The sequence below is a fragment of the Notechis scutatus genome, chromosome 3 (genome assembly GCF_049901735.1).
Source record: "Notechis scutatus isolate UNSWTSFEM ecotype Mainland chromosome 3, rNotScu1.2, whole genome shotgun sequence".
NCBI classification, from domain to species: Eukaryota; Metazoa; Chordata; class Lepidosauria; order Squamata; family Elapidae; genus Notechis; species Notechis scutatus.
Window position 1 is genome coordinate 161741028 of NC_142011.1, and position 129729 is coordinate 161870756.

The 129729-nt window shown below is 37.0% G+C and overlaps 2 protein-coding genes across 2 annotated transcripts in view; one reads left to right on the forward strand and one right to left on the reverse strand.

The window, feature by feature from the left end:
* Positions 1 to 2964, reverse strand: part of TYMS (thymidylate synthetase) — a 9765-nt gene extending 6801 nt beyond the window's left edge. Inside the window, exons 1-2 of the mRNA XM_026670308.2 lie at positions 2693 to 2964; positions 1210 to 1283 (exon numbers count right to left, since the gene is read on the reverse strand). Coding sequence (XP_026526093.1) covers positions 1210 to 1283; positions 2693 to 2897 — 279 coding nt within the window. The 5' untranslated portion in view covers positions 2898 to 2964. The remainder of the gene's footprint in view (positions 1 to 1209; positions 1284 to 2692) is intronic.
* Positions 2965 to 31334: 28370 nt separating this feature from the next.
* On the forward strand, positions 31335 to 120918 carry COLEC12 (collectin subfamily member 12). The gene is made up of 10 exons (XM_026670309.2): positions 31335 to 31837; positions 45261 to 45311; positions 92050 to 92172; positions 105288 to 105386; positions 106080 to 107126; positions 111735 to 112223; positions 113650 to 113786; positions 115762 to 115871; positions 117883 to 118028; positions 119838 to 120918. Exons 1-10 carry the CDS (start codon positions 31831 to 31833, stop codon positions 119855 to 119857), a joined length of 2229 nt encoding a protein of 742 aa, XP_026526094.1. The 5' UTR covers positions 31335 to 31830; the 3' UTR covers positions 119858 to 120918.
* The last annotated feature ends 8811 nt before the right edge of the window (positions 120919 to 129729 follow it).

A 129729-nucleotide genomic window follows, 5' to 3' on the forward strand; every position in this document is an offset into this window, starting at 1 on the left:
TCTCCAAAATATGATTTTGCTTGTTACTTTGTATGCATTATATTTTCTAATTCTCTTATTTTACTATTTTAGGAATATTTTGTTAAAATAACACCTATAATAATTTTAATATTACAGGCAAAAAAATTAAAACTGGTTTGAAATAAAAATAGGAAAATATTTTGGTACACCTTATATTCAAAATATTTAGCAAGATTCAATATATTACTTTAATCCAAATTTTTAATAGTACTAGAATGCATTCATAGGTAATAGATTTTAATTAGACTACCCCTAAATTTGTTTCAGGCTCCAGTGAAATCTTCAGAGAACAATGGGTAGCATTTGAAGAATATTCCTCTTTAGCAATCTTTAAAAGACTCCAGCCTGGTTAATTATTTTGATTGATTGATAAGCAAAATGGATAGTCCCATTGTTTGCCAGCACTTAAAACTCACAAACCTCTTGCATGAAAACCACAGAACATGGCTTCCATGCAAACAGCAGTCATCTAGAGCGCATGTGGGCAATATCCTGTTTTCTCCTTAACCAGAGAGGTTCCAAGGAACTGGTCCTTGGAATAGGTTTCTTGGTTCTCTGCTTTAGTTGTTGACATTTCACAAAATTGTCTTCAGTTCACCAGACCTCGCCTAGAAGTCTGAAATATATTTCTCTTTTGGAGATGAGACATGCATGTATCATATTTTAAAGAATTACCCTGGTAGACATGATACTTATCTGTCACTTCTTTCCAACCAAGACTCCAATGTATTCTTTTCAGGTTGCCCATTTTTGTGCCTCTATTTCTTGTTTGTTCCACAAGATTAGCTTTACTCTTGGTGATCTCCGTTGATTTGTATTATTATATTTAACATATGCCTATTTTTTAAATTTAATAGTTTTAGATGTTATGTACTGCTATATAGTGGCGTATTTTTGTCTAAAAGCTATAACAGAAATTTGTTGTTGATTATGTTGAATAATTAGCTCCATGTTTCTACCACCCCTTTGGTGATTTGTAGGCTGTTACATCTTGCCCAGAACTCTTCTATCCAAATCTCTGCAGGCTTGCAGTAGAAAACTAACATGCCTCATCTCTATCCTCTCTGAATAATTTATTGCTGAATTAATATTGAACTATTATTTGTGCTTATAATAAATCTCAAACCTTTCTATTTATTTCAATGGGTCTAATCAAAATTTGACTGAAACCATTACTATGCATTATACCTTGATAAACCAAAGTAGTTCTTCAAGTACTCCTTTCCAGAATACTCTTTTAGTTGTTAACAATGGAAAATCATCTGAAAGTCAAAAAAAATTAAGAGATATTGGGTTATATTCTGCACATTTTCTAAAGTGAATTAGTACATCATTTGGAGCCATTAAACATAATTCAGATAAATATTTAATCAGTTCGTCATATCAAAATACTAGCATTTAGTATTCAGACTTTTGGTTTTTTAATCAAAGGACAGGAGAAGTGCTTCCAGACTTGCAAGATTCTGCTATTGTAAACTTACAATAAAGATACTGTCAGTACTTATGACTTTAGTATCTTGTTTGCACTACCTCAAAAAGCTGTCAATCATGAAAGCTGGAGCCCTTGCCACTGGGTGACCTTGAGCCAGCCACTATCCTAGCCCAGACTATCTTACAGGGCTGCTTCTTGTAAGGAAAGCACAGGTAGTCCTCGACTTAAAACAGTTCCCTAGTAAATGTTACAACGGAACTGAAAAAAGTGACTTATGACCGCTTTTCTGGGGTCGTGTGATCCTTTTTGTGATCTTTTGACAAGCAAAGTCAATGGAGAAGCCAAATTCACCTAACAGCCTTGTTACCAATAATTGCTGGGATTCACCTAACAAATGGGGCAAAATTCACTTAACTGTCTTGCTTAACAACATAAATTTTGGGCTCAATTGTGGTCCTAAGTCGGATTACCTTTATAAGCACTTCCTTAAACCGTATATTCCTTAAACTGTATATTCGACCAAGAAAAAAAAAAAAAGGCTAGCTATAAATCCAATAAATACATAACTGAAACAAATTTTGGGGGTACCACTTGGGGAAAAAAATCACCTGCTTTATCCATGGTTCCTGTTTTGAGACAAGTTAGTGCTTGAGACAAATTATGCGTTAGTGACACTTTAGTGCTCCTCAGCAACGAATTTTGGACCTAATGGGTTCGTGCCTAATTAGGCAGAACCGGAGTTACGAATTGAAATTGGATATGGAAATCTGGAGACCGAGATGGGGGTCGGTCTCAAAATCTTCTGGTGTCTCCTCCGGCTTCATCTCTATTTCTTTCTTGCTCAGATTATAAAAGGGCCAGGGGCTTCCTTTTTAATGTGCATTGTTCTTTTATTTATTAGAATTCAGGGGTCTCCAACCTTGGCGACTTTAAGCCTGGTGGACTTCAACTCCCAGAATTCCCCAGCCAGCAAACTGGCTGGGGAATTCTGGGAGTTGAAGTCCACCAGGCTTAAAGTCGCCAAGGTTGGAGACCCCCTGTATTACATTATCCTCCGAGGCGAATTCGGTGTCCTTTAAAGTCTCCCGAGAAGGGACTAGACGATTTCACCATTTCTGAGGCTCCAAGACCAGCGCCAAGGCGGCAGAAACGGCAACGGTTTCCCACCCACCCCCGAATTCCTCAAAAGAAAACCCCAGGCGGACGGAGCCGAAGGTGGGGCGGGGGGCTAAACTTCACCTCGGAGGTTGTACCGCGCCTGCAGCCCGAAGATGGACAGCGTCCCTGTCCCGGTCCGATCTTCCTTTTTGTGTCCGAAGCGCAGGATCTGCTCGACCTGCTGGAGATACTGGATCTCTCCGTGACATGGGGAAGAGCTGGAGGCGGCGCGGGTCTTTTCCTGGGGGAGCTCGGGGCTTTCCTGCACGCTCAGCTCGGCCGGCATCGCGAGGCAGCAAACAGGCTTCTTCTCGGCGCGGCTTTCTTGGCGGGACCGAAATTCTAACGTTAAACTTGGCGCGTTCCCCGCCCATCTTCCGGTAAGCCAATCGGAGGAAGCCAAGGAGTGCGTTTGCCCCGAGCCTGGATTGTTATTGGCTGATCGTCAGGGTTCGAGTCCCACCTACTGTTGTGAGTAGAGTTTGAGTGAAATGTGCTTCCTCTCCATTCCCATTTTGGAGGAGGAAGAGGAGTGGGGAAGGGGGGGGCAGTATGAGGAAGGTCTCAGCCGGAGGCGAGCGCCTTGTTTGCTCTTTTTTTTTAAACAAATCAAACTAACAAATATAGCAAAATATTGTTTTCCAGAATATCCCAATTGACTCAAGTTACTGACTGCATTTTCAGGCTATAAGATTTATGGCAGCTGCTTGCGTTTCGGCTATTTTAATTCTCAACCATTCTAAAGTGGCTTATACTTTTACAAGGCTAAAACGTAAAGGTTGTGGTTTTCATTCCAGGTCTGAATCTGCTCGTTGCAAACTACAAACTTACTTATTTTCTAGTTTACTTTATTGTCATTGTACCTCGTACAACGAAATTAAATACACAATCTTCACATTCTATACATTGAATTAAAAACCCCTGATACTGCATTAATATTGCACTATACAGTAGAATTCAATAGAGTTACTGCCCTGCTATTTAAAAAATATTTTAAAAATAAATATTTTAAATAATATTTATTTTAAAAAACAGCAGGGCCACTGACAATCTAATTTTCATTGCACTTAGGGAAGCAATTGAGGACCTGTATACTGCACGAGTCAAAAATAGGGCTGTGAAAATATTTACAGACCCCTCACATCCCAGACATAAACTGTTTCAACTCCTTCCATCAAAACGACTAGACACAAGAACAGTTTTTCCCCTGAAAGCCATCACTCTGCTAAAGAAATAATTCCCTCAACACTGTTCAACTATTTACAAAGTGTACACTACTATTACTGTTAATCTTCTCACCACTCCTTATCACCCATCCCCTCCCACTTGACTGTTTCCTAGTATGATTTGATTATTGATTGTACCCTATGACTATCATTAAGTGTTGTACGTTATGATTCTTGATTCTTAACGAATGTACCTTTTCTTTATGTATACTGAGAGTATTTACACCAAGACAAATTCCTTGTGTGTCCAATCACACTTGGCCAATAAAGTATTCTATTCTGTTCTATTCTATTCTATTTTATTCTATTCTATTCTATAAAGTACACATGAAATTGATCTTCTGACACAGTATCACCATTGTATATTTGTCATTAAGATGCTTTTCACATGATCTAGAAGAATAATACAGTAATAGAAGTTTGTGTCATGGCTCGGCTCAGATATTGCTACTTAACTGTTACTTTGTCCTTTTTAAATTACATTTTCCATCTTTTGAGGAGGGGTGGACAGTATATTGATTAAGTTCTTAAGTTCACTATGCCCTCACCGCCATTATAAATAATACTGGTTGCATTCCAAAATAATGAGAAATTTCCATCATAGTTCCTTTTCATAAAAAAGGTAATGAGGGACACCCAAAAAAATACAATCCTGTCAGCTTTCTAGCTATAGTAGCCAAGATGTATGCTAAAAACAGTTGGTTAGAAAAGAGGACTGTACGTGGAGAGGAATTTATTAACAGAACAGTCAGATTTAGATCTAGGCAATCCAGCATACACAATTGTTTCACTAGATGCCATTCTAAAGTGAAATGTATAGCCAAAAAATAAGTGTCTATATATCCTTTATAAGGTTTAATGCAGCATTTGGCTCCATAAATAAAAATATGTTGTGAAAAAATCTAGTCAAATTAAACATGGAAGCCAGAATTATAACCGAAGAAGCTTCTTGGATGAGAAGTTAAACATTTTCAAGCTAATTTAAAAAAATAAGTCAAGTTGCCTTTTGGAAAAAGTACTTTTGGGACAGCCATGACCTGGATATCTTATGCAGATACTTGTAGCACAGTCCATATTGAAGCAAATAGTTCTTTTACACAGAAAATAACCACTTCTAAATTGTCAGGCAAGCATGTATTATATATTCAAATGTTCTTTCATTAAGTAAATGCTTTTTCAGAATTTTTCCACTCCTCAGATACTTAAAGATCTTTACGAAATGTATTAACATCCTTTTATATGCAGGCTATATTTTTGATGGCACATGCTGAAGTAGGCCTGAAGTAGGCCTGGAAATAACAGAATAAGAATTGGAAGGGACCTTAGAAGTGTTCTAGTTCAACCTCCTGCTCAAGCAAAAGACCCTATACCAGGGCTGTCCAACTCGTGGCCTTGGGTCAGGTGCATCATGCGCTGGCCACGCCCAGTTTAGCAAAGGGAGAAAAAGTTGTGCTACGTCACATGACAACGCTGTGACGACGCGAGTTTGACACTCCTGCCCTATACCATTCCTGAAAAATGGCTCTACAATCCCTTCTTAAAAACCTTCAATGATGGAACATCCACAATGTCTGGAGCAGAAGTGGTATTCAGCAGGTTCTGACCAGTTCTGGAGAACTGGTAGCAGAAATTTTGAGTAGTTCGGAGAACCGGCAAATACTATCTTTGACTGGAGATTTTACAGTATCCTTCCCCTGCCACACCCACCAAGCCGCAACCACAGAACCAGTAGTTAAAAAAAAATTGAATCCCACACTGGTCTGGAGGCAATTACACATTAATTAATTCTTACTGACAGGAAATTTCTCCTTAGTTGGCTCTCCCCTTGATAAGTTTCCATCCATTATTTATTGTCCTATCCTCAGGTGCTCTGGAGAATAAGTTGATCCCTTTTCTCTGTGATAATCCTCAACTATTGGAAGACGGCTACCATGCTGCTACCATGTCACCCCTAGTCCTTCGTTAGATTAGATATACCTAGTTCCTACAACTGTCTATCATATGTTTTAATGTCCATCCCACTAATCACCTTTATTGCTGTTCACTGCAGAAACTATGTACTGTATCTAACCCTTTAATTATAATTATTTAATAAAACTAGGTCCAAAGTGGTATTTGGCAAGAGCTGCATCATATAAAACTGATACTTGAATGGGAAACCCACAGAACGAATTAACTCTTTTTCATATTTAGGGGAGGTTTTTAGTGACAAAAGTCTATGAACAAGCCACTTCAAAAGTGTGGCAGCCCATTCAAAGAGTTTAATTAATTATAGATTATAAGAAGACATCCAGATTATAAGAAGACTAGAAATAGCAATAAAGTTTTCCATTTCTGTAATAAGGTGAAGTTAATAGATTCAGAATCACAATTTTTAATAGCTTATAGTCCAACTATGCAAATTAATATATAAAATGGAAATTTAGTGTTTTCTAATTAAAGAATATTGTAATATGTTTTCTCCTAAGATTAATACATACTTTTAAAGTCTCTTTCTATAGGGAGCTCAATGAACTAATTTTTAAAGGTTCTACATAGTATGTAACAACTATATCAGTACAAAATACCACATATAACATGTATTTAAAAATATTTAAAAACATGTATATGTATATGTATTAAACTCAATGGCAAAAATAGGTTGTTAGAAAATCATATTTACCACTAATATAAATGGCTTCTCTTCGGGTTAAACGAAGAATAGGCTGCTGCTCTCATTCATATCAACATCACAGATTTTGTTATAAACTATTTATCTAATCGTATTAGTGGGTCTTTGCTTATTAAACTCTAATGTCTTTTTCTCTATGGAATCGCGCCTCTTGCCTTGTCTATATGCATTATAAAAATAAACACTAGGGGGTGCATTAGACATTACTGTTGAAAAAAGAATAGACTACTTTCTTGTTGTGTGCTAGACTTATCAATGTTTATTTGTTATATTTAAATCTAAAAATAAAGCCAAAATATTGTTGTAAAGCATTCCTTAAAAATCCAATTCATATATGTTTAAAGTAGCAACCCTTATATTCTTATGGTGTTTAGTATAACAGTTAGAATTTTTATATCTGTTCCCTTTATATAGCTGTTGTTTGAAATGTGGCATCTCTAACAAAAACATACCAAGAATATTTTATCAGCATATTTAGAGGCATGTATGGCAGGTGTCTGCAACCACTTATAGGGTCAAAAAATAGTAGGAGTAATAAAAACAAAAAGTAAATTTCATTTCATTTACATTCTTCTTTTTCTGTTACCTTTGAAATCTCTGGGCTGAACCACAAATCTTATGGGGCTGCATATACTTCTCAACAAAAAAGAGCTGTGGGTGGAGCTGAAGATTTTCTTGGTGGTTTTCATTGCTTCAGTTCTCAACAAATGGCCTTTGTAATTGGATAAGTTGTGCCTGTCAATACCACAAAAAATAAAGTATACGCTTCCAGGTGTCGACTTCTTATATGTATGTGAAAGATTACTTGGACCATAAGAGGCAATTTTAAATTTTAAACAAGTTACCTATTAACACTAATAAGTTATTCTAATTTTATTCTCATGGTGGGAAATGTAATGATTGATGGTGAACAACAAGGTAGTTGTTGTGGTTAGCCGGCAGCAGATGCAGACAGCTGAGGAGAGCGAGGACTCAGATGAGGGGCCAGGACCATTAGGGAGTGGACTGCTGCCTTCAGAGATTGTGGGGGCTGGCAACAGCAATGAGGAGGTTCCCGAGGAGCTTGTGCCAAGTGCGCATGTGCGCAGGATTGCTCGTAGGAAAGAGCAGCTACAACCGCATGGGCAACTCGGGAGTAAGGCTGCAAGGTAATGGCCCCTCCTTCAAGAAGATAAAAGGCAGCTGTGCAGTGAACGTTCTTTGTAGGAAGCAAAGACATTTTGAAACTCAGCCTCGTGGACATTACAGTTGGTATTTGAAGACTCTTGTGTGGTAAACTATTTCTTATCTGTTGTTTTTTGGCAGCCTTGTGAAAACCTGGCAAGGGTCTTTCTTGTCAGAAGCAGCCTTTTATCTGTGAAGAAACAGGATTCTTAGCTGAAACATTAAAAGGTTGTGCTGCTGCCTTTGTCTTGTGTTTGCTCTCTTGGAACCAGGTTTGGGTCAGAACAGTAGTGATAGTTGTTTAATGAAAGAAAAATCTATAAATGAATGCCATTTTAAAGTAGGAATCAGGAAATGACTATAGTGAAGTTATTGCATATGGTTTAATAAACTTAAATCCAATAAGGTAAATTCAACTTATCCAATTACAGTGGCATTGCAACTTAAACTAGTATCTAGTCCCAACACATCTTCATGATGAATTTAAAACCTGCTGCTGGAATTATTGCACATTTGTAGTTGATAGGCCCTGTAACAACGTGTCTTTCATTATTCATCCTGTTTCACTGATTTCTCATTTTCTAATTATATGCTCTTTTTAGATTTTGTTCCATAGCATTGTTTTGAGATTAATCATTCAGTGGAAAGAAACATATTTATTTAAAAAAAACCAGTAAATATGGAGATGACTTAGCACAATTAAAGCTAGATTGTATTTAGGCCAATTGGCAGGTCTGAGGGAGTACCATTTACAATGCAGAAGCTATTTTAGAAGCTAGCTGTCTATTTTCCCACTTAGCAGCATATCCAGTCAGGCTCTTCTGCTATAATATTAATGTTCCCTTGACTCCAGATTTAGAAAATGGCCTCTAGATTCAAATATGGATGGTGGTGCCAACCTCCATGCTTTTAATTTTGCTTTATATGAGGTATATAGGCCAGAACAGTGTTTAGAGACAGCTACCCAACTATTAACCCTGCCATAATATTCCCATTACTAATTCTGCCCAATGTCACGTTAAAATTCAGAACAGATTGTGCTTTAGGAATGTCTTGCCTGTCCTCATGTGTTTCTAATAAAGGACAATTAGGAGGATGCTAGAAGAAAGGATGGCATGAATCTGAATCTCACTTTCACTGGCTAGGATTCATTCCCCTATGCAATCCACCACTTTGCTTTGAGTCATATTGCCCTCAAAAGCAATTAAGCATAAGGCAGTGCATATCATTTTACATATCAGCTTAAATAGGAGTCACTATACCATTTTCACACTGGCCCTCTTAATGTATGAACTGATTTATAATAGGAGTCTTGTATATCCTTCCTCACAACATTCTCATTCTAAGTTCTTATATGAGCTAATTTGCTAGGAATGTTTTGGGTGTGGTGGATTTAGTCAAATTCCAAGACTTGGAGACAACCTTCAAATCCCCAGCAGCTCTTATGAAGACCTTGGCAACACATGCTAGTTAAGTCTTAGTTCATTTAGTCAGTACTTCAGTTTTTGAAGAAAAAAAACTGGAGTCTTTATTAAGCAGCATTGGGTTCAAGACTTTTGAAATGGTGGCAAGGTGGCAATTAATCTCAGAAGATAACGGCATTCTTTAATGGTCCTTCCTTCCTCATAGACATATCATTATTTCATATTACTACAGTATACAGACACTCCTCTTCCATTTAACAATAGCCATAACAAACCTTATAATAGAGGCACAATTTTAATAACAATTTTGTCCTCAAATCTGTTTCTATTCACTGGATGCAATACTGTTGAAGACCATTACAACATATTCTTACTAGAAATCAAAAGAGCCATCAAACTATATGTACCAATAACAACTCCGAAAACCAGAAAAAAACAAATTACCCATAACAATAAGGAAGCTTCAATCCAAAAAGAGATCACTTTGGCAAAAAAACAAATCTGGTCACGTTGCCAACTTCAAAAGCTGATACAAAAATCTATGCCACCAGATAAAAACTGAATGCACTAATTATCAGATTAAACAAGAGGATAACCTTCTACGCACAAATTCCACCCGTGCTGTCTACAATTTTGTAAACAACAAACTAAAAGACTCAAGGTCCATCCCACCCCTGAAAGGACCTAATGGCAAAGACTGCAACAATGACACCATCAAAGCAAACCTCTTTAACACATTCTTTGGCTCAGTACTTGTAAACAGCAATGGATCAAGCCCAGTACTTCCTAGTCGAACCACAGACAACTACAATGATCTAATACATATCGATTTTACAGAAGACATTGTTGAAAAAGCACTGCGCAATCTAAAACTATCCCTATCTATTGGATCGGATGGAATATGTGCCTACTTCTTAAAAAAGCTATCCACTGCCATAGTCAAACCTCTAAGCATCATCTTTGAAAAATCTTTCAGGACCAGCTCCTTGCCAAAACTATGGTCACAAGCCACAGTCATCCCCCTCTTCAAAAAGGGAAACCCCAGCGTAGTTGAAAATTACATACCAATCTCTTTATGCTGTGTCACCTGTAAAGTCATGGAATCAATTATTAACCAATCCATTATCCTCCACTTACAGGCAAACAACCTACTCTCTAATAAACAATTTGGTTTCAGAAAAAACTATCCTGTAATCTGCAACTCTTACACTGCAAAAACATATGGACTACACAACTCGATCAGGGCAAAGCAATAGACGCAATCTACATAGACTTCTGTAGAGCCTTTGATTTAGTGGTACACGACAAACTACTCCTAAAAATAAAATCTTATGGTGTCTCTGGACAACTGCATAACTGGATAGAAGCATTCCTGTCAAACAGACAACAAATGGTCACAATTGGAGCATCCTATCAAATTCTGTACCTGCCAACAGTGGTGTCCCCCAAGGCAGTGTTCTAGGACCAACTCTCTTCATACTTTACATAAATGACCTCTGTGATCATATTAAGAGCAACTGTGTTCTCTTCGCTGATGATGTAAAGCTGTTCAACACCACAGACAATACTACTACCCTCCAAAAAGACCTTGACTACGTATCAGAATGGTCAATCAAATGGCAACTTCAAATCTCAACAAATATCTCTGTCTTACATATTGGCAAAAAAATCAGAAAATAAAATACAAGCTAAATAATCAAGACCTTGTTGAGGATCCAAACTTTGTCAAGGACCTTGGAGTATTCATCTCAAATGATCTAAGTGCTAGACCCCACTGTAACTACATAGCCAAAAAGGCATTAAGAGTTGTTAACCTAATCCTACGTAGCTTCTTCTCTGGTAATATCACACTACTAACTAGAGCATACAAAACACTTGCTAGACCTATACTTGAATACAGCTCATCTGTCTGGAACCCATATCATGTATCTGATATTAACACAATTGAAAAAGTCCAGAAATATTTCACAAGAAGGGTTCTCCGCTCCTCTACTCATTGCAGAATACCTTATGCCACCAGACTTTAAATTCTAGACCTAGAAAACCTAGAACTATGCCGCCTTCGGTCCGATCTAAATATAGTATATAAAATTGTTGTAATGACGAGGCAGTCGAGGTGTTTGATCATGATCAACTGAATCATGATGAACTTTATTGGAGTCTAGTCTTGCATTTATACACATTTTTAGTAATCCTCCAACATTGGTTAACTTTGGTTAACTTTGACTTTCGTTACTGTTCAGTGTAGTAACTAACACAATTAATTATCTCTAGTCAAAGTCCAACATATATTTACTTCCTCTCTCTAATCCTCCTCTACATTAGTGACTTTGTTTGCCTGAGTTGTATTTGCTTGTAAACATTCCCTATCTGAGGTTTGCCATCCAAGATAAGAACATTCCTGCAATTACAACTCTACATAAAATCATACATTGCAATGTCCTACCTGCAAATGAATACTTCAGTGTCAATCATAACAATACAAGAGTACACAATAGATACAAACTCAAGGTTAACCGCACCAAACTTGACTGCAGAAAATACGACTTCAACAACAGAGTGGTCAATGTTTGGAATACTCTACCTGACTCTGTGGTTTCTTCCCCAAACTCCAAAAACTTTAACCTTAAACTGTCTACTATTGACCTCACCTCTTTCCTAAGAGGCCTGTAGGGGCCGTGCATAAGCGTACCAATCATGCCTACCGTCCCTGTCCTATTGTTTCTTTTTATTTTTCTTATAAGTATCTATCTCATGTATTCAAAACTATGTTTATTCTTATACCTGTATCTTGTAAGTGATTGACAAATCAAATAAATACTAAAAAATATTTCAGCAACATAATTACAAAAGTTTGATAGAACCAAACAGTGTCAACCACAACATCAAAGGTTCGTTCACCTGTTCATTTTCCAATACTCATTCTTTCAGCAATACTGTTATACAGGTGGTCATCAGTTTTTGACCACAGTTGAGCCCAGAATTTATGTTGCTATGTGACAAATTTGTTAAGTGAGTTTTGCTTCTTTTTACAACTTTTCTTGCCACATTTGTTAAGTGAATCGCTGCAGTTGTTAAATTAGTAAGATGACTGTTAAATGAATCTGGCTTCCCCTTTGACTTTGCTTATCAGAAGTTCACAAAAGATAATCACACACCCCAGGACACTGCAACAGTCATAACAGCAAGAGCACTTAGACTTATATACCACTTTACAGTGCTTTACAGCCCTCTCTAAGTGGTTTTACAGAGTCAGCATAATGACCCCAACAGTCTGGATCCTCATTTTACCCACCTCAGAAAGATGGAAGGATGAATCAACCTTGAGCCGGTGAGACTCGAACTGCCAAACTGCAGGCAGCCAGCAGGCAGCAGAAGCAGCCTGCAGTATTGCACTCTAACCCCTGCGTCACTGCAGCTCATGAACCAGTTGCCAAGCATCTGAATGTAAATCACATGACACAGGGATAATGCAATGGTCATAAGTATGAAAAATGGTCATAAATCACTTTTTTCAGTGCTGTTGTAACTTTGAACAGTCACTAAATGAATGATTGTAAGTCGAGGACTACCTACATATTCTAAAGGTGACTCTATACAAGATATACAGGACAAATGATTTTATTTCTATGTTCAATTAACCAACACAAAATTATGACAGACCAAGCAATATCCAGAAATTTGTTAAACAAGTCAACAGGCTCACAGAATAGTTATGGCATTTATGACTCTCATCTTTCATTGATACAAACGCCCTTTAGGCTACAAATCCATTTCAAGTCTTGTTGCAGGGATAAAATTAAAAGAAATCTCCACATAGGGTTGCCTTGAGATGCTGGAAAAAATGTTGAGTTTAAATCAAAATCAACCAAATTATGTTTAAAACCTGCAGAATCAAAGGAATAATCAAGACAGTCTCCAAAAGTTTCTACCAAATTATATTTTGACATATGATGTTATGTCAAAATAAAATTTGGTAGCAACTTTTGGTTGCTAATTTCCCTTGATTAACTTTATTTAATTCATTTTAATTTAATTTTAATTAAATACATTTAATTTTGGGTTGACATTGCTGTTTCTTTTTCATGCACCTATATATATTTTTGGAAGGCAGACTTCAGCTTATAAAATGTTTATATGTGCATTGCACTGGTTCTCCTATTACTGATTGCTTCCTAATTTGTTTGCTTATTTATGCATGCATGCATGTATGCAAAATGTAAACAATATTTATTATCTCTTTTATTAACACTTTTTTGCTATTATCTACATGGGGAAAATTATACTGTAAATTAACTGAAAATGCATTTTTCCTTTTTATCAAAGGCCAAATGTATCCCATATAATCAGGATATTGGGCCAACATCTTTTTTGTATGTTTTCACTTTCAAGTCTGTATATACTATGAAAATGTGTTTACTTACTGAAATTAAGTATTTGTTGTATTTTTTCTGGAAACTGCTGATTTTTTTATAGAAAAATCTCTTATATGGGTCAATTTATTATAGATAAAGCAAACGGTTATTTCAAAGTAGAATTTGAAAAGTCTGTTTCTTAATGTTGTTGTCTTAATGCTGTTGAGAGTAAGAAAAATAATAATCAGATTGTATTTAAAATGTCCAAAAACATAAAAAGCAAATCCTAATAAATATGAATTTGGTATACATCACTGTCCTGAGATGTTTAAGGAATTCTCATTTCATGGATTTAAACTATTTCTTTGCTACACTGGTTTTGCTGACTTTTTCTTTTGACAGCCAGCTGTGTTTCTAATTGCAAATAAATAATCACAGACTTGACATGGAGCAATATATTGCCACTTTTAGAAGACTGTGGTTCACCTCCCCCCTTGCGCAAAAGTTATTGAAAAATTCCATTTGGGTTTGTGGAACATAGCAACTATGATCAGTTGAAAGTAAAGATTTGCTTAATTTGGTAGATATTTTTTTAAAAAAGTTTTAATAGCAAGTTTTATTTGGAAATATTTAGTATTATAGATAATTCGCATATACATGTAAATTTATATTGTATATATCCAGAGGACTTCACAACACCAAAAAATTTACACATGGCTTGTTTATTTATATATATATATACTATGTTAGCCACGGGGCATTCAGACTGCCTAATAAAAATTCCACAAGCAATTAAAATCTGGTAAAAATAATTAAAACCTTTCTTACCTAGTGAAGCTGCCTGAAGCATAAAATCTTGGCTCCTTTCCAATTAGTGATCTCAATCCAAATTCCCAGGAAATCCCATAGTCTGGGATTAACACAAGGTCTACATGAAATGGCTAAAACAAAGAATAGTACACATGTTGTGGAGTTAGCCATGTATACATGTATCCCCTCTAATATTGCTGTCCTCAGATATTCCCATCAAATATAATTAAAGGATCACATGTAACCTTAAGTCCATTCTTATCAGCTGTGTATAAGACAGCAGTTGAAAATACTCTGCTTTGGGATAACTTCTAAACTTAGCGTATTAAGAAAAAATATTAGGAATACTTAGAACAAACTCATCTTCTATTTTCTAATCACCTGAACTATTTTTCAAGCAAGGTGATGGATATACAAATTGCAAAAATCCTCTCCATTTTACTGCCTGCAAAACTGGTCCATGTTTGGCTCTGATGTTTGTTTAGAAAGTTTGTGCAGTGAATTCTCAACATTCCAAAGCCTGCAGTTTCAGAACACCTGGAGGGCACCAGATTAAGAATGATTCCCACACTTATTTGGGTTTTTAATATTGACTCATGTGCACAATAATTTGGAATAACATAATAAAAACTGTCAATGAAATCCTCCTTTCCTACTGCACACTACAAAATTATTTAAAAATTTAAGATTTCTTACATCAACTAACAAAGATCTCCTTTAATGACAAGGGAATGTATAGTATTTGTAGATTTTTTTTTCCTTCAAGTCAAATCCAATTATATTTACAAAGGGAAGAAGATAATTATCTGGTAAAAACAGTAGCCAAGACGTTTATTATTTGTCTATGGCACAGCCACTTTCCTGGGACATCACTGAATCCTATAATTTTAAGTTTAAAATTTTGCTCCTGAAATCACTTTGTACAAAAAAGTGAAAAGTTCCAGTTAATCAATGTATATTTTAGTATCACAAAATTTAATTGCTAAATAAAAAATATTATTGAAATAAAAGACATACTTCATTCATCAAAGTTATTGGAGGCTATTGAAAGCCAAAGAAAACTCCTTAGTAAATAACATAAAATAAAATATATTAATATATATTCTGGATTACTTTTTATTTCCTGTAGAGTAAATCAAACGAAGTCAGATGTACTTGTATTTCAGATTTCGTGGCTTTAATATTTTTAACAATGTCTTCAAAAACAAAGTATAACTTTCAACTTTATGGTGCTATTCAGACTTTTCATGGAACCCTTGAGATGTTATAATTGCATATTGAAAGTTGTGACACAATTCCTGTTGAAATAATATATGGAGAATTCATTACACAGTCATCATGTTTCCCAGCACCAGTCACTGAAGTGCCATTACAGGACTTCTCAGTCCAAAATTTGTTTTTAGGCAATATATTGTCTTCCTCTGCCAATAATGTATCTATGGAATTAGTTGCAGTTATTTTTAAAGTTCAGGTCTAGGAAACATAATATTACTTATTGGCTTTTATAAATGCATTTTTAGACACCAAGGGAAATCCCCTGCAGTAATTACAAATTAACATTTTTAGCCAATCTTCTCAAAACAATCTTTCTATACTTTATTGACAGAGTGTCACAAGATGCAAACACTGCATAGGTCTCAGGAAGGGCCAGTAAATGCTCAGATCTATTCAGTTGCCCCAATTCCACCCCAAATAAAGGGATTACAGAGTCGTAAAAAGAAAAAAAATGACAGTGTCACAAATCTACATGTACATTCCTGGCAAGCTGCAATAGCACATAAAAAAATTGAAAACAATTGATATTTACAATATATGGTAGACCTTCAGGTTTGAAGGACACATGCTATTCTGCAGTTCATCTTTGGACACCAAGATAGCTTTGCAGTTCCAGTCTGGAAGCATAGAATCTAGCACAATGAAAGTCCATTGTTACGGACTTTCCATTGTTATGGACATGATACTGAAAGTCCATTGTTACACTAACTGTGGATGCTATTCAGTTCATGGTTTTATATCAAGTGCTTGCCATACACTTATAATAATTAACAAAATCACATATTTAACAAGTGCTATTGCTAAATGTCCATCAATTATAGCTAATATAAATAAAGATCTAGACAAAAATCTTGTTTCTTGTTTACAGTTTATAAAAGCTATTTTCAACTTTCTTTTAAAAGCAGCCAAGGAAGATAAGTTATCTCAAAGGTGAAGGAATTCCATCATTGGTGTCATAACTAAGAAGATTGCAGCTCTAGTTATTTCTACCTAGACTTCCTTCTTGGGTGGCATTCAGAGCAGATCATTAGTCCATAAACAGAATTTGCAGTTACTTCTGTTTTACAGAAGTTGTTTCCAGTAGGAAATAGTATTTATTGTGATGGTGCAGTGTTTAGAATGTAGTACTGCAGGCTACTTCTGCTGACTGCTGGCTGCCAGCAGTTTGGCAGTTCGATTCTCACTTGCTCAAGGTTGACTCAGCCTTCCACCCTTCCAAGATCAGTAAAATGAGGACCCATATTGTTGGGGCAATATACTGACTCTGTAAACTGCTTAGAGAGGGCTGTAAAGCACTGTGAAGCGGTGTGTATAAGTCTAAGTGCTAATGCTATCATTTAGAGGAGAATGCAGCAAAATTAGATATTCTTGTTAGATTAGGAACTATCCATACAGGAAATAAGCTCCATACATGCTAAAATATATAACATAAAATCAATGCATATCGCAGACATATGAGAACACATTAACAGCATTATCTAAATAGGAAAGAACTGTTGTGCCTCACTATTGTCTTGAACAACAAATAATTGCTTTCATCTAGCTTTGTTAGTACTACTGAAGGCATTGCTTTTCTGCAGCCCTAACAGCAGTGAGAGAGTCTGCAGGTGTGGTAAGAATATCAAAATGAGTGGCCCAGATGGTACAATCAAAGCTCTGCCAGATTTTTGTGCATGTGGCAGTCGGATTCTTGGTGTTCTCTGAAGTTGGCATTATTCTGGCAGATATTTCATTACCAGGCTTGCTAACTTCATCTGTACATGGAAGAGTGAAGCTTTCTAGTTGTTTTTATATAGCTTGTCCTGCCAGTTTTGTTGGGGGATACAGTTTCTTCCTTGATGGCTCTTTGATTACGCTATTGTTTCTTCTCTGATTTATCCGGTGCTGTTTCCTAGTTATCTGGGTGAGGATGTGCTTTGGGCTTTTTGTTTTCTTCCTCAACTTTGGCTTGTATTTTAAATGGTATGTAGATGGGTTTTAAATGGTCTGTTGATACCTGATCTGTCAAATGCCAAACTTCCAGGAATTCCCTAGTTATTTGAACTTGAAATAGAAATGTTATGGTAATTTCATAAAGCACTTAATGTAGCTCCGTATTATCTGCCAACGCCTATCACTGGAGCCAAAATATTTTCTACGGTGTTTACATAATCACAGCTCATGGCAAGAAGGTTCCTGGAACTTTAATTAGATACCTCCTCCTTGCATCCCACTATTGCTTTTGGCTGTCATAAGTATTGAATTCACCTTTAAACAACATCAAAGAAGGCTCTTCAGTGTCGTTCCAATGTGCAAAGTATAGAAATATGTCTTATTTTAAGCCTGAGCAAAGTAACCAATATATTCTTTCCTTTTCCATCTAACAATCTTTGATCGTTAATTCATTGAGATGTTTTAGTAGGAAAAATACAAATGTTTTTGTGGTCATGGGGATCATTCCAATCCGTCACAGACTTATGTGCAACAGTCATTGGGTCTTTGGCATGCATACACTCTTGATAAAACCAAGGTTTAGACGTACTCTATGGTTTCACAGAGGAGGATTTTATACTTTTCTGCCTTGAGTTAATTATGTCTGGGAAGGTGTTACAAACAGGCAATATTGCACTGTGGCCTGTTTCAACAGATGAGCTCTGGATGAATTTAGAGAATGTATTTGAATTGATATGACCATTTAGGGTGGAAAAAAAATCTTGTTCATTTATTTTCTAGAACATTTTGAATCAGGGTATTAACTTTTAAAGGAATTTAGCAAGGGGAGTTCATTGCTGTTTGGGAGGGAAGGGACACAAAAGTTTATATAGCAAGTAGCCAGACTGCTAGTAATTGCTGTGTAGTCAGACATACTAGCTCTTCTTCCTTTCTACACACCCCCAAGTCACCAGGGGGCAAGCTGTTTAAAAAACAAATATAATGTCTAATTGTGTCAGTCTCCATCCTGCTATATTACTACATTTGTCTTCAGAACTTTGAGAAGCAATAAATAGAGGCAGGGGGCATTAAAATGTCAAGAGAGATTTATTATCTGAACCCATTCTGGTACTGAAACTCCCTAATAAAACAATCTCTGATTTTGGGAACTGGAGTATCAACTCAAACAGCCTTAAGGCTGTCCCAAATACTAGTAGTAGTAGCTGGGAAGATTTAATGATAAGATTTTCAGTTCAGTGGCCAGCACTTAATGATTTGAGAAAAATAGGAAAAGAAATGGCTACACAAAGTTTGAAGGAAATAATTACGCTAATAACCTCATAAGTGTGACTGTCCTTCGTGCTAGGTGTTGTTGGCAAGGAAGTGCCTGTGTAATTTTTTTAAGCCTATGGATTAAAAACGAATGCCCTTCGTGTTTTCTGAATAAGAAGAATTTCAAACTGCTATGGAGATTAAATGAAGCTAGGCCCTCGGAATGAACACAGCATCCATCAATTTTGCACAAAAGCAGCTATAGCGCATGCTGTGAAAGGAAATGTTACTTTGTGGTGATTAGTAGTGGAACTGGTCTAATGGAGTCTGTGATTCATCAATCAAAGGAGAGGCCAGAATGTGGGATAGGTTTATTATCAAAAGCCTCCTTGGTCAGAAATTTTAGGGTGAGCTTCCTATTGAATGAAGATCTCATTAGGATGTTTTGATACTTGTCGAGAATTGACTTCTTTGAATTCGCTCAAGCATACTTCTTCTTTTCCCTCATCCCCATTGAATCAATTAGGAAGAGTACCACCTAACTGGAAGGGATTAGTAGTTTAAAGATATAGAATGAATACTGGAAAAAACAGAAAATGCTGTTACTACAGCACTATTTTGCAAAGAGAACTAGGAGGAGAAACGGATGGCAGTTTAATGTACTTAAACATTAAAGTTATTCCATTTCTTCCAGGCATTTTCACTTTTGAATTTTATGCCTCTGCATTATCATAGGCAAAATACTTGACATATATTCTTATCACTTATACTATGTATTGTTTTTGTTGTTTTGTTTGTTATTTTAGAACATTCTTTTAAATTACTGTAATTTATTGCGTGCATTAAAAACAGAATAAATGCATAATAAATGATGAATAAATTGCTTTTCTTTCAATAGGGTGATATTATTGAAGCATGCCTTTTTATCCTGAAAACCAGTTGTTTTAAAGAGCAAGTAATTCCATGGAGTCTATTTCCATTCCTAAAGCCAGTCTTCTAGTTATTGTACTATTGTAACAGCTATATAATCTAGAATGGCCACTTTTATCTCATTTCAATGTTTTCTGTATTTCTTCTTCCTGTATATATTACACTCTGCCCTAAACTTTTTCTTCTTTTTTTTTCATAGGGGTTATAATTTGTTTAAATAAATATACTAACTAACAAATAAATAAATATCAGGGAAATGTTGTACACAATTGTTCTTCTGGGCTAAGAGACAGAAATGTGAGCGCCTGGTAAAACGTATGTTCCTCCATTTTATTCTTTTCCCCTAACCTCTTATTGGGATCTCCCATTTTACATTACTGGAACTGCTTTTACAATTGCTTCTGGGTTATTGCCTCCTGCTCCTGTCTTGAGATGTTGGGGGACCATTTCAAAGAAGACTTGCAAAGATTTCCTATGGCTGTTCAATATAAGTATTGTTCTGCCACTTTTGCTGACAGAAGTAATTCTTGTTACTCAGCTGAACAATTGCATGATATGCTATATCTATGTTTGCTTACCAAGTGAAATGCTAAGCCTTCCCTACCCTACCTCAAATTCTGCATGGTTTTTCATCTCACGATTATGCTACGTTTGACATACAATGAACCTTCAATTAGAGGCAAATGATCAAAAGGCACTTCACATACCTATTCATTACTATATTTTTGCCTTTGAAGATAACACTAGGATGTCATTTGCTATTTTACATTTATGCTAGCCTTCATTACTTGCAAAAAAAATATGCACACCAAGCACAAACATAGGGTGCAAGCTTCTGCTTTAAGGTGGATAAAATAATCATGCGTAAACAAACTTTGCATAGTAGGCAAATTGTAGACTAGTTTCTCTGTCTAGAAAGCTAGAAGCAAGACCACCATATACTGTATTTAGACATTCAAAATTTAGTCAGACTCTAATCAAAAGGATTTTAGTGAAAAAACATACTATTTGATTAAATTCAAGTTACTTGCTGTTAATTTTTTTTTTTCATTGTTGGAAAAACAGGTATCTTATGTGGCCACCAACAGATTTTGAAAAGTTGGACAACTTCTAGGGGCTGATAGGCCTGATAGTCCACCAATCATATCTGAATCAAATATGATTCAGGAAAAAAATGTATATTAAACAAATCCGAGAATTACAAGATGGGATTCCCGTAGGGCAATACTTTCAAGAATTCTATGTACTTATATTTTTATTTTATTTATTTATTTATTTATTTAATTTGTCAATTGCTTACAATATAATAGATATAAGAATAAACATTAGTATAAATACATGAAATAGGTACGAGTAATTGGGGATAATAGGACAGGGACGGTAGGCATGATTGTGTGCTTATGAACGCTTATATCATTTTACATGTCTGAATTTCCTAGAAAGCTTTCCTCTCCATCCCCTAACTGCCATTTCTTGGCATCCAAATACAACTGGTGCTGCAAAATCATCAAGATAGGTTTCTCCAACTTAGTCCCCCTCGTATAATTTGAAACTTTGACTTCCAATATTGCCATTCTGGCTGATAGTTCTGGGAACAGCAGTCTTGCCTTTCCTGAGACTTTCAACTAAGAACAGGGGTCTGTAAACCACTTTTCTTTTTAAAAAAGACAGAGAGGTAGCAACTTTTTGTAATCTCAAAACACTTGAATAGATATTTGAAAAATTGATAAATTAGTTATGTCCACCCAAATGTAAAAAAAATAAAATAAACCAGTTGCATTTTTGTTTTGTTGAACATTGCCATGAAAGGTTCTTATAAACTCATTTTTACAAAAATTCAAAGAACTCAAAAAAATATTCAAAGTTGCATTTTTAATGAGCTTTGTAATATTAATTAATTGAATTTATTAATTCCTTGAGCTTTTCCTATACTTCAGTTGTAGTGGTGAAAGGATTTAGTTAACACTCACCCTGTGGGACTAACATAATATAAATAATAACAGCAAAACTGTACATTATGCTGGAAAGCTTGCAAATACTGATAATAACATTATATTTTCAAATCAAATACACAAATCTTGTTTTTAGATTTCTGTTTAAGGATCAAATAGTAAAATACTCATTTTCAAGGGAAAAATTCGCAATTTAAGTTTCTAATGGGAAAAATTTCTATAGTTCACCACACACATTAAGTCTGAGGGAACATCAAAAGAAAGCATATGTTGTTAAATCAAATGCAGATGAGATATGTTGAACCTTCAGTATTGTATCTTTCCTCTTATGAGTCTGGCCCTGTTTTAAAATCTTTATGAGATGCTCTTCTCCAAGTTTTTTTGCCATCTAAAATGCAGTGGAACACTGTCAAAGAGAGACATTTGGCTTTGGAATTCTTGTTGGAAAGAAGATGCTAAATTGAGTCTTTCTGATGTTAGGCTAGAACCCAGCCTTTTAATCTCCACTGATATGTCCCATTCAGTATGTTATCTACATAGTTTTAAAATTAATATTAATTGATTTTTCTAAACTATGTAATTAGTTTACTTGAACTATAAATAGATTTGTTTGTTTGTTTCAAAATACCTATTGTAATTGACATTACCTCTCCATCCAAAGCTTAACTCTTCTTGAGGAATAATGGAGAAGGAAGTTCAGAATTCCTGTTTATGGACATACATGGGATTCCAGAGATCAGTGGGAACAAGTGACTTCTTGTTCATGGTGACATTATTATGCAAATAAAGCAATTTTCAGCAATCACATAATGTTCAACATTTGTGCAATGATGACATGGTGCATGTGATGTCACTAAGGTTTGTATTGGATGTCTGCACTCTTGTTGTGTACAGTTTCTTTTTTAAAGATATTTGGTGGGTGACTGATGTTGATCAAGGGCAGGGGTGTCAAACTCATGGCGTCACAGCAGCATCACATGACATATTGGGACTTCCCCCCCTTTGCTAAACCAGGCATGGGTGTGGCCAGTACATGATACATCTGGCCCACGGGCCGGGAGTTTGACAGCCCTGATTTAGGACATCCATCTGTAAATATAAAATCTGTGCTTCAGTATTTCATATGCTCCTACAAACATTGCATTTTGTTGAAATATTATTTAGGGGAATGTTTTAAGTCTTTCACAAGAATGCCATGATATTATAGCCAGTGATGTGCTGCCAGGCACCAATCAATGACACAGAATTCTAGTACTCAGGTTTTCTACATTTTTACTATGGGCAATATTATTCATGCATAATCTAATGTGATAGAAGACTATCACTTTGCCTACCTAAATCGTGTGACTACTGGTGGTATCACACAGAGTTTAAGAATGATCTCATCGTCATTCATCTGGCATAATCTGAAGATAAGATCAGACTGTTAGAATAGTTTTACTCCTTATATCTTTCTTCATACATAACAAAGCCAGAATAAATTTAAAAAAGTTAAGTCAAAATCAAGTTATACAAATTGAAAATGCAAAAGAATTTGGTCCATTTGTTCTTTTAGCCAAAATTTACAGTGAGGTTTGTGGTCACAGAATTTAATGAATTTTCTTGATTCTTGATCCTCTTTGCCCACACACATACGAACCAGTCATATTTTAATGAAATATGAAAAGCACAAACCAATATGTAAAATGCTCTTTGTGAGGCTTTGTGTCTCTAAGCATTTGAATAAATATGACTAATTTTCTGATGCTAGCTTTAAAATATGTATACAAATCAACCAGTGGTGGGATTCAAAAAAAAATTACTACCGGTTCTGTGGGCGTAGTTTGGTGGGAATGGCAGGGGAAGGGTACTGTAAAATCTCCAGTCAGAGGTAGTATTTGCCAGTTCTCTGAACTACTCAAAATTTCCGCTACTGGTTCTCCAGAACTGGTCAGAACCTGCTGAATACCACCTCTGAAATCAACATACATATCCATATGCACAATAATAAAGCACACTACATTGCTTTTCTAAAACAACAGATAAAAATGATTTAATAATCATGCTGTATTTAAATTTCATCTGTTATAAAATTAAAAATACAGTATTATAAAATACTTTCAAGAGCTGGTTTCCTTTTTACTTCAGTGTAGCATAAGAGTTGTACCATATAGTTGATGAGATATGAGATTCTGTTTAATACATTTAATAATAATTTTGTTTTATACATTGGTATTTATAACACAGGTACTGAAATGAAAACCCACAAAATCTGGAGGCAGATTTGTAGTCTATATGGAGATTGCCAACAGCGATTGCCAAAATAAGCAGCTCAACTTGGCTCAAAGCTTCCATTCACATTGTTTTAAGTTATGGTTAAAGTTCGGAACCATTTTAATACAGTATTCAAGCATCAGGCTGGAAACCAGAAGACTGTGAATTCTATTCCTACTTTAGGCAAAAACCTAGCAGGATGACCTTGGGCCAGTTGCTCTCTCTCAGACCTAGAAGAAGGCAAGGGCAAACCACTTTGGAAAATCTTGCCAAGAAAATTCACAGGAGTAGTCCAGGTAATTGCCTGGGGTAAACATTGATTCAAAGTCACACACACAAAAGCTTAAAGTTGCCCGTGCACAAAAAGCAGTAAGCAACAGGATCCCTTCTAGTTCTCATTGATTTTTCATACAGGTTTCTGAAAAAAAGCTTTCTACAATGTGAAAATCACTGCCTGTCTACTGTAGAAAGTTATCTCCCACTCCTCCCCTAGAAGAATGAAATATTCTAGGAAATATTAAAAAGGAAGAATATTATATTTCCCTGGATGAGAAAAGGAGAAACGTGTCTTTAAAGACAAAGCAGCTTCCTGCAGCTTCCTGCCCCCTCATCAGCACCAGGGTGGTGAGATCACAGCATGATAGGATTAGCCCTCTACCCATCTCACCACATGGCACCTGGGGAGATTGCATCACCAGCAAAATTCAACCAAGCCTGACAACCAACCAGGACACATTTCTTGCCACAGGAACAGGAAGCAGGTTCAAAGCCCAGAGAGGGCATAAAACCAAGGGACTCTCAGCATCCCTTCCCTTTTCGCTCAGGAGCTCCAAGGCATGTGGTCCTGTTCACCATTAAACCTTCTTTCCAAGCAACTTCCATGAATCCAGTGTCTTTTTACCCACTTGGAACTGAACCCAGAAGGATATTTCTTCCAATACTACCATCTTGTTGCATCTTAAAGATATCTGAAGGCAACCTGGAAAAACCATCTCTTTTAGCTCACAAAGCTATCTAGATCAGGTTGTCCGACAGTTTGATTTGCCTGAGCTGTCTTGGGCTGCGTATACAATATATAGTATAGTTAATTAAAGTTAAATAGCAAACTTCCTACATTTTTATATTTTTTATGCTCTTATATTTTTTTTATTATGATGATTATCTTTTTAGTTGTCCAGGGCTCCATGTGGTCCCTGGGCCACAGGTTGAACATACCTGGTTAGATACATCCAGACGCAGTCAATTTGGCCAAATATTCACCATATTTGAACCATTATGAAGGGGAAAAAATCCCTTTATATAATTCTCAGGTCTCAATATGGAAAATTATCTATGCAGAGAAGCCCAGAAAATGGCAGCCTGTATAAGTAGCAATAAGTAGTAAGACTACATTAGATCAGCATATACGAATACAAACAGTCATAGTTCATAAATACAATAGCAAAAGAGTAAAGAGGTCCAAAAGAAGGATCTATAGATTTCAAAGAGTTATGTTAAACAAACAAAATATTGCAAGTGTCTAAATTTGAGCTCCCCTTTGAGTTTAATGCTAAATGTTCACTACCTCAACTCCAATCCGGTTAGTTTTAGTATGAACCTTCCTCTGCCCACAACTTATTTTACTTTTTAAATGTCAGCTCTTTTTGAAGCCTCTCCAAAATAATCCTGGTCAAAGAAGAGAAAAAGAAATACTTATTAAAGCAGTTATCATTGCCAGGAAAACCAAACATCAAAGCCTCAGAATTTTGGAAAACAGTAATTTACATAAATTACAGAGATATTGACGGAAACATCATGTGACCCATTCTCTCTTTAAACCGTTTGCAAAATGCTTGAATGTTATAAGAAAGTGGTAAACCTGACCACGAAATCACATCTACTCAACGAATTGTGAGTGTTAGTAAAATGAAATCCAGAACAATTCAAACAGATTAGACTTTTACTCTTCCTGGAGCATTGTCATTATGTATCATCTCTCCCATCTCACAGTCCCCAATATGAAATTCAGATTGATGCAGAGCATCTTTGTAAAAGATGAAAGAAATGATAATCAGTTTTGAAACTTATTTATTATTGTTTCTTGTAGAGTTTCTGCCTGCCCACGGAAATTGGAGCTGAAGACAAAAAGTGTGCCTGACCAGTGTTTTTTTAAAAAAACATGTTTCTCTTTCAATGAAAAGCAGCAGAAAAGGAAATATTTCAAAGGCTGGAAAAAGCTACTCCATCCTTCTGAAAGCAAGCCTGAAAACAGAGCTGCTACAAAGGATCTCCAAACATTAGTAAGCCGACTGAAACTTCATTCTGTGTGATTTTACATCCTGATTATTTCAGCAACTTGCTCTAAATATCTATCAAGTTTCTATATGAAAGAATTCTCAGAGAATTTTTTTACAAATATACATAGCATATATTCTATTATTTTTGTGCAACATCTGCGTGATGCCATATCATGCAAATGCCACAATTTGCATCCTAGCATAACAATATAATCATGCACTTATTGTCATTTCGATGTTGCTCTGACATGTTACAGATGCCACTATCATAAAGCATGTTTTTGGATGGACGTATAGATTCAGCAATGATGAAGAGAAGCACATGCACACACATGCACTTGAATACATGTGTGCATGCACACATACACATAAACCCCTTTCACTGTGCCATTCCTGGGTGTGTCATACCCCATGTCTTCTTGCTTCAATTATATGGTAGAAAAATCTGACATGATCACACAAAACCAGAACAGTACAGGTAGTCCTCAACTTACGACTCCAACTGAGCCTAACATTTCTGTTGTGAAATGAAATATTTGTTAAGTGAATTTTGCGACCTTTCTTGGTACAATTGTTACATGAATCATTGAAGTTGTTAAATTAGTAATCCGGTTGTTAAGTGAATCTGGCTTCCCCATTGATTTTGTTTGTCAGAAGGTCACAAAAGGTGATCACATGACCCAGAGACACAGCAAGCGTCATAAATATGAACCAGTTGCCAAGCATCTGAATTTCAATCACATGACCACATGGATACCACAAAGGTTGTAACTGTGAAAAATGGACATAAGTCATTTTATTCAGTGCTGTTGTAACTTTGAATGGTCACTAAATGAGGACCTGCACTGTAGCATAAAATCAGAAATAAGAAGATGGGAAAAATCTTGATGAAACTGTAACCCATCTAGCAGAACTCTAAATGCTAGATGGGTTACAGTTTCATCAGGATTTTTCCCATCTTCTTATTTCTAATTTTATGCTTCAGTACTAAATGGTGCAGAATTTAGGAAGACTTTACTCTGAATAATCTGAGAAGAACTATGTAATAAGAGACCGTCCAAAGTTATAACTAAAATTATGTCCCACTGAAGTCTCTGGGAACTTCTTCTAAATAAAACTTTATAGAATAAAAGAGCAATCCAGTTTTGTGTATTTTGTAGCAGATAATAAGTCATATGATATATAATAATTATGATTTATGTGCATTGGAAATAGTTTCTATTAATACAAGTTAACCTATTTGTGCTGATAATTTATATTGTTACTCTTATAACCTCATGAATAAATTAATATATTCAAATATGTTTTAAAGTCTTAATTGTAAAAATGCCTCTCTTTTTAAGTTTTTATTTTTCAGAGCAAGTGCTACAAGCTCTTATCTTATATTATCATTCATTTTCCCAACAGTCAGCTGTAAATGTTATCAACAAATACTTCATCCAAGTATTCATTTGAAATCATTGGCAAATCTCTGTTTTTGGTGATCCTCAATAACATAATTATTCTTTAGTAATAATACTTATAACACTCCAGTTCTGACAGTTTATGAGAAGACAAGTTTGTCATCATTAGTTTGCATAATCACCAATTCTCTAAAGATTTTTAAGTTATTATTTCTGTTCCTTCCCAGTCCCCTGAGTATTTAACATGAAATAAGTCTTTCTGTGCCATATTTAATGTGCAATAAGTTCTATACATTTTTAAACACAATTCCTTGTGATTTCCTGCAAAATTTTATAGCAACAATTCTATAGGATATTTACTTGAAACTCTGCTTAGTTTTCTTCTAGCACAGCTAGTTGTTCGATATTCCCCCCCTCACAAATAATTTTGGAAATAGAATGCAAATAACAGAATTCAAAAATGAGAAGGCCAAACAAGAATGGTTGTGGATCTGATACGGGAATACCAAATAGCCAACAGATTGCCTTTTACAACTTGCTCAGCAACCCCAGGAACACAGTTTCCAGGAAAACCTCAGAATACCAGATAATTAGATCATGATCTATTAGGCTAGAAACTTATCACATTGATTCTTAGAGCATTTTCTGCATTTGTACAGTATTACAAGTATTGTGTAAATGTAGAAAAGCCCAAGGTTTTAAATATTCCAGAAAAAGGAATGTGTAAATCATTATGCTATTGGACATGCAACCACAATAAAACTTCATTAAAGCACATGTTTTTGCAATAGAATAGATTCTAGATTTTTTAAAAAACAAAATTTACAATCGGAGTAAACCAAGCTTATAAGCCATGTATAGCATGACACTATGGCAGGTCTTAAAATAAATTGCACAAAAGGTTCGAGATGAGAATTAAGGAATTTGGAATTTAAAAGAATATATCATATAAAATGTTGACATTATACCTTAGGATGGGCCCCCAAACTCCAGAAAAGGACAACTGAAATTGAAAGACCAATATAGCATGTGAATACATCAGAAACCGTGAACAAGCTGCAGAATCTTTTCTGCTCACCTCAGGGATACACAATTGGATATTCTCCAGATGTTTTGGATTCAATTTCCATTAGTTTTAGCAAACGTCTATGGGCTGTAGGAATTGGATTCCAACATTCTAGAGAATGTGTACTTGTTTCTCTTAGGTTGCATATAGAACGTGAGTATTTTATTTATATATATTTTTGGATGGAGGAAGATATAATGGGTACATCAGTACATTATTAAGGGCTTGATTCTTATATTTTAAAACATTTTAAAGCTCCTAAAATACTGTTCTGTGTCGCCTTTCCTCTTTCCCAAAATATGAAAGAGTACAAACTCACACCAACACAGGCAGGCAAGCTGGCTCGGACTTCACAGAGTTAATTCTTTGGAACTGATAATATTCTTGGCATTCCCACATGTCCTGTCTGCCAAGTCCGAACTGATAAAGTTTTACTCACAGAAAATCACAAGGCAGTCCACAAAAATAGTCATTCATGAAGAAAATCTGAAGTAAGGTTAAACTTTGTCCCGTACAAAGTTTCCGGAGAAAACACACCCACTTTTATCCTCTGTGGGGTGTGGCTCAATGACTCAGCTCACTCTCTGACCCTCCCACGCCTCCTACGTTGCTGCTCACGTTTCTCCCTATGACGCTGCTTAGGATCGAGCCAACACTCTTCCTCTTTACTTCCTGTCAGGGGCTGCTCCGATATGCCTTCCTTCTGATTAATCTCAGGCTGTTCCTCTTGGTTGTCTGATGGAACCTGAGGCATAATCAGAGAGGAAGGTCCTGGGGAGGAAGGCATTCCCAGTTCCTCCTCCTCATCTTCCAGGTCCTCTTCCAACAAATACTGTATCCTTATTAAACAAACATGCATTCACAAGTGTATTAATTTGATATGACATCCTTAGGGTACGTAAAAAAAGAAAAAAATTAAAACAAAATGCTGGATTTAATCATGGTGGGGTTTTGTGGGGGGAGGGAAAAGGGGCTCCAATACATTCTACCAATTAAAGAAGAGTTGACTAAACTGTTTGTGAGTCTATCTGTGCATGTACATGTAATTCGTGTAGTTACAGTCACCATTTTCTTCAATCTAATGGTCTCCAGAAATGTTTGATTACAGACCTCTTAATTCCAGCCAGCATAACCAGGCAATGAGTTATGGGAACTGAGTTTTGGGGGGTTGTTTGCAAGGCAAAAAATTGAAGAAGACTGTGCCAGAGAATTTCCTGATCCTGCAGAAAAGACTCTTGAGAGACACACAGAAAAATGGAACAGCTTTGTGCTGCTCTGAGCAGAACTCTAAGGCTCACATATTTGGATCCAATACAACATCTACTTGGAAGGAATTTGTCTCTCATTTCAGGCAGAGAGGTGCCTGCAGCATGCTGCATGTAAAAAGGGGTTGGCTTTAATTTCATGGTCATGGCCACCATCTTGACATTTTTGACTCCATAGAGGTCAGTTCCACAGGGAAGGTCTGTTTCAGTGTGAGATCAGCTCATGATGTCTCAGACTGCACAGATGATATGACAAGATAGAATTAAGCAGAAGTAATTTTCAATCATCAATGATGTACAGCTAATCCATGTTTAGCAACTGCCTTGTTTAGGGACTATTTACAGTTATGATTGTATCCTTATTAAATGACTGTTATTAAAAAAAAACTTTGTGACCAATCTTTTCATTTACTGCCTTTGAAGGTTTATAAAGCGAAGGAAAACTGAAATAAGAACATAAGCACAGGTTTCACTTAGTGACCATTTAGCTTAACAATCAAGTTGCAGGTTTCAATTGTCGCTAAACACAAGCTATGTGTAGCTGAAATCATGGTGAAACTAGTATTTTAGTTAGTAGTAGTTGTTTTTTCATGCATCCAGAGAAATATACTGTACCCAACATAAGCAAAGGATATGAGTCAGATGTGGAGAAGAAGGTGCCCATTATTTATTTTATTTCCCACTTTGGTGGAATAAGAGTGAAAGTCTTTTCTTACTCCTTATTCTTTAATTTTTTTAATTGTTTTAAGCTTATTCCTTAATTTGGTGGCAACTATAGGCATTAATTATTTGTTATTTGCTCTAGAGTCCGCTTCTTCAAGATTTACAGTAGTCAAACTGATGTTACGATGCAGAATGGACTTAAAACTCTGTACAGTCTATCCCAATTGCATGGGTTTTCAAAACATAGCAAACCACAAACAAGCCAACCATGTTTTCTTGTAAGGGAAGTGTGTTCATTAGGGATATGCATAATGGTGCAGGCAAACCAAGCTTTCTGAGAATGGTTCATGTGCCTGGAACAGGAAGTTCTGTAGACTCTTTTCTGTTCCTTAATGATAAAGGTCTGAAAATTCACAAGCCACACTTGGAATCTACATGGAAAATGGAATGTTCTGGAAGAAAGTAGAGTACTTCGAAGTCAAAACCTACTCTGGTGCACAACATTAGGGAGAGCACAAATATTGATTTAAGCAGGACGAAACTGCATGTGTTATTGGTGACTATTTATCTACTTTTCGAACAAGCAGCCCTCTTCAACAGAGATTTCTGCATCCTGGGAAGGGGACCAGACTTTGGAAGGCTTGAAATGTCGAGCTGGGGCTGCTGAGCTTCTCTGTTTCCCATCCTCAAAGTGTTTTGCCTCTACGGAGAGCCTACACACCTAAGTCTCTGCCAAAACATTTTGGCCACGCATTTAAGAAGCTCTCTGTCCGAGAAGAGTCAACCTCACGGGGGAGGGAAGGGAAAGGGAAAGAAGGAAGGGACGGCAGCTGATTGTGCAGGAATTTTTCAGGACAGTCTGGAACTTTTGGGAAGCTGATTTAGGAGAGAGGAGAGGGAAAGAAGTTTCTTCTCCTCATTCAAACTTCGCTGGAGGTTTATTATTACAGTCTCTTTCTTGCCTCACTTTACAGTCCAGCTCGTGAAAGAGGCGGGGGGAAAAGGGAGCTGCGGGGGGGAGAACTGTGGAGCCAACAGCTTTCTCTCTTTTCCAAAACTGAGCAGAGAGGAGGGGCAGCAGAGGCTGGTCGCCTGAGCTTAGGCCGGTCACGAGAGTGCAAACTTCGGACTCCTTCAGACGGGCTGAGCGAGAGGTCAAGAGTTCCATCCATCCACTCCATCCATCCTTGCTCCTGATCAGAAGAACCAGGGCACCCGGCATGGAAGTCCAATAAGGAGTTTTGGGTTAACACCAGCAAATTCCTCCAGCATCTGAGTTTTCTATGCGACCGCCTGTGCCAACATGAAAGGTAAGCCCATGAGTGGGTGTTTATTTCAGAAAATAGGTATTGGAATTTGCTGGGCGGCTGTGAAAGAGCAGGAGGCTTGTCAGCAGTGAACATGGGCTTATTGTGGAAGCAAATATGTTTGCAAAAGGGTTTGTGTTTTGTGTGTGTTTGGAAGAGAAACTAAAGCTGAGTGGATTGCTAGTCATTAAGGATGAAAGCTGCCGTTTGTTCTTAAGGAAAAGCCCAGGTTCAGCTTCTTGTAAGTTGTTTAGAGACCCCTCTTTGGGGTTTGTTTTTTAATTAAAAAAAACCCTCTGTCCAGGGGTGCAAAGTGTTCACCCGCACGATTTCTGCTTTCTGTAGCACATATTTCTTGGCCACTTATCTAAAAAAAAGTTTTAAAACTTGCCTCTGCAGTTTTGGGAGAGACCAGTGGGGGGTTGCCAGCATTTCGTGATGTTCTTCTAAACATCTGGCAGTGATTAGATTCCAGTAGAGGCTTAACTGCCTTATGAAATATATTTGGCATTTTTTCCCCTCAAGATCTATATACTGGAAAAATATTTGGCCTTTGCTGTGCATTGCATATGCCGAAAGCTCGAAGTTTACAACCAAGCTGCCCCCCCCCCCCCCAGCTTTTGAATCACACGTTAAGGGGAAAGCATTTCAGGTCCCATTGCTTGTGTCATTCAAACTTCCCCCACTGAATCTTCTCTTTGGTACATTTAATAAAAAAAAGATACATTACAATGTACATCTCATTAATGAAAGTAATAACACTCCATGTAATCTGCAGAGTAAGCACAAATCTCTATACACCCTGGGATCAAATGTTTTCAAGGGTAGAGGAAATAATTGTGAGCTTTCAATTGTAGATTTTCAGTAATCTTAGTAACAATGTGGATAAACACGCATATGTATGGATATGAGGAAAACTGATCCTAGCATGCTGTTTGAAGTGTGGTATGAGGCTGTTGATGCCAAGAAGGCAGGAATAGGGATTGTTTTTTCCAGAGACCAATAAAAACACTATTCAGTATAGTCATTGGGTTTTTTTTGTTTTTTTGCCAGAGAAGCAGCCTATGGGGAATAGTATTTAGTTCTGCTAAGCCCACACACATGAAAGTAAGTTTTGAATATCATCTGGTAATGAGGATGTAATAATTATCATAATGATAATAAGAAATTAAAATTATTTTTATCAGTAAAACCACCAGGGCTCATATTTATTTTTCATGCTCCTACCAAGATCAATGTGATGACATTAGCAAATGAAAAACATTGCATGTTTGCTTAGTAAATAACTTAATAAGGTATTTTCATAAAAAGTGAAGATTAAGACCTTTTTTTTAGAATAAAGAAGGGAGAAAATGTTATCTTTTTGCTCTTTATTCTAAATGCTAAACACATTACTGTAATACCAGCAAGAATTTTACTTGATTCATGCATTTGTATATAATGTAGATCATGGTGGATCTTCGCATGATAAAAACATTGCTCAGTGATTGTTATTATTCATTTATGTAGCTTGCATACACGATAAACTGAAATGAGATATCAGTTGCAGACAGATCAGTTGTTAAAGGAAAGTGATGTTTTCTGCCTGAATAATTGCTGTGTTAACTCTAACCTAGGTTTATGCAGGCTTGTTTTATCCCACTTAGCAATTTCAATTTCAATTCAGTTCTATGTAGGTGTTGAGTAAAATAGCAGTACTGGTAAGATCTTTCACTCTTGAGCAATTTAGTCAGATACATTAAAATGTATTGTGATTAAATTGTTCAAATTTTATGCAGTATTCCAAGGCTAACTCTGCCCATTGCCAGGAGTTTGATCCTGACCAGCTCAAGGTTGTTTCAGCCTTCCATACTTCTGAGCTCAATAAAATAAGGACCCAGATTGTTGGGGGCAATATGCTGACATTGTAAACTGCTCAGCAACTGCTATAAAGTACTATGGAGTGGTACATAAGTCCAAGTCCTATTGCTATTTTAATTTTTAGTATTTGAGATTTTTGCTAACTACAGTAGTGTTCCCCATTTCTTTCTGAACTCACAATTAATGTCTTGTTGCAAACATTTCCAATAATTTTGGAATTTTTTTTCAGATACTCAGAATAATATTAATATAATTTTAAAATTAGGGCTTTATGAAAATATCCTTCAGTGAAAATAGCAAATGAACTGGTTAATCAAGTATTATGAAAATTATCTGTGGTGCCAAAATGAATATGTTTCATAATATTGCATCCTAATTTAGCTAATTTGGTTATCTCTCCTGGCACCCTGTCTTTGTTCTTAGAACTTTTTAAATTTAGTAGAATTTAAGCCTTAGTTGTATTATATAGTTGTCTCTATTCCAGCATTCCTTATGGAGAACTATAAACTATCAAAATAATGACATTGGTAAATATATGTAAAAAGGATGTTATATTTTTCATTATTTGCATGTTAATATTATGTGACAAATAACCTGCCTGATGCTCAAATACATGGGATCACAATAAAGATAAATTGTGAGTTTTTCATTGCGTTTATATCTTCTAAAATTGGACAAACTTGCATTGACGAAGAATACTTCTTTCTTTCTGCCATGATATTTCATAGTGAAAGATTTCATTCTTGAAAAATTCAACTTCTTTTCTAAATTTCAACTTTTTCCTCAGCTATTTCATAAATGGCTGACCAAAAAAAGTAAAGAAAGAGAAACGATGAGAAAATTCTTATGAACAAAAAACATGACTTTCATTCTCCTACTCCTACCACTGTTAGGCCACGGTCTGAGATAAATATTTCCAATCATTTAGGCCAGGGCTGTCAAACTCCCGACCTACGTCATGTGCTGGCCACGCCCATGCCTGGTTTAGTGAAGGGGGGAAAGTCCCAATACGTCATGTGATGACGATGTGATGACATGAGTTTGACACCCCTGATTTAGGTGGGGAAAAAAATCATACAACACAGTATAGTGATTTTACAAATGGTTTGCCAACTGAAGCCAAATGATTATAGTGGAAAAGAATGTGAAATCTAACTTTGTTGTATTATCACATAGATTTATTAATGAAACATATAAGCAGAGGCTATAAAACTACTATGTAATGTAGTATACATTCTTAAGAATGTAAACATTATATGGCAAAAATACAGCTGTTTCATGTTTTCTAAGTGAAAGCAAGAATATAGTTGTGGTTAAATGGACATGAGAAAAATTATTTAATGCTATTGGCTGCAATTTTATCACAGTATTTAGATAATTACTAGTGACTCAAATTTTAAAAATAAACTACCTTGGCCCTGAGTTTTAGTAACTAAAAAAACAAAAATCTGCAAAGAAAAGATAGTTTTAGAAAGTATTAGTGAAACAGTGCATTATCAACTAGTATGATATGGTTTTGCAGCCAGATTGAATTTCTCTTGTTGGGGGCAGGGAGGGGGGGGGGGACTCTTGGTTTCTTGACTAAAAGATGAGGCTAGAATATGCTTCCTTTTAGCTTTCCAGGCCCAAAAGGAGCTGAGTATTTATCAAAGAAAGTTCTCTGTATTGTTCCTTTAGTGATATGAACAGATATGCACTTATGTTTTCCCTTACTTTAATATTATTCTTAGGAGTCAGATGATGCGATCTGTTCCTGACTAATGGATAGACAGTTGGGGTCAATATATTTGAATTCAGCATTTGCACATCCCCTTGTAATTATGAAGCTTATGATGCAGACTCTAGGTGTGTGCACTTACCTGAGCACACATGGATCGATGGATTAGAGATTAAACTGAAAACAATAACCTGGAGACCCCCAGTTGGATTACTAAAGAGCCTTAGTTCTTGTCTCTATCTTGTCTCTATCTTGTTCTTACTAACTCCTCTAAGGTTTTTCTCTCTACCCATCTTATGTTGACTTTCCCATTATTAAATTTAAGGGCTCCAACCTTTGTGGGGGTTTGGGCATGTTGGCTTTCCTTTGAGTGGGCTTGTCCATTCACAAATGGTTACTAGGATGAAGTGCAAGTTCTAAAAAAAGTCTCGGGTGAGGCTTGTGTAGTGCTTGAAAGAAACTCCTTGTAAGCTTTCAATAGCAATAACACTTAGACTTATATACCACTTCACAATGCTTTTACAGCCCCCTCTAAGATGTTAAGTCAGCATATTGCCCCCAACAATCTGGGTCCTCATTTTACCGACCTGGGAAGGATGGAAAGCTGAGTCAACCTTGAGCTTGGTGAGATTCAAACTGTCAAATTGCAGTCAGCCAGCAGTCAGCAGAAGTAGCCTGCAGTACTTCATTCTAACCACTGAGACCATGATGACATATTGGTTAAGTTCACAACATCATGATAAATCAAAGGATGATTAACTTGCCTTTTACTTAGATGGTTTTTAACTTAATGCATTCAGCATATTAAACTTAATGTGTGACTTTTTAAAGTAAGCTATAGTTGGATTATATGACTGTGTCTCTTCTTTCTGTAATTTTTTTAAATAATGAGAAACTATAATGTGCACTTTTAGTTTGCTGAATCCATAATTTCATTTCCTGACCAACAGTGTAATCATAAAAATATGCACATTTTGTTACAAATGTATGACTTTTGTAACATAATAAAGCAACATACCCACTCTGCCAGCATCAGGAGATCATTCTGATATTCACATGATGTTAAAATAACTTTTAGTTTACATTTTCTTGAAATATCCTAAACATTTTCTTGAAATATCCTAAATATTACCCACATAGTGCAAAGACAAACCATAATATAATTCAGTTTTATAGGATGATATTTATTTGAGAATGCAATAAGTTTAATGCTGAATGTAATATTGGTTCAGAAAAACCTGAGAAACAAGTGAATGTGGCATGCTACCTACACAAATTTCAGGCTGCGGTTCTTCTATGCAGTTCAGGAAGAAATATCTGATCTGGTTTCAAAAGTTAAGTTCATCCTAATTTCCAGAGATGGAATTACCATTTTCAGATGTTCCAGTAGTATATTGCCAAAAGTGAAGTTCTGAATTTTATTTATTCTGCCATTTGAAGCTAGTTGCACAGAAATCATTGGAATTATGTTTACAGCATTGGAATTATTATAGCCTTGAAAAAAAATATTGTCATCTTAATTCTCAATACTAAATCGGACAGCCCTTTGAAATAGAAACAGAATGCCGTAAGAACTACTAAAATTCTATTCTTATAGGAATATATTGAAAGTTTGACAGAGTTTTTCTCTCCTTATATCTGTCTTTATGTCAACAAGAGTCAAAGCAGGATAATCTTGAGTTTCTCTCTCACCTCTTGCTTTTTACTAGGCTAAATTGATGTTTTCTTAACAGTTGTGGACATCTTTTTTATAGCTGACTACTCCTGTACATTTCTTTCCCCATTACCTTCAATCCCTGCTCTATTTTGCAAAGAAAATGCTGGCATGGTGTTATGAGAACCAACTACAGACTCATTCCCTAACACACACACACACACACACACACACACACACACACACACCTTGCTTCCTGGCATCCCAAGGTCATGAGATGACCACAGTCAGGATTCCTGTCCTGTCATATGGTCATGACAAGTCTTCATCTGGAGGTTCACTGTCTATTGATAGTGGTGGCAGATCATGGTATTGGGACTTGAAGGGAATTTCAGATGAAACATATATATGTACTAGGCATGAGTTATGCGTATCTCTTGTGCTTTCCTATGACTTTGCACATTCAGGGTAGCTCTCTCCCCGTGAACCAGATATTCTAAGTATCTCCTCCTGCACTTAGAATCTAGAATGCACTCTGCTTCTTAGTCACTTTCCTAATCCTCCAGAAATGGAGAACAGATTTAAAATTCAGGGACCCTCAGGCACAAGCAGTGACCAGTGGAAGACCAAATGAACTTTCATAGAAGCAGATAATTGTAACTGGGAAGGGATCAATGAACTTTGAGTCCAAATTTTGGGGTAGGAAAAAAAGTAAAAGCTTAGTGGAGAGCCACATTAAATCTCCTGCTGCAATCTGAGCACCCTTTTTCTTGTGTCTGCCTGCAGCATGCTTCTATGCAAACTTTGTCAAATCTAGCTCTTTCTTTAAGATGAGCTGAGAAGCTTGCTTTTCCTGCAGAAACTCCAAGGCACAAAGAAAAGCAGTCTTAGGAATTCTGGAGAGCAAGATGTGATGGGTAGTGACCATAATTTGCCTGAAAGGGAGATGTACTTATGGAAGAATATATTATCTAAGCAAATTTTGCAAGAATCAACAGTTGGTGTGTAAAATGTCTGTATAGGTATTAGAGATTTTGAAGAATAAATAAAACATTTCCTCAGGTTATCATCTGATACAGGGTACGAGCTCTTAACTAGAATCTGTACTCTTGGATTCAGATTGATGTTACACACTCAATGAGGAGGCAGACTTCTTGCTTCCTCCTTCTCCTCCTTCTAAAAACCATCAGATAACTTTGTATTTTTCCAAAAAGGAAGTGGATTCAGTGACTGGAGAGGAATAAGAATGGGAAACTTGTAAACAGTGCTGTTGACATCTTAAGGGTGGAAAGAAATTGTGGAGTCTCTTGGTGCCTTCTGAGCTTAATTGTTTGCTTGCATACATTATCATTACTTGACCAGCAAGTAATGTGCTACATTGTTTGGTAATTAAATATCTGCAAGCAAGCAAACAAGCTCAGAGACCACCAATACACTGTATATGTTCTCCTCTATTGGAAAAGAAACTGTTCATCGCTTCAGTAAACATCTGTATTGTGGGTTTGCAGCCAATCAATACCCAGCACAATGGGTGCACATAAGTAATCTCAGACATATAGTAGCAAAGATTCTGGATAATAGTTTGTTGTCAGCTGCAAAGGTGTATCATGTTGCAAAATAGGTCTAGTTCAAAAAGCTTTTCTATCAATTGTTTCCATAATGTAGATTTCTCTAATAACTTCATGGTAAATCTTAAACTTGCACGGTGGTCTGATCTGTGAAATTGGTTGTGGCTTCCAAGTCTATAATAAAGGAATATTGCATTTCCAAACCTGAGTCTGAATGAAGAGTGACAAAGAGAATATAATATACTTTTCTGTTGTCAGTTGCCTAATCTCTTGATTGTCTGAGGCCACCCTGGCCATTCTGTTGAGAGGGAAGCCTGCTAGATTTCCTGAAAACAAGTATTTGGAATGATTGGGCACTTGCTATGTGGTTCCACTGGAGTAGCACTTTACAACTCACTCAGAAGCCTCTATTGTAGCCCTGCAAATCTTGGCCAGATTTCTGAAGGGTCCACAGTATAAACTTAAACTCTTTCCTTCTCTTTTTATCTTCTGGGAACAGAAATCTTTTTACTGATCTTGTTTGTATGGGTTCTTTCTCCATGTCTCAACTTTTCCAAACACATTGATTGACATACAGTTTGGAACAGCTCTTTAAAGCTTTCTGGGTGTCTTGTTTTACTGACTCTCCAGCAAGTCCTTCTTAAAATTAATCAGGGCTGGATCATTCCATGACTGTTCAGTTACAATAGTGATAATAAAGTACATTTACGACTAACCTTTGCATTTACAATCTTCTCAGAACTGTAAAGCAAAGGGAAGCTGAAGTAAGATCATAAAGATAGTTGTGGTTTCACTTAGTGATTACTTTGAAGGTCCCAGTTGTGCTTCCTAAATGAGGACTACCTGTACATGACATTTCAGCACCATTGTATCAAGCATTTAAATATTTTACAGTGCATTATTATTATGACTCAAATATTGGTTATGCAAGTATCGCAAATGTCTGTACAAAAAATTATGCTGCAAAACTGAAATTTAAGTGCAATGGTTATGCAAGAATGTCATTGGCTTTATGAAAATAAATATTTTTAATATGGAATAAATATTTGAGCATAAACGATATGTCTTAATTTTAACCAGACTGAAATATTTACCAAGAATTTTAAATAGAAATTTAATTCCATTGTATATGTATGCATACACAGCTAGAAAATTCTCCCTGTACATGTACTGCAACAAAGATAAATTATAATTGAATCATTAAATTCCACTGTACTTTTTTCCAATAAGGATCAATTAAACTGAGAAATTAGTTAAATATTCTTAAAATATGCTTGGTAAATTCAGATTCTTCATTGTTAACTTAATTGAAACTTCCAGGAAACACTTTACTTCCTTCAGAACAGCACAAGTTTAATACTAAGTTTCAAAACCTATTCATGTATATGTGATTAAAATTCCAAAAGCAGTTGGTGATAAAATTTAGGATAAATTTAAGGGCCACGTTTTCTTTTAGCGGTTCTCAATTTCTGAGTACTTTTTGTTAAAATCGTATTTGAATTATTTATATTTTACAAGAATTTAACCCTTTTACATTTGCCAAGAACAACATTAATAAAGCTTAGCAGTGCTATTGTAACAGTCCCACTGAAATCATCTTGAAATCCAGAAACTGACTGACTGTCGAAGAAAGAAAAGGATTTAAATCTATGTGCGTATAAAATATTGCTCTTAGGTTCTAATTTTCTTTCTTGAGTTCAATGACTTATGTGCGGACATATATGCTACAATTATATAGACATGTAACATCAGTACAGAAATTATGCTATTTTTGCTTCACATTTGTTTTTGTTGATACAAAGAAATTTGTTTTGGATAGAAACATATTAATTAACCTTTTTCAAGACATTGCTTAAAAACAACCACTCCTGGAAAATATGAAATCAATGAATTTAGTGTTGAATTAGAACTGTAGAGAGTCAGAGTTGAATTCTTATTTAACCACATAGTGATTGCAAATGTATTCTGATGATATACTTCCTAAGTCTTCTGCTAACAGTGCAGACTCCATACTGAAGCAAGTTTATAATCAGACATTGTTTGTTGGTCACCATCCATTCTGATTGCTATTGTGTTGTTGGCAAGTCAGTTTTGCCCTTTTTTCCTCTTTCCTTACTGTGATCCATTGAATATTTGTTTCCATATCTAAACAGAGAAACAGAATAACCATGGGCAGGCAAAAAAACAATGGGAGCATCTTCCACTTCCTGCTGGCTTCCCCATTGATTTTCCTTGTAGGAAGCTGATAAGAAGTGTTATAAATGATAATCATAATAGCACTGAAGTGGCCACAGCTTTGCCAAGTTTCAATCCCATTGGAGTTATGGGTCTTGGGATTTGGGTGCATATTTTAATGTTGATTCAAAAATTGTTGCCTTATGATGCGCTGTTTTGCCTAATTGAAGGTTACATTCAAACATGAGGGTTTAATACTGGTATATGTAATAAACTTAAACAACTTTGGTTGTTCAGTGCAAAACTTGCTGAATAATAAAACCTTGCAGTTTGACTTAAAATTGATTTAAAAACTTGGAAACCACCTATTTTTGTATCTTAATTTCTTTCCCATTCTTTATGTCTTCATGCCAAAAACACTGTTCCTTAATTATTAATATGAGAGATCCAGCTTGCTAGAACTAATTCCTTCTGCTCTACAAGTTCATTTCTCTTAATCTTGCTTTCAGCCATTCTTATAGAATAGAATAACAAAGTTGGAAGGGACTTTGGAGGTCTTCTAGTCCAACCTCCTGCTTAGGCAGGAAACCCTACACCACTTCAGACAAATGGTTATCCACTCTCTTCTTAAAAACTTCCAGTGTTGGAGCATTTACAACTTCTGGAGGCAAGTTGTTCCACTGATTAATTGTTCTAACTGTCAGGAAATTTCTCCTAAGTTCTAGGTTGCTTCTCTCCTTGATTAGTTTCCATCCATTGCTTCTTTTCCTACCCTCAGGTGCTTTGGAGAATAGCTTGACTCCCTCTTCTTGGTGGCAGCCCCTGAGATCTTGGAACACTCCTATCATGTCACCCCGAGTCCTTCTTTTCATTAAACTAGACATACCCAGTTCCAGCAACCATTCTTTATATGCTTTAGCCTCCAGTTCCCTAATCATCTTTGTTGCTCTTAACTGCACTCTTTCTAGAGTCTCAACATCTTTTTTACATGGTGGGGAGCAAAACTGGATGCAGTATTCCAAGTGTGGCCTTATCAAGGCATTGTAAAGTGGTATTAACACTTCATGTGATCTTGATTCTATCCTTCTGTTTATGCAGCCTAGAACTGTGCTGGCTTTTTTGGCAGCTGCAGCACACTGCTGGCTCATTGTTTGGGAAGAAAATACACCTAGTCCTTACAATCACAAATGAGCCCAACATTTCTAAGTGAGAATAGAATAGAATAGAATAGAATAGAATAGAATAGAATAGAATAGAATAGAATAGAATAGAATAGAATAGAATAGAATAGAATAGAATACTTTATTGGCCAAGTGTGATTGGACACACAAGGAACTTGTCTTGGTGTAAATACTCTCAGTATACATAAAGAAAAGGTACATTCATTAAGAATCAAGAATCATAACGTATAACACTTAATGATAGTCATAGGGTACAATCAACAATCTAATCATACTAGGAAACAGTCAAGTGGGAGGGGATGGGTGATAAGGAGTGGTGAGACATTTGCTATGTGAGGTTTTCCCTACTTTATGACCTTTCCTGGCACAGTTGTTAAGTGAATCACTGCGGTTGATAGGTTAGTAACCCTGTTGTTAAGTGAATCTGGCTTCCTCATTGACTTTTCTTGTCAGAAGGTCACAAAAGGAAATCACATGATCTTGCAACACAGCAATGGTCATAAGTATGAACCAGTTGCCAAGTGTCTGAATTTTGATCACATGATCTTGGGGATGCTATAAAGGTTGTAACTCTGAAAAATAGTCATAAATCGCATTTTTCAATACCATTGTAATTTTGAACGGTCATTAAGTGAACTTTTTAAAATCAAGGACGACCTGTGTATGTTCTTACACCACTTACTTTTTTTCATGTTACACAACTTCCAGTGAATGCTATAGCTAAATGAATGTTTGAATTTAGATCCAATGATCAGTCAAGACATTTTGTAATATCGCAAGTTGTTCCTTCTAGTGATGAATATTTTTGTTGTTTCATACTTTTATTTCTACTTGAGGCTCAGATCATTTAAAAGATCCAATTCAAATAGGGAGGATGAGTGCCTGAAACCAGCAAGAAAGCTTGCATAGTGTTTGTCCAATGCAGCCTGATCCTTTTGTTACTGATTATGGGTCACATCTGTTTGTTATGGCATCCACCTTAGCTTCCAGTTGTCTGGCTTTGTGAAGCTTATGCTGGCATGAGAAAGCTCTAGCATTCGTCGTAACCTGATTGTTTTTCCTGAATAATTGAATATCCGTTTCTGTTCACAAAACATTAATATTGAATTTCTCAGAATCTTTGAAAACCTCTTTGAATCCAGACAACATGAATTTCCTAGCTTACATATATAACAAAGAAATGTTGAATCATATTTAATTAAAAATCATTATAAGGATTTGCCACAATTAAAGATGTATTCCTGCAGGATCACATCTCAAGATCACACCTGACTACAAAAGAAGGTCTGGTTGTTGAGATCATGCCAAGAAAAGCAGCTGATTGTTCCACATTTTGGCAGGGACAGACATTTAGAAGTCTTGCTTTTATATAGTGCTGCCAGCCCATTCCTCATTGGGTCATGGTTTTTCTCCATTTCTTTTCCTAGTTATTCTTTTCTCACCACATTTAGCTTAAATTAAAATTGTTTTCCTGTATTTATTTATACTTCTCAGTTCTTGAATTCTGGCAATTATATTGGTAAGTTCATGTAGTTTTCTTGGCACTCTTTGTCAGAAGTAGCTGCCACTGTCGTCTTCTTAGTAACTGAGACAGTTATTGGCCCAAAATTATCCAGATGGCTTTATGCCTCAGGTAGGACTAAAGCTGATAATCTCCTGGTCCCTAACCTGGTTCCTTTAATCATTACACAAAACTATCTTTCATATTATGGATAGATTTTTATCATCAGTGCTGGTAATTCTCAAATGGTGGGGGACAGTAACCTGTAGTTTAAAGAAAAATATCCTGGAACCACTAATTAAATGATAAAGCTACTGAATAGAAAATTCTATAGTCTAAGGCATACCCTTTTCTTTTCTTTTCTTTTCTTTTCTTTTCTTTTCTTTTCTTTTCTTTTCTTTTCTTTTCTTTTCTTTTCCTTTCCTTTCCTTTCGTTTCATTTCCCTTTCCTTTTCCTTTTCCTTTTCCTTTTCCTTTCCTTTCCTTTCCTTTCCTTTCCTTTCTTTTCTTTTCCTTTCCTTTCCTTTCCTTTCCTTTCCTTTCCTTTCCTTTCCTTTCCTTTACCTTTCCTATCCTTTCCTTTCCTTTTCTCTCCTTCCCTCTTTGCCCTTCTTCCCCCCCACTTCTCTTATGGCAGCCCACCCATTTAATTTATGAAGCAGCCTGGGGTTCCGTAGAAACCAAACTACACAATCAACTCCATTTCATACATGTCCACGTGTGTTGAGATTGTAGCCCTTAGAATTCCCAGTTGTGCCTTCTCACAGTAACTGCATTTATAAGAATTGTGCCCCAATGCATCTGGAAGGGAACACGTAAGTTAAAGGAGTTTTAAATCAATGCAATCTAATTGGGGTGACTCAAGTAAAGAATAGCATATTAGTATTAATAGGGATTCATCCATACATGTATGAACAAATTATTAAATGAAATAAGATCCCAAACATTTTTCTTTTAGTCTGGCTTTGCTGTAGGTGGGCTTTCCTTCTTTGTAATTATATTAGTTTACATTTTTGGTTCTGTATTTTAAGGCCATTCTGCAGATCATTTTACAAGTTTTCTCCAAACTTCCCATGCAAATCTCCAAACAGAGTCATCAATCTTGCCATAATGCCTGTCAGATGTAGATATTAATAAATGATGGCAAAAGCAGTAAAATGGAAACTTGGCAATTTTATTGACCACATTTTTATTTGCACCTTTAAAAAAAAAATCTGTAGAAGAATGTCTGTGAATGAATGAGACACTTCCCAATAGCTTACTAGGAGGTCTTCTCTGTTGTTCATCTGGGTTCCTTTTCTCCTTTTCCAAATCAGGATGGGGTTAAATATTTTTCTTTGTTAGTGTTACTGTAGTTGGCAACACCAATATATTTTAAGCCAAATGTAGTTTTCTTTTAAAAATATTGTTTTGTAAGAAAAACTGGACTGTTCTATTACACTATGTATTGGACCACCCAATAATTTCCATACGCAGACTGCTGACTATGACCAGATGATATATTTGTGTATCAGACAAACAGAGCTTCATGATTAAAACAACCAGTCAGGAAATAAATAACATTAAGAGGGGATTAACATTGATATTTTTCATACTACTTTGTATCAAATGTTACATTTAAATACAGTTTCTATGTGAAATTTTCAGTCGCTCTGGATATATTTTATATATGTTTGTAATACACAACAATATCTAAATGATGCGTCCTAATCTCTCTCATATTGACATTTATACAGTACTGAGGTTCATAACTTTTTTTTTGTTTAACAGACGATTTTGCTGAAGAGGAAGAAGTTCAGTCCTTTGGTTATAAGAGGTTTGGTAAGTTAGACGACGCCTTCAAATTTTCACAATATAAACAAAACAATTTCCCAGATGAATTCTATTTGTTACTTGAAACACGGTTAAAACATTAAAACATTACTTGCCAGTAGAGGCAAGGAATATGTAGTGGGAGATTGATAAATGGTTACCTCACTGGTGATTGCACAAAATGTACTTTTGAGAAGGATTTGTTTTTGAGCATTTATTTATGTAAAAGCTTTTACTGTTTTTGCTATTCAAAACTAATATACTATGATACTTAGTAACTATCACCCAACATTTATAAATACCATTTTCTGAATAGCAGGTTGAGTTGCCATATCATTAAAAAATGCCTAATTAAATGATTTGCATTTCCATTAAACATAAAAAATATAGCCTTTTGACTTGATGTACAATAGCACACCAATCAGTAATTATTACGAGAATCTTATCTTCCCCATGTAAATATGTGATGTGAAAGTTTAGCACAGTACTTGCTGAGCTGGTATAAATTGCCCACAATTGGGTAAAAGTGGTTTTTCTTGGGCTAATTCGTTTAGCACTTCTGTAGATTAACATGCTAAAATGTTCTGTGTTGTTTCATTGTTAATAAATGGGCATAAATGAAGTTATAACCCTAAACTTTGAAATTCTGGAAACTGAATCCTAGGTGAAAATCACTATGTTTTTATTCCACTTAAATCATGCCCACCAACTATTGTAGATAATTTCAAAGGCATCTTTTAATGCTCTTACATCTGATTCAGTTACATCTGACTAGACACACTTTTTAGTGAATACATTTGTCTTTTTGATGTTGAATCTGTTGAAGCTCTTGCTCATTTTTTTCTTATATAAAATTTGTATAGAGATATTTATAAAGATAGGAAGTACCTTTTATTTTTTTATGTCTCTTTCTAATCATTCAGATAATATTTATGTTTTTCTATCAGCAGCCCAAATGACAAGTTAGCTAAATTCTGGGGTTCATTTATAATGTTTGTTATGATATTATTGAGGATTTACTTATTAACTATTAATATACCATATATTCAGTAGCTGAGCATCATATTTTATGCTTTTTACATTGTTATTCCTAGACTATAGTGAAGTTACTATGAAAATTACACTTAAGAACATAGCAATAAAAATGTAATATTTTGCATTATTTTAGATCTGCTCTGTCCACATGTAATAGTTAAAATGCAACATGACCTTTTAAAAATACTAATTGGCCATGTGTCACTCCTGGAATTATAACTGAAAAGGATATTAGGTTGTTTATTTAAAAAAATCTAATCATAACAAAGCTGTTTTCCAGCTATGAGTCTGTCTGTGGAAAATAAATCTCAAATGTTGACAATTATAGAATAAATTTGACCAACACAGATGCATTTCACTCTTCCAATTTTAAGAATATTTTTTTTGTTTTGTTTTTTCTGGATATGATTTAGTGTCTAGCCAGACTATGACACCCCATTATTGGCCAGTTGAATTTGCTGCTGGCACAGTCCTTCACCACTGGTCACTTATCATGGCTCTTTATGGGCCTTTTGACTTAGGCTGCAGGAAAAACAACATATCTCATTTCCAAGAACGTATTGGCTCCTGTAATGCCCAAACCATTCATTGTAAAATATCATTCAAGCATTATGCAACTTCCTAATAAATATTAATTTTCCATTATTCTGGAAAATCACTATATCTGTAATGAAACATGTGTCCAGTGATTTCTCAAAATGCAAAGCTCGCCAGTTAATAAAGATTGGGAAAGTGGTAATGTATATCAGGGGTGTCAAACTCACTTGGATCGTGGTCCATATCGTGATGCATTGCAATGTTTTTTTCCTTTGTAGAACCAGGGTGGGCATGGCCTGTGCGGCCGTATCTGGCCTGCAAGCTGCCAGTTTGACAAGCCTGCTGTATATTGCTGGTTCCACATGAGCAATTTAAAGATTTTTCTGCAGCTTCTATAAAAAAGGTGTTACAAGACCATACTGTTTAGTAGTTCTATTATTTTATGTGGAAAGCTAAGTAATACCATTTTACATATTTTGGCAGACAGTTCTGGATGTTGCCAACTGTGGCTATTTGTTGACAGCATTGTTATCCATGGAACACCTATCAATGTGTATATAAAAGTCTGCTTGGAAGTGAATCATATTGTTGGCTCTCAGATATAGATGTAGAACTGCAATACATTAAATATGTATATCCTTTTTGTCAGATTATCAGTCTCAAGTTTTGGGGCCTATATATTTTGAAATTTGTCAGCTCTTAAAATAACAGCATGTCATGTCCATATTTGTGCTAATTATCCCAGTTGAGTCGCATGCAGAAATATTGCTCCATATGTATAAACAAAAGTCATATCCTGAGAATATAATCTAACATTTAAGATGCATTTCAGTGATAATTATAATGCAGTCTAATACATTTGTTCTGTATGACAGCATGCTGAACATTGAGCAGGAACGGCTGCTCTTAAATAAAAGGGGGCTAGATGATACTGATCCTCAAAGTATTGCACTGGTTGCCTATAAATCCAATGTATTATTTCCATGTAAATCATTACACAATTTAAGAAACATGAATGTATAATGAATGCTTTCCCTAGCAATGTTAAACTCGAGTTTTGAGACTGATTGGACCATACTTATGATTCTTTCCAGTGGAAATGTTACATAATGAGAAAACTTGAGATAGGCCCCACTAGGCAATATTTTGAGATAAAAACAACTTTTTTTACAATTGTTTGAATTGTAATGTGACTCTGAGTCTTCTTCAGATTATATCTATTTTGTCTTTTATGTGGTTTCTTTTTTGTTTAAAAAAAACCTCTGTGTGTATTTAGTAATGATGCACAGTATGTTTTATATTTTTATATCTTGGAATTATTTTATCCGAAGAACAGAATGTATAAGTGAACAATAGTAAAAATGTGAATTCTGAAATAAATAACTTCAACAAGATTACTCTTAACTATGTGAGTAGAATTGCAGCCTTTACTTTTTATTGCTACTGAGTGTTTTAGACAGCACCAGGCTGTATATTAATTTTCCTGTAAAAGACCCATTTCTTAATGATCCCTGGTAATAAAATCCCTGGTTTTCAGATTTTTCTTTCTAAGTTACTATCTGAGAAAAATAAAATAATGTTTGATACAGTATGATCTATTAAGATCTCTGATAGAATTTATATATTTTTTAAAATGTTATATTTCTACTGTTCATATTTCTACTGTGAATACAGTAGAATTTTTGCATTCTGAATAACACTGCTGTTTAGAATAGATATGCTTGAATATGTTTTTTTTTTAATTTATCAACTTTGTATATCACTTTTCTCACCTAAGTGACTTTTAAAATAGAAGACAATGTGCAAAATTATAACTTGGAATGAACTGAACTGAGATACAGAAATGTTGCTAATCTTAGCAGACACCACCTTTTTTGTTGCAAAAATCTTCAAATTTATCCTAAAATTAGATGGCAGTTGTGCCAGTTTGGTCTAGTGCAAAGACAAACTTACATCATCATGGCGATGTCACGTGATGAATTGGAACCTTTCCCTCTTTTGCTAAACCGGGTGTGTGCGTGTGACACATCTGGCCCATAGGCCTGGTGTTTGATAGCTCTGATCTAGTGGTTAAGACACCAGGCTAGAAATCAAGAGACAGAGATTTAAGAGATTGACTGGCCTAAAATCACCTAGCTGGCTTTCATGCCTAAGGCAGGACTACAATTCAGTGTCCTGGTTTCTACCCTGGTGCTTTAACCACATTCCTGTCAGTAATTAAGTTCAGCTGTATTTATGGGATCACATATCCAGAAATCATGCACTGGGCCTTATACTTTCTGGCAAACCTCTGATAAAGTGCAGTGCCTTGGCATCTTGAGCACTAGCTTCAAAGGGACATTTTGGTAATTTTGTAAAATACTCCTCCAAATAGTTTGTACAACTCTAATACAATACTATTGTTCTCGTGATAGCTAGGACAACAATCATGGTTTTTTTTTTACAGTGCATTCTTCTAACCAAAAGATTAAAAAGAAAATAACTAGAGAAATGTATCTTCCTTTGAAGCCCTTTGCCTGTGATAGCTGGGCTTTGCTAGCAGATGGAAGAATGCAAAGCTATTTAGATGACGGACTTGATTTGATCTGGTGGTTTTTATCTGCTTGGGAATAGTTCTGTTGCTTCTAAGGGTCTCCTGGTCTAGTGACAGAATGGGATGCATATCCCAGTGGTGCTACGGAGTGTTGGCAAAACCAAACTATTTGCTGACTCGAATGATCCTTTCTCTGGTTTGCGAGGTTGATGAAGTGCTTGAGAAAGCATGTTTTCTTATCACTCTCAGATAGTCATTAGTCACAGAGTAGCCTCTTTGAAGTCATCTTCTCTAGATAACAAACTAGAAATTTATGTGCATTGTTTTTCTTCAGGAAACTGCCACCAGCACTAATCATTCTGTAAGGCAGGCATTTCCTGTTGAGAAATACTTCTTGAACAAATTGTAAAAATGATTACTCTGAGATTTGCCCCTGAAAATCCCACTGAATCTTGTTGCCTTATATATATTATATATGACAACGCAGGTGGCAATTTTGTTTTATTTTAAATTGCCAAGCAATCCCAGGTACAATCCCAGAGTTACATATTAGCTGGAATAAGACTAAAATAACAAACAATGAATAGAGAGCAGATACATTCCACTTCGTAAAAACTCTCAATTTTCAGTGGCCTCGCTAGAGTTAAAAGGTTTGCGCTAGTGCTGCCATGAAAAAATACTTGGTATAAAATTCAGAAATGTTGATTGTTCTTTGATGTAAAAGTGTATTGAATCATTCAAAGAAACTTCAGTGGTTTGTTCTTCAGTACTGTACATTTGGTATGTAAATAGCCTACATTTTGGAATGTTCTCTGCTTTATTTTGAGACATCCCTAATTGATGTATGTTAGGAATGTGCCATTTCTGGGTTAACAAGAATAGCATCACAATTTTTGGAAGACTATGTAATAAAAAACAGGTATTTGTAGGAAATCTCATTGTTCTTATGGCATGCAGGAAAGAAATGTTTCCAGAATACAGATAAAAAATCCTTTTCAATTGTAAGACTGAAACAATCATTAGCTTCATGCTTCTATATGATTTCTGACTGAACTAGGGAGATGTGTGACACCTTGATACATGAATGTGCTAGGATGACTATATACTCCCACATACCCTTGAAGAAAGAGTTAACAAAAACCAGAAATGTGGTAGGTAAGATTAATCTATGAAAATTCTAGAATTAGGCAATTAAGTAAAAGTAGTTTCTTTTTTCAGCTTCCATCTTTTCAGAGCCATGACTCAAGATCCAGCTGTTTTCTCTCATAAAATGAAAGGAAGGTTTACAGTTCAAGTTGCCTACAGCTGGAAGGATCAATTATTTCAGATCTTTCTTCTTCATAACAAGCTTTGATAAAACATGTAGCTGCTTGAGATAGGCATTTTTTTTTCAAATATGGAATTATATTATGCTATAGTATTTGCAGAATCACCTAGTGACATACAATTTTTCATACGATTAATCTTAATCATGTAATTATTTTTATATTTTGCATCAATAGTCTTCATGTTAATCATATCTTGCATTATATTTTATGTCTTAATTTGGTAATGTGGACAGAAAGATTGCTTTTTAGATTTGTGTGTGTGTGTGTGTGTGTGTGTGTGTGTGTGTGTGTGTGGCATTCGGCTTTGTTGGGTATTTTCATCATTGTAGTTGTTCTTTTAAAGTTGTGAGGCGAACAGACGATATACAGAACGAACACTATACATATATATGCGTCTCACAGCGAACACTATACAGAAGCCTGATGATGGCAGATGAGATTCTGCTGAAACGTTGCTACAACTTTAAAAGAACAACTACAATGCACATGTAAGTACCGAAAACTTAAGAATATATATATATATATATATATATATATATATATCTTTTTGCCTACTGAGTAGACTGTTAGATTTTCAACGATCAGTGGAAAAGATAATGTTAGAAGTTAAAAGACCATTAGCTTCAGAATTGTACATTTATAACATACCTATACTCACTAAATGATAATCTGAGTCTGAGATCTAGGAGGATAAAATAATGGAAGACTGACAAGATGTCAGATATCTTCTTTGCTGAGAGAGTGTTAAGGCTGCATCAGATCAGTTCCTGACTTTCCTGACAACAGCAACTGGAACTACCATGGAGAATGAAGAATTACAACCCCATTCTTGTATTCAGTCTATAAGGCTACATGATTGATGGTGTTGAAGATTAATGAAAGTCAGAATTGTTATACCACCTCATCAGAATTACATCAGAGGCCATCAACAAATGTATCCATACCATTTTAGCGCTATTCTTTGGCTTGTAATATGACAAAAGTGGATCTAGATAATTCATTTCTAGGTCCATCTGAAGTTGCAGCCTGACCATCTTCTCAACCAGCTTCCCAAGAAAGGAGTTGGAGGCTGGGTAAAAGTTGTTTCTGGCTGTTGGGCTCTGCAATAATTTCTTGAATAGAGGGTACACAATCACCATCTTTAAGGCAGCCTGAACCATCCCATTCCTTAGAGAGTAAGTCAACACTACCTTGGTACAACATAATACAGTACTTTCTTCACTAACAAAGATGGACATGCATTTTTAACAAACACGTAGGCAGATTAGCAGATCCAAGGTTTTTGTACACTTTCACAACTGTTACAGGATCAAACTCTTCCCAGATAACCATACAAGATATGCCTACGTCCCTCTTTACTGGACCCACTCATTCTGAACCCAACTCAAAGTGCTCAGAATGTTATCTATCAGACACTAAGAATATTCTTCAAAAAGGCCCTATACATCTTCTTGTAGCTCCTTTCTCATTAGCCGGGAATGGATCATGTTAAAAAGGACCACTATCCACGACTCTGCAGATGCAATAGGAGTGGAAAAATATATGGGTTTTGCCACTCTAGTTGTCACAAAAGAATGTCTAATGTACACAATGCTCTTTTAAATATGTGGCATTCTGCCTATACAAGCTCAAATGTGTTACATGATAGAAATGTGGCTAGCATCTTTTAAATTAATGTTTGTTTCTTTTCAATTCTCCTTTTTTAAATAAAATACTTTTGCTTTTGAAAACTTGCTTTTCTTCATCATAGAAAGTTATGGATTAGTCCAACAGAATTTGGTTTGGATACATAATTTGAACATGATTTCTTACAGCTGTGAGCAAAGAGAGATTTGTTCACATTTCAAAATTAAGAAAAGTTTTCAGATTTACGGTTATTTGTTACTATTTTATTACTATGGTGATTCCAAGCTCTGACACAACAAAGTTCAGTACAATCCTAATAGCTAATCTATCCAAGATTACAACATCTATAGCTCCAGCTTGCCTTGATGTAACCTATATATTAATTATTGATTATTACAAACACTTCCCTCTAACACAAAATTTGATTAAGAGTCTCTTTACTGCTAGTCAATGCCTTAATTAAAGATTTAACACCTTAATTGTGGCTACATTTTTAAAATTCTGATTGCATTTAAAATTAAATACAAAAGCTAGCTATATGCATATGTCCACCTAGCAAGCTTAGGTGTGTTTAATTTTGTTTTTTTTTAAACCAATTAAGCTGAATTTCACCCTTTCTTTTTCTTTTCTTTTTGTAAATATGAAAAGCTTAGGGTTTATGCTCACATCTACCAATGCAGCTGAGTTTCAAAAGCAGGAAATAAAGGTCAGTATAGAGCTGGGGCAGGCAGGTGGGTCCAGCAACTGATCGTTGGAATGAACCGGTTCTCTCCCAGATGATCTTCGGAACTACCAGTTTGACCAAACCAGGCCAAACCAGTAGAATCCCACCCCTGTATATAGTTATCACTGGAACTTTGATTTGTATCCAGAAATCTGCTGGTAATTAATGCAGGACATACAAGATAGATATAGTGTAATTATGGTGTTGTGTACCAGTCATCGAGTAGGCCACTGCTTTCTGAACAATTGTAGATCCCAGGTGGCCTCCAACACAGCCTCAGGTTGAATGCATTACAAAATCCTACTCAGTAATGGTAAGGCAATGAGTTACCATACCAAGGTCCTTCCACCAGTGGAAATATAAAATATAAATATAAAACTTGAGCTTTAGTCCTGCCAAAGGCATGAAAGCCATCTGGATGCTAGTCATTCTTTCTGAGCCCCAACCTATCTCAGAGGGTTTTGTGAGAAAAGGAGGAAGAGGAAGGAATATTAAATGTATTTTCCGCCTTAAGTTATTTATAAAAACAATAAGGCAAGTTAAACAAAAAAACTTTAAAAATGGTTCATCAGCAGCCTCTATTTTCCCATTTAGCACCATCTGTTTAGGGCCTATGTCCTTGGAGGCAATGCAACCCCTTTGAGAGTTGGCAGAGAATCACATTGTACAAATAATGCTATCTTAAACAGGTTGGGCGTTAGCTTTCTTCTTCCCATTTAGGCCCCAACATTCCCCCAAACATCCAGAGAAGACTTTGATGGGATCTTCAACTGGGCTCAGAGTGGCAGTATTTATAGTATTGCAGCCTGAACTTCCATATGAACTTTCCTAATAGCTTCATAAAGATATTAAAGAGTAGGAGAGAGAAAACAGACCCACTACATAGGAAGGCAAACACTGGATACACTCTCTCTCGTTAGTAATATCTCAAATCACCCACTGAGTTAACATTAGAACTGCTGCAAAAATATAGCAGGCCTTGCAGGGACTCTAATAGATGGTATCAAATCTTTGAGAGGCTGGTTAGATCAAGTATAGGATCCTATCAAGTTCTTGATAAATGTAATCAACTATAGCAGTCAAAGCTGTTTTCACCTTAGTCCAGAGGTCTCCAAACTTGGCAACTTTAAGGCTTGTGGACTTCAACTCCTAGAATTCTCCAGCAGAGTTGAAGTCCACAAGTCTTAAAGTTGCTAAGTTTGGGACCCCCTGCCTTAGACCCAGGCTTGAACCTGATGGAAAAGGTTAAGATAATCCAATTCTTTTAGAATGCTATGAAGATGAATCAGTTTCTATCACATGCTTAGTGATCTTCCCCAAAAGATTGGAGTAGTGGGCAACAATTATCAAACACTACTGGATCCAAGGAGAACATATAAAGGAGTGAGTACCCTCAGCCTCCTTCAAAACTGCCGGCATCATCCATCCCATAGTGAAGCATTGACAACTTCCTGGATCTAACAAGCCACAGATTTGCCAGCTCTATGTAGGAACCAGGAGAGTTGGATGGAGCCTGCAAAGGGCATGCTTCACTAGAAATCCCCCACGGAATGCAAATTTCACATGCAAATTCTTTGATGGAATCTGACAAATGTTTATGTAAGTTGGCTAAATTTATAAGTAAATACTTCCAGAACTTTGGTGTTATTCTAGTTCATAAAAGGGCTGCCTATATCTCCCTGCTAAAATATGCTTAAATCACCAGCATTCGGTTTTTGTTGACACGCGGTTTAATAAAACAGAATGAAGTATTATTTTTCTGTTCTGTGTTTAATGTGTATACTGCTGAGGACAGCAAAACCGAAGAACAAAGTGCAACGGAGCACAGACAAGCTGAAGTTATAGAAACAGTTGTGGTTGGTGGAGGGGCCTAATGTTTCCTTCACTTGAAAACTATTCCTTTAGAAATGACAAAAAGCAACCAGTTGCTGTTTCCAAGCAAAATGTTGCTGAAGGGTTGTTGTTTTTCCCCCCATTATTGCAAAGTGTGTATGTTGGCATCTTGGACATTTTCTTTAATAGTGTATAGTTAACAGTGATGGAGGTCAGCTGCTCCAATTGGCATATAAGCCGGCCTCCCTCTCTGCTCTGACTTGAATTGCTTCAGTTTATATACTATTCTTAAGTTCATCAGAATGGGGCATATGATACAATGACATTTAAGACAAGGTTAAAAACATCTGCAGTTTTAAAAAAAGGTTCCCTGGGGAGAGTGTTAAATCCAGAGAGTGCTGATCTGTTTCCTGTCTTTGTTATGATTTCTCCACTGTAACTGAATATCCCTCTGAGCTGCAGCAAATAAGAATTATCCTACTATGTCTGGGTCAGCAGGCCAAGAATGGCTGGCTTCACCTCCTGCTTTTTACGTACTCCTAATGAGCTCTCAGAATCCCAAAACATATTTTTATTAATTTGTGTTTTAAACCGTGCTGTCAGCGCATGCTTTGAGAGGAACGGACAGTTGCTATTTTTGACTTTCATTATTAACACAAATGGATACCTTAATTTGGGATACTATACAGATAGAGCTTGACTTACAACAGTTGACTTAGTGATCGTTCAAAGTTACATGAACTTTGAAAAAAGTGAGTTATGACCGTTTTTCAGACTTACGACCATTGCAACATCCCCATGGTCTTATGATCAACATTCAGGTGCTTGGTAACTGGCTCATATTTATGACAGTTGAAGTGTCCCAAGACCATGCCAGATTCATTTAACGATTGTGTTACTAATTTAAGAACTGCAGTGATTCATTTAACTGTGGCAAGAAAAGGCATAAAATGGGGCAAAATTCACTTAAGAAATGTCTTACTTAGCAACAGAAAGGTTGGGCTCCATTGTGGTTGTAAGCTGAGGACTACCTGTGTTTCTGTCTACTATTAGCAACATTCCACAGAAATGCTACACAATGATGTTCCATTTAAAATATATCATATATATTACATTTTTTGGCCAGGCTAACCTGATGCTGTTTGTATTTAAAATGTTCTGTTTAGTAGACAAGGTGAATAATTCTGACTGAAAACTTCACAAAGCATGATCTTCTATAAACTTGTTCTATTGTATATGGAAAATTACTGAAAAAAATTACAAAGGATTGTGAGGTTCTCAGCAGAGTTCTGCAGGAATGTCAATCTCCTATGTATAGAATACCTGGCCTCTTTGGCTGTTCTCATGAAAGGTTAAATGCTGGATTACCCTAGGATGTTTTAAAAAGAAATTGGGATGAAGACAGTGGCAGATATCTTTGTATTGTTGCCAAGGAAAGACTATGGACATTTCCATAAAGCCTCTAGCAATGGTTAAGGTCTTAGGCTAGAAACCAGGAGACTGTGAGGTCTGGTCCTGCCTTAGGCATGGAAGCTAGTTGGATGACTTTGGGCCAGTCTCTCTCTCTCTCTCGCTCTCTCTCTCTCTCTCTCTCTCTCTCTCTCTCTCTCTCTCTCTCTCAGCCCAACCCAACTCACAAGGTTGTTGTTGCAGGGAAAATAGGATGAGGAGTATTCACCACCTGAGCTATTTATAAGTATAATAAACATGAGATGTAAATAAATAAAATATTCAGTAAAGGGAAACATGAGGGGTTTCACAAAACTTTTATCTCTGCAGGAAAAAGCATCCCATTCCAGTATCTACCACCCTTACATTGTTTAAAACTAATTGAAAAGGGTCTGTATCTGTATACATACACGGTTAGTTTTTGTTTAGCTACTCTCTTGTTTAATGATCATTCAACAGTTAAGAAGAGTGGTGAAAAATAATTTTATAACCTTTCTCACATTTGTGATCTTCACAGGTCTGTAAAGCAATCAAAAACTGAATTAAGATCATAAGCACAGGCATGGTTTCACTTAGCAATCACTTTGCTTAACGACCAAGTTACTGTACCTGTCCCAGTTGTGCTTGTTAAATGGGGAAGACTTGTATAACTCTTCCATACATATGGTCCTATGATGCTCAACCTCAGCATAGTTTTACTTCTATAGATTGTGCTCTCTCTCTCTCTCTCTCTCTCTCTCTCTCTCTGTGTGTGTGTGTGTGTCCTTTTGATGCATTCCAGATATATTGGGAGGAAGGCTGCTGGACAGCTCCTGCCCCGATTATTCCTTCATGAGAAAGAGACAGTATATACCGTATTTGCCGGCGTATAAGACGACTTTTTGCCCCGAAAAACATGCCTCCAAGTGGGGGGTCGTCTTATACGCCGGTATATCCACTGCCGGCTTTCGGATGCTTGTTGGACGCAGCGAAGGCGCCTCTGGCTTCCCGGATCCCCTGCGCCGCTTCCGCTTCATCCCGCTCGCCTCGCTCCGCCCGAGGCTGCAGCCTTCCTGCTCTTCCCACGGCCCCTGGCACTCCGCCCTGCCGCTGCAGCCCCGGGGATTTCTGGAGGGCGTTTCTGGTGGTGGTGGGGGTCGTCTTATACGCCGGGTCGTCTTATACGCCGGCAAATACGGTATAATGAATTGTGGGGGAAATAGTCTTCTAAAGCCCAGAAGAGATATTATTTAGACTTATTCTACTCAGCCCAGCATTGTCCAATTGCACAGGGACAATTGCTAAGATTCCCCAGCTAGTATAGGAAATATTGAAAAATGTTATAGATTAGGGAGAATCTGTGCCCTACAGGAACAAAAAATAAAAATAAAAAGTGGATGTATTTATTATCTGAACAACTGCAGGAACTTTGATGTAATATAGAAAGAAGACCAAGCAGCATTGGAATACGCTGCCTAAGGAAACAATGGAGCCTCTTTTCTAGCAAGAATAATTAAGATTCACTACTTTAGAAACAATTGCTTCAAAAATCAGGGTAGTAGTTATAAGGATCAGTTACAAAGCTGCTGAGGTGGTGAGAGGGGAAGAACAGTAGAAACGAGAGGAGTTAAAACTTTAAACAGGGTCAGGGAAAACACAGGCTCCTCCAAATGTTGCTGAACTTCAATTCCCAACAGCAGCATAGAACACAGGGAAATATATATTAAAATTACATTTCAAATCAGGTATCTTTAAAATCAACATGTTTTTTTTTTCATTCTGTTATTGTGTGTGCTATAGTTTGGTTAATTCTGGTAATTTTACAGTTATAGCGAAGGAAGGAAGAATTTTGATTATTTGTGAAACCAAGTGCTCAAATAAAAAAAAAATCTGGAGAGACTGTTGTTATGTGAATCACGTCCTTAAATGAACCTGGCTTTCTCCCATGACTTTGCTTTTAAAAAGCTGGCTGAAGAGGTCTCAAATGGTGATTATGTGACCCAGGATGCTGCAACCATCATAAATTTTGATCACGTGACTATGGGAATGTTGTGATATTTATAAGTTCGAGGAGTGGTCATAAGTCACGTTTTTCAGCACCATTGTAAGTTTGAATAGTCACTTAACCAAATGGCTGTAAATCAAGGACTACCTCTACATAACTGACTTGACTTACATTTGTCTAATTTGTATAATTACATAATTAAAATTTGGATAGCTTTGGAATTCTGAAATAAAATGTTGCTTATATCTGAAACATCTTTGAATGGAGGTCTGGACTATCAGGATTTTAAACTATTTCCAAATCATATTTTCAATAATAATTTAAAAAAGGAATTTACTTTCCAGTCTAATTTGTGCTCTGGAAAGCATCTAAAACAAAGTGAATGAAATTAGAATGAGTCTTCTAATTGAAATTTACCATCTTTCTTTTAGGAAGCAACTCAAAGTGATCAGCAGATCGGCAAAGAAAAATAATTAATCTTCACAAGCCTCATCTGCCATATCTCAGCTAGCAATAGAGCTAACAGTGTTCTATGTAGCTTTTGGCTGTACCATACTGCTGGATCAAAACTGAAATGTTTATAACTGCTCTGTCTTCTTGGAGATGATAGTCTCCCTGCTTATTTACTTTTATAAGCCTAAGTGATAATTTACTCTAGGACTGCCTTTGTAGTGTCAGTTTTCTAGCTCCTTTGGTGGGTGTATGAAAATTATACCTTCCCTACTGGCTTAATTTTGTTTGTTTGTTTTCTTCTTTTGTCAGAGAGATGGACATCTGGGAGATCTTTGATGCTTTCTGGTCTGACTCTGATTGTTCTCAGGCTGCCAGAGCTGACCACCACTGAGGAGTCAGTGTAACAAGTCAGCATATTTCTTTGTCTGCTTGGGAAGTCTGGTATTCACATTGCTTCTTTTCAAATTAAGCAATAAAGAATAACCAGTGGATTTCCAGTAAATTGTATGGATATTGAACTCGGGCAAAGGGCTTTTGAACCATGTCTCTTGCAAGATTTCCAAACAAAACTGGAATAGCATTGGAAGAAGAGTGATCTTCCAAATTTAGTGTCTTGTAAATGATATCTTTTCAGAACTGTTGGTATAAATACCATTCCATCCCCATTTCTTCTTGCGAGCTCAGTAGAATATTACAGATTTTCCAAAAACACACTCTTAGTGTCATGCAGGTAGCCATTGACTTACAACCATTTGTTTAGTGACTGCTCAAAGTTACAGTGGCATTGAAAAAAAGTGTCTTACAATCAGCTGTCACGCTGACAACTGTTGAAGCCTCCCCACAGTCATATGATCAAAATTTGGGTGCTTGGCAACCGGCATGTAATGGCAATTTAGGGACTTGTGATCGCCATTTGTAACCTTCCTAGCCAGTTTCTGACAAGCAAAGTCAATCGAGATTAGATTCACTTAACAACCACATGATTCATGTAGCCAGATTCACTTAACAACCACATGATTTATTTAACAACTGCAATGATTCACTTAAAAAACATGGCAAAATGGTTGTAGAGTTGTAGACTGCCTTAATTGCCTTGCTTAACAACAGAAATTCTGCTTTCAATTGTGGTTGTAAATCGACAATGCAACAAAAGTAAACCCAATGTCTCTTTGGATTTAAATTCTGTAGTTGCTCTTTCTGTGTCATAGACTGATTCTGTCTTCTAACCCTCAAATTAGCATGTTAACCTTGCTTAACCTTAAGTTAAGCAAGTTCATTAGTACTTTTCATTTATTGTTGTGCTTCTTAAATTGATTTATTATATATTGTATTTGGTTTATTTGGGTATCAGATCCTTTGTCTGCTGAAAAATTCACTACTGCTTCGGGCTGTACACATTCATACATCCAAACTATGCATGATCAAAAGGCAAAGAATTTTAAGTGCAATGGTAAAGGTAAAAATGAGAGAGTACTTACTTACTTTCATAAGTAAGACACTGCTGGGATGACTATGTATGTTAGATCCATTGTGTTTCTTTTTGGTTAAAGACTCCAGGATGGAGGTAATAAATAATCCTTGACAGAGGGATTGCTTCCCCACACTGTTAGGGTAAAGTTAGTTTACCCTTTCCTCAAGAACTTATCTCTGGATCCAACTGGACAATTTTCATTTGGTTTCCAACCTTCCATTTTTAGGCCTTTTTTCTCCTTTACAACTCCCCAGGCCCTTACAGGAAGTGAATTATCTAGACCTCTTGCACTCTAGTTTCAGGCCAGATGAACATATTAAGGCAGCATTGCTTGTACTTGTTGTTTGTTCCAGTTGATTCTGGTGGCAGGCAAGCAATTTAACTCTGTGCGTATATGTATGTGTGAAGTGTCTATCCATATCTTATCAAGAGTACAGTTTTTAATTGTTTTGGTCCTTCTATGTTTAATGATTAGAGTAGGCCAGAACAAATAGACAAACAATTTGAGAATTCATATTTGAGGTTATACACATATATAATGTCACATTATATGATTTGAAGCCATGAATTTATCAGTTCTTGCCTGACCTAATAAACATAAAGAAACATAGTCATCCCATTGTTTCTTACATCAAAAGAGAAAGGATTGTTCTATATTGGGTCTATTCCCACAGTCTTTTGTGCAGCTCGCTGCAAATGCTTGTTTGTGCATATATCACTGTTAGTTAATCTTTAATTATAGCTGAGGTATTCAAGAAAGTTCTGATATTACATATTGCAATGAGAAGGAAAGATTGATCTTCTCCAAACTGTATGGTAATATTTAGTCTTCCAGTACGGAAATAATGTGATGCTTATCCATTGAATGCTTTTGCAGCTTCTTAATTAAATCATATCATAAAGTTCTAGTTTAGAAAATTATGTTATAATACACAGAAGTGGATTGATATTGTATAGATAGTCGTCAACTTACAGACGTTCTTTAGTGACCTTTCAAAGTTACAATGGCACTGGAAAAAGTGACTTACAGCCTGTTCTTGCATTTACAACCAATGTAGCATCCACATGGTCCACATGATCAAAATTTGACCTAGAATAATAACATGAACAATTATACTGAAAATTGCTGAGAGGTCAAAAAGAAATAGGATGGACATACCATCCCCCCTGCTTCAGCAAGAGGAGAGAAATCCAGTCAATGCTGTCTTGGTCCCATACCTAGGTTTTAACCCCAATTTTAAGGGACCAAGGTAATCTGCTTCTTCCAAAATACTCTGTTGCTGCTGTGCAGTTATGTTTCACAACATTTTCCAAGAAGGGAAGGTTAGAGACTGGATAAAGAGTGTGAAGAATAGTTGGGTCCAACAAAGGCCTCTGGAGAAGGGGGTGAACTGCTGTTGTTTTAAGAGTTGGTGAAACCACCACTTTTCTCAGAGGGAATATACCACTGCCAAGACCTGGTCACGTGTCACCGTGCAAGCATCCTAAGCTAACCATGGATTTAAAACAGGGATAGCTGAACTAACAGTTACAAGAATGCTGTCCATTTCATCAAGACAACAGGATGAAACTCCTTCCAGATAATTAACATTTAATATCTTAACACTTTTGTATTTTTCGAAGAAAGAAGATAAGTAGTCCAAGAGGTTTATGTTGATCAAAGTTTATCATTTTGGTAGAATAATTTCAAGGCTCTATAGCTCATGCTATTTCAGCAAGCTAATAGTTCTGGGGGAATGTAAGCTCATAAGCCTATATAACTCTTAAACCCAATAAACTATTTGCATGACTTGTTAAACTATTATATTATTTGATCTTCTATAGCATGTGAGTTCAGATCTTGAGATCATTATAATTAAAATCATTCTAAGCAGCGGTGGGATTCTACTGGTTTGAACTGGATTGGATGAACCCCTTGTTCCCATGTTCAGCTTGCCCTGAACGGGTTCGCTGTGACGAGGAAGTGGGCCCGCCCACCTGCCCCTGCTCTTTCCTATGGTTTATTCCTTTGTTTAGAGCACAGCTGATTTGCGTGACAGAGCGGTTTGCCATGCCTCTGCTGTTTTCTTCACAGAGGCTGCAGTTGAAGGTAAGTATTGGCTTGCCTTTTTAAAATGTGGAGCGCGCACGTGGAGCTATCTACAGTATATTGGGTAGCAATGCATAGAAAGTTGTGAGAGCAGATGATTATTTTAATAACAATGGCAAAGTCATTGTTCCATACTGTCTGGGAAAAGGCAGTGGAAAAATCAGTCCTGTATAGTACCCCAAGCCCCACATGGAGAGATAATATATTGATAATATATTGCCAAATGATGGTCAGCTCATGTTGGATAGAAATAGAAATAGAAATAATTAGAATAGAATAGAATAGAACAGAACAGAATAGAATAGAATAGAATAGAATAGAATAGAATAGAATAGAATAGAATAGAATAGAATAGAATAGAATAGAATAGAATAGAATAGAATTCTTTATTGGCCAAGTGTGATTGAACACACAAGGAATTTGTCTTGGTATATATGCTCTCAGTGTACATAAAAGAAAAGATACATTCATCAAGAGTCATTACCTATTACAGAAATAGATGGAAATATGGAAAGTGGAGCATAAAATTCTGCAAACCTTTGGAGTGTAGAAGACTATAGGCAATTACATAAAGCTATTTCTCACCATTTTCTGTTGATATAATCTCCATTATGAACAGTGGAGATAAACAAGCATGGTTTTCTACTGCTGGCTGGACTTTTTGGCACATCTGCCTGCTATTTTTCATTCCAGATTCTCTCCATTGAGGTTGATCCTCTCACAGAATCCTAGTTCATATTTGCCACAGCTTCTGAATTGGGATAATGAAATCTAAATTTTGGTATCCTATTGTATTTATGATTTATGGTTCTCATAAATGATATTTCCCAGAAATATTTAGTACCAGTGGAAGATCTCCTCCCAGAGAAAATACTATATTCACATGGAATTTTTATCGTGATTGCTCATATGCTTCCCATATAATCTTGTTTTATTAAACTCAGCTAAAAAGGGATGTACATACTGGTACATCATTTACTTGGCTGAAAACTATATATAGCCTTTGATTACCCAAAAATAACATTCTCAAAAGAAGGTAGCATTACATTAAAAAAATAATTTGATTTCATTTAAATTTACATTTAATTAAACAAACTGATCCAATTCATGTTACGGAGTATTCTTTATTTCTTCTTAAATCAGAAGCTATAACTTTGGGAAAGGATGTTTGTGCACTTTCAAATTAAACAAATGGATTCTTAAATGTTGTGAAGAGTTTTTCTTTAAAAATTATGAAATGCATTCCCTGAAATTGTAGTTTTCATTTAGCACATCCTGTGTCTTCCTATTGCAGAGAGATCCTGTGAACTCTCATTTATCCAAGTTCCCCTTGTTTCTTTTTAGATATTCTCTTGATTTTTCAAGCAGATTTGAAGAGACCTCCTTCCTGTTAAAGAAGACACTATGATCTTTATTTAAACCAAGTTATCCTAACAAATTCTTAGATTATATTTTTAAACATGAAAAAGGACCATAATTTTTTTATTCATAATATGCTGGCTAAACTAAATCTAAAAATGATCTGCTTGCAAACCAGTACCATATGTAAAAGAATTGGTGTTTTGATCCTATTTCTTCTTTTCAAATAAGCAAAGTGATTTAAAGAATTTTACTGTCAAGTCCCCTGATATTGGAGTGTACTTGTATATACATTGGAATTTCTGCAGACACATAAAGATGTATTTGGCATGAAGAGAGATTTGTATTTCAGTATGCTAAAGTGAAAAAAAAATGCATTAATTTTGAATGTTCTACTAATTTTCAGAATTATTGCCTTGTTTATCCTTCATATTTCTTATTTTTTATTAGCTTATTAGCTCCAGTTTCAAACAGCATATTGGCAGATTTCCCATAAAAGACTTAATTGTTCCTATCCATCTACACCAGGGTCCCCAACCACCGGTCCGCGGACCGGGACCGGTCCGCGGAACAACTCCTACCGGGCAGCTGGCTTGGGCAGCACCATCTTTTTCATGAAAAAGTGCTTCCGGTGAGCTTTTCCGGGTGAAAGCTCACTGGAAGCACGTTTTCATCAAAAAGATGGCGGCGCAGCTTTTTCGTGAGCTTTTCGGGTAGAAAGCCATTTCTACCCGGAAAAGCTCACCGAGCGCGCCGCCATCTTTTTGATGAAAATGTGCTTCCGGTGAGGTCACCGGAAGCACTTTTTCATCAAAAAGATGGCGGCGCCCAGCTGATGCCGTACCGGGCCGCGGTGCCCAGCTGATGCCGGTACCGGGCCGCGACGTCAAAAAGGTTGGGGATCACTGATCTACACCATCTATTATTATTAATGGACTAATACACTGAAAACCTCAAGTCAATAGTATATATCCTATCTGGTTCCTATTTTTTTCTCATTTCCTCAGTGATCAGCAAGAGTTTAAGGAATGCATTTTAGCTTTTATAGAGAGTTCTTGGCTTCATAATCTGAATGCAGAAAAATGCCCAGGCATAACAATGACAACCCTCCAGATCTTGTCTAGGATGCTATAGTTATAGTCTGGAGAGCTATCAGTTCCTCCTCTCGATGTAGATATGCTAGGATGCTAGAAGTTAGTTTTATATTCAACTTGTCAAAATTATTTTTACAATTTGCCTTTTACCATGTCAATAGACTTAACATTCAATCTCATGACCTCAACACCAAAAAAATTTAGAACTCAATGAATAATAGTTTGGTCATATCCTGGGGATCTCTCTCTTCTTAAACACCCGCTATCTCTTGCATACTCCCAAAATGATAATTCATGATGTAGTGGACGACACCTGATTAAAATTAGAATTCAAATACATTTTCCCAAACTCAGGCTTCACCCATTACTGTATTCTTAAATATTGTTTCCTTAGCATGGTAAAGGTATAGCTTTTTTGTGTCTCTGTGTGTGGGACCTTTTCAGTTAAAACCAATTAGTCTGCCTCCTATTGGGCAAATTTTTCAGAAAAGACTAGAGATATTTCCTGTGATGGTATTGGGATATAGCATTTCAGTCTATGCCTTCTGTGCGATGATATTTACAACTTAGACTTTGTTAGATAAAACTGGTCCATATTAATGTCATATTGCTGCATATAACTGATGCTATAAATCTCTGGTGTAGATAGCTTCTGAGTCCCAGACAGTGATTTTAGATTTATATCTAAAATGTTGCATCTCTATAGGTATAACTCCTTTTCTGAGACAATTATACTGTACAGTATTCCTATCAAAATTCTTAGAGCCAAACAAAGGGGAATTTTACCCCATTCTGATACTAGAAGCTATCAGACTTTGAGATGTAGCTTGCTCTGTTGAAAGGTTTCTAGATCTTTTATGGTTCTAGTAACTGTATCGAGACATATTTACTAAACAGTTTGGAAAACATATGGTTTCTGAGATTGAAGTTTTAGCAATAATTATTAGTCTCTAAGTCAGGGGTGGGCAAACTTTTTGGCTCGGGGGCCACATTGACTTTTAAATTTGACAGACGGGCCGGGTCAGCACAAGATTTTTTGGGAATCGCCCCCACCCTTTCCCCCCTCTTCTCCTCCTTCCCCTCCCCTCGGAGGCCCCCTGAGTCAGGAGTTGCTACCGCCGGCGCGACTCCACGCGCTCCAGTCCCGCTTGCCTCGGGAAGGGAAAGGCAAAAAGGAAGAGCCGCGGTGGTGCTTTGCAACGGCAGCAGTGGCACTGGAGGCTCAGGCTCAGCAGCTCCTGGTTTTGCCTTTTCCTTCCCAAGGCAACGTGGGACTGGAGCCGCGCAGAGCTGCGCCAGCGGTAGCAACTCCTGACAGCCCCAGCCGGACACCTGAGCGGAGCCTGGGCGGAACTGCCTGTTGCTGCTGCCGGAGCACCGCCGGTCACCTCCTCCAAGCAGCCCGCCCGCCCGCCCGCCGGGCTTCCCCTCTGCCGCGCGGCTCGGGGCCAGGCGCGAGCACCCGCAAGTTAAAAGGAAGCCAAAAGTTGCTGGGAAGTTGCTCGGGTTTCCGGGCTTCCAGGCTTAAACTTTGCACAGGCAAAGTTTGCAGGCGGGAGCGTCTTCCCGCCGAGGAGTGGGAAGGGTTCCGCCGGCGGGCGGGTGGGCGGGCTGCTTGGAGGAGGTGACCGGCGGTGCTCCAGGTTTCCCCTCCGCCGCGCAGCTCAGGGCCAGGCGCAAGCGCCGAGAGAAAAAGGAAGCCGCAAGTTGCTGGGAAGTTGTTCGGGTGCTGGGAGCAGGCTTTTAAAGTGCCACCTGAACAGGACTGCCGAGCCGGAAACGGGCACCAAGGCAGGGCAAAGCTCCACCAGCAGCGGCCTAGCTTTAGGTGGCTCCAAGCAGCCCGCTCCAAGCAGCCCGCCCGCCCGCCGGGCGGAACCCTTCCCACTCCTCAGCCGGAAGACGCTCCCGCCTGCAAACTTTGCCTTTGCAAAGTTTAAGCCTGGAAGCCCGGAAAAAAGGGGGATTACGGGGACTCACCTTCAGAGAGGTTGCACTCGAAGGTGATTTCGAACTCCCAGCCGAGACCTTTGCAAAGTTCTTCTTTTCTTTCCTACCCCAAGAGCGCTCCGCACTGTTTTGCAGCTTTGGGGGCCATGCGGCGCAGGGCAATACGCCACGCCCAGCGATTTTTTTCAGGGGCGGGCGGATTGGACAGACCAACGGGCCGGATGTGGCCCGCGGGCCGTAGTTTGCCCACCCCTGCTCTAAGTGTAACATATCTGAATGAGATTACATTCAAAATGAGGAATTGTTTTTTGTTGAGAAGGTTGTATTCTTATTAGTTTTGATAAAACCCTTTTAAAATACTTTTTTCTTACTGGAAGAGGCCAGTGGAAGCTAGTCAAAGGACAATGGAAATCAACCACTAAATCCCACTTGCCAAATAATAATAAAATATGTAATTGCGTTGACTGAATCTTGTTTTCAGTTTGGACTGCTATTTCTCATCTGGTTTTATTAGAAATGCATTTTTAGGTTAAATGAAGCAGTGAAAATAGGTTTTGGAAAAGGGACTTAAGGCTGCTGAAAGAACATTAAGGCACACTTCCAAATTAAAGATATCTCATTTATACAAAACAGTTTTGTGGGAAGGGAATTGGAAACTGTGAGTGGTAAGTGCTCATATATCATTTCAGAAAAGATTAATAGGAAATGGAAATATTCTTTGGTTTTAACATAATTTTTATTTTAAGCTAGATTTTTAAATGTAATATATTAATATTGTTTCAAAATATATGTACTGGCATGTATGAGAAAATATGTTAGTTGCATATATGTGGAAATCTTTTGGCCATATATGAGGGAATATTTCTTGTTTGTTTTTAAATATTTTGTTACATTTATTATAAGCAACATATTTATTACGTTCAGTTGTATCTAGAAGGATGTACTTTGGAACAAATGGGAATAGATATGGAGAGAGAGAGGGAGGGAGGGAGACAAAGAGAGAGAACATCTTCAAATCAATGTTGACTCCTGGACAAGTCTTGGCAAGATTTCAGAATGATTTGCATTGCCTCTTTTCTAGGGCTAAAAGAGAGTGACTGGCCAAAGATTACCCTTTTTATCTAAGCTTTTTATCTAAAGCAGGACCAGAATTCACAGTCGCATTTTTCTAGCCTGGTGCCTTCACCCTTATACTAAACTGGCTGTCCATTTTGGGATATGAAAGATAATTCTGTTTTTGTTTTGTTTTTGCTGCTGTTTTTAAATGCTGGAGACAGGATAATACTCAGAAAAATTCCACATAATTACCTTAATGAAATTTAACTGACCAAAAGTAAGTAATATTTTGAGTTTGTCCATCCTTTACATAGCAGTGAAATGTGGTTTTTAGACTTTCCTCTTCAAAGAAAAAAGAAAGGTCTGTAAGAAAAGGTCTTATTATAAAAACCTTAGGAATACCAAATTGAAGTAACCACTTCAAGTATCTGTAATAAAAACATCAGACAAAAGTAATCAACCCTTTTCCCCTAAACAAGAAATACTGTTTATTTTTGTACAGTATGATATTCATGTCTTCTTACTTATTACATTCTAGATTTTCACAATTATTTTTAAAAGTTTATGAATTTTAATAATTCTTTGTATGCCCACCTCTTCAGAAGTAAGTTATGGATAATTATTCATTAATGCAATTCTAAACATCAAAGAAAGATGTAAAATATAACATAAATACAATACTATAAGGATTAACCAAAACATAATAAGGATTAACCAAAACACAAAGTAATTGCCAAACTGTAATCGGAAGAAGGAATAGCCTTGAAAAACACAGCAAAGAGCCACAACCAAGACAACGGCCTGATAAAAGAAATCTAAGTCTAGATTTGTGTAGTGTAACCTGAGTACTGCAAACATCTCATGCAAGAGTCATGGAAACAATCATTAACCAATTTATCACCCCACACCTAGAGTCAAGCAACCTACTCTCCAAAAAACATCTTGGTTTCAGGAAAAAATTGTCCTTCAATCTTTAACTTCTACACTGGAAAAACATATGGACTACTCTACTTGACCAGGGTAAAGCTATAGACGCAATTTACATAGACTTCTGCAAAGCCTTTGATTAAGTGGTACATGACAAACTTCTGTTAAAACTAAACTCTTACGGCATTTCCGGATCCTTTCATAAGTGGATTACTGTGTTCCTGTCAAACAAGCAACAAATAATAAAAATAGGGAGCACTATATCAAACCTGCTCCAGTTAACAGCAGTGTTCCCCAAGGCAGCGTTCTAGGACTCACACTCTTTATACTCTATATAAATGACCTTTGCGATCACCTTATAAGTAACTGTGTCCGCTTCGCGGATGATGTAAAATTATTCAACACCACCAACAATGCTACTGTCCTTCAAAGCAACCTTGATTATGTGTCTGAATGGTCAAACAATGGGCAACTCCAAATCTCGACCAACAAATGCTCTGTCCTACACATTGGTAAAAAAAAAACAATACATCACATACAAACTAGGTGGATATGACCTCGTTGATGATCCTCACTCTGTCAAGGACCTTGGAGTACTCATATCAAATGACCTAAGCACCAGAGCTCACAGTATTGTAACAGTATTGCCAAAAAGGCATTAAGAGTTGTAAATCCAATCTTACGAAGCTTCTCCTCTAGAAATATTGAATTGCTATCTAGAGCATACAAAACTTTTGCCAGACTTGTACTCTAATACAAGTCATCAGTCTGGAATCTGCACTGCATATCGAACATTAATACAATTGAGCGAGTCCAGAAGTATTTCACGAAAAGAGTACTACACTCCTCTGCTCACAACAGAATACCTTATATCACCAGGCTTGAGATTTTGGGCTTGGACAACCTTGAACTATGCCACCTAAGGTTGGACTTAAGCCTAGTACACAAAATTATCTGCTACAATGTCCTACCAGTCAATGACTACTTCAGCTTCAACCACAGCAATACAATAATACACAACAGATACAAACTCAATGTAAACCGCTCCAAACTTGATTGCAGAAAGTACGACTTCAGCAACAGAGTGGTCAATGCCTGGAATGCACTACCTGACTCTGTTGTTACATCCTCTAACCCCCATTCCTTTAACCTCAAACTATCCACTATTGACCTCACCCCATTCCTAAGAGTTCTATAAGGAGCGTGCATAAGTGCACAATTGTGCCTACTGTCCCTGTCCTTTTGACCCCATTTATTCATACCTATTTCCTGTATTCTTACTCATGTTATAATTATACCTATTATCTTGTAAGCAATTGACAAATAAAAAAATAGAATAAAGACCTCCCTAGCTCTCATGAAGATAAAGGGATAGAAGGGGAAGGACATTCAGATTTGCAAGATTCTGTTACTAGGACCTTATAATCAAAGTAGCATAGGTAGTCCACATTTAACAACCACTTGTTTAGCAACTGTTCAAAGTTGATGGAGTTGAACTAGTGGTATTTAAAAACTGGTCCTCAAAGTTCTACCCATCCCAGCACCTTGTGGGTCATTTGATCATGATCTGGGGGCACATGGCAATCAGTTTGTAGTTATGACATTTGCAGTGCCCCATGATCAGTGATCACTATTTGTGACCTTCTCTGCCAGCTTCCCACAAATAAAATCAGTGAGGAAGCCAGTAGGGAAAATTGTAAGTTGCTTGGTTAAGTTACTCATTCCCAGTAGCAGGCATGCCTTGAAGCACCACATCAGTCTCCCTTGTTCTCTTCCTGCTTTACATCAGCCACCCCAAGCATGGTGCTGCAGTCTTCGTGTACATTCCCCTGCCTCGCAGTTCCCACTTACTTTCCTACCAACCTACTGGCAAATTTCCTGGGATTTCCCCTTTGACTTTGGTTGTTGGAAGCTGGAATGAAATTGCAAGGAAGTCCTTGCTTAATGACCCACAAATTTTGCCTAATGATAGCAACGAGGATGGCCAGGATTCCTTTTATTAAGTGATACAGTCACATGATGTTGCACTTTATGATGGAAGTTCTGATCCAATTACCATTGTCATGCAAGGATTACCTATATTAGCGTGCATGACTTTGATCCCTATTCTGGCCTCTCTTGAAGGAGATGCTCTGTAAGATGACTAGAACATAAGTGACTGTCTGAAGCTTCCTACCAAGAGATAGGTTGTGGTCTACTTTGTTGAATGCCTTGCTGAAGTATAAATATATTACAGTATGTCCACAGTATTTCTCTGGTATACTAATTTAGTCACTATCCACTGTCCCCCAAAATGTGTGCAGTTGGTGCACCAGATGAAGTTGTTCAATAGCTACAATTTCCTGGCTACAGCTGCCTTCTGCTCTTCAGCATTGAATAGAAAATAAGACAAGGATGTATGATGTCTGCTTGGTTATTTAATGTATTTGTATGTATATGTATTAGGGATGCTTGTGGTGTCCTTGGTGATGTGTTGGTTGGGAAAACAGATGCATGTGTACTTTCACATGTAGATTATGCCATGTTTTTGTCTAGGAATGTGAATTATTTTACAATCTTTGTTAAATCAATTGCACAATGCAATAAGAAATGTGAATTTAAAAATTAATGCAACAAAAACCAAGTGGTTGTATTTTTCAGCTAAAATAAGTGAATAATTGAATTTTATACATCAGAGGTAATTGCTAGAATGAGTAGAAGATTTTGTATACTTTGATACAAAATTTACTAAAATGGGGAAATATTTTTTAAAAAAGATAGTGGGTAGTGTATGGTATGCTGCAAAAATGTTTATTGAAAGGCATGCAAAAGGCCTGCTTTGTGACAGCAAAAATCCTAAAAATCATTCTCACTTTAAAATACTAATGATTTATATGTGAACTTCAGGATGATCATATTTGAGTACTTAATGCATTTTGCTTTTCTATCTTAGGAAGAGCACTGAAAACAATCCAAAGGGCCATAGAAAGGAATAGTAAACAAAAAAAAGAGAGAATGAATGGATGAGATGCATGTTTAGGGATGAACTAAGTTGACAGCTGAATGTGAGCTGCTGGTAGAATCCAGGAATCTAGGAAATAACTCCTATAGATTGTGTGGAAAGAAAGCAGCACATTTACTGTGGTTGTTTTTAGGGATTGGAAAAAGGGGGGAAACAGATCAAGGGGATGGAACTGCGAGCATAGACAAAGCACAGAGAGCAAACCAGGTAGAATCCACTTATCACCTTAAGATGTGGGAATTGAAGTAGAATGCTCTAGAATGTGGGAAAGTTTTAGAAAGAACTAGTGAGAAGGCCAGTTAGGAATGAAATTGGGTAGGGTATAGAGATTTGCTCAAAAACTGATAATATTGCTATAGCACCAGATTTCATTTACAAAACCAACTGAAATTGGAAGTATGATAGGACACACACACACACACACAGTAATATAGTTTAAAAATATTTCCATTGAAAGACAAATGCAGTCCACTTAGCAAAGAAAAGGACTCATTATAATATTAGTAAAAAAATTCACTCTTTTTTCCTATCTCCTGGGAGGGGTTTAACACTTTTTTTAAACTTAGGAACAGAGGATATGATACTTTTATGTATTCTCTGCCTATCCAGACGTTCTTCCAGTATAAGTGAAGAAAAAAGGCAGTGGTCTTTCCTGTGAGTAGTCAAATAAGTTTTATTATTTAAAAGTGCCGTGATGCCACAGCGGTTAGAATACGGTACAGCAGGCTACTTCTGCTGACTGCCAGTTGCCAGCAGTTCAAGTGTCACCAGCCCAAGGTTGACTCAGCCTTTCATCCTTCCAAGGTCGGTAAAATGAGGGCCCAGATTGTTGGGGGCAATATGCTGACTCTGTAAAATGCTTAGATAGCACTGTAAAGCTCTATGAAGCAGTATATAAGTGTTGTGCTTCGCCAGCAGCAGTTGTGGATGGCTGAGGTCTCGGACAGCGAGGACTCAGATGAGAGCCTGCGTGTTATGCAGGGACGGGGCCAGGATCATCAAGGTGTGGAATGCTGCCTTCAGAGACCCTGTGCCCAGTGCGCGTGCACGCAGGGCTACTCAAAGGAAAGAGCAGCTGCAGCAGCATGGGTGACTTGGGAGTAAGGCTGCCAGGTAATGGCCCCTCCCTTAAGAGATAAAGGCCAGCTGAGAAACCAGAGTTCTTTGCAGGAAGCAAAGAAGTTTTTGCACTCAAGCCTTGCGGACATTCAGAATATCTTGGTTGGTGTTTGGAAACTCTTTGTGTTTGAAATATTTCTTAGTAACTTTATCTAGTGTTCTTGGCAGCGTTGCACAACTTTGGCAGGACTCATTCTTATCAGAGACAATTAGTTTGAAACAGCCTTTTAACCGTGAAGGAATGGAATTAGTAAAGAATCATTAAAAGGTTTTGCTGTTACCTCTGTTTCGTGTTCGTTTCCTCGGAACAAGATTTGGATCAGAACAATAAGTCTAAATACAGTACTATTGCTATTTTTTTTTCCAGATTTACAATTCTGCCCTTAGTGTGTGTGATGCAAGCTTCTGTTGGGGACACAGTACATACTCAACTGTGTTTTTCCCCATATTGGAGCTGAAGAGTGCATAGTATTGAGGAGCTATTATAATTAAAGGATATGCCAAGGTATTTTGCTGATAGGAACTCCCTGGACAAATGAGCTAAAATACAGACAATCCAATACTCTGGTATGCCAAAATGAAAGGCTCTGCACAACGAACCTCTTCATGTATGATAACAATTAGCTCTGAAGCAGTTAAATTATGCAACTGAATATATTCATACTGATTCGATTGAGAGAACTGTTTAGGAATGCTAAGAATGTATTGTGTGTATGGTGATGGTTTAACCTTTCTTCAAAGCAACAGAACAGAATGGTAGGGGTCCTGGAATGACAAGAGAGAGAAACAGATGTCTGAAACATAAATTACATTATATCATTCCATGTTGTTATGAAGGAAAGTTGCTATCTTACCTCCATTTTTTCAAAATTTTTCAAAATATTTTATGGCACTGAAGTTTTACTTATTGCTAGCTTTACTTATTTACTTCAAAATAGCACATGAAAATATAGATCTCTCTGTGGCTTTCTTCTTTGACTTACTTTTTTTAAAGTTACCAATCTCAACACCACTAAACCATAAGGAATAAGGATGGCCCTATGCGATCAGGGCAAAGCCCATACTAATCCAGCATTTTATTCCTCATACCAGATGATTCTGGAAGCTCACAGCAGGAGATTAAAACATTGTCTTCTCCTGATCATCTTCTCTTTGGAACAGCTGATTCCCAAGGGTGGGATTCAAAATCCTTAACAACTGGTTCTGTGGGCGTGGCCTAATTTGTGGGTGCTGCTTGGTGGTCATGTGATGGGTGGGCATGGCTTGCATGTAAATATTGTAAATATTTATGTAAATATTGATTTTTTTTATTAAAAAAGAGCAACTTTTACCCAAAATCAGGCAAAGCAGGCAGGCAGATTAACTCAGAGATCTATCTTTCTGCAATGCTGCCTGAGTCTGTCACATAAAATTTGCTTGCAAGCAAACTCATAAAATTTGCTAGCAAGCAAACACACAAAATTAACTCAACACACCATGTATGTAAATATTAATTTTTTTTTATAAAAAAAAAGAGCAACTTTTACCCAAAATCAGGCAAAGCAGGCAGGCAGATTGAGTTGCTCACAGAATCACAGATTCACTCAGAGATCTATCTTTCTGCAATCTGCTACCTGAGTCTGCACTGAAAAATTGAAACTTTAGTCCTAAGGAAGGTTCGGCTCTGCTTTTAGATTAGCTAGAAAGCAAGAAATCCAACGATTTCCTGCTTTCTAGCTAATCTAAATCTCCTGGCACAGCTGATAGTCGGAACAGATGATGGTCGGGGGGAAAAAAGGAAAAATAGCAATTTACCAAAAATTAGGTGAAGGCACAATGCAGGCAAGTAGGATGGCGCGCATGTCAGGTAAGGAGTGGGTGGGTGGGGAAGGGCGGGGAAGGGCCAGACAGTGGTGTGATTTGCCAGTTCTCTAAACTGTGCAGGATCGTAACAACAGGTTCTATAGAACCGGTCCAAGCAGGTAGAATCCCACCCCTGCTGCTGCCCTCACCCAGGGGTGATACTAAGCCTAAAAAGTAATAGTCCTTGGTTGGCTTGCCTCCCATGAATTAAGCCTTTAAAGCCTTCCTTGTTCACTGCTATCTCTATCGTTTTATGACAGGGGTCCCCAAACTTGGCAACTTTAAGACTTGTGGACTTCAACTCACAGAATTCTCCAGCCAGCTACACATTCTGGGAGTTGAAGTCCACAAGTCTTAAAGTTGCCAAGTTTGGAGACCTCAGTTTTATGATAATGAATGATGTATTATGTGAAACAGTCCATTCATTTATTTGTTTTAAATCTCCTTCATGTAGCTCACTTTTTTGCTGAGTCCCAAACTATGGTAGAGATAGTTTGAAACTGCAGATGACCAAAATTTCTGTAGGTTCTAGATTCTTGTTATCTGCCTTTTCCTTTACTTCCTATTATCACCTGATCTATAGAGACTTTTTCTTTCCTGCTATAACACACAGTTTCCTGATTCTGTAGCATCCTCAGCATCTTTGTAATTGAATTGGCCTTCCGTCTTAACTTTGTTTTGCTGAGCTCCTCCTGTGTTTTGCTGAGCTTCTTGTTTGATTTTGTTATGTGTAGATTGCCTATCTTAATAAACTTAGATTCTGGACCCTTTCTAATTCTCAGCTTATTAAAAGTGAATAACAGTTGCTTCTCACAAAAAGACTGGCCTGCAAATTCTTCAAGTTCCTGAGAAGCCATTTTCTCTGCTTCCAGAATGGTTATGATACGTAGATGAGCACCTGCAAGTTCAGGGTCAGAAATTCTGTACACAATAGAATTCCTTATGCTACTAAGCTCGAAATTCTCAGTTTGGATAACTTAGAAGTGCATTGCTTGCGGTCAGACCTAGGTATTGCATACAAAATTATACGTAGTAATGTTTTACCTGTAAATAACTTTTTCTGTTTTAATCGCAATAATACATGATTGAATAACCGCTTTAAACTCAATGTAAATACCGTGTTTCTCATATAATAAGTCCGGTTCTTATTTTTTTTTTTGAGCCCCCCAAAAATGGCTAGGTTGTCTTTTCGGGGGTGACTTAATTCCCCCCCCCTTGCATCTTCGGGTGGGTGGGCAGCGACGGCTTGGATGTTGACCTCGGCGTTGGTGGGGCACTTTGTATCGGGGTCAACGCAGGCAGCACCAAGAGTACTTCCTAACGGCAACAAGAGTACTTCCTAACGGCAAGCCCCCCCACCATTCCCCCCCATTTTGCATGTTTTAATATAGGCCTTAATTTGGGGGGAGGGGCTTAATTTCATTTCATGCCTATAGAACATGCTGGGACTTCCTATTGAGGGAGGCCGTATTGTTGGAGAAACAGGGTAGTTCTAAACTTGACTGTAAAAATTATGATTTCTGTAATAGAGTTGTCGAAGTCTGGAATGCCCTACCTGATTCAGTTGTCTAACGTGCCTATCGTCCCTGTCGTTATATTTTTATTCTCTAATTCTTCTCATTTTTGTTTGACAAGTTCCAACACATAAATAAATTAATAAATTAAACAGAATTTGACACAATGATCCAAAATATTGTTTGCAGAGAGAGATGTGTGGAAACATTTCTGTCTGGAGTTCTGGAGTTTTAAGCCCTGTTTGCTTTGGATAAGGCAGAATCAAGTTGCACAAGAATTGAGTTCAAGGCTGTTTGTTTGTTTTCTGGTAGAAGTTTTGAGTTCTTAGCTGAATCAGTGGTATTGCTGCCAATAAGACTCGAAACAAATAGGTATGGCTCTTATATTGATTAATCTCACACAGACATTCATGCATTTGCAATTCATTAATTGCTACCAGATTATTGTTGGCCTTAAACTATGCCATGGCATTTCAGACAAATGCCATTATGGAGTTGTTCATTAATGTTTGTTTTTGCCTTCAATATTCTGTAGCATGCAAAGTAGCAAATTGGTCTCTCCTTTTTTAGTTTTTAGTTTTTGCATTTGTAATCTTTCCCTGCCTTTATTAGGATCACTGAAAGCAAGCAAAGAAAGCCTCAAGATTGGAGACTGGCAAGGATATTCAGATGTCTTTACAGTTACAATCTGTTGGTTAGAGACTCTTAGGTAAAGAACCGGTGGCTGGCTAGTTCTTTGTTCTCCTTGCTGAAATTCCACAGGCTATGGCAAAGCATTCTGGAATGAACTATAAAATCATTTAAAATAATCTGGCAGGGGAAAGGTCTTTCTTCTGTATTAATTATTTTAACGTGTCCAAGAGTAAATTTTAAAAAAAGATTTCAAAGACACATGAGGCACCCACAGGATTCAGTCTGCTCTATCACATTCAGATTAATGAAGCACCACCCACAATTAGCAATTATATGAATGGCTTTTAAAAACAAAGGAACAAGTATAAAGATCGAACACAATAATCCTTTCCTCCAAATTCCTGCAATGGCCTTGATTTAGACTGAGATCTTATACCTGATTTTTGCACTAGAGGAAAATAAGTCAATATAATTTTTTTTCCTGATGGAAATAAAAAGCACAGTGGAGCTGGATCAAGATTAGGTCCACAGTGGGAAACAAGGGTTAAAACCACTGAAAGTCATACATAAGATACTGATGGAGTTAAAAGATGTTGGAGTAATATATCGGCAGCACCTGAAAGTTGCATCATCCCCATCTAGAGCTTGTTTCTAAATTATAATGGTTCATAATTCATTAGTTATAGGCTATGGAAGGAAGACCTTTGACCATCCAGATGTTACTGAGTGCAACTACCAGCATCACTCACTATAGGTTGTATTTTTTGAGACTGATGGGAGTTATAGTCCAGCAACCCTGGTAATGGGCTACCAGTTCTTGCTATATTGGTTAAGAAGCCAGAGGCCATGTTCTACCTGTGTAGATTGAGGAGGGGGGAACCAACAATATAAAAATTAGAATAAAACAAGTTCATTTTGTTATGAAACCAGCATTTTGTGTTGACGAAAAACATTTACTTTAAGGCTAAAATAATATGTTTTTATATTCATTTTTACAATTGTTTCCTTCCCTGCTTGTTCAGTACTAGAGATTGAGAATGAATTTGTATATTGCAGTAAGCAAAATAATGTAATAGATAATACAGGATCCAATCTGGGTCACTGATATTATCCTGGGACATGTATATTTGCCTTATTTGATAATGTCTAAGTCAGGGCTGTCAAACTCGATTTCATTGAGGGCCGCATCAGGGTTGTGTTTGACTTCGGGGAGCCAATGTGGGTGTGGCCAGCTCAACATCAGTCATGTTTGGGGGGCGCATATGGTGGCCCAAGAGCTCTGCCAGTGAAAACGGACTCCTGAACTCCATTTCCTCCTGCAACCCTCTGCCAGTGGCTCTCCTGAGCTCCGTTTTCACTGGCAGAGGCACCATGGGCCGGTCCTTTGTTGTTTCCAGAGGTGGTTCCACGGGCCAGATCTAAGCACCCCACAGGCCAGATCCAGCCCCCAGACCTTGAGTTTGACACCCCTGGCCTAACTTATCCTATGGAAATTCACAAGACTGTCTGGTGCTCTATTTTTAGATGGAGTAAATTCACACAAAGAGGAGATGTCTATTTTTGAGAGTGGATTTTCTCATTCATGTATCTCCATACAGAGTTTGTACTTGATGAAGATGCAGTGACAGTGTAAATTTTCCAATATAATACAGATCTGACTTTTTAAATATATAGGGTATATACTAAAGTAACATGGCAATCTTGTCTGTTGGGAGAATGACTATTTTAATGGAATTATTGGTGAAATTGATAGGTATGTGAAAACACATATTTAGGGCCCACCTGCCACTTCAGACCAACAGAAATGTAAAGTAAAATTAATTCATGGCTTTTAAGAGCTTAGCCATCTGAACAGAAGGCAGTAGGAGTGATTGACAAGCTTCCTAAACTTTATTTAATGACTGCATGGCAGAGAAACTTTGTAGTTTATGGCATAATTTCACACACCTTGATACTCAACATTACACACACAGCAGCCATAAGAGAGAAAGTTAAAACGTTGAGAAGTAATTAAATGTGACAGTGTGGGGGAAACCCTTGAAAGAAAATTCTGGTCATTTTTTCTCCTTCATCTGGTGGTGTTTCAGGTCATAGAGGTCCTGTAAATAGCCCAGTCATGGCTAATTCCTCAGCAGGCTTAGCATATGGTTTGAATTTGCAAAATGATTCAGAAGCATGCTGTGAGATAGCTACTGATAACAAGCAGATGTGAAGTGTGCTTTTTAAAAAAAAAAAAAAAAAAGGTAGGAAACTGCATAGTTGGGTCTGATTTGAGTAGGCATGGTATAATTCCAGTTACAATTGTTTTGGGCACTTGGATAAGCATTAGGATAAAGGGATAATATTCAAGAAAAATATACAGGTTCAAAAAACTGATAAATATGAGTTTGTTTTTATCCAATCTCATAAAGTTTTGAAAGGGCATTTTATTTCATATAAAAAGTTGGTTCTTCACTATTTATTGAAGCATTTTAACTTTATATGTAAACTATCAAGAGGAATTAAATTCCATAATACAGTATATTTTAAAAGGCAGAAATTCCTTTCCATTCTCATCAGACATTTTAACAGTTGTTTATAATTTCACTTAAAATGAACCTCCTCAGTTATGCAAACCAAAGACTTTTTACAGCATTTGTGCCATGTTGTCTCACAAAATACTGTTGATTAACATCCTATAAACTGGAACCTCCACACGCTCTGTGTTTCTCACATTTTCTGACATGGGAACCACTAAATAAATATTCAGAAAATTCAGGGACTGTCTAATTAAACATCCCTAAATTATTATAATTATTTTTGGACTGCATCAATTATTTTATGTATCATGGCATATAATAAAAACGCTTAGCATAAATTTGCTGGTCAAGAATGTCTTAAAGAATATGGGTTAGAGACAAGTGGAGACCTCCAACTTGATAAATTCTATTTTTGCATAATCATCACATTTCCTTTTTTGTGTAAAAATATGGTCCATGTTGCACAATACATGCAAACTCAGTCAATATCTCCATTTGAAACCTGTTCATCTATCTCTATACTTAATGGTAATATTTATGTTGCTACTTTTATTACCATTTGTGGTTGGTAACAGCTTTACACCCAGCCACCTTTTCATTCTTGCCAACCACAGAGGTGGTAAGTGGAGTCTAGCCCATACCTGTGGGATACATTAGTGGACTCCTTAGTAGACTCTTAGAAACCTAAGTCTACTAGAGTATTTCTACTAGTCGTCTAAAAGTCTATCAACTTGACAATCATATTCTAAGAGTCATTGATATAAAAGTTAATGCTGTAATTGTTAAGTATTACCTTATATGGCCAGCCGAGTTGAGTCTGATGTCAGACTCCACCGATTGGCCCAGCCACTGGCAGGAGAAATAAAGTCCCGTCAGTGGCTGAAGCATTGGACAGCGCCGGCACCTGCCGCGAGTTCGCGGCTTGTATTTTATTCTCAATAAAGAAGTTACCTGTCGCTCAGGTCCGCCTCTTCACTTGCACCTATCTAGCAGTAATTCTTTAACAGCTTCTTGTCAGTCCTACCAAGTAAACCACATTAGGAAATCAATTCCAAAAGACTTCTTTATGGCTTTAAGTTGATCCTGAAAAATCAATCCTAGATGCAAAGTAGCATCTCTTTTCTACCAGCAGACAAGAGTGTGTTTGTACTCTATGAAATAGAAAAGAAATTGTGTGTAATTATGCAGTGCTAGAGATGATTTACTAGAAAGTGTATTTAACCACTAAGCAAGTATGTCTTGCTGCAACATGAAATCAGTACTCATTGGCTACTAATAAGGAAAACGCTGGTTTACAACCTGTTTGCATTGTTCTATAACCCCAAAGTTCGGTATGGTTAGGCAAAAAACACCATGAAAAATAAACTTGGTCAGAAAGTTCACCCAATAATTGCTAGTGTGAAATTAAAACCCCCAGTTGCATCTGAAGTACATGAAACATAATATTCAACAATATAATAAATATTAGTCAATAGAACCAATAACATCCAGAAGTAAAATCAGTTTTGATTTTTGTTTCTTCCTCCTCCTGAGATGGCTTCTTAACCTGTCTTCTCCCAGTGAGAAGATAATTTTTTGAAAAGCTGATGTTGTAGAAGAGATGTGATACCTTATGGTAGCCCTTCCTTCCCAAAACAGGAGTTTCATGGCACCTTTTCCAAGTAATACATTTTATTTATTTATTTTTAAAATTGTTATTGTGTTTACAATAATAAAAAACAAAAGGAACAAAACAAAAAGTTTCATACATTCTCTGTCTATATTTCATCTATCTATCTATCTATCTATCTATCTATCTATCTATCTATCTATCTATCTATCTAATGTTTAATTCACAATTAATATATTTTACATTGCTCCAATATGCACCTATTTTTATTTATATATTCACTTTTAAAATAATTATTATAGTTCAAGTGGTATTGCAATACACATAATGTGAGGAGGACTCTGATCACATGACCATTTTCTAGATTTCCAGATATTAACTCTTGAGGGGCAATATGTGAACTTCCCACAGTTATGTTTAAGATTCAAATCTCCTAAATAGATAAATAAAATTTGAGAACTATTTTTTTGTAATAGATTTAAAATGAAATTAAATTGAAAAGCTCTTCAGATGGAACCTCACAGCATTTTCACAGATGGCTATTTCTTTAAAATAGGAGAGAACGTTGTAAGTAAAACAGGAGATAAATCAGGCATACATAAATGTTCTGTTTCCATAGTAAGTTTTCTTATGTTTATATTATGTATGTCTCATTAAACACTTAGCTCAGTGGGAATGAACACAAAAATATACTTTGTTAATGGAAAAAGTGGAATATAAAGTTCTTAAATAAAATATTGATTTATTTTTAAAAAATACACCCAGTAGGCTTCCGAGTGAAGTGTTATGGCCAGTTAGATGTCTGCGAATGGTTCCACTGCACAGCAGTGGAACTGCCAGCTAGCCCACGGTTCTGGCAGATAGAATTTCTCTGGAGGGAAAGAGGAATTGGAAAATGACCTACTTGCGCTCCCGGTTCCTTGCAAGGAAACTGCAGGAATTTAGTTTCTTGTGACTGGACTGTGGATGATTGTGGTTCAAGCAGCTTGAGAGCTGAAGGGGATTTACAATGTACCCTAAACTGCTGTGTGGCCTTCATGGAAATTGAATTAGCAAAAGCCTTACCTTCTTAATCACTTTATGATTTAACTGATTTACAGTCAAAAAGAGATATTCCTAATTGCAGTGAAAATCAAAAGCTCCTGGTGAGTGACTTTTTGAAATGGAGGGGGGGCAGTGGTGGGTTTCCAAATTGTTTCCTACTGGTTCTGTGCACCTGCAGAGGGCTCAAAGACCGAACTAGTCCAAATTTCCACTACTGGTATGCCAGAACTGGTCGAAACCGTCTGAATACCACCTGGGGGTGGGGGGAGTTTTGAAGAATTTGGTGAAAGCATTACCAAAAGCAATTTTGTAGCACTAATGAAGTTACCTAGTTTGGTAATGAAGCATCTGGAAGGAAACCATCAAGCCTGGAGACCACCAATCACCTCACAATTTAGTAAAAAAAAAAAAAAACAATTGCAGTTAAAAAGGAAATTTGCAAGGATTTGCAAGGATAAAAAAAGATCTGAAACAAAAACTTAAGAAAACTGAAGGATCCATAGGGCAACTGTTAAAAACAAATTACTGACAAAGTACAAGTTTTGGAAAGTAAAACAGAAGCTGGAAACAGGGAAACACAGGAGGATTTGGAAAATTTGGATGAGAGAAATGATGGTGTAAAAAGAAATTAAGGGTATTTTTAAAAAAGAATAATCTTACTAAAGACATAGAAGCAAGGATGGTTTGGGGTGCAAGTAAAAGTTTTGTTAGATAATACTTTATACAATGCTATAGTGGATTTAAAAAGAAAAGGCAAGTGAAAATACAAATGGTTTTGGATGAGACAAAAAAGGGGAAGAAAAATTCAACTCCAGGGATGACAATTATGTATATTTACAGTGAGACAGATGACTACAAACTATACAAAGCAAAGTAGTTTTGAATTTAGAAGTAAATCAAGGAGATGATTGTCATACAAGTTGCAAAAAGAAAAAGAAAAGAAAAGATATTAAAGTTACAAGAAGGGAACACCGTAATAGTAGATAATGTAAATATGTGAAAAACATTTTATCAGTATTACACTATTTTATACAAATTATAAAGAACCTTCTTCAGAAAAAAGTGGATGAAAAAATGCACTAATAGAATTTACTAAAGACTACAGACAACCAGAGACAAATTTTAAATGGAATTATAATAATAAGGAGCTATGCACAGCTATCCAAAAGGCTGAAATTGTAAAGGTGCCTAGCCTAGATGGATTGCGGGATCTTATTAAAAATGTTTTGAAGAGGAGTTTTAAAATCCTTCACAACAAATGATGAATATTGTTTTGCAGAATGGAAAGATTCCTGATAATATAACATTAATGCGAAAAAGGGATAAGATTTTATTTTAACAAGAAACCAGCAATCCATATCATTATTGAATAATGATTACAAAGAGTTTACCATGATTTTGGCTGAAAGGTTTAAAATAATTTTATAGGATTTACTCATGAAGATCAGTGTGGATTTTTGCCTAAACTACAACAGTAAGATAATATTAGAAATATTTGAATATTCCAGAATATTTAGAACATAATGAAAAACAAACTGCATTGATAATCTTATCAACATTTGTGGAAGATTTGGTGTTGATTTTAGAAGATCCACTAGAGGGAGTTGAAGCATTAATGGAAAATTAAAGGACTTTGATATATTAGCAGGTTTTAAGATTAATAATCAGAGTACAACGTTGTTAACTAAAAATACAAAACTAGAAATTAAAATAAAACTGATAGAAAAAAACTAATTTTAAGATTGAGAAAAAATAAAATATGTTGGTATTATGATGCTTACCCTGGTATTTTAGGTTTTTCAGTTCTTTGATATAAATATGAATTGTAGATTATTTCAAAATAATTACATTAAGACATGGAGTGAAATTTAAAAAAATACAGAACTTGTCACTGTTGGGGAGATTTTATGGGATAAAATGAATGTTTTGTCAAAAATGGTGCTTTGTTTCAGACAATACTTGTTTTGGCAGCACATCTATCATTTAAACAATGGCAAAAAGATGTATCTAAATTTATAGGGGTGTAGGGAACAAATACAGATAATTCTCTTATATTCTCTTTCTTTGATAGATTCTGTTAATTCTCTTAATTGTGAACCACCCAGAGCTGTTATGGAATCAAACAACATCAAAACTGAAATATTAAATTAAATGACAAAGAATTTTAGGTGACTATTTAGGAAACGTTTCCCTCTAGGTTTAGAATGTCAATTAATGACAGGTAAAGTTAAAGTCACAAAGGTTGACTTTTTGGGTCATAATAGTTTGACCTGTTATTTGGAAAAGTTCTGAGAGAAATGTGGATGAAGAAAATATATACTGTGTTTTGCGGTCATCCCTGATGTACCCTTTCTGACAGTTGTGCAGCAGCCATTTGTTGAATCAAATGAGTTAAACATATCTAATACTCAACAGTACTTTGGGCATATAGTAACATATGTTTATATTTCTGTTTCTAAGCAAAACATGATCATATGCTTATGGTGTGAATAAGATTTAAATTTTAAAAAGTCAACAACTTAATTCAATCAATCTAGTAAACATAATTCAAATCTGTCAAAATATATTATTCATCATGAAATATTTAAATACTTTGAAAGCAGCTCTTTTAAGTGCGAGATTATAAAGTTAGAAGAAGTATTTGTTTGGTTTTTCAGAAATCTCTAATGCTCTTTAGGGGATACATCCTAGATCTTTGGATAAAAGGAAATGTACACAGCAATATATTAATTGGTTTATTCAAGTTGGGAGTGCCAATAACTAGAGTTCTTGGTAAACCCTACAATTAAAATTAAATTAAATTAAATTAATTAATAATTAATTATTAAATTAATAAAATAAAAATAAAAATTAAGGTTAGTCATTAAAACAGGCACCTAAAATAGCAAAACAAGAAATACTCTAAAAAACTTTTGTGATATTTCTTGTTAAATGTATATCCTGGTTTTGTTCAGGGTAGTGTCCATAGTGTTTCCTCTTGCCATTTGTCCCCATAACAATGCTATATGATAAGTCAGGCTTGAAAGAGAAAGCAACCGGCCCAAAGCCACCAATGAATTTCTATGATTGAGTTGGACTAGAACCTGGTTGCCCCAGTGCCACTTAACTTTCTTAACCACTATGCAATGTTAAGCTACATGGGGGCATAAAAATATACAGTAGCACATGTTAAAGGGATTGAAAGAATAATTAGTCTGGATGATACCAAAAAGAGGTCTACAACAATTCACAGCCAACTCACAATGGCCAATTTGCCGCAGCCAACTCAGCACGGCCAACTTGCCAAAGGAAAATTTGCCATGGCCAACTTGCCACAGAACAATTCACCACGGGACAAGAGTTACACTAATATTGAAGAAATAGTGGAATAGAATCATTAAAGAAAGGATGCCAAAGAGGGACAAAATGAAACGTGAATGACAAAAATTAAAATAATGCTTAAACTATTTTAAATAATTAAATTGAATTGTTGAATAGTCCCACAGCGAGTTGTTCTGTGGTGAGTTAGTCAAATTAGCCATGACAAATTAAATGTAGTGAATTGGCTATGGCTATTGTTCCATTCTACCATAAAGGCCCCAGAAAGTAGATGTCAGTTGTACTTGTTAGCTTAGTTTGTCTTAGCTTCAGGTGAAAACTGAATGCTAAAAGGTGTTATTTCTTTCTCCTGTATCTTTCAATGGAAAGTAGAAGCTAGTCAGAGCTATTCAGGTGTTTTGAGCTGCCACCACATTATGCTCTTGTGTTATAAAGTGGGATGCTCATAAACAAGTTTCAAACATTACAGTTACAGAGCATCAATAATGTTTGGCAAAAACAAGCATAGGGTTTTTCTTCATGAAAAAGTGCTTCTATCCCTGCAACTCTCATTACAAGAGCAGGGTGTGTAAAAAAAAGTCAGAATGACACCTGCAGTCCTGTAATCAAAGGTCTGTCAGTTGTTTGTGTGTGGTGTGTGATGCGCCTTTAAAAATGGACAGAGTTTTTATTGCATCAGTGTATCAGTTTTTATTGTATCAGTGTATCATATTTGGTCCTATGCTACGGACTCCATTGATTCTATTAATGAAGTTTGCTTTTCAAGAACATAATTTTGGTATTTTAAAATAAAACGGCTGATATAGCAAAGCTTACCTTTAAAACTTTTTCTTTCTCTTAAATACCTACCTTTTTCTACAAGATGTGTGAATTTGCTATTGTTGCGTATTTGAGTCTATCTTCCCTCTTTACTGTGGTTTTGCTTGTAATTATTTGTTTTTAACCATTTACAAGGCAGCAAGTAGAAGACAAGGAGGAAAATAAGCTCCAATAATTAAAGAGTGTTAGTCCATTTTTTTGGCCAGATATATTGCTGATTTTTTTTTACCAGAAAATGAACCAAGAGCACTCTTCAGGTCCCTAATACTTAGAATATACAGGGAAAAAGTTCTTGTTAGTTTGCATGTGTGTATTTAATTTTCCTTTTTTCAATTATATTCTTTTTCTTGTCAGTTAAAATATTGTATTTTGTTGTTAATCACAGTATGACATTGTTCCATTTAATTACATGCCCATGGCTGTTGAACTGTGTAATTAGGATTTTTAACAATTCATTTCTGAATCCCTGAGCCTGCAGTGAGCAAAAACAAAACCATAAACCAAGTGATTGTGTTATAAAAATTATGATCAAGCTGGATAATGAGGATTCTTTACCTCTTTATGAAAAAGCTCATTGGGTAGATTTGAGTTGGAAAAAAAAATACCCAGAAGAAAGCAATAGCAAGCTTCCACACAGTTGCCAAGAAAACTGCTTGGCTGTTTCCTTAATAGTCACCAGGAGCTGCACTCTGTTAAAAACAATCTTTACTTGTTTTGTATACATTGCATGCAATCAAAAATATTTCCTTTGTTGAAACCCTTTGTTGAGAATAATGGAGGCCTTTGTGGATTCTTTATTATGTCTGATGCTAAAGAAGGGATTAATAAAGACACGTAACTGATCATTTCACAATTCCGTGAGAGATATTTCTCTTTTCTTTGAAGGGAAAAAATTGAAGTAATACTTTCACATAACTTATAGAAATTCAGAGACTAAGATGGCTATGCTGTGCAGGACATTCATTCATTCATTCATTCATTCATAGTTATTAACTGCTCAACTCCAGGAAGGTTCTATAGTAGTTAACTTTTGCTAAGGAGCTCTTGGTAGCATGTGGTTTTTCCCCCTGGTTTTAGCAGAATATCTACAAAATAAAAAGTCTATTCTTCATGCTCTAAACCTTAGACATTCCATAAAATGTTTCTTTCTGTCTTTCTCTCTCTCTCATTTTTTCAGATAACGTATAACTTTATATTTCATTATAATGATGGTCTCATTTGAAAGTTTTTCTACCACATCAAGGTTCAGTACTATTGTGAATGCTTTTAAATGAAATCTTCTATCTTTTCTATCTTTGAATAGAGCCTCATTTAATTTGGAAAATTACAATAGGTGCAGGAAGGAGTGCATTAGTTTGAAAATTAAGACTGCAATGTTTTAAGGTGTTTAAGAGTTTGTGAAAATAATGTGTTTAAAAATATCTTGGATGTCCAGTAGTATTATTCCAAAGTGGTTTCAAAGATAAATATTTGAATTGATTGCAGTTTAAAATTTAATCCTTAGCAGAAGTTATCAAACTTTTAAGGTAATGGACAGCAATGCATTATTTTGTCTGATGTAGGTTTGTGCTGGCCTTTGATCATAATAAAAGTTTGATTTTCATGTAATGGATGCTAATTTAAAAAGTGAAAAAAATTAAACCACTGTAATCTCTCAGGATCTCTCATCCCTTGATTGGCAATCTCTATTCACTGGATGCAATACTGTTGAAGACCATTATAACATATTTTTACTTGAAGTCAAAAGAGTCATCAAACTATATGTACCAACAACAACTCCCAAAACAAAACAAAAAAGCAGATTACCCATATCAATAAGGAAACTTCAATCCAAAAAGAGATCACTCTGGCGGAAAAACAAATCTGGTCACTTTGCCAATTTCAAAAACCGATACAAAAATCTATGCCACCAGATAAAGACCGAATGCACCCCTGGTTTTAGCAGAATATCTACAAAATAAAAAGTCTATTCTTCATGCTCTAAACCTTAGACATTCCATAAAATGTTTCTTTCTGTCTTTCTCTCTCTCTCATTTTTTTCAGATAACATATAACTTTATATTTCATTATAATGATGGTCTCATTTGAAAGTTTTTCTACCACATCAAGGTTCAGTACTATTGTGAAAGCTTTTAAATGAAATCTTCTATCTTTTCTATCTTTGAATAGAGCCTCATTTAATTTGGAAAATTACAATAGGTGCAGGAAGGAGTGAATTAGTTTAAAAATTAAGACTGCAATGTTTTAAGGTGTTTAAGAGTTTGTGAAAATAATGTGGTTTAAAAATATCTTGGATGTCCAGTAGTAATATTCCAAAGTGGTTTCAAAGATAAATATTTGAATTGATTGCAGCTTAAAATTTAATCCTTAGCAGAAGTTATCAAACTTTTAAGGTAATGGACAGCAATGCATTATTTTGTCTGATGTAGGTTTGTGCTGGCCTTTGATCATAATAAAAGTTTGATTTTCATATAATGGATGCTAATTAAAAGTGAAAAAATTATTCAAACTACTGTAATCTCTCAGGATCTCATGCAACACAAGAGTCTTGTAATTGTTGGCTACTTTCTGACATTTTCAGCCATTTTATTTTAGTGTTCATGGCTGCCACCTAGTGGTGTCATCTGTGCTTAAAGCCCTGTTTTTTGCATGTTCAAAATTAAGAAAATATCCTAATGCGTTTAGTATCTAATAACTCTAAAGTGGTCTTATAGATATTGGCAGAAGGTAGGAGACTGTTTATAGAAACAAAAGGTCTCTGAACCACTTCTGGCTAACCAATTAAAACAATTAAGCTTTTAAATCTTTTTTTGGAAAAAATAAAATGTTGATAGAGCAGTTATAAAGATGTAACCATAGGAAAAAATCTTTACTTACAATGATTTGTTGCTGTTTATTATAATGGGTTGGATTTTATAGGAAATTTAAGCATAATTTAAACAATTTGATATAGTTGAATTGTGATTAGCAGCTCTGTACCGCACACCTACAGCTTTCTAATAAAGGACAAAAAAAGATTTTACTTTGGGGAAGAAATAATAGATAAGAGATAATGGAGCAGTTTTATTAACTACAGATTCTAACATCCTTGGATTTAACTGATGCTGCATGCATCACTGCCTGCTAAAGAGAATTTTATTTATTTCAGTTTTCTAGTTAAAAAAATCTTGAAGTTAATTTTTAAATCTATGTGAGTGTTTTGCTTGTCATTACCTTTTCCAACCTTGATAAAGGAAAAGCCAGACTGACTTCTTCTTGGGTCTTACCTGGAAAAAGAGATTGGACTGTTGTAGTGTGCTCTTGCATAGTATCTGGAAGCTTCAACTGATGCAGAATTCAGTGGCACAGGCAGTTTATGTGGGCCCCAAGAACAGCACATGTCACACCTCTCCTACAAAAGCTTCATTGGCTACCAGTTTGCTTCTGGTCCAATTCAAAGACCTGATTTTTACCTTTAAAGCCCTTTATGGCATGGGACCAGGATTTGAGGGATCGTCTCTCCCCGATTACATTATTAGATCTGCCAGAAGAACAGGTTCTGGGTATCATCTTTTGAGGAATTTACATTTGATGGGTCCCAGGAAGTGGGCTTCCTCTGCCATGGCACCGTCTTGAGAAACATTCTACCTCCCCCCCAAGATATCAGATTAATTCCATTCCTGTTAATGTTTGGGAAGCCCTCAAAACCTGTTTATATCCCCAAATTTGGGAGTTGCAGGACTGCAATGGTGACATTTTATGGTGGCTCCCCTAATATGAGTAACACATGGTTGTGATATATCTCCCCATATGTATACTTTAAATTTTTTATTATATTTTAATTTTTAATAATAATTGCCCATTTTTATAATTCACGTTTTTATTGTTTTTATATTGTTTTATTTAATTGTTGTATACTGCCTCAAGTAACTTTTAGTAAGATAAGATAGGTGACTATATGTCCCGTTTCAGAAGTATTTTAGATAATTTTAGTTCAATTTTTCTTTTATGGAAAACAGAAACAGATTTTTCACTCAAGATAATAAAGAAATAGCTTGGTGGAAAACTTTGCAATTATTCAGTAAGGAAAAAAAAAAGACATAGGATTACATTCAAAGATGCAAATAAAGGCTCTTGGAATTACTGATAAGTCTTACAGAAAGAAAGAAAGAAAGAAAGAAAGAAAGAAAGAAAGAAAGAAAGAAAGAAAGAAAGAAAGAAAGAAAGAAAGAAAGAAAGAAAGAAAGAAAGAAAGAAAGAAAGTAAGTTTTTCATTCCTCCGTAGTAAAATTGTTTATCTGCAGTCTCCTTCCCCCCAAAATGGAGATGGAGACCCCCATTTGAGAACAAAGTTCCCAGTCACTGGAATGTAATCCAAGAAAAATAAATACTACAAAGGCCAGTAACAGGAGGATGTCTTTCGAGCTTGTTTTTTGTGACCATCTCGGCTCCTGGAGAAAGGGGGTTCCCCCAAAACATGTGTATCAGCTGGATACACTCTTTGTACTAAGTTTCTGTCTGTTTAGCCAGATGTCTTCCCAACAGGGACAAAGGAAAAAAAAACAGATCTTGCATTATAATAAGACAGGAAACTGAAAAGTGTGTCTAGTGAAAGAAGGCTCATTGTATCCCATCTGATATTTATTAAGGGTTGTTTAAGCAGGGAGAAATGTGCAGCATCCGGAAATGACCCGGACACTCTGGTATGTTCAACTGGTGACAAAGGATTGGAAGCAGCCCATCATTAAAGCTGGGTGCTCAGATTACATAAAGAAGGACCCAAATCAAATGAATGTGAACAGATAAAAGTCCAATTAACATTAAACTTGGTTTTGCATAATTTAGAATATGGTCACTTCAAGAGTATAGAATAGTCTTATGAACTTTTAATCTACTAATGAATACTAGGAAATTCACTGTACAACTTTTCCCTTCTAATAAATGCAGTCAGGGAGTAAAGCCCTCCCCAGTTTCACTTACATTCCATTCATTTTACTTACATTTGCAGAGACAATTCAGGACTGAGATATTTCATTTTAAGAGGAGCAAACAAAAGTAACAACAAAAATGAGACAATATGTGACCATAAGGATTGCAACAGGGCACAAAGTGTCCTTACAGTTACAAGTGTCCTTCTTACAGTTGTCTCATATTTTTTGTTGTTACTTCTGTTTGCTCCTAATTTGGCCAAATTAGCATATATTAAATTTCTAGAGCCTAATGCTAATGGTTTTGGTAGGTCAATTATTATATTTTTTTAACTTTTAGATAAGTAGTTAACTTATAGTTTGAATGTTTTAAGTGGAACAGAAATTTTTCTGAAAAGCACAATTCTAGGTAAAACCCATAGAATGCATGTTTCTTATTTCTTGTTGCCTGAATCAAAACTCATATTCATAAGATTAAAAACTGTGTGTGTGGTATTTATCCATTTGGGAATCTGAATATTTTAAAAACAGTGTAAAGGATAGTAATTTACCATATCTATTTAGGTGAAGGAATAACTTCTGGTATGCAAAAAAATATGTGACTATCTATCATTTAGGAATCCTGGTATCAACTCACTCATGGTCCATATTTGACCAAGATGGGCAGTCTGGAAACATAAAATATAAATAGACAAAATTATGTGTATGCAGCATATACATTGAACATTATGTATGAACAACTATCTCTGTCTATTAATAGATAGACAGACTGATTGATTAACTGGCTGAACTTGCATTGAATATAATGCATGACTGTCTCTATCAAACCAATAAATTAACTGATTATGGGTTATTGGTAACCACATTTAGTTTTAGCCTTATGCAGACTTGCAAAAAAAAATCTTCATATTAACTAATTACAAAATAATGATATAATATAAAGAGAAATCTAAATTCTTAATTTTATTTTGTAGGTATTCAAGAAGGAACACAATGCACCAAGTGTAAAAGTAACTGGGCACTGAAATTTTCAATCATACTTTTGTATATATTATGTGCCTTGCTAGCAATAACAGTAGCCGTCTTGGGATACAAAGGTAAGTTCCATGTCTATAACAGCAGCTGTGTACTGAGTCCAAGAGAAACTGACCACAAAAAAATAATTGATTAATTAAATCAGTGTGATTTCAGAATATATCACAGACAAAAGCAAATTGTAATCATCATTATTTTCTATGCTAGCCTATCAGTTAATTCCTCATCCTCATTCCTCAAATAAATAATTACTTAAATAGGGTAAGATTACCAGTCTGTGATGATTAAATTATAAAAATGTAAGCAACACTTTAAGTTTAGGAAAAACAAAGACTCTTTGCCATCAATCTATTTCATACATCAGACTTTCATAATGTTATTGTATTTAGGAAATAAGTATACATCAGTCTTTCATAATGTTATTGTATTTAGGAAATAATAAATGTTATTGTATTTAGGAAATAAGTATAATACAGAAGCTCAGTAATTCAGTTAAATTTCACTGACTGCTCTTCAAACATGCCTTATTCATTGACTTCAGTTTAAGGACTGGATGGACACACACACACCATGGATAATATTTAAACATCAATAGTAAGGGGAAATCTGAATATGTCAGTACTCTGCATATATTATCTACCTGTTGAAATGCAGGTAAACAGCATGTTACCTTTCTTTATTATAGATCCCAGTTTGAAAAAATATGGAAAAGCAAGGTTAGATAGTCCTTAATTTAACAATTATTTGTTTATAAATTGCTTGAAATGACACTGAAAAAAAGTGATTTATGACAGGTCCTGATATTTATGATTGTTGCAGCATATCCAGTCACGTGATCAAAATTTGGGTGCTTGAAACTGGCATGTATTTGCAATGGTTGCAGAGTCGTGTGTGTGTGTGTGTGTGTGTGCGCGCGCGATGAGATCATCTGCCACTTTGTGAGTCTAAGAGAAAGGGAAAGGATGTAGTGGATCTGACTGAAGGAGATTTGAGCTTATGAAAGCTCATTATAAATACATGGAACTAAAATAAATGTCAGAAAGCATGCAATGGCACTACCAAAATGGTTATGGGAAAGTAAGAATCATATATTGATCATAGTTACATGTTAATGCTCCAGTAAATGATAATAAATAAAGGTTGTTGAGTAACACAATGAATGAATTGCAGAGTTAATATATGTAGAAAGAATAAATGGATCAAGGGAAAAAGAAAGACCAAAGAAGTACAGTAGAACTTCTGGTCACAAACACTTTTGACCACGATCAAATCAGGTTCCAACCAAAAAAATTCACAAAATTTTTGAATCTGGTCACAAACACATACTCGGGTGGCAGTCAAACACAACCCCTGACCCAGAAATTCCTGAAGACGAAACATTAGAAAATGAAGAAATTGCCAAAGTTATGGAACAAATTATGGTTGTGACCAGAGGTTCTACTGTGTGGTTGGGTGCAGTTAATGAAGTCTTGCAAAAGTGAGAGGTGAGAAGTTTAAAGAACAAAAGGCAGTGTAGGAAGCAGCTTATAGAAAATATCAAAAGGTGTCGAAAATGTCTTGGTGTTGATAGGTTTTCCGATGTTTCCTTTTGTTTTTCTTATTTTATGCCATCACTTTTCTTTGGCTTATTATTTCTTACCCCTTTTCTTCATTTTGCAATAATTTAACTGAAATGTAGTAATATGACAGATATCCATGTATATATGTTTAAAATAACAATTCTTTTTTGTTCTTATTTTCTTATTTTGTACCCACATCCTGACCAGCTCCACCATCACTGTTGCTTTTCCTGAAAGTAGTTCTTCTTAATCCTTCTTAACTGAATGTCTTATCCATAAAATATCCATAAAATGGATAAGACATTCATACTATAGCCAAATAATTACTCTTGTGCAAAAATTAAGAGTAATAATTACTCTTGTGCAAAAATTAAGAGTAATAATTATACTTGTGCAAAATTATTTTAATTCTTGTAATTCATGTGAAACCTTTCTGAGCTATAGTTAGTGGCCCAATGGTCTTTATTTAATTTTAAATGCCATTAGAATCTGACATAAAATATTTGCTAAAGTGTGAAAAGATATTTTAACTTCCAAAAGCACTATTTCAGTATGATATTATGTGCTCTCTGAAATTTCTTAGCCTATTTTGTAAAATAAATATTCCGCTTTCCCCAGTAGTTACTTTCTCTTTAATATTTGGTTTCTACCCTGGATTGACTTTTGATTGTAAATTTGTTATTTTGTTTATATGGGTAATGCTTGACTTACGACCGTAACTGAGCTCTGTAATTATGGTCATAATTTGTGATGGTCGTAAAACACATGACTGACCCAAAGTTACTTTTCTTTTTTGAAAGGTCATTAAACAAACATGGCAGTCACAAAATGAACATGGTGGTCATAAATCTAACATGATGGTCATAGAGTGAATGCCATGATCAATAAGCAAACATCTTGTTTGCTATGGGGAGTTTTTTGTCACAAACTGGAGATAAATGCCGGTTTCCAGCAAAAACATATTTAATGGCAGTCACATTACTGGGGTATGCTGCAAACATCATAATTTCAGGATGGTTACCCAAAATATGGTCGCGAGACTATGAGAGACAGTGGCAGCCACCAGAATTTCAAAACCAGGTCATAAGTATATTTGGGGGCGGGAGTGTCCAACATATCTTAGAACAGTCACTAAATGACCAGTAATAAATCAAAAACTACAATATTGCAAAATTCTGTCTTATTAAATAAAAACAAAAAGCACTATATTCTACGAGATTTTAAGGTTTTAACATATAGCTTTACACTCATCTCATTATGATTTTTTTTTTTTGGCCTTTTTCTATCACTTCTTCAGCTTTATATTGTGTACTTTCATGATTCTAAAAATTGCCTGTGACTTAAGTCAAATGTAAAACTCAGTACTTCTAACAATTGCAACCAGGTATCCTATGAACATCTCCTCCCCTCCTTCTGTTCCCCTCGGAGCCAGAGGGAAGCCTCCAAGCCCCATTGAGTCCATTGTGGAGGGGGGCGGCAGGCAGCAGCATGCTTTGAACAGATCTGAAAACCCAAACAAACCTGATAATTCTCCCATGAGCTGCTCAGAGCATCCAGTAATGGGAGGTGCTTCAGTCTCTGCTTGTCTAGGCTGCGCTTAATTTGCGGAACGCTCCTCCTCCTCCACGGGACTCCTCCCCAGCGTTCCCCAGTTTTGGCTCAGCCTCATGAGAGTAGGCAGTGCTTTTCGTTACTCCTTGGCCGAAACAGGAGAATTCTGGTTCAGGTTTGGAGACAGTCAATTTCATCTTCTTCTAACAATTGCTCTTCGACCTACCGAGGCTGCCTTTGCCAAATGGCCATCGGGGATCGCATTATCAGGAAGCGCTTCTTGCGCTCCTAAGCGCAGGGAGGCTTCGATTTCATTCCGGCTCCCCCACCACTAACCCTACCCTTGCCATTGCAATAGCCATGATGTTTTAACATATGGCGTGGCTTTTCTCTCTCACTCTCTCCCGAGTCGTATTGAAGTTTTTTCCCCCAGAACGCCGTTTAGGGGTGGAGGTGTAATCGCCTGGTTATTTTCACCCCTCCCAGCCAGTTTAGCCCTAAGGGAAAGCTGTTGGAGCTTATCCCTTTTCACGGTGGGAGATTGCTGCTGGCGTGCGTGCCACAAAGAAGGGCCGGTTGCCATTTTTGCTGTAAGGGGACTGTGTGGCCGTGCTTGAGTACAAGTTCAGTAGACTGTGTGAGGTAATCCTTATTCCAAATTAAGTTTTTTTTTACACAAAATACCCCGAGGAATCATCACAACCTTGTTTCTAACCTTATTCGAGGCCATTGTTAGTTCTTGTTGTTGGCTTAACCCTCACAGTTTTCCCTATCCAGCAGCACAACAGCGAGCACCTAGGCCAGTGTCCACCTGTGCAGGGAAGCTGTTGAAGGTCTGTGAGTGATAATTTGGCCTGCTAGGCATTCTCAATTTGGCTGATTGGGACATCCAAATTTGATATATATTTGCATACCTATACGCTCTATAGTTATTAATAATAACTATAACTCTATTATAGTTATTAATAATTATAATAATACTAATATAATCATAATAATCATACCCATATAATAATACTAGTAATATCAATAATAAATTATTATTGTTGAGATACGACTCAATTTTGAAACAGATATTCACATTTATATATATATATATATAAAGGGGGGGATTCGATTTCAGGGCACCCTGTCCATCCTTGGCCAGGTCCCTGGACGCGCCAACCGCCTACATAATATAGCATTAAATAACGAGTGTACTGTTAATTCTATAATCAAAATGGCAGGGGGTAGTGGTTCACACAGCTCAACTTCAAGGGGCAAGTCTAAATCTCAACACAATCCTAAGCACAAAAAAAAGGGGGGACTTCTAAGGCATCAGAAAAAGACGCCAACAGGTGCCACAAGGCACTGGAAAAACAAATAGATAAGTGCACACGGGAGGCACACAGGATCTTTCAAGTTTCCTCACCCCACAGTCCAGAGCCGACCTCCTCTTCCCTCCCTCTTCCCCCCTAGATCTCTCTCTCTCATCCAGGTGCAGCATGGCTCCCCAGAGTCAACAAGCCCAGTAACTCAATCACCAACCATGCAAAGGATACCCGAAGTGATGTTCACACCAACGGCTGCCGGTCTTCGACAGGAACAATCTCTTCCAGACGAAGTGCCAGAGCGAATGAAGACCTGGATGGAAATGGCTATCTGTCAGGGAATTGCAGCAGGCCTGCAACATGCGGTTCTGACCAGGGATCACCCTGCACCCGCTGAGTATAATTCGCAATCAGTTTGATCATTGGCCAGGTCGGAGCAACACTATACCAGGTACAGTTTCAAGGGGGTATGCTCCTCCAGGGGCCGCAGGAGGAGGCGGCGGAAGAGGTGGAACACATTGAGCAGATGGAACAGAGTGAATCAGAATCAATACATGATACTGACCCGGCCATGTCAGAAGCGGACCCCTTAGAAAGGGGGATGTCTGAGGATGAGGGCCTTGTTCCTGACCAACCTGTATTTACAGGCTTATTCCAGGCACAACTTTGCAAATCTTTCTCTTTTTTTTTTTTTTTGGAACAAATTTTATTGATTTTAAAGACAAACAAACCATCATCAACCATTGAATACATAAAACCTCTTTCCATTATTAATTTTACAAGTCAAGTAAAATATTATTTTATACAGCATAATTCTGTTTTACACCATTTCGATATGGACACATAAATATCTCTTAGCAAATTTCTCATTTTTTCTCTTTTCGTATTCAATTTCATTATTATTATTATTATTTTCTATATTTATCCAGTTTATAATCATTATCTACATTTCTCTCTGACTTAATTACCATTATTCTCATCCAACATTCCTCCGAGGTTTTATTAATTTTCAAACAAACACGAACACACAAGACACAAAAATATAAAACTTCTTTTAAGAAAGTAGTTTGGCCCCAGATTACCTCTCTTTGTATGGACTTCAATTAAATTCGTGCTCATCTTATATACCATTACCTATTTTATTTACCATTCTATATCTTCTATATAACTTCTCACCGCTTTTCAGTCTTCTTAATTCTATTTTATCTAATTCATTTTAATTTAAATCATTATATTTGTATTTTTTGTCCATTCTTTCCAAATTATCCATTTATCTCATTCCCTACAGTAAGAAAAAAAAAGATTTCTCCTGAAATCACTGATCAGAGTATGATGCCTTTCTATCCTCCCCCTAAGTTAATATTTAAAATAACGCCTAGTACCCAATCTGATTCTGCTTAGTACATTCTACCTGCCAACCTTTAAAAAGAGAAAAAAATAATAAGTCCATAATAATTAATATAATTAGATAATAAATCTAAATGTTGAATCTTATAACATTCCAATTATCCATTTCAAAGAACAAATGCTACAATAATAAGTTTATAGTAGAATCAAGACAATAATCAATTAAACCTTTTAATTAAACTCAATATTTTAAACATTCCTTTTAATATTTTGTTAAATTTTAAAATCTGTCATTACTAAACATTTCAATATTTTAGTCTTTTATTAATTCTTATAACATTCTACTTTTCTATTTCTAATACAAATACTACAATACCATCTTATGTACCTTGCAGAATCTTCTTTTTTAAAGAAATTATACATTACCCTTTATCCCTAAACAAAATTCCTTTTTTCCCATCTTGTTTCATACCTTTGTGGCTTTTTCCTCCCTTTTCCCTTCCTTTCTTATCCCACCTGGCCTTTTTACCCCTCCCTCTACTAACCTCCGCCTTTTTAACTTCCCCTCTCTGTTGTATTCCTTTTTCCTTTTGCTTAATAACATTGTGTTGATTTTGCATCTTATTTTTCTCTTTCTTGAATGTTTTTTTAAGTCTTAAGTCCTTCATTTTCCTTCCTCTCTTTCTCTTTTCTTTCTTAATTAAATTTTTAGATTCATTGAAGATGGCGTCTTCTTCTTCTTCTTCTTCTTCTTCTTCTTCTTCTTCTTCTTCTTCTTCTTCTTCTTCTTCTTCTTCTTCTTCTTCTTCTTCTTCTTCTTCTTCTTCTTCTTCTTCTTCTTCTTCTTCTTCTTCTTCTATTTCCTCCATCTGTTGTGTTTGCTGATAAATAGCAAGTGCCATTTCTAAAAAAAGGAAGGCTTCTTTCACAGCGTCCTTGCTTTCTTTCTTTATTTTCCCATATTCCTTTCTAAGTTCATCAACAGGTAAAGCCATTATAAATCTTTTCTTTGTTCTTCTTCTTAAAGCAACCAAGATGTTTCAAAAGTTAAAACAATTCCCCAAAGTCCCAGAGACATCAATCAGTCCAGACAAAGCACAAAGTTCTCACTTTCTCTTCCTGGGGTGGTATCAGTAAAAAGGAAAAGAAAAAAAGCCCAATCTGTATTTTAGAGCCTTGTTGCAATTAATTTTTAGTCTCAAAATCTTCAAGGCATCTCCTCCAACAAAATCTTAATTTTTTTTTTTGTCCTCTCCCTTCCCACTTATAACAAGAAGCCAAGTTTTTACCTTTTATAAAAAACAACAGGTTTCTCAATGGCAATTTGTTGATTCCATAGGGAAGGAGAGTAAACTTTCCCTTTCAGCACCTCAGTTTTGCCACTTGAAGTTCTCCTCTGGAAACAAAGTATCGTTCAAGAAGTCATAGTTTTCAGGATTAGACGCCTCTTAAAGTCCTGGGTCAGCCAAAAAAACTTTCTCTTAGAAACTTTCTCCCCTCTTCCTCCTGCTCAGTCTTACCCAGCTGCCGGCTTCTTTGTGGCGGCCATTACAGACCGCTGCTTGACCGCCTTGAGAGAAGGGGGTTTTGCCGGCTGGGGGGGTCTGCAACACCCCCAAACCCCTCACCAGCTCCCCCCTGTCTTCGGCTGCCTCTGTGGGGCAGCCTTAGCCTCCAGATCCATGATCGGAGGCACCAAGACGGCTAGCGCCGCAGGGATCGCGCAGGATCGCGAATCCCTGCCGCTGGCGAAGCTGACAAACCGGAAGTCCCTTTTCAAATCTTTCTTGTTTAAGGCCAAAAACACTGCGCGCCTGGACAAGCCGGCCCCTTCTACCATTCCAACTCCGTCAGACGAGAGACCAGAGGATCTCATCTTCAACCAACCTGTAGTCAAGGCAGACGTGATTCCAGTCCCTCACATGTTTGCAGACCTGGTACAGAAACAGTGGGCTTCTGCAGCAGTGTACCCGGCTCCCCACGGGTTACGACAGGAAATTCTTTAATTTGGCCCCAGATTTCTTAAAATTGTTGAATACTCCCGAGGTAGACAAACCCATTGTGGGATTAGCGTCCTCATCCTCCATTCCCAGTGAGGTGCTGGAGGCATTAAAGCCGGAGGAAAAACGGGCCGAGCTAGCCTTATGCAGGTCCCATCAGTCTGAAGCGTAGGCCATCAGAGTGGCCACAGCCGCTTCCTTCTTTATCCATTCTTCTCTTAGATGGCTCCAGCTATTATGGGAGCATGTCCCCAATTCTAACATTAGAGCACACACATTGCAAAGCTTATAGCAGTTGCTGAATTCTCAGCTGACACAACCTTTCATGCAGTTAAGTTTTCAGCCAGAGCCATAACTTCACATGTCACAGCACGATGCTTACTATGGTTAAAGAATTGGCAAGCAGATATTAAGCATAAATGCAAGCTCGCTTCATCTCCTCTTGCGGGAGACAGACTGTTTGGTCCTTCCCTCGATCCGCTACTTATCGAGACTTGAAACAAAAAGAAAATTTTACCTCCCCTTTTTCGGAAGTCAGACCCTAGAAACCCTCAGTCCTTTCGGAGGGGATCCTTTCGGCCCTTTTATCAGGGTCCATTCTCAACCAGATACCAGAGACCCCCACCTTTCCAACCAGGGCAACAGCCGGAGAGGTCAGACTTTGGGGATAGGAACCGAAGGGGTGGCCAATCCAAGAGATCCTTCCGAGGAGCGGGAAATAGATCTTTCCAGCGTCTAAGATAACCCCATGGACCCGGCTCCCATTGGTAGCCACCTTAAATTATTCACGGACCAATGGGACTCCTCAATGTCTGATTCCTGGGTCAGAGACGCAATCAGATTCGGGCTCGTGCTGGAGTTTCAATCCGCTCCCCCAGACTTCTTTATGTCGTGCCCTCTTTCCAGAGATCCGGTTGAATGAAATCTTATGGAAACAGCTATTCAGCATCTACTGGACATACGAGCCATCCAACCAGTAGCTACTGACCAATGAGGGCGAGGTTTCTGTTCACATCTTTTCGTTGTTCCCAAAAGTTCAGGGGAGTGGAGAGCAATCTTGGATTTGAAACGTCTTAATCAATTTTTAGTATATGGCAAATTTAAAATGCACACCCTGCAATCTATCTTACTTGGTATCAGAAAAGGTGACATCCTTACATCCATAGATCTGACGGAGGCGTACTTACATATTCCCATTCAGCCTTCCCACTATACATTTTTACGATTCTGTTATAATAATCTACATTTCGAATATGTGGCTCTTCCTTTTGGACTAGCATCTGCCCCCAGGACCTTCACAAAAGTTCTCGCAGCCCTCGCTGCTCATCTCTGGGGTGTCCCCACACGACTGCAGTGTTACCTCGATGATATCTTAATTTTGTCATCTTCTGTTCATCAAGCAATCATAGATACTCAGACTACATTACAATCCCTACAACTACACGGGTTCTCAATCAATTGGGAAAAGAGTCATTTAACACCTTCGACTCAATTAATCCATCCGGGGGCAATCATAGATACAGTGGTAGGCAAAGTTTTCCTGTCACCAGATAGACAAAACAGCATTCATCAATTAGTTAAGGAGATCAGGGTTCGCAAGAGGGTGTCCCTAGCTGATTTATCAAAATTGTTAGGCAAGATGATCTCATGTATATCTGTTATTCCTTGGGCCTGGCTCCACGCTAGATCTCTTCAGTGGTTCCTGCTCCCGTACCAGTGATCTGGCTGAAGCAACTCCAAATACAAGGTCAAGGTTCCATCACAGGTCCTCATATCTCTCCTCTGGTGGACCAGACCAACCATAAACAAAGGTTGTCTATTCAAAGAGCCCCACAGACTTACCATCACCACCGATGCCAGCCTGTTTGGATGGGGAGCGCACATTCAATCGCTCACAGCCCAAGGCCGCTGGTCCTCCATAGAACAGTCGTGCAGCATAAACTGGCTGGAGCTTCGAGCAGTATACCTGGCTCTCTGCAGCTTCCTTCCACAGGTACGCAATCAACACATATTAATATTGACCGACAATGTAACTGCGAAAGCTCACATAAACAAACAGGGGGAACTTAGTCGAAACACCTCATGCGAGAAGTGGAGTGTTTGTGTTGTTGGGCAGAGAGCAACCTGATTTCCCTCAGAGCAGAACACATTTCAGGACTGTCAAATACACAGGCAGATTGGCTAAGCAGGGCCACGATAGATCAATCGGAGTGGTGCCTCTATCCGACCCTCTTTCAAGAGGCAGTCAGGACATTTGGGCAGCCAGTGGTAGACCTGTTCACTTCCCCCCTCAACGCTCAGCTCCCAAGATTTCTTTCCAGATACCCCTTGCAAAGAGCGGAGAATCTCAATGCGCTCCATTACCGTTGGCCTCTGGGACTTCTGTACGCATTCCTGCCACTTCCACTGATCCCCAAGGTCATCCAGAAGCTGCTCGATGAGAGGACGGAGCTGCTTCTGGAAGCTCCCTACTGGCCCAGACTGCCGTGGTTTGCAGACCTCCACAGTCTATCTATATCACCACCATGGAGAATTCTGCCAGACAGGGTCTTGTTAACCCAAGGACCCCTTCAACATCTGGACCCTCAATGGTTGCACCTGACCATCTGGAGGTTGAGTGGAGTCGTCTGAAGAGCAAAAAGTTTTCCAACAGAGTTATCGCCACCATCCAAGTTGCCAGATGCCCCTCAACATCTCGCATCTACAATGCCATGTGGTCCAGTTTCTGCAAATGGTGTACCAAGTCTCAAATTGATCCCATTTCTCCATCTGTGGCTGAAATCCTAGAGTTCTTACAAGAGGGGTTTGACAGGGGATTTTCACCTAATACGTTGAAAAGACAAGTGGCGGCCTTGGCGTCAGTCATCACTTATGAAGGTCTCCTATCTCTTTCCCATCATCCATGCATACAGTGTTTCCTTCAAGGAGCCACAAACCTACGCCCACCAACGGTTCACCATTATCCCACTTGGGACCTTAACAAGGTCCTTCTTGCACTCACTAAGTGCCCTTTCGAACCTTTGCAATCATCAAGTCTCCAATTTCTGACGTATAAAGTAGTTTTTCTTGTAGCAATCACTTCTGCTCGTCATATTTTGGAACTGGCAGTCTTGTTGATCAGACAAGATCTTTGCATCTTCCATTCCGACTGGGTCATCCTTCGTCCTGATCCTATGTTCATACCCAAAGTTAATTCAGCCTTTCACAGGGCACAAGAACTGATACTTCCTAATTTTTGTCCCAGACCATCCCAAGGGTTGGAATGACAATGGCATCGTCTGGATGTGAGGCAAACATTGCGAATATATATTCACCGCACAGTGTCTTTCAGAAAAACAGAAGCTTTATTTGTGTCCTTTCAGCCCAACACTCAGGGATGCAAGGTCTCATCCTCCACAATAGGCCGTTGGCTGTGGGCCGCAATAGCGAAAACGTATCAGACTCAAGCACTTCAGGTGCCCAGGGGAATAACAGCTCATTCAACAAGGAGCGCCGCAACATCGGCAGCATGGGCCACGCAGGCACCAATTACTGACATCTGTCGAGCCGCAACCTGGGCCTCTCCATCACCTTTCATTAGGCATTATAAAATAGATGTGTTTGCATCAGCTGAGGCCTCCTTTGGCAGAAGGGTTCTGCAACGGGTCCACAGGGACCAGGAGGGGATCCCAAGACAGACGGAGTCCTTCCCATAGGACAGGCCAAGCTTTGGTATGTCCCACTACTGGATACTCTGAGCAGCTCGTGGGAGAAAGGGCATTGATACTTACCTGACATGCCTGTTCTCTTTGAGCTGCGAAGAGCATCCAGCCCCACCCTCTTTCTGTCTGGTGGGATCCTGTTTCGGCCAACGAATTTTAGCGTATTAAAGGCGAGGGTGTTTGTTTCTCTCATCTTCACCAAAACTGGGGAATGCTGGGGAGGAGTCCCATGGAGGAGGAGGAGCGTTCCGCAAATTAAGCCCAGCCTAGACAAGCAGAGACTGAAGCACCTCCCACTACTGGATGTTCTTCGCAGCTCAAAGAGAACGGGCGTGTCAGGTAAGTACCAATGCCCTTTCTCATGCTTTGCAATTATTTTTTTAAAAAGCGCCCTAACACAGTTTTATAGTGAATGTGGCATTAAAACATTTAGATTAGCTATAGAGTCTCAAAAAAGTACAGAATTCACTGGACAAAATATTTTTCAACAGGCTTTTCATGTACAACATTTAGTTTTATTATAATACCAACACATGTCATAAGATTTCCCTCCATAGAATAACTTCAAATTTCAATTGATGTATTTATTGTTTGATTTCAATCTTACCTTTCTGCCCGGAAGGCATCAAGGAATTTAGCCATTTTTTTTTTGTTTTAATGAGCAATTGAAAAACACTAAAATCCCTATTAATACAGGTATAGATAGTCCTCGAGTTACAATAGTTCATAGTGACTGTTCAAAGTTACCATTGCACTGAAAAAAGTGACTTGTGACCATTTTTCACATGATCGTTGCAGCATCCCCATGGTCACATGATCAAAATTCAGATGCTTTGCAACTGACTCATATTTATGACAGTTGCAGTATCCTGGGGTCATGTTGTGACCTTCTGACAAGCAAAGTCAGATTCCCTTAACAACTGTGTTACTGACTTAATAACTGCAGTGATTTGCTTAATGACATTGGCAAGAAATGTCATAAAATAGGGCAAAATTCACTTAATAACTATCTCACTTAGTAACGGAAATGTTAGACTCAATTGTGGTTGTAAGTCGAGGACCATTAGTATTGCCTTCAGCTGCCTTCCATAGCAGAATTTGAAGGTTTTCCCTACAGGTTAAGTATCCAAGAGTTTTCTATCACTTCCATTTTTAAGAGATTCTGTGAAAGTACATAAGAGACGGGTGTCCCTGTCATATAGGTGGCATGAGTAAACCTATAATGTGTAAACCTCCTAGATCTAATCTTCTGGATTCCCTCTTTGTGTATCTCACTAAAATTATGAATAAACATGTATTTCTACAGGCTTTAATGTGTATCTTTTGTTTTATTGCTAGTTTTAATCTAGCATAATTGCTTTTTGCTATTGCTTGGTTTCTATCCAGTCTGTTTTTTGGTTTCTTTTTAAAAAAATTAATGGACCATGTTATATGGTTTTATTTTGTTGCATGCTATTTTGGTAGCATCGGTTTTTTTTTAAAAAGCACATAATAAATTGTTTTATTGCTAATATTGTTATTATCACCAACAATCTCATTATAGTTATTTTTATGTACCGGTGCCAGTGGAAAGGCTAGTCTGGTTTCTTTGTGCCTATTTTAACATATCGTTAGGAATGGTGAGCCTGAATCCATAGATTGTTGGATTATATCTTTCAACCTTTAATCAATATTGATCACTGCTAAGACATTGCTTTCTTTTGTTCTAGTTGTAGAAAAAATGGACAATGTTTCTGGTGACATGGAAGATTCACGTCAACGATGCAGTGAGAAACTTTTAGAAGTGAAGAGTGATTTAAAGAAACTGGGTAATTAATATGAATGAGCTGGTTAAGTTAATCATGAAATTGTTATACCTTTATCACAGTCGTCATCAACATACTAAAATTGGAACCAGTAGTATTTTTTTTACAGTAGGTGGCAATAGATTCTTTAAAAGATTAGTTTAATTTGTTAACGGTTCATCTTTAATCTTTCAAATTCTGAATCCTGCACTTTATACGGTACCATACTGAGTAAATGCATATACGAATTATGGATTTACTCCACTATAAAACCAACTAAAGTATGTGTTAAGTGCATTAAAGCTAAGATCAATCTCTTGGGTAAATGGAATATTGGCAAACACAGTTTTCACCCTTCTGGAATCATACAACAGGACAGATTTCTTCTTGCCTGAGACCATGGTGAGCTTCTGAGAGTGAAAACAGATGATACTGATCTAGATTTACTGGTGGTCTCTCAGTAAAATGGGACTCATATGCTTTTTGTATACCTTTAATTTTCCATGTTTCAGTGACCCTTCCACCAGACTTATTTATAGAAATTAGTTTGTATTAATTCAGAATTCCCCAATGCAAACTGATCTTCATTAGCAATTCCCCAAATAAGTTTGTTTATATACTGGCTTATCCTTCTATTTGTATAGAAGTAAACTCTGTTCGACTGTTCTTCTGCTAAGTACCAAATGTGAATGTTTATCACTTTTATGCTTCTTTCAGATTATCAAGCTGAAGAGAAAGCCATGACCACAAACACAGAGCTTTCAAGTTTCAAAGCTGACATCCTAGCCCTCCGCCAGCAACTTCATGAGATGTCAGAGAAAACCACAAAGAACAAAGATACACTGGAAAAGTTACAAGAACATGGTAGCATGTTAAATGAAAGGCAAAGTCAAATGAATGGTGTTTTGGACAGCAACTCTTTCATGATCAACAACATCAACAAAACTCTTCAAGCTTACAATGACTACATTGGTGATCTCCAAGAAGACACAAATAACATTCAAACAAGCTTACAAAGCCAAATGCACTCCCATAATGTTGCCATATTGAATCTAAATAATCTTAACCAGACACAGGTTCAGCAAAGAAATCTTATCAGTGCTTTGCAGAGATCTGTGGATGACACAAGTCAGGCTATCCAAAGAATCAAAAATGACTTTCAGAACCTTCAGCAGGTTGCCCTCCAAGCACGGAAAGATACCGACTGGCTTAAAGGGAAACTGCAGATTTTGCAAGTATTTGCAGCTAACCATTCCGTTATGACCAAAGCTAATAATGAAACACTTGAGGATATGAGCAGTCAGTTAAACTCATTCAGTGAACAGATGGAGAATATCACTACTATTGCTCAAGCCAATGAACAAAGTTTGAAGGATCTCCAAGAACACTATAAAGAATATGAAAACAGAACATCTGCCAAATTTAGCCAGCAAGAAGATCAATTTCATAGCTTTGAGACAGATATTGTCAACATTATTAGTAATATTAGCTACACTGCCCATCACTTACGGACACTAACCAGCAATCTCAATGATGTCAGGACAACGTGCACGGATACTCTTAGCAAGCATACGGATGAGCTGGCTTTTATGAACAACACATTAGCTAATGTTCGTTTTGATGCTACTACTTTAAGGATGCAGCAGGATGTGATGAGGACCCGGTTAGATAACGAAGTAGCCAATTTATCCATCATAATGGAAGAAATGAAGCTGGTAGATTCTAAACATGGCCAGCTGATTAAAAATTTTACAATACTGCAAGGTAAGAAATATATTGGATGACTTTTCCAAAATAAATATTGGTATTGATTTTCAAATTGTCTAGAACAGGAGTCTCCAACCTTGGCAACTTTAAGTCTGGAGGATTTCAACTCCCCAAATTCCCCAGCCAGCAAAGCAACTTTTGGGAGTTGAAGTCTTCTAGGCCAAGGTTGGAAACCCCTGGTCTAGGATACCGCAGATCAGGGGTGGAATTCTACCAGTTCACACCTATTCACAAGAACCAGTTGTTAACATTCTATGCAGTTTGGAGAACCGGTTGTTAGAAGAAATTACTGGCCTAATCCTGTAAGGAAGGTAGGAAGGAAACATTCTGGTGTTGCTTACAGAAACTGCCTCTCCGTTAACCCTTATTACTTTCTTGGCAAGACTAGACTTCCTGTCTCTGGAACTTCTCTGGAGTTTTTTTCCCCTCCTTTGCTGGTACTTTGCTTGTGTGGAGTGACTATTCAAAGTTACAATGGCACTGAAAAAAGAGACTTATGACCGTTTTTCACACTTACGACTGTTGCAGCATCCCCACAGTCATGAGAGGCCAGGCGAGGAGATGCGTGCCTCGATGTGAGTGATATTGAGTTGGCCACACCCAGCCAATAACAGGACCACCAAGCCACACCCACCCAGTCACATGAACACCAAACCACGCCTACCACCTAAGCCACACCCACAGAACCAGTTGTTAAACATTTTGAATCCCACCTCTGCCACAGATTATCAGCTCCATATGGCTTTCAGAAGCATTGCAGGAAAATAAATATGGTGACTACATCACTGCACTTCCTGGTTTTCTGTAAAATTGGTGGGGAAGGGAATATAAGGGTACTGTTTCTTCTTACCCTTATCAGCTTCTCAGGTTTATTAGACCTACTCTTTTCTCATGTCAGTTCTATTTTCATCTTTGTATGTCTCCCAGAGTCACTGTTGTGAGGTATGTGGCTATATAAATTATTAAAATAAATAAAATTTTAAAATGTCAAGCAAACTATTAAGTCACATAACCCTAAAACAGTTTATAAGCTCCACGTATCACACTTACCATTGTATTGCATTATTGCTATTTATAGTTTTTAGACGGACTTAGAGAAGTGGCTTTATTTTCTTTAATATTAGATTTACAGGTGGTTCTGCGCCTCATAATTCATTAATATAAATTTGTCAATCTCAAAATCATAATTTTCAGAACATGGCTGACAGTTACACAACGCATCTTTGATTAACAAAGCACATGGATTTTATTTACAGACAGTATAAATAATACTTGAATTTATTCCTGAAGATTTCTGTTCTTTTTATTTACATAAACCATTTAATGTTGACGTTTGAGCTGACCTGAAGGTCAAGTTTACAAGTTTCATTGAGCAGATCTATACACTGTAAGATATATTTATTTGAGATTTATTCTGAAGATCTGTAACAATGATGTGAATTTTAGAAAAAAAACATTATACCTATGCAAAATGAGTCTCGTGTGACAAAATATTATTTGCCTTGTTCAGACACTGTGCTTTGCTTCACTGAAGTGGAGAGGTGACCTGATGAATTGTTCCTTAATGAAACAATTTGGGTGATTTTTGAATGGGTTCGGGGCAGTTTTCACTTTTCTTCCAGTGCAGGTTGAGGGTCTTGCAGTCTTGGAATTACCTGCAGCATTTACTGAAGCTATGCAGCCTAGAAAACCCTCAGTATTCCCAGAGGTTGCTACAAGACATCTTTACAGAACAGGATTCAATATGCTTCTTTTGCTCTTCAGAGCAAGAAGATCAACATTGTTTTGCAAAGTAGCTTTGAGGTAGTTCAGACCTTCTGGAAGTAACAAACCAATTCAAAGCTTGTACAACCATGAGGCGTTCCTCTTTTCCTTCTGTCAATGTAGCCTAATCACAGATGTTTAATCCATTAATCTTTTCTCAGCTTTGGAACTTTTTATTTCAGAATTATAAGACTATATAAAGGAACACATGTAGTTTAGCTATAGAATTTGATAGCATAACATTTAGTGATGGTTTCAAAGTTAAAGAAGATCTACTGCTAATGGAAGAACAATTAGACTGGGTTGAAATATGGACATATTTTCAAAGCAGCATAGAAAAGGTTACACAAATGTCAACATTTCATTTAAGCAGTACTAATTACCTTGGTCAAAACCAGTGGTTCTCATGTTACTTTGTTCCTGTATCAAAGAACCTGGATCTTGATACATGGAACAAAAAAAAGGTAATATTTATACAAATATTCTACTATTGTATGTAATTGTTTTGGTACTCTTATGGACCTATATTACAATAATAGTTGAACTTCCTGTTATAATGGATGCCACTTGTTGAGAAACACCGGTGTAGACTATAAGCTATTTGTTGGATAATTAAAATACAGATTATGTGAAAATGTAGTATTAATGTCATACGGTTATCGCTGGTTGGGAATTTTTTTTGCTATTCTTAAGTTCATGTTCCTCTATCTGGCTCTTCTTTCGGAACTAATTTCTAAAACAAAATGTAATAAATGAACGAATTAGTATTGTCTAAGATGCCAATTTCGAGTAGCAAGAACAATACTGCATTGTATTAGTTTTTTTGTAACATTACTCCAAACAGCTCAATTTTAAAAATAATTGCAAGGTAAAATTGGTCCATTATATGTTTGGTTTGATTTGACATTTTGGATTACTGATTATGTTGAAGTATCTTAGAATCATAGATGAAAAATGTTATTTAGGTGATGTCTGTCTGCTCCTCGAAGCTGGAATCCAAATTAAAGCACCAATGGCAGATATTTGTTTACTTGTTAGATTTATATCTTTGCCTTTTTGAAGCTCAAGGTATATATGTATATGTAGTGGTTTTTATTTCATTTTCCCCACAATAGTACACTGAGGTATTGAGCTGAGTGATTGGCTCCAAAGAACTTGGATTTTACTCAGTCCAAGTAAAATATAGTGAGTTCTCCAGAACAACAGAGAATAGTTTAGTATCCTAAACTTTGTGTAATATCTGATCTGAAGAGTGCTATCATATTTCCACTCAATCTTTCCTCATTAAGGTCAAACATTCTTAACTCCTTCAATCTCTCTTTATAATACTTGGTTTTTAATCTCTGATTGTCCAATTCACTTGAATCTTTTTTAAAGTGTGGTGCCCAGAACTGGGAAAAAAACTCTAGTGGGTCTGTGAAAGGAAAGAAAAGGAAGTAATATTTTCCATGGTTTGAAAACTATACTTCTCTTGATGCATCCTAAAATTGCATTTTCTTATTTGCATTCATATATTATTGACTCATACTCAAGAGTATAATCAACTATTATTCCAAGTTCTTTTCCAATACTAGTAAGCCAGTTATTCCCTGTCCCATAGTTCAGCATTTGAATTCTTTTCCTGAATGCATAACTTCAAATTTGTCTCTCTTAAATTGCATCCTATTAGTTTCAGCCTATCTTTTTAACCTATTACTTTGAATTTTATTTTAATCTTACAGGGAAGTACGTGCCATCTACAAAATAGTTTTAGTGGTCCATTTATCTCTTCATCCAGATAATTAATAAAAATGCTGAATACTCATTGCATTGATAAATCTTCATTAAATATTGTTTACAATTTACAGTAGCTCTATACACTTAATGCTTAAACCTTCCAGCCAATCCACACCCAACTAAACTTGCATTCTTGGTGGATAACACTCAGATGCTCTTGCCTTGGTGTTACCAATAGGTGGTTTATGTTATAAACTGGAGGGTGGAATAATTTTATCTTATTAATGTGTCTGTTTTTTTCCCAGTCTCCCTATGATAAAAGATCATTGCATTAGGCTGCAATTAGTTAGGCAGAACTTCCTGATGTAGCCTAGTCTGCATACTAGTGTTGTATCTTAGCTGTCTTAACAAGAACTTTTCCCCTTTAGCCCAGCTTCTAAAAAGGACTTTACAGTCCTTGTGGTGGCCTCTGACACATGGGGAGAGTTTAATGAAACCTTTTAAACTATCCCAGGAGTGGAATTTTTGTTATTGTACTGAAAAGCTTACTGAAATATATGAAGGCTTTATATTAAATCACCAAAGTGTTAAGAGGAAACTACTTTGGACCAGTCATTCTCTCTCAGTCCAACAGTCCTTGTGGGGGAAATAGGAAGGAGGAGGAGTATTAGATAGGTTTGTCACTTAGAATTATTTATAAAAATAATGAAGGTGGGATAAAATAAAATAAATAAAACAGGAAACTTTAAAATAACAAAAATATAAATAAGAGGGATGCTTGGTAAGATTTTGGACATTCTTTGATGCAACACTGAATCATGTAAACAACTTCAGTTAAACAACTTGAACAAATTTGGGCAATTTCTTAATCTTTTAAGAAAGCTGTAAACATCTATATAGTTTTAGTTTTTTGTTGACTTGTCTTGTGATATAGGCACACTTATCGATTAAGTTTTCTTGAGTTCTTTGGAGGAGCCCAGTATTTTTAAAAATACTTAGAAACTGATTTAAATCTAAAGTAGAAATATGTTCTTAGTACTAAGGGGTACTGCAGCTCACTAATTTTATTACATTAGATTATTTCATTATTCTTCTGATCTTCTCCACATATTCATTCTATTGTAGGTCCTCCAGGTCCAAGAGGTTCCAAAGGTGACAGAGGACCCCAAGGTCCAATTGGACTTACTGGGCCTAAGGGACAAAAAGGAGACAAAGGTGAACCAGGACCTCCAGGACCTCAAGGTGAAACGGGACCAAGTGGCCCACCTGGATCACCGGGTGAAAAAGGTGGAAAAGGTTCCAGAGGTTCACCTGGATCTAAAGGCCAGAGAGGTTCAACTGGGAAGACTGGGCTGCCCGGTCCTAGTGGAGATCCAGGACTCCCTGGACCACCTGGCAAAGATGGACCCCCTGGCCCACAAGGCCCACCTGGACCCATAGGTCTTCAAGGACTTGTTGGCGAACCAGGGATACCTGGTGCTCGTGGGATACCTGGCTTCCCAGGTGTACCTGGTCTACGTGGTCTTCCAGGAGAGCCTGGTCCTCCTGGGCTGCCTGGGCCACCTGGAACGTCAAGTCCAGGAGTAGCTATGGCACTACAAAGCGAGATTAACGGTAAGCTGTTAACACACCCACTATCTGTCTGCATTCTTCATTATATATTTATTACCAATATATAAAAGTATGGTTTGAAACTATGTTGTTGATTGGATTGGATTGTACTCTGTGTACACATTGCAATGGAAGTTTATCTGTTCAAGCCTCCAACTAGCATTAAATGAACATCATGGTTTTTAAAACCATGTTTCTAAGGAGGTACAGAAAAGCAATTGTTACATTTTTCTCCCGTCAGAATCCCTCACATTCTCTTCCAGAGCAGTTAGTTAAATCCAGCCATTTAATCTGTCACATTATACACAGAGTGATCGTGGGGCCATGAAGCACATTCTTTTCTGTCTTTCTCACTCACTTTCTAAAGCTTCTCTCTATAGTGTTAAGAAGACAATAAATAATTGTGACCCTAAGTCCTAGTGTTTTGTACTATTTTATATATATATAAAGTAGAAACTCAAGCTGACCAGTTCCTCTTCCCCATCTTTTAATCTCTCTTCCTTCAACTCTCATATACATTCAGTGTATATCCTGATTTTTCATTGGGCTTTCTTCTCCCTTATCTTTTAATTCACAAAACATTTTCTATGCTACTACAGAACCCATATACATATATGAGGACCAGTATCTGTCTCTTGTAATAATGGGAAAAGTTATGTATTATATGGAAAAATGGGCAAAACGTAGTATACAGTATCGTCAGTATTCCTGTTAAAACTTGATAAGTAATTGTGTACGATTGTTCAAATCTCATTGTTAACACTTGTTTCAAACTTTGCATACAAAGTTACCCCAAAATAGTATTAGCAGAATGGTTTTGATACATGAAAAAAAATCTGGAAAAAAATCTTTTCAAAACTTATCGTACAATCATATTATTAAACTGAGCCCCTTTTTTCTTTATGATAAACTAGAAATGATTTGAAGGCCAATTTGATAGAAAGGGATGGCTGCAATTCCATTTCAACAATATTCTGAATAGATAATTAGTTTTTCAAATTGCTTGGCTTCCAGTAATGTTATTCAAAACTATATCTACTAGGGTTATGAGTGCTTCAAGAGTAAATCAGAAGTCATCTCTTGGGTTTTCACATAAGCACAGTGTGTCCCTGATGCTTATTTAAAGCTAGTGCATCTTTTCTCAGGCTTCTGTGTGAGTTCGGAAAAAAAAAGATGCTGCTGTTTTAATAGTGGCATTGATTTTAATGGATTGATTCTTAAAATAGAGGCATCTTTTTTGGGCCATACTAAAGCCTAATGGTAAAAAAATAGGCTGCCTTAACATATTGCACAATAGGGTGCTGCTGTGTGTCCCTGAAGTATGAAACATTTCTTTCAAGTCATTTTCAAAGTATGCAAAGCCCTAATTTCTAAGAGGGAGGTTAAGTTTTCATTCTGCACGTTTATATGCAAGTGTTTCATGTTACAGGTTGTCCTGTTTACTGGAAGAACTTTTCAGGCAATTGTTACTACTTTTCAAACGAAAGAGCCATTTTTGAAGACGCAAAGCTTTTCTGTGAAGAGAAATCATCTCATTTGGTCTTCATCAATAGCAAAGAGGAACAGGTATAAAATCCCATCTAGCATGCAGTTAGATTTAAATAGCACAAAAGAGCAAGTATGGAACATCATTACTTCCAGCCATGCCAGTTGACAATGATTGGAGTTGAGTAGGTTAGACAAGGCAGTCAGAAAACATCTTATACATTGCAGGATCCAACCTGGGTCGGTCACCTGGACCAGAAGTTTAAGCTTCCAAGTTTTCAGACTCATGCTGCATCCCATCCACAGCTAACTTGTCTCTCACCAGAATATGTATGACTACAGAAGATTGAACCTCTGGTCCCGGTGATCGACCCAGATTGGATAATCCAACATTACCCTCACACACATATATTTGCCTTCATTCATTTTATAGGTGCTAATGTCTCATAAATATAAACATCTGACTAAAGATAATCAGGAAGGATAATCGGGATTTCAGTCTTACTGTAAAACGTTGACAAAAAAATGCAAGTAGTCCTTGTTTAGCAACTGCCTTATTTTATGACCATTTGCAGTGATGATGGTGATGAAAAAGTAACATTTGTGACCAATCCTTGCATTTACTTGCTGTAAAGCAAAGGAAAGCTGAAGTAAGATTGTAAGCTTGTTAGCACAGTTGCAGTTTCCCTAGCAACTATTTTGCTTAACAGCTGAGTTGCCACTCCCACTTGTATTTGCATGGAAGACCAACCATCACTTGTTATAGGAGCTTCTGATGCTGTTTCCTAGATTGAGTATTCTGCTGAAAATCCACGTTGGTTTTTCTTTCTTGACATGGAGCTGTCAGTTGTGGCCAGTTTGTTCAGAGCAGTCCATGAGAAGAAGAGGATCTATCACTCTTTCTTATTCCGCTGATATTGTGACGCCTATGCCTGTCCCCTGCCCCATGATTTTCTTTTTATAAAGCAAAATGCAGGTTAGGGGGTTGACTCAAGAAAGGTGAGGGCAGGACTGGAAAAGGAACGCATACCTTCTTCCTGTCCACTCTGTCATCTTAATAAAATGACATTCCCACATACCTAGGCTTCACTACATGACAAAACAAAGTTGAAGGCAACATAAGCAATGTGTAGTTTGACCCTATGAAGACTAATAAAAGATTGTCCCAAATGTCAGCTTAAACGCAGTGTGTGTGCAAATGTAAACCAATGCTATCGCTGGAAGTAATATCTCCAACCCCAGAAATAGATATAGTGAGCATTCAAATAGGCAGAGGATGTCCTTCCAGATGAGATGATTATTGTAATTTCTACATGCTTTTGGGGGGATTTTAATGTAAGTTATAAAACAAACCCTTCCCAATCAGCCTCAAAGTTCCCTTCTCCCTAATCTCAGAGCCCCAAACTGTTTTATCTATTTATTTGAAATGGCTCTTTTATTAGAGGTCTTCAAATCTGATTTCAGTGCAACTAAAGCTGCATTAATACCCACATCATGCTACAATGAGCCAATATAATAAAAGACAGCATTTTGTATTGAGGCAGACAAATTAAAATACTTGGTCAGCATTTACTGAGCTGATGCTCTTGTGACAGCAAGCAGGGGAAAGAAACAAGGGACAGTTTTTTTGATAATCCCTTTTCATTCTGGCTGCAGAACCCACCACATGGCATGTAGACCCTGTGGAAGCAGCATTTCTCACAATCTACTTTACAGAATTTCCATTGCTAGAGAGGAAATTTTTAAAAAGTCACTCTCTTCATATGCCATAGCTGGCTATTACTACTATCAGTGCACCTTCTTTAACCAGAAAATTGGTTGGGGAAAAAGACATTCTTGGCAGATAATAAAAAGGAAATTGGACTGAGATTGGGAGCGTGAAAGGAAGAATGTGTTGGAAGGATGCTCAGATCAAATGAGATACACTCAGAAATAGTTCCAAGTTGATTTTGCCGATAAACTCACGTTTATGCTCAGTCATACTTTTCAAGAGGCTAAAGTAGTTTAAAACCCTGGGATGTGAAATAATGTGACCGATTCTTTCTTCTGTTCACAGCAATGGTTGAAAAAACAAGTTATTGCAAAAGGCAGTTTCTGGATTGGTCTCACTGACTCAGTGAAGGAAGATGAGTGGCGATGGCTGGATGGCACTGTACCAGAATACATGTGAGTGCAGAAAGAGCAGTCACTGTTTTCTGCTATAACTGTTTCTTAGCATCTACCAATAGGAAATGATGCAGCAGCCTTACAAAGGCATTGTCTTTTAGATTCAGATTAACATTCCTTTCATTTCAAAAGGCTTATTGCCAGGAAAAAAATCCTGAATAACCAATAAAAGAAGAGAATAAGGCACCTTAAGATGCTTATTACAGGGTTAATAGCAAACTAGGCTAGAGAAACCACAGGTTTTTTGAAACAACTTTTATACAAACATGTGTGGGTGGAGGAGGGACATCAAATAAAGAAAGAGAAAGGGTTGTTCTGACCTAGGCTTCCTCAAAAAGCAATAAGCAGACTCTTTGTCCCGGCAAAACCCCGTTTATTAAACAAAGTTGAATTTTTTGCATTCACATTCAGCCAAAGGCCTGGCAAACAGTCTTTCAAGGGTCTAGTTAGGAGCACAGACCTTATCTAGCCTGGAGAGCTGCCAAGTAAATATTTTCAAGCGCAGTGCTGACAAGGAAGGTCTCAGCACAGAGTCTCTGGGATGCACAGACAGATCTTCACACTGCTTCCAACGAAGCAAACAAACGAATGAATTGTTTCCTGCAAAAGCCCCCTCCCCTTTTGCTCCCCTTTTAATCCCTATTGGAGGGGCCATTCACCATTCACCTATAGCCTACCCCCATATCGAGCCTTAATTCGTAATTGTTCTTTTCTTTTGGCAGTTCTGCGCATGCGCAGGCTGAGAACCAGTTCCAGCTGCTCCCCCGCCTCACTAATGTCCAACTCCGAAGGCAGCTGATAACTGCCAGCCTGCCCTAGCTCCATCTCTGCCTCTGACACAGAGCCCTCGTCCGAGCCTTCCTCAGACTCCAGGACTGGCCCAGGTTCCTCCCCAACCTCCTCACTGTCCGACTCTGCTGCCAGCTCCGCTAGCCGCTGGCGGGCTACAACAGGGGTCAATTTTACTTGGCTGATTACAGAAAATAAGACTTCTGTATTGCATCAATTGTAAATCATTGCTGGTACCAAACTTGTGTCTTCATTTGTCATTGAAGCTAAATATCAACCAAATTCTGGAATCAGAGTATACACTGGATCAGCACTAGATCAAGCAGACTCAGATCTCTCATTCCCACTGAATGAAATTATTGCTGTTTTCTCCAGACTCTCAGTTTGTTTGCTGTTGAGCATTGGAACTTAGGTTAAGGAAATGTTACTGGTATCTTTGGCTAATTCCTTCTTATCCTGATGAAATCTCCACATTAGTATCTTAAATAAACCATTGCAGCTTTAAGGACCTTAAGAAATCTTAAAGGATGGTTCATAATCCACCCAAAGGATAATTTACTAGGAGGATGGTACATTCACCAAATAAATACAAAGGCTACAGAAATCTGAAAAATCACTAGATGGCAATAAACAGATTGCAAATCTCTGCTCTGGAGTTTTACAGTCCAGATCTGGTAGCTCTAATTATACAAATTTATTTTTATTCTTAGATAGTTCTTGCAATATATGATTGTTGATGTGTTTTTAGTTTATGATATGATAACATTAGGTATTTCTCTCTAAATATTGTATAACCAAAAACTATTCTTTATATTTTGATTTGGAGATGTATATATAAATCCAACAGGAAGGTGTATTTATATCTTAGTAGCTCATATGCAGCTATAGATCAGACAAACAAATACAACCCCATTGAAGGATTACACTCTGCATATGTGTCTTATGTGCAGTCCAAAACCAGAACAGAATTTTTGGTCTAATTTTAGACTTTTGAGCTTTGGCAGTTTGTCCAGTTGATTCCCATCACTAAAGCCCAGCTGTTTTCAATTTCCAGGAAAAGTAGTCATGCACTATTTGTTAAGGAGTATGATTTCTGCTTTAGGAGAGATTGTTGTTGTTTTTTTTTACTATTATAAATCTCTTCTGTCACACTGTCATATGATGGCTTGGTTATGAAATGATCATATATATATATATGTTTGTTTGTTTGTTTTATTGCAAGAAACTGGAGTGCTGGACAGCCTGATAACTGGAAACATGGCCATGGACCAGGGGAAGATTGTGCTGGATTAATCCATGCTGGGCTCTGGAATGACTTTCACTGTGAAGATGTTAATAGTTTTATTTGTGAACAAGATGTGGAAAAAGGTATGGTAAGCTTTGAACCAAATGCATTCACATTTATTACAAAGGTGTATTACCAACCAAATTTCTACAGCTGGGACAAGAGGGAATTGAATGTCCTGCTCATACAGATAAAAGATCTTGGAAGAGAACTTGAGATCAATCAAGCATCTGTGTATAAATATTCTCCGTAGCTGCTTCTGATGTCCAGGCCACTGAGTTTTAAACTAGTGGCAAGTATTCCAAGATTACACAGCTATTCTTACTAGGTTACATACATTTGGCAATCAGTGTTCTAAAACATTCCCACCTAATTCTGAAGAAAAGCAATGCAGTGATTTATTTTTTCCAATTAACACCTAAGTAGTGTAATTTCAGAACTCAAATATGCAGTCTGAAAAGCTATAAGCGATAGGAAAACGTTCTTGAAGTTTTTTAAAGGAGTATTTAGTGATGTATTTCCTTTCTGGTGAAAATAAAGCAAAGTGGAATACAACCCCCCCCCCAAATAATAGAGCCATAATGATAAGTATCTCATTAAAATACTGCTGTACTAAAAGTTATTATTATTAAAAACCAAACTTGAAAGAGCAGTCCAAGACAGAGCACCTTAGAATAATCAAAGACAATGGGTGAAGAGCCAGATGTTATTAATCAGCTTCCCCTTTCATTAAGCATTTCTGTATCTTACATTAAATTGAAAAATTGAAAAACGAGATACAATTCTACCTTTGTATTTTGTTTTTATCAATTATATAGAGAAATAGTTAATATCTGACTCTTAGGTTAATTTAATAGCAAGGGTTTGAAGTAGTGGGTCTATCATAAAATTCATTGGATGTTTTGGACAAATTATTCTTTTTTCTTTTCTCAACCTGACCTTATATAGTACAAGAAGGCTGGAATTAGGATAAAATGCTCACCTGAGTTTCTTCAGAAAAGGAAGTGAGAAATATACAACAAACATAGGGCTCTCTTGAATCTTTCCTTATTTATTAAATTTATATGCTAACCTGAATTTAAATTTCAGTTATAATTTTCATGTGTGTTTAAATTTCAGCAGCTTTTAATATCTGAGACATGTTGTCACTGCAACCAAAATGTATTCTGTATAACATCTAGAAAAATAATTCTTAGACATCTATTTGTGTTTACTTGGTGCTGTTTCCTACAAAGTAAATAACTTCTACAATGAAGTAATACAAGAAGACCTTTATGCCAGCACTTCAGTCTTGATCCCTATTAGATCCCCTTCCTTGCCCCCTCCTCCTCAATTATCTTACAACATGATTAACAGCATAACATCTGACTTTATAACCGGCCCTCCAAGATGATTAAGTAACTATACAACACAATTCAGATGTGTTAAATAAAGACAAGTTTTTCCTCAGCTAGTATGGCAATCTTTCCAAAGAACCCAAGATTTCACTACGTTAACAATAGTCAACTCTTAGGTGATTTTTTTAAGGATCAGAATTGTCTTTTAATAAGACTATGGAGCTGGTGGATGGGGAGGGATCACCTGTAGAGAAGAATCAATAGTTTGAAAGTTTTATTTTTTTTTCTACTTCTGCATTTCAAGAGTGAAACCAATGGGACTGCCCTTGTGATTCATTGGCAAATGGCAATGGACACTTTGTAGATAGACTGTAATTAGTACACACTGATTCTCACATTAAATATCTTCTTAACCACTGTCATACCATTTGCATTTTGACTGGCTATGGACAGACACAGATTTGGACAGCAACTTGCAGCTTTGGCATTGGTTTCTGCATTTTAAAGCCAAGTTTTAACTTTGTAACTCTTGTTACTTTTCCTTTCCCACTGCAGCTCAGCCTCCAGGATTGTAACAGGTCATGGACCAAGAGACTGGCATTTTCTTTGCAAAGAGATTCATCTGGGACTGGGAACCATTACCCAAGAAAAGGAGCACTGAGAACTTTGATGAATAAACTTCATCAGCACAATTTGTCCTCCACATTTTCTAATTTTTCAGGGGCTTTACAACCTGTTGCACAAACATGTTGGTAGAAAATGTAATTGGACACAACTACTTGTAGATCTCTTCAGTCGTTAAGCAGAAGATATGTTCTGGTAAGAACTAGAAAATAGCAAGCTGATAACAAGTTATGACTTTACTACTCTAGAAAGACAAAAAAAATACAAAGCTACTGTGTAAACAAGGCAGCCACTTGCTAAATTCCCAAATATTGGCAATTTATATAAATATACATGTATAAATTTATATAAAATTTATATATAAATATATATAGTCCAGTTCTGATCAGTAATATAGAATATACTTTTTAAAGCTTTTAAAATTCTGTATTTTTGTACAAAATGTTGCCTATTACATTGATTGAATTGCCTTTTTATACGAATATAGTAAATAGAAATCAAACACCATGAATGCTACTTATCATTCAGTAGAAATAACAGTCTGGAATAAATTACCCCATGTTTAAACTTTAACTTTTAAAATTGATTTTAGATGGCATTAGCAGTCTATTATACAAAAATATACACAAAGTTAAGATCCAAGGACAACATGCTTGTTTTTCCGAACTGGTCCATTGACAGAACTCCGGGCAGCTGAATGTCTAGCAATAGACTTGAAGGAAGGGATAGCATTGTCTACTAAACTACATATTTTATAGAGAATTCAGGATTCAGTCTTCCTGATTCCAATCAAAATAATCAAGTGGTCAGAGAGCTTTTTTAAAAAAAGGGCCCTGGGAATTTTTACTGGCTATTATGCAGGGCGTAGTGTACTAGCTGCTTAACATGACCTAATATAAAATATGCTTTATGTTCCTCTTATGTTCTTCATGTGTAGGCAATTTCTATTGCTGTAATGGACTTTAGACCATTGGGCACTAGTTTAAGACTAATAAAGATTTTAACCAATATAGATATTTCTGTCAGACGTGTGCAAGTTGTTCTTAATGCCTTTTTGGTACCTACCCACTGGGTCGGGGGGAAAGGAACCAATAGACCTTGGCATTTCTTGATTAGACATTTTTCTGCTCCAGTTCAATGCCTCCAAATTGCAGCTTTTTCTTCCAAACGGAAAAGAACTTGTCAGAGAATAGTTAACCATTCCATGCCACTGTTGCCTTCCTGTTGTTTATCAATAAGACATTGCTCTGGAGAAGAGAGATAGAGATAAAAAAGCAAAATCCAAGGCACTGGGAAAGAGTTTAGTATATCTGCATGCAACATGTAATTTGGTGGGTCAGTCGGCAAAATACTACAATACAACAGTACTTTCTGTACTTCCACAGTGTTCAGTAATGTGCTTAACATAAAATTTGTGCTTAACATAAAATTACAGTGAAAATAAAATGCAAGTCACACATGTTGACATAAATAGTATTTACATGATTTTTGTATGTAAAATTGATACTATGATTGTTTGTGAATATTTATATTTAAGGTAAGTATCTGTAATCATTTTGCTGCAGATCTGGACACAACTGGACACCTAAAAAGAATGTTGATAAACTTAGAATATCAAAACAATGAATACATTGAAGTAATTAACTTTTCCTCTGAAATGTTTTTCACATTAGGATAATTTGTTGCTGTGATCTGTGTTGTTCAGTTAAATAATGTATACAAACTATTTCTTTCCATCTCTAACATCCTTCTCTATTCTCCTTCACTGGTACCAAAGCAAATTCTCGAATTAGTTTGAATTGAATATTGGTCAAGTTATTTATATGCTGAGACTTATGTGTTCCTCCTGTCACAAAGGGCTCAGGGCCACTTAAATGCCAATGTCCAGCAAAATGGTTAAAATCAGGTAAAATAGCCTGTTGTAATTTGCCACTAGGGACAGTCAAAACAAAAGTGACAAATACCTCTGCTCAAGGACAAACAAATATTCATTTCAGCCTCTCAGAGGCCCCCTAGAAGCACCAGGTCCTAATGGCCCTTGAGAGCCATAGTAAGGATACAGCTCTTATGTCCGGCTTATGCTGTTTTAGAGAAGGGGAGCAGTGACAGAGAAAATCTGCCCTGTATTCCCCAATCACCTGATGTTACTTAAGTCATTACATTGTAAACCAGACGAAGCTTGTGATCTCTAAGTGAAGTCCAAGGTAGAGTACATTGCAATAATAAAAAAACAGGGTGACAAAACCCCTTAGCATAAGCCCCTGATCCAGACAAAGACCCTGACCCAGAAATTGCCATAAAAGGGGTTACAAGCTGGAAGCAGGTAAAAACCTCTTGGTCATGGTTGCCATCTGCTCTTTGAGCAGGAACTGAGAATATAAATAGATTCTCTAGATTATGAGTCAATTCTGCATGCTGGAGTTCTGTCCTGGCCAGAAACAAAGATGGAAACTTAATGGATTTAATTGGCTCGTGTACCCAGAGCCAGTACTGTATGTCCTGATTATACTAAACTTGAACCAGATCATAACAGGATCTCCAAAATGAGATGAAATCATTACGGTAAACATAACCCCCACAGTGGAGAACCCTAGAGGTCAACTCCCCAATTGAAATAGCAATAAGGCTTTGAAGAAGGAGCATACTACCACTCTCCTCTACTGCTTCTCCCAAGGGTCCACTGATTACTAGCTTGACTCAGCCCTCCTGTTACATCTCTGAAATCTTTCACTAATCAGATGAGGAAGGAATACAAAAACATAGATGGTTTCAAAGAGTCTTGTTTACTTACTTAGACCAACAGGTTCAAACTCATTTCAGATAACTTTGCAAGATGACTTCTTATAGAACTTGTCGGCATCTTATTCTGAATAAAAGAATATGTGTATGCATAGCAACAGAACATAGAAAAATATTAAAACACAACAAGAAAAAAAGCAATGCAACTACATCAAGGTAAATTGTACATATTAAAGCTTCCTGTGCATATGCAGGTCATATGTATGAAGATTTTGCATAACAGCTTTGAAAAAGAGAATCATATTTCATGTTAATTGTTCATGAATGATATATGTATTTGCATAGGCAGATAACCTGATATGTGTGGCTTTTTCTTTGTTCCAATTAGCTATTTGTTATTTTGAGTTATGATATCAATCTTGAGTCCATTACAGATTTCAAAATTGCTCTTTTGGGACGGGAAAGGTAAAAAGAAAAAAGGAATTTGGCCAATACAGTTGAAAGATTGCTGAATTCACATATGTCAACAGATTTCAAACTCTCTCAGAAGGTCTCATTCTGTCTAACCTGCTCCTTCATAATCAGGCACCATCGGCACGAGTTTAGCCATTCCATGCATCTGGTTTAGTTTAAAGCTTGTGCCTCTTAATAACATTTAATAGAAAAAAGTGTTACCAAACTCCTCCAAAATATGGCGTTCTGAGGTTTTAGGAGAAGGGAGAACAATCATAAAAAGAAATTGAAAGAATGTACACGTAGTCCTCGATTTACAACCGTCCATTTAGTGACTGTTCGAAGTAACAACAGCACTGAAAAAAGAGACTTATGACCGGTTTTTACACTTAGGAATGTTGCATCATCTCAATGATCATGTGACCAAAATTAAAATGCTTGACAATGGACTCATATTTATGACAGTTGCAGTGTCCCAGACAAACAAGAAGAAAGCAGTGCAGATAAATGGGCAGAGAGATCTTAATGGTTTAAAAGGTTACCAAATAGGAGAGTAAGATTTAAGCAGAGCTCTCCCATCTAAATTCCTGTGATGACCCAGGGCATGGCACCAAAGCAATAAAGTCACAAAAATAGGTAAAGTCACTTTAATACCTCCAACTTGGCCCTCAGTGTCCAGTTATCCTCAGCTGGAGATCAAAGTCTTCCAAAAACAGTCTAGAAGGGAAGAAATTCAAACCCAAAGTACAGATAAATTAGAAATAAAAAAACAACAACACAAACCACGCTGAAGTAATTAACATGACAGGCCAGGATAATAAATTGCAGACTTCCAAAAGATAACGAAGCACACACAGTTGGGAGGACCCAGATAAGCCTTGACAAAGATAATGCACGCTTTGCTTCCAGCAAGGTGCTATGTGCAAATGCCTGTCTTATATCCTGTTCTCCCAGCTGCAACTAATAAAAGGGATCAGGGCCTTTTTCTCTTCCGTAAGCCACGTTGCTCCCTTCTCCGTTCCTCCCTGCGTGCCCTAGGATGAAGAGGGGGTGGCCCTGGATCTTCCTCTGAATGCCCAGCCGGACTGTGCCCTTCCCCCATTTCTTCCACAGCCACAGAAGCCACACTCCTACTCCCTGTCAGCTTCTCAATCTCCCCCTCAGAATCAGACTCCAACAAGGGCATGACATGTCATGTCCTCTGCCTGAATGGCTTCTATTGCTCTCACCTTCTCCCAAGTTAAACTGCCATTCCATGCAAACATTGCAGTTTAGCAGCAACAATCATGCTTCCCTTCCCAATATTATTGAGGAATGTGATTGCTCATGACATTTCATACTTGCTCCCTCCTGCTGAAAAATATCCTCTTAAGGCTTTGAAGATTACGAGTATTTTCATATAGGAAAAAAGCTGCCAGGCCTTATGCGTAGAGAATTTTTAAACAGATTTATATCCTCTGAAAAGTTTGTCTAGGCAGATGACAATTATTTTTCTTCTTAACTTTTGCCATTTTAAAATTTGTAAGAAACTCTTCCCAGAAGAAGCTTCCTAAGAAAAGTAAAGGTTGTTAATCTACTAGGCAATGGCAGAGAAGAAGCATTTTAGCAAGTTTCCCACCCACCTCCCCGTACCAGGCAGCTTTGGTGTTGTACTACACATAATAAAAAGTTAAAATATGCTGTCTCATTGCTGGCAGCCACTTCACTCTCTGCCTGGAATGCTTTATCACCTATAGTTATAAACAGCACATATGACCGCACCTAATTACAAACTAATGGGCAAAATATATTAATCATGTGCTTCTGGAATATGCAAAGAGTTTCATGATGTTCATGGAAAATATTCAGCAATGTGTTTGGCAGGACAGAAAAAAAATCCTCTCACAGTCTGAAAGCGCTGTGTTATGAATCTAATGACTTCTTCCCATCAGAGGCATCTTGCTGAGGAAAAGCAGTTTATCTTGGAAACTCGTCAAATCTGTCATAGTCATTTCCCACCTACACACATTTTTGTAATAATGTGCAACCAACTTTAAAATGGCAGTTTGTATGTGCAGGTAGACTTCGATGTACAATCACAATCAAGACTAAGGAAGGTTAAATGAGTCACACTGGATTTTATGATTTATTTATTTTGCCACAGTTGTTAAGAGAATGATTGTAGCTGTTAAATGAATCACAAGATTATTAGGTGCAGTGGTTAGAATGCAGTACTGCAGGCTAATTCTGCCCACTGCCAGGAGTTTGATTCTTACCGGCTCAAGGTTGATTCAGCCTTCCATCCTTCCAAAGTTGGTAAAATGAGGACCCAGATTGTTGGGGCAATAGGCTGACTCTGTAAACTGCTCAGAGGGGGATGAAAAAGCATTATAAAGTGTGTAAAAGTCTAAGTGCTATTACTATTAAGCAAACCCAACTTCATTCAATGGCTTCGTTTGTCAGAAGCTAACTGAGAAGATAACCAACAGTGATCACATGATCCTGACATGTTGTAAATAGATGCCAGTTGCCAAGCACCTGAATTTTGAACACATTATTGTGGGGATTCTGCAACGATTATAAACATGAGAACTAGTTGTAAGTCACTTTTTTTTCAGTACTGTTGCCACTTCAAAGGGTCGCAATAACAAATAGATGTAAGATGAAGACTACCTGTATATAGCAATAGCACTTGCATACACTTTATAGTGCTTTACAGCCCTCTCAAAGTGGTTTACAGAGTTTATAGGTTTATATGTTGTGTGTGTGGATGGGACAGAAGGACGAAGAAAGAAAGAGAAGATTTGTTCATGTGCACACGTACAAAAAAAAAAACCAACTTCAGTAAAAATAAATTAAACTTTCTGATTCAGGTTCATAGAGTGAAATACTGTAGTAACATACTTCCTAAATAGCTGTGATATCTATAAGAAAAATGACAGTCTTCAATTTTAAAAAAGGGGAATATAAGTAATGTTTTTAAAGGATAGCGCTATATCATTTGTGTTCTATCACCAGGACAAAGCAGACTCGAAGACCGGAGTTGAATTCAGCTGTTTATTAGCAACCAGTAACTTCAACTAAAATCGAGCCGCGGCAGCCCTTTTTATAGCGGCTGCTCGTGGCTCGCAACCAATGGCATTTATTTAAACTTCCCGCCGCTTAGGCGGCCAATCCTAAACTGTCGTTATTAACCAATCGTTACGTTGCATTAACTAACCAATAGGAATGTAGTATTAGAAGTCTGTATTTGAATACACTACAATTTGTATTCTAAGAAACAAGTTAATCATAATTTCTCATTTACTAATGTTCTTTTGAAGCTGTGCTTCTCTTCCTGATACTTAAACTACCTTAACTGTTGCTTAGAAAATATGGCTGTTTTTATTTTATTAAAAAAATCTTGGTTAATCTTATGAGTTACTGAATAATTAATTTACAAGGCAATTAGATCAACATGAGAAAAACAATATACAGAAGAGATGGAATTCTTTCACCTTTTATAAATTATACATACGTATTCCAAAGTAAACCTGAAACTTTCCTACATGGTGTCAGCATTTCATATCTGAATACGAATACATGAAAGTTCTGACTGGAAATGCTTTTAATCTGTGTTCACACATTTCTTCTTAGTCTATTTTTAAAGCAGGCATTAATTGGATCCTCACCAAGTTGCAAGACTGGTGTCTAAGACAAGTAAAGCCAGTGGAATGCAGTGGGTCAAAATAGGAAACGAAAGACCTAGGTTCTAACTTCCTCTTCCTCCATAGAAACTCACATTGGACTAATTACTCTCTCAGCCAGCCACCCACCGCCCAATATGAAGATATTGCTGGTGTGTGTGTTTGTGTAGAGGGTGGGGAACAGGCTACCCATCCACCTTTACTTCCTGAGGTAGAAGTATAGATATAAATAGCTATCATACCGTGTTTCTCACATAATAAGGCTGGGGCTTATTTTTTTTTGAGCCCCGAAAAAACGGCTAGGCCGTCTTTTCGGGGGGGGGGTGACTTAATTCCCCCCCTTGCATCCTCGCCAACAGCCGCTCCTAACGGGTGATCATGGCGAAGCGCAGAGAGCTCCCTACTCCCATCTTTGCTGCAGACACCTTTGGCACCCGCCGCTGTTGCTTTCCCTTCTGCCCATTCCGCCACCACGTTTGGAGCTGGCGCTCCGTGTTTGGAGTGCCGCCGCCATTTGGAGCTCCAAATGCGGAAGCGGCAGCTCCAAACATGACGGCAGGCGATCTTTTTATTTTGGTCCACGTGAAGTTCAGAGCGAGCAAGAGAGGGAGACTGCAGATGCTGCCTTGTAGTCCCCAAACCAACTCCAAACGCGAACGTGTTCCAAACGTGAAGCCGGTCGCTAAAGAGCCAGAAAGCAGCAAGGGCGCCAGGTGGAAAGGACAGGGTCACGATCACATGGAGATGCTCAGAGAGCGGAGCGCACATAACTAAAGGCGGCGCATGCAGTTGGTTTGGGGACTACAAGGCAGCATCTGCGCCTCTTCCCGGGCGCGTCTCTAGGCTGCTTCCGGAGCTACGGGACGCTCTCCGTTGCCTACCGGCCCTTCTTCCTTGGGCTCCCTGCCGTGGGGTACACCCACTTCCTCCTGCAAATTACTCCTTGCAACTCTTCTCTCCCTTTCCTCTCACTCCAAAAAGATTGCCATCGTATCCCGCCGATTCGGGCTTCCAGCCACGTTGTGATCCACTAGTGAGGTTGCCATCTCGGATGGAGGCATCGCAGTCTCCCTCTCTTGCTCGCTCTGAACTTCGCGCGGACCAAAATAAAAAGATCGCCCACCGTCATGTTTGGAGCTACCACTTCTGCGTTTGGAGCTCCAAATGGCGGCGGCACTCCAAACACGGAAGTGCCAGCTCCAAACGTGGCGGCGGAATGGGCAGAAGGGAAAGCAACAGCGGCGGGTGCCAAAGGTGTCTGCAGCAAAGATGTTTGGTGGGAGTAGGGAGCTCCCCGCGCTTCACCATGATCGCCCGTTAGGAGCGGCTGGTGGCGAGGAATTCCTGCCCGCCGGGCGCTCCTAACAGCAAGTCTCCCGCCCTTCCCCCTTATTTTGCATATTTTAAGATAGGCCTAAATTTGGGGGGAGGGGCTTAATTTGATTTTATGCCCCCAAAACATGCTGGGCCTATTGGTGGAGGCCGTATTGTTGGAGAAACACGGTAGTATCTATAATGGCACTGAAATTTAGGATTTTTGATAATTAATATTATGTGCTAACAATGTTTTTGTGTACTGATGGCTGCATATTATCTTGATGTTATTAAAATAAACATGGGACATACCTCAGAAATAACATTATATATTTTCTTGGATCTTGAAGTAGCTGCCTTTTGGTATTCTTAGTATCATTGGGCTCTGATCCTGTTACTGATCAGCTTGGGAATAATGAGCCTTTAAATCATTCAGCATGATTTCTGGCAATGCAGTTGAACAGATTTCACTAACTGTGGCATATAAATACTTGGAAAATCAACACTTTGCTTTTTTGAGGAGGATCCAAATATGCAGTTGACCTAACAACAACAATGTAACCTAAGGATATTTATTCTAGTGTTATTGAGAACATTGTGTTTGGTTTTGTTTATGTAGTGACCAGAATGAAGCACAAAAATGTCTTGCACTAAGTAATGTGGGAGTGAGAGTAATTCTTTCTATGCCCAAAAGGAAATGATTTAAAGGGTTTCATCAGAGATTTGTTTGTAATTTTGCAATGAAATTGGCTTGCCAATTTATATGATAAATAACTCGAAGACATTCTGTTTTATAAAACAGAACGTTTTTACTTGCCTAAATGCTCCTTTTGTGTAATCATTGTATAAACTGAAATTTTCTAGTGTGGCAATAATAATATAAGATAGGAATGTTGCTTATAACACTTGTATTGGTTCTCCAGCCATGTTGTGTCCTATTTCTAGTCCCCATTTTTGAAAGGAAGTTGTTTTGCTGATGGGTAAACTGCAAGTAGAGTACATTAGTCATGAATTTATCTTCCAGTAATCTTGTAGTATTGTTCTGCAACACATTTTAACAGTTCATTCTGTCTTAAGTAGTAGTTCTGGGCAATCAGTTTTATTTACTTACTTAGTCAGACACCCCCCCCCCCAATTCTTAAGGTGTTAAATCTTGGCCTTTAAAATTAAATACTGTCTACCAACATGGCCTAATGCTCACCTGGCCTTTCATGTTTTCAAATCATGCTCCTATTAGCAATGTAATGGAAAATGTCTTGCTGCTGGTCATCCTAGCCTTATCATCTATCTAATAATAAATGTGTACAATGAGATTGATGGCATATAAATTAAATAAATAAATACAGAAGCCCAAAACTCATTCTCTTTGCCATAATCACCATCTTCCGTACTGTAACCACCCCTTTAGGAGAACCACAGCAAAACTCTGCTCCCCACCCTTCCTAACTCTATGAGGCAGGTCAGGAGGATACCATAACTTATGGTATTGAAGGCTGCTGAAAGATTAAGCAGAACCAGGAAGTCCCACACACTCTTGCCAGAGATAATCACAAGTGCAATTTTGTCTCCATTCCCAATGATGCTTTTTTTCCCCTAATACCAATGTGAGACGCTTTTTCTCATCACTATATTGTGCAACTCAATCAATCAAT

Bases quoted from the DNA above. Each gene is read 5' to 3' on its own strand.
- COLEC12 (XM_026670309.2), top strand. The intron at 107,127-111,734 runs GTAAGAAATATA...ATTCTATTGTAG, and splicing joins AAATTTTACAATACTGCAAG to GTCCTCCAGGTCCAAGAGGT. The intron at 118,029-119,837 runs GTATGGTAAGCT...TTCCCACTGCAG, and splicing joins TGAACAAGATGTGGAAAAAG to CTCAGCCTCCAGGATTGTAA.